Below are 126,042 nucleotides of genomic sequence, written 5' to 3' on the forward strand. Positions count from 1 at the left end.
CTGCCCAGTGTTCACGCTTCCATTCAACCAGTCCTGAGTCAACCAACACGCCCCGCCATCCTCTTGTCTTTGCATTCTCTAGTATTAAAGAGTCCTGGGGCTGCGGGCTGGAGAAGAAGAGTGAGGAGAAGGCTGCCCACGAGGTGCTGTGGGCGGAGTACAGGAAGCTGGGGCCCCTCTCCTTCGCTGAGGTCAACGTCCTTCTCTGCTTCTTCCTGCTGGTCGGCCTGTGGTTCTCCCGGGACCCCGGCTTCATGCCCGGCTGGCTGTCAATCACCTGGGTGGAGGGCAAGACAAAGTAAGTGACTCCTCCGACAGCGCGCCCCCGTGGCTCTCCTCCTTTTCTGCTGTCCAGTTCTGGAGCACTCTGTTGGTTTCTGGACTCATTTATGTCTCACCAGTCTTCCTGACAAGCTCACAGATGTGTTCTTGTGGGCCCTCTTGCCCCAACAGGCTGGCAGGGTAGCCAGGCTGTGATAGAGAGAGGTCGGTAGGGCTGGGGCTGGGGCTCTCAGCACTCTGGTTTCCAAGTCTCTGTTCTGCCATCTTTCCTTTCTCATCTTTCTTCAGGTCCGGGCGAGTCCCTCTGAAGACACACATCCTGGGGTCCAGAAGCTTCTTTAGACAGAGACTTGGCAAAAGGGGGGATATGAAGTTTCTCTCCTGGCTAAGATGTTATGTGGTCAGAATGGAAGAAAGGTTGAGAAACATGCATATCCTAGAAAGGGCAGGAGATGTGGACAGGAGACCGCTGCCTGTTACTGCTCATTCCATTTTGAAGGTCTGCTTGGGGTAGCCCCAAAGTCCTTGTGGCCACCCTGGTGAACCCAGAATCCCAGAGAATCTGGTTGGGAAGAGCTCATGAAGTTCACCTATGGAGCAACACAGACAGAGAGGGAAGTGAGCCGCTCAGAGCCACTCGAAGTTGGTGGCAGAGCTAGGCCAAGAACGCGGGAGTCTTGGTGTCCCGCCAGGATTCAGTCTACCTCACCCCTCCTGATCTTGGCCTTTGGGGTTCCAGTTTTCTTACTCAGATGAGCCTGTTTCCTCACGTGGGAGCAGGCTTGCTGCATGACTGTCGTGTAGCCAAGATGGGCTAATCCCATGTGCTCCTCCCTGCCCAGGTATGCCTCCGATGCCACAGTGGCCATCTTTGTGGCCATCTTGCTATTCATTGTGCCTTCGCAGAAGCCCAAGTTCAACTTCTGCAGCCAGACTGAGGAAGGTAAGGCTCCTGTCCTGGCCTCGCATTCATCAGGGTTGGGGCCCGGCAGCAAGGGATCTCCATCGTGTTCCCTGGGCCCGGGAGGGAGAACATCTCACCCTGCTGAAAAGGACTGTGGCTAGATTACAAACTCTGGGCACAGCGTATTTTCCAAGGCTTCTCTGCATATTGTTTAGTGCAAAATCTCCTCTTTTGCTTTTTAAACATTTGAAATCGTATTTATTTTACAACAGGAACAGAAAGAGATTTCACATTTCCCATAAAGCCATCAGTATTTTGGGGGTTTCTCTCTCCCTCCCAGTCTTTGTTAATATGCATATATATTATATGGCTATAATCAAAACACACATAATTTCAATCCTGTTTCTTTACTGGTTTTTGTTTTCATGTTTTTGCTCGTGGTTATGCTAGAAACATTTCCTGCTATTGCCACAGTCTTCCAATTCATTTTCTCTGATAACGGCATTATATTGTTATCGGGGGCTGTAACCATTCCCCAGTCACGGAGCGTTCTGGCTGTTTTGAATTCTTCATTATTATAAATAAATGTTTTCGTGAATATAGCTTTTTCTTTGAGGGTGTTTCTTCTTTAGGATAAATTTCTAGCAGTGATTGCAGCTGGGGTAAAAGAGTATATATGTCTTCAAGGCTTTTAAAATGTAGTGGTAAATTGCTTTTCAAAAAGACTGCACCAATTTATAACACTGACAGGAGTGTATAACAGCTTTACCATACCATGTCTTTACCAGCAGCGGGTGTTGTAGTGATTACCGTAAATTTTAGCTAATTTACGGATATGAGACGGCACTCATTGTCCTTGCAGGCTTTTATTCCCCTGCTTTAAATCTGTTTTATCTCTTTTGCTTGCTAATGCTGCTCTGGGCTATGTATGGGTTTTTGCTTTGTTTTTTTTCCTGGCCACGCTACGTGGCTTGTGGGATCTTAGGTCTCCAACCAGGGACTGAACCTGGGCCCTCAGCAGTGAAAGCACGGAGTCCTAACCACTGGACTGCCAGGGGATTCCCAATGTATGTGTGTGTGTCTTTATCATCTCTCCTCAGAAATGAAAACACCATTTTATCCACCTCCGCTGCTGAACTGGAAGGTGGCCCAGGAGAAAGTACCCTGGGGCATCGTGCTGCTCCTGGGGGGTGGCTTTGCTCTGGCTAAAGGATGCGAGGTAACTTCTCCACTGTGGGCTGCCTAGGGCCCCTTCCTTCACCAAGAGGGCAGCTGAGAACTGCTGCACCCCTCCTTCTCGGCACCCCAGGCCTGTGCCTGTGTGTTTCTGTGTCTGTCTTCTCCATGTAACTGTTCATTTCTTGAAGACAGGGCCTCTGCCTTGTCATCTAGGTACCCTGCACCATGAATAGTGCCTGGAATAGAGAAAGTACTCTCTGAGTGATTTTCAGAAATGAGTGAATGAGTGACCCTGGTTAGCCAAAAGGGATGGGGGATGCTGGGAGGTCTCCTGTGGGGTTTGGTAATAATCTCTGTTCTGATTTATTCTAGGCAGATCTTTCTTTCAAGTCTTTGTGAATATTTTCACCATTACCTTTGGTTCCTCTTCCTGCTGAACTTTGTTGATATGGTTGCCATTAAAAATTTTTTTTTCTCTAGCTAGGTATGTAGTGACATAGGAGGAGAGGAAGAGCTTTTGGGGGAAAACACCCAAAAATGCAACTTTCTTACCTCCCCCCTTCCCTGATAGGGAAGAAATGAGCCAGAGGGAGGGATGCTTGGTGCTGCTCTCCTCTGTCCAACCGTTCATCCATCTATCCAGGAATTGAGCGTAATCCATAGACTTGGTCTATCTTATTATTGCTGTTTCCTCAGCATCTAGGACAGAGCCTGGCACATAGTGGGTACACAACTATTATTTGGATGAACAGATCCATCCATTTAGTCACCTCTCCATCCATTTCTCATTCACTCATTCATTCATCATCAAACCTTCCTATCATGTCTGTGTTAGGTCAGGCACAGGAATTACAGAGGAGATTGATATATGGTCCCTGTTCTTGAGGATTTCACAGCCTAGAGAGGGGGGCATGTTTGGAAGAGCATTTCAGAAAGAAGTGACACATGAGTAAAGAAATCAGCGTGTTGTATCCAGCTGAGGAACAGCAGACAATAAGGCTGGTGAGGCTCACAGAAGCCACTTCACTGAGGGTCAAGATAGGGAGTGTGGACCTTATTCTGAAGGTGGTGGGTAGCTACTAAAGGGTTGAGGCCAGAGAGTAACTTGGTCAGATCTGCACTTGGGAAAAATCTCCTGGATGTCTGAAGTGGAGGCCTAGGCCGGACAGGGGTTGGGGAAGACCCAGTAGATGCTCCATAGCCTTCATCTAACACAGGCTCAGAACACTGGACTCCATGGACCACTGTCTCCTTCTTGAAACTCCTTCTTCCTTTGGTCCCCAAGACATCATTTTCTCCTGTCTACTTCTAACTCTGACCATTCCTGCCCTGCCTTGGATGACTTTTCCTCTGTTCTCCCTTAAATATGAGTGTTCCTGAAGGTTCTGTCCTTGGCTGCTTCTTTGTTCACGTTTCATTCTCGCCCTGGACAATCCATTCTTAGCCTAAAGCCCCAAATCTAAATTCCCAATTTCTGGCTCAAATCACTCTCTTGAGCTTTAAGGACTGTGGGAGACAGAGAGGAGATGATGGACATGAGATGTTTTGGGTGACATGGTGACTGGGCATAAGAAATAAGGGGGACAGAGACCCCAGGATGACCCCCTAGCCTTCTAGGTTGGACACTAGGTGAGTCTAGTCACTGGGCTGGGGAGCCCAGGGGGAGCAGAAGATGAATTCAGGTTGGGGCATGTTGGGTCTGACACGCTCGTGGGATATCTGGGTGGAAATCCAGACAGCAGACCAGCTGGGCTGGAAACGAGGATTTAGGAGACCGCAGAGTGAGGATGGAGATTGAAATTGTGGGTATGAATTAGATCACCTATGGTAATGTACGCAGAGAGAGAGAATCAGAAGTGAAGGTGGGCTGAGCTCTTTGGAGACAGATGAAGGTCCCTCCAGGCTCCGGAGGAACTGTGAGCCACGAGCCCTGTGGTGACTGCCCTCCCTGTATTTCCCAGGCCTCGGGGCTGTCAGAATGGATGGGGAAGCAGATGGAGCCCTTGCATGCTGTGTCCCCAGCAGCCATCACCTTGATCTTGTCCACACTCATTGCTGTGCTCACAGAATGCACAAGCAACGTGGCTACCACCACCCTGTTCCTGCCCATCTTTGCCTCCATGGTAAGTAACCCTGATGGGGGTGATGACCCTTAGTCGTCATTTCATAGGAAGCTGACCATATCCTGGGTCCTTAGAGAGGCAGTGACATCAGGGGCCCAAGCCTGGCCAGGCTTTGGAGACCTGGGTCCTGAGCCCTGCTCCAACACAGACTTGTGTGCCCTTGATGGCCCTGGGCCTGCGCTCAATGCTTTGCTGGTTCTTCTTTGTATCCTCCACGCTGACCAAAAGTGCTAAGCAACAACCAGGTGCCCTAAATTTATTTATAAATGTAATAGATTATTTCTCAAGCTGGGGAGACAGGGCTTACACCAAGGATGCCATGGGGGAATGATAGAGGGTCTCTCAGAATATAGCACAGGAGAGCAGAAGGCCTGCAAGACAGGGGGACACCATTGGCTGGAACCCACCAGGAAGAATCTTGGGGGAAATGGAGCCTGGGAATGGTGGGAGGGGAGAGGACGTTCTGGGAAGATGGAGTAGCCCACATAAAGGGAATGAAGTGCATGACTGAAAACTCCCAGAAGCCTTGCTTGGCAAGCTCAGGGACTGGGGATCAGTGGGCACTGAGCCCAGAGAGGCTGTGGGTGGTGGTGGATGGGGATGCTGAGTGCCAGGCTAAAGAGTTGTGTTCCGTGGGCAAGCATGTTTTTGAATTGGGACTAAGAAGAAAGCAGAGCTTACAGGAAGCTCGACTGTGACCTTCTCTTGCATTTCCTTTTGTCACTCATCACTTGGCAGTACCAACCTCAAGGTGGTACAGAAAAAGCCCTAGGTTCGGAGTCAGAAGACCTGAGTTCAAGTTGTGGGATCCTCAAACCCATCACTCGAGTTCTTTCTCCTACTCTTGTGCTGAGGGTCAAGTAGGATGAGGCCTATGAAAACCTGCTATAGATGTAAAATGAGCTGGGGAGAGGCTGGGGCTGTCATTCTGGAGTTGGGAGGACAGACTTACAAAGGCCTCAACACAGGATTTTGAAGTTGGTAAATTTTCATTCAGTTGCCAGGATGTCCACGTGTATAAAAAGCAAACCCAAGTGATTTTCTCCTTTTATTCCAAGAGAAGATGGAAGTATTAGAAAGAGCAAGGTGGCCCATCTCCCCCTCCCCTAAGCAGGCTGCCCAGGGCGAAAAGATGCCGAGGAACGTCTTCTGATGCTGGTCGTGCCATAGTGAGGACTCCTTCCCCTAGTAGAGGCCTGGCTTTGTCACCTCCAGACACTAGTCAAATGGGGGTCTTCACCTGAGAGGGTGGCCAGGCCCTTTGAAAACAAGCTTTTCTAGAATCCTAAGTCCTGACTTAGATTCCACACAGACCTCACACTCCTGCCTCAGCACCCACCTGCAGGCAAAGGGAAGGTGGTGACCCCCTAGCTGGGTCACAGAGGCACATGGGGTGCATACCCCATGGGGAAACCAGGAAGCAGACTGGTTCCTCTCAGTTACTCCTAGGAGTGTAACTGGCGCAGCCTTTTCAGAGACCTGTTTACCCATGGGAACCATAACCTGAAACCTGCTCGTACCCTTTGACTCTGGGAATTAAAAATTTTTTTTTCCAATAAAAAAAAATATTTATTTTTTCCTATGGTTTAGAATATATCAATACAGTGATAGATGTATATATGTTATAATAAAACCCCCTATATTAAAAGTATATGCTAAAATACTTTCCTGATAGTGGTGAAAATAAAGAAAATTGGAGGCCACTGGTAAAAAAAAATTATGTACATATTTATATTTTGTGCATAGAAAGGTTTAAGATATAAGGTTTGTGAAAATAAAATGACAAGGATTTAAAAAAACCCTACTGCTAAGAGATTATACCGGACTCTGGGAATTTTATGTCCAGGAATCTGTCTTAGGAAAATCATCAGAGATGCCTACAAGCTTAAATTATAAAGATGCACATCAAAGAATTATTTGTTATAAAAATACTTCCATAATAGCAGAGATTGGTGAAATAAGTTATCATATATTCATACAATGTAATACTATCAAGCCATTAAAAAAAAAATCACAATCCTGAAGGGTATTTCATAAAATGGGAACACATAATTTTTCAAAGCTGAAAATGTGATACATACACATAGCCAGAAAATGTCTAATAATACCAAAGCGTATACAGACCCTTACGCTCTAGCTTCCTCCCTAGAGACAACTCCTGTTAAATGGCACTATTCCATGGTCCTGTTCTGCACCTTATTAAATCTAATCATATATCTTGGAGATCCTTCCATTGTTAGCACATAAGACCTACTCAATTCTTCTTTTCAGCTGCAAACTATTCCATTGTTTGTATATATGTATTTTATTTGACCGTCCTGCTATTGATGGCCATCGAGTCTGTTTCCTGTGTGTTTTGCTGTTACAATATTGCACTGAACATCTCTGCATATGTGTCTGCTCTCATGTGCAAGTAGATCTGCATGATAGATTATTAATTTTGATATTGACAGACATTACAAATTATTATATCATTCATTCATTCAACAAATATTTATGAGCATCTGTCTGCTCTGTGCTAGATGTGGCTGAATTTTAAGCTTTGAACAGATGGATACCAAATTTCATACACAAAATGATCCCAAATGTGTACAAAAACACATCCATCCAGAGGCACACACACAGGTGAGAGATGTGGTCCCTGCCCTTTAGGCTCTCTCTGTGTCAGGACAGACCTACATGTGCACACATGGGCTGCAGGAGTGCCCAGCATGGTCTCTGGCACATAGTAGGTGCCCAAGAAGTATATGCTGAGTGAATTGAGGGGGTTCAGAAAGGCTTTCCGGTAAGTTTAGCCTTCAGGGTCCAGCAGAGTTATCATCCAGCTGTGGCAAAGGGTAGAGGAGCCATCAGGACAAAGGCACAGAGGTGGGAATGTACACGGTACATCAGGGAAAAGCTTTTTAGAGTGATGGTCCCCAGGAGCTTTTGTTTTCTGCATCTGTGACGTTGTAGTGCTGTGTTTTTCCCCAGTCACGTTCCATTGGCCTCAACCCGCTGTACATCATGATCCCCTGTACCCTGACTTCATCCTTTGCCTTCATGTTGCCCGTGGCCACCCCACCTAATGCCATCGTGTTTTCCTATGGACACCTCAAGGTTTCCGACATGGTAACGCAGCCGCTTTTATTCACTCCTATTAGCTATGATGCTTTTGTCATGAGGGATGCCCCATTTATTAATGACTTGTGGTGTCAAACAGTTTGGGACCAAATGTCCAGATCTAACTCATTATTTGCATTTATATGCAGCTTTTTTCTTCTTTTTTGACATGATCTCTTATTTCATAGACTGTTCTGTCTCCCAAAGCTGAGAGGTGGGTTACAGAATCTCCCACCTGGAAGTGCCCGAGCAGCCACCAGGGGAGCCTTCACTGAGCACTTGGAAGGGGTGAGGGTGGGAGTCCCACATGGACAAGATGGACTTCACAATCTAGTAAGAACCCGTGAGGACAGTCAGGAGGGGCAAGGCTGAGATGAGGGGAAATGTTAATGACAGCCAGAGAGATTGACAGAGGTGTCTACAGACATGGAAGCAGGCAGGAGGAGAGACACCACTGCCTGGGAGCAGATGCTGCCTTGGAAACAAATGCTGCCAAAGGAGGAACTCTTCAGTTCTGCTTTGGCTTTATCCCAGCCTCCGGTGGGAGGAGGGCGGCTCTGCAGCTCCGGAATGGGGAGAGGCAAGTGGGCAAACAGGGGAAGCCAGGAAGGCGGGTCCCTCTCTTGGCCCAATCGGGTGTTAGTTAACTCAGAGCCTCCGCTGGGTATCTTTGGGACTCCACGGAGCATTCTCACACAGAGGGTGGGTCCCAGAAACCAGGAATTGCAAACTCAATTCCAATCCCCAGTGAAAACTCTGCCACAGGGTTTGAAAGCAATGGTTAGTGAGCACCCAAAGAACGCAGAGCATGCCCTAGAAAGGCCAGCACGTGCCTGTGGGACGGTGAAGGCGCTGGGGTGAGCGCTGGACCTGCAGTCAGACCCGGGCCTCTCCAGTCACTCCCTCGCCTCCCTGAGGCCCAGTTTTCCAAACGTCCCAATGGGCCTGAAGAGCCCACCTGTCCTGCCTGTTTCCCAGGCTGCTTTAGCAGTGGTGCTTCTTACTGGACACCAAGTTGCTCTGCCTGGGGGGTGGGGTGAGCACAGGGCCTGGCCCGGGGACGGGAGGCCCAGCAAACAGTCTGTCTGTCCTTTGTTCCCTTCTCCCAGAGTGCTGGTTCCCAAGGCCCATTCACCTTTGTTCTGACAGCCTGGCAGACCGGAGGGTGCTGACTCTGACCCTGTTTTTTTCCAGATGAAAACAGGACTAATAATGAACGTCATTGGAATCACCTGTGTATTTTTGGCCGTCAACACCTGGGGACGGGTCATATTTGACTTGGACAGTTTCCCTGACTGGGCTAATGTGACAGCACACTGAGACTTAGGAAGAGCCGCAAGACCACGCCCAAGGCCCCTGCCCTCCTGAGGACACCCGAACCTTCCAGTACAACTCGTAGCAGAGCTTTGGGGTTCATGCCCCAAGGTGACCCCATGATGCCCACACCCCACGGAGACCCAGCCAACGGGCCACCTCTTCCTCCAAGCCTGGGGTCTCAGCTGGGGATGGGTGTCTGGAGGGCAGGCTCGGAAGTGAAGGGAGCCTCCCATAAGGCTGCTGGCATCCATCTTTCCTGGGGGCCTGCCATCATCTCTGGGACAGGCAGGGTCCCACCCCCACTAAGCCTCGAGCTGGCCCCATGGCTGGGCTCTGGTGTTCTCTCGTCATCCAAATGGCAACCAGATCCCGGCTCTGGAGGTGAGAAAACAACCTTCCAGAGCCTGTGTCTCTCCCAGCTTACCTCGGGCTGCCTCAGATCCCTCCCGTCACTCGGAAGGGACAACCCAGCCTGGGGACAAAATGTCCGGTCCTGGGAAGCCTTCCACTGCTGGAGCGAGTGGGAATCAGAGCCTCCTGGGACCACCAGGAGTATGGTGCCACCGCCAAAGGATGAGGAATTTGAGTCGATAACTTCCGGACGACACCACCTGCAGCACCCCACTGACAGTTCACTGCTCCATTTGAACTGACAGTTTGGACCCCCTTCCCAGCTCTGTGGGGCACCTCCTTCAGCTTCTAGGCCCCTCTATTGTCTGGCCGACATTTGCTGGAATCCGCCCCTTTTCTCCCAGGCAGGTCAGTTTGGCTCTTCCGGGAGATGCTTTTCCTGCCCCATGACAGCTGGGATCACACTCCAAGTATGGGCAGTGATGGCCTCCTTTGGGGCCACAGGCGGAGGTCTAGGTCCTCCCTCACCTGCAGACCCAGAGGGAATACCTGTTAACCGCCAAAAGCAGGGTTCCTTTAGGGTTTGTCTGTCATGCCAGAGTTTGGGCACCTTTGGGGAAAGCCTCCCTCTGCTGACTGGTCTTGGCAGTCTAGCCTGCTGCTGACAGAGCATCGTTGAGAACAAGCAGTGCCCGGCGGTCCCTGAGCAGACAGCCCCTGCCCATGAGTGAATCTCCCTGAAGTTGCTGGACAGACTCCAGAGTGGTCTGGGAACCCTCAGAACAACCTGTGAGAGACACATGAGAGAATCCTATCCTCCTACCACCAACCCAATTTCCCTTCCTTCTTGTGCTGCTCCATTGATGGTATTTTTCAGAGCAGGAGAAAGTATGGGAACCCAAGGAACCCCCATGCCCCACCCGAGGACCAAGCATACGCCACCTGGTTCCTGGGTGGGACGATGTCTGAGCGCCCAGTCTGTCTCCCACGGAAGGTGCACGGCGCTGTCTCTGGCTTTCTGCTGTGTGTAGGGTGGGGGTGGGCAGGCAGGTGGATGAATGAACACTTACTGCCCACCTCCAGTGTGCCAGGCCTCCCCGGCCCTGGTGCATCGGACAGTTATCTCATTCAGTCTTTGCAGCAGCCTGCGAGATAGGCAGGCATTATTAACCTCCTCTGTCTTTCATTACTACTGGGGCTCAGAGAGGCCAGGCCATGTCCAAAGTCACACATCAAGTTAGTGGTGGCTAAGGTTCCAATATGGATCTTCTGCTGCCATGTCCACTGCTGCTTCCTTAGCCATTAAGGGCCTTGGCCTTACAGGGACGGTAGGGAAAGGTGGGTGGCCAAGAGCACATCTACCCCAAGGCCCTGCCTGCTCAGGGATCATTCACAAGAGCCCTTTCTGCTGCCTCCTCTGCGATGGGCTTAGGTCAGTCCTGGAACAGACAGGGCTGGTCTTTGCCCAGAGAAATAAAGCCTTTGGTTGGAGAGAGCAGTATGGAAATGGCTACCTGCTCCCCTGCCAAGATAAAACTGACCCACCCCTCTATCACTACTCCCTACACTGCCGCTGTTGATGTGTCTGCCCCACCAGTGAGGGCTCCCAAGGACTTGCACTCCCTGCTGGGTCCAGTGCTAGCCCTATGGCTAATCCACAGCAGACCACCACAAGTGTGATTGGTAAATAAATGATTGATCAGTGTTGTCAATCAGATGTATGCCTGGTGGTAGTGAGCAAGGTCAGGGAAGGTCATCCAACGTGGGCAATGAAGGATGAGTAGGACTGGCCAGGCTGATGGGGGAGGATGTGGTGGGGTGGGTGCAAGGGTGGGGGGATTCCATCTGGTTGAGGAATGACAAGAAAGCTGGGCGGGGGTTCAGGAGAACAGATCCCAAGGTTGAGGAGGCTGACCAAAGGCTACCCTTTGGTCAGCTACCCATCTGGGAGCTGCACTAACATTTATGGCCAGTGCAGATCAGGATTGCTTTCGGCTGCAAGTAGGAGAAAACCTAGCTAACAGCGGCCTAAATCATAAGGGCATTTAATATCTACTTAACAAGAAGTCTGGAGGTAGACAGTTGCTGGCACTGGTCCAGCAGCTATCTCGGGCCACCAAAGACTTGGGATTGATCGTCCACTTTGCTATCTTAAGGGTGCTACGCCTTCGCTGTCATGCTTGACCCTCATACTATATACACATCTGCATTGAAGGCAGGAAGGAAGATGTGCGAGATGGGGGCATGATGGCACCTACTGCATCTTTCCCTTTCATTAGAAAAGCAAAAGCTCTCTCAGAAGGCCCTACAATCTTCCCTTTATGTCTTGTTGGCCAGAACTAGATCATATGCCCACCCTTAGGCCAATCACTGACAAAGGGGAATTGGAATACCATGAGACCAATTAGGACTCATTTCTTGGGCCTGGGAAATTGGCCTATGTTTCCTGAAATCAAGAGGTTTTCACCTACTACAAAATATGGCTTCCGGCAGGGGAAGAAAAGGGGGAGTGGCTGGGTAGGTGATGAACCAGGGTCTGCTATTATGACCATTTCAGAGGGTTGCCCTCACTCCAGGCTACTTGAGTGGCTCCCTTTCCATGGAATTCAGTAGAAACACATTCCTAGGTAGGAAGAGAGTATGTGTTTGGTCAAGGGCTTCACCTCTGCCTCCACTTCCAGGAGAACCACTGGATTGGGAGGCTAGAGTCTGAGTCATGGACCAAGTTCAGTCCTGATGTTGGATACTGAACAAGTCAGTCCACCCTCTGGGCCTCAGTTTCCATTAGGAAGGGGCTGGACTAGAGCATCTGTAAGGGCCTTTCCCCAGAGTCATGAACACCCTTACCCCACTGACCCTTCATCTGCTTGGGCCAGATGCAGCCCCTGCCACATCCCCATGATGTCTTGGTTTAAAGTCTATTACATGGCCCACTCCCTGCTCCCATCTGGGTCTTAGCCATTTGCCGAAAGCCCTCTGAGACCTTTTCCCCATTGATATTTTTGCCTCTTATATTTTGTAAAGAGGTTCTACCCAAGACCCTTGATTTCCTTCTTCTTTGCATACATCAAACATTTGGGCCCAAGGTTAGCTAAACACATAATCCTGACCAGGATTGCTCTCTGAACTGTTTTGCCAGGGACTTATGACTCCACAAGGATCCCATGCATTCCAGGGTTCCTTATCCTTTGATCTGGAATTGGGATCCTTCCCCGTCCCTCTGAGCTGAGGACTTCCTTAGGGAAAGACCTGGACTGCCTCTTCTGGCAAAGCCAGTGAGCAGGGCATCTCCCTGGGACAGGAGAAGTCTTCCTTCCACCCCACCGTCCCTTACACACAAGAATAATGGATAATGAAACTTTTGCTCTGGACTTCAAGCAGGGAGTCAGCTCACTAGCACAGAGTCCAATTCTCAAAATGAATATGGACATTCCCTGGTAGGACCCTTGATGGCACATTCTTGTTTGTGGAAATAAAGACCAAATGCTGGACTGTCTGGTTAAAAATTACACCTGGAAGTCCTATTCTTAGCTCAGAACTCCTTTTTCTGGGGTACTCTCTCCCCTGGTCCCACATCCTCTTAAAAGCCTTGTCTTCCAACCCACCAAAGAAGCTTCTTTTCACATTAAAAAAAAATTCCATCATGATAAATCTTCCACATCATGGGATGGCTTTTGACATTCTCCGACAGAAAGCTTATCATTTCCTGTCCAAATCCTTGTGCTCCGATAGATATTCAGTTTACTTCCTGTGGTGTCCTGAGCCAGGATTCAGGTTCTCACTTCCCTGCCACAGAAACGCCTTCCAGGCGCTTCCCCTGATATGCTCGTGCAAATGCCCACTTCTACTCTCAGAGACATAGCCCCCCCCACTGCTGGCAGTGTTAGAGTAGCATTTATGTCCCTGCTTCCAGCTATCAAGGGTAGAGAAATATGACAATTCAACCTCAGAACACCCTGTTATCCAATCAAGAAATTTTAACTAGTTTTTATATCTAAAAAGTTACCATGAACACAGTGAAAAAATTCCAACAGTACAAAAAAGTATTGAGACATGTCCCTCCACTTTAGACCTTGAGGCCTCCAGGCCCTTCCAGAAAGGCAACCATTGCCCAACAGTTTCTTACATGTCCTTGCAGACATGTTACATACACAGTCAGCCCGCAGGGGTTGGCTCCAGGACCCCTGAGGGTACCAAAATCTGCAGGTGCGCAAGTCCCTTGTATAAAATGGCCTAGTACAGCTGGCACCCCCGTACCTGGGATCCTGCATGGTGGTTGGTTGAATATGCAGAGGCAGAACTCGAGGATACAGAGGGCCAACTGTATACAAGCTTATGTAATAGGTATGTGTCCTCTTTATTACATCTGGGAGCATACTATACACATTTTCTGTCCTTGTTTCCACCCCTCCCCCTTAATTTATTTGGAGATCATTCCATTTCAGGACATTAATTATTAAGTTTGACTTTATTTCCCCATTCAACAGTTAATTTTGTTTTTATTTTTTCATTTTTTATTTTTGGCTGCTCCACAGCTTGTGGGATCCTAGTTCCCCGACCAGGGATTGAACCCAGGGCCCGGAAGTGAGAGCACCAAGTTCTAACCCCTGGACCACCAGGGAATTCCCAATTTTGTTTATAAACTGAGGTAAAATTAAATTCAGTGAATTGCACAGATCTTAAGTGTACAATTCAGTGATTTAGACAACTGTATAAAAGGTGTAAGCAACACCTCATTTCCATCTCCTTAACCCCTGACGGTTCTCTTGCCCCTTCTAGGAATTTGCACCTTCTTGAGGCAACCACTGTACTGATTTCTGTCAGCATGGGTTGGTTTTGCCTGTTGAAATTCATGTAAATGGAATCATACAGTACCTACTCTTGTGTCTGATTTATTTTGTGCAACAAAATGCTTTAGAAATTCATTCCTGTTGTGTGTATCCATTCATTCTTTTCATCGTTGTTGCTAAGTAGTGTTCCATTGTATGAATATGCCACGGTTTGTTTATTCTCCTTTGATGGACGTTAGGCTTGCTCCAGTTGAGGGCTATCTGAATAAAGCTGTTATAAAACTCTCTGCCTAAGTCTTTCTGTGGACATGTGTTTTCACTTCTCTCAGCTGTGTGCCTAGGAGTAAGCCTCAGTCTTTTTAAACGCTGCATAGTATTCTATTGTAAGTGTATACCGTATAATAAACAAGACCCCTGTTGATGGGCATTTGGGTCATTTCCAATCTTTTGCTAAGACTGTAATAAACATGTCTGTACTTAAATCTTTGTAAATGTACCTGAGTAGAATACTTGCCTAGAATGGCATGCTGGATGAAAACATATATGTATTTAAATCTGGGACAGAGGGGAATTCCCTGGCAGTCCAGTGATTAAGGTTCTGCACTTTCACTGCTGAGGGCCCGGGTTCCACCCCTGGTTGGGGAGCTAAGATCCCACAAGCTGTGTGGCACCTGGGCCCCCCCACCCCCCAAAAAAATCTGGGACAGATATTGCCAACTTGCTTTCCAAAAAGGCTATGCCAATATATATTCTCAAGAACTGTGCATGAGGAATCCCTGGTGGTGCAGTGGTTAAGAATCTGCCTGCCAATGCAGGGGTTCGAGCCCTGGTCCGGGAAGATCCCACATGCTGCGGAGCAACTAAGCCCGTGCACTGCAACTACTGAGCCTGCGCTCCAGAGCCCGTGTGCCACAACTACTGAAGCCCGTGCGCCTAGAGCCTGTGCTCCACAACAAGAGAAGCCACTGCAATGAGAAGCCCACGCACTGCAATGAAGAGCAGCCCAGTCGCCGCAACTAGAGAAAGCCAGCAACGAAGACCCAATGCAGCCAAAAAAAAAAAAGAACTGTGCATGAGGCCATATTCTCACATATCCTGAATAACTCTGTATATAATCAAATTTCTCAATCATTGCTACTCTGATAGTTGCAAAATGCTATCTCATGATTTTCATTTCTTTAAACTGCAAGTAACATTTATAATTTTTTCACATATTTATAATCCATTTGTGTATCCTTATTGGGGGGTAAACTACTTTTTTCCTATTTTTAAGAGTTTTTTAAAAAGGCCTTTTCTTATTCACTTATAAGAACTCTTTATATATTAAGGAAATTAGTCATTTGTCGTAAGAATATTTATAGTGTATGCTAAAATATGGTAAAACTCTGTTTATTCTTCTTTTTAATCCTCCCCACCTCCTGCCCCCAGCTATTATCATATATTTTTCCATAAGAATTTCTGAATCAGCTTCTCTAGTTCCAAAAAAAACCTGGTTGGCAGTTTACCTCTCTGACTATCTCTTTGCTACTCTGCCTCACTCTCCAGGGTTTCCTGACCTCAGCACACCTGGCATTTCAGACCAAATAAATCTTTGTTGTAGGAAGCTGTCTGTGCACTGCAGGATGTTCAGCAGCATCCGGCATCTATTCACCGGAGACCAGCAGCAACCCCGCACTTCCCACCCCCCCGTTGTGACAATGAAAAATGTCTCCAGGCATCCCCAAATGTCTAAGAACCACTGACTCACTCTGATCTAACTACACAGGCCTCTTTGCTGCTCCTAGAGCACACCAAGTACATTCCTGCCCCATCACCTCCTTTAAATCTCTGCTCAAATGTTACTACTAGTCAGCCTGTTTTAAATTATAACTCCCCACCCACCCCACACTCTCTATAATGTCTTTGATTTTTCTCTATTGCATTTTTCATCTAGCGTACTATATAGTTTACTTCTTTAGTTCTTTGTTTGTCTATCTCTCTCCTATCTTTAAGACTGTAAGCCCCACGAAGGCAGGGATTTTTGCTTGTTTCGTTCAATCCTGTATTCCCTGTGCCTAGAACACACCTGGTACACAGTAATGGCTCAATACATATTATGAATCTAAATGAATCAGAATAGGTTTATAGATTAGGTTAGATGAGAAATGACATCTTTATAATATTGATCATGCTACACAACAAAATGTCATTTTTTCATATATTAAACTTTTATGTCCTCCTGTAAAGTTTTCAAGTTTCTTACAAATAAGATATACTAAATGTTTTTTGCAGTAAACATTTGCCCAGCCTGTTTTTCCCCATTTGTGGACTTGGGAAGCCAAAATACCTGACTCAAAAGGGATGATGACAGGCTGCCAGCTGCTTCCCTGTCATGTCTAGAAGCCCTCGCTGTCTCTCTTGCCCATCACCCAGCCCAGAGTGCTTCCTCCTGGCAGGGCCTCCACTGTGGCTGATGGCACTCCCTAGGTATCCATCTCTGTCCACCTCCCTGAGGGGCGCCAGCTAAGGGATATTGAAGTGATATCGCTCAAGACAATCCCACTGTGTGGGGACTCCCTAGAGACCCAAGGGCTCACCTCTGAGCTCTCATGTGGGGCAGGTGACAGACACACTGAGGGTGACTTCACCTTTCCTGGCCAGCTCCCTAGCCTAACAGGAGGGGCCTGTGCTAGGGGACAGATTGTCCAGCTGAGTAGGGGTGTTGGAGAAGAGGCCTGTCCTTGACAGGCTCTGAGAGGAGAGAAAGAGGGGGCTTCCTTCCTGTTCTCTGTTTCCCCAGACCCTTCCAGATGGGCCCCTGCTCCCCACCTTGCACTGCACTCCCGCCCAGGTCTGAAGTATAGGAGTGGTGGTGAGACCTGAGGCACAGCCGAGCTCTGGATTTCCTCCCTGGGTGTGGTCTCTCACCTGTGAAACAATGACCCTTCTATGGTCTGAGAGCTCTGGGCTGGGCACAGGGTGGGCACTTGGTGAAGGGGCTGCTCTTATTTTATCAGGCATCACTGCCGCTCCTGGGGTCTCCTTTTTGGCAGGGCCTATGAGGATGCCCATCAAGACCACATGAGCCCCAGGCCCACCCCAAGGTCACCCTGACTGTGCCCAAGGTAGCCTCCAGATGGATCTGAAGCTGTGACTCAGTACCACCCGGGGGGAGGAGTGAGACCTTGAGAAGCAATAAGCTTCAAAACGATTACGGGCCCCCCTCCTTTTGCATAAGTCAACATAAAATAAGATGATGCTTGTGAGGTAAGACCACGGGCCCTGACCGCTGGTGTACAAAGTGCTGTGTGGTGTCCTGCCTGCCCTGCCCCCAGCTGGGCCTTACACTGTGCCTGGGACCTCCCGGGGGTGGGAGTGGGGCAGCAGCCTTGCTCAGAGCCCAGAGCGGAGCCGGTGGACAGGCCTGGGCTGTCTCAGAGGGCTGGCGGGGCCTGAAGCTCGCTGGGAGGCAGGGAGGCTGGGTGGGGTGGGTGGGTGGGCTCCTGCCCACTGTGGGGCTGCGGCAGTGTCCCATGGTTCACCACTTCACGTTTATAGCTCCAGTGCTTCTCAGCTTACTGTCCCTGCGGTGGGAGGCCCGGCTCTCTGGAAACCGCAGCCGTGGGTAGTTGGATGCCTGCCTGAGTGCTGAGCTGTGAGGGAGGCTCACAAGTTTCCCAGGACGGTGGGCCTCAGCCCCAGCCCCCACCTCAGGCTTGCCCTGGTCTCTTCCTAGAATCTGGCTGGAGGCTGGGGGGAGCTGCCAAGGTATTGAGGGTCCATCACCCTGTTGGCCCTCCGTGAGAAGCAGGAACCTTGCCAAAGAGTGGGGTGCTCCCTAAGGCTCAAGTGGGACTCTGGGACAAAGGAGCTAATGGAGGAGGTGAGGATGAGCCAGAATGAGGCTCACAGAACAGGGCTGGGGTGCCTGGAGCTTCTTTTTTAAAAATAATTAATTAATTAATTTTTGGCTGCGTTGGGTCTTCGTTGCTGCGCGGGCTTTCTCTAGTTGCGGTGCGCGGGCTTCTCATCGCGGTGGTTTCTCTTGTTGCAGAGCACAGGCTCTAGGCACGTGGGCTTCAGTAGTTGTGGCTCACAGGCTTAGCTGCTCCGAGGCATGTGGGATCTTCCCGAACCAGGGCTCGAACCCGTGTCTGCTGCATTGACAGGTGGATCCTTAACCACTGCACCACCAGGGAAGCCCCCAGAGCTTGATTCTTGATGAGCACACAGGAAGCATGGAGTTGCTGCTCTCCAATCCAAACTTCTCACCCTGCGAGAAATTCATCGTGGCGTGGCCCTCAGCAGACCTGTGCAGCAGGTCCGGCTCCGTTTCGCCAGGGAGGGGTCTGAAGCTGGGAGAGGGTGGGAGGTAGGTGACCTGCCTAGATGCTGGCAGCCGAGGAGGAGGAGCCAGGCCCAGGCCCAGCACCACGACAGTGACACCAAAGCCCCGTTCTCTTCACTGCGCCATGCAGACCTCAAGTTTTGTCTGAACTAGGGAGTGGGGCCCTGCTGGCTTGACAGAGACCTGGGAGGAGCACGGCCTGGCTCCTGTACCCCTAGCTGTGAAGCTGCCCTGCTCTGGCTCAGTTAAGGGGCTGACTCCCTGCCCTGCCCCTCCTCCACCCCCCCAAGGCCTGGGCCCTGACAAGGGTAGGTCAGGGAGGGAGGGAGGGAGGGAGGGAGGGAGGGAGGGAGACTGGGGCCGGCATGAAACAGGCCTCTGGGGCGTCTGGAAGCTCTCACCCTGCAATGGAGGGAAACCCCAGAGAGCAAACAGGGGAGGGGATGGGGGCAGGTAAGGCCATGATTACCGGGTGCGGTGTAGAGGGGCCCTGTGGGAAGGCAGGGCCCACCTTGGGGAGGTGAGGCAGGATGGCAGTTACCTAAAAACAGAGCTGATTTTCATAGAAATAGAACACCTATTGGGTGTGTTTCTTTTTTAAAGTTAGGCTTTATTTCGGTGTTCCCTTCCTCAGCAAACATCCTTAGCACGCCAGCCCTCGGTGGTTTCAGCCAGGTGACTTGGGCAGCTGGCTGGTTCAGGTCATGGTGCCCTTTATCTGGGACTCTGAAGCAAAGAGCAATTCAGTTCTACATTTACTGACCCCTGCTAGATGCCTGCTCTGTGCTGAGAGACAGGGTCACAGGGACGAATCAGGTTCTGTCCCTGCCCCCAAAGGTGTACCCAAGTAAACAATCCTCCTCCTGATTGTATAGGAGCAGACGGGGTTAATGCAGCTTGTGTGAATCAGGAAAGCCTTCCCAGGATCTATCCTAGGCATAGTTTTGAAGGATGAATAGTTTTTCAGACTCTCCTTTTTTCTTGCAACAAACAGCAAGCAGGGACTTCCCTGGTGGCATAGTGGTTAAGAGGCTGCCTGTCAATGCAGGGGACACAGGTTTGATCCCTGGTCTGGGAAGATCCCACATGCTGCGGAGCAACTAAGCCCGTGCGCCACAACTACTGAGCCTGCACTCTACAGCCCACGAGCCACAACTACTGAAGCCCACGCGCCACAACTACTGAAGCCCACACGCCTAGAGCCCATGCTCTGCAACGAGAGAAGCCACCGCAATGAGAAGCCCGCGCACCGCGACGAAGAGTAGCCCCCGCTCGCCGCAACTAGAGAAAGCCCGCGTGCAGCAACGGAGACCCAACACAGCCAAAAATAAATAAATTTAAAACCCCCAAAAAAACAAAACAAAAAAACAGCAAGCAGCCACTACGTGCCAGGTGTCAAACTAGTAACAAAGAGACAGGACACAGGCCCTGCCCCCAAGAAGTCTAGTAGGAGAGTCATGTGAATGGTGACAATAATGTCTTAAATGTCAAAATGGAAGTACAGATGCATCAAAGGCCTGAGGAAGGAACTGTCCGTTCTTCCCGTGGGACACGAGAGCAAGGGTCTGTGCAAGGAGCCGGCTGCGGCAAGGAGCCGCGTGCCGCAGAAAGTTGTGCTAAGACAGGTACTGGGACTGGGCTTTCTTGGGCTCAAGTGCTTATAGCAAGTTGCCGGGGGTGTGAAACCACCAAGCAGCAGCTGGGAGCAGGCCTGGTGGTTTCAGGCAAGCTGCCTATGGACGAGCCGTGTGATCTGGGGGAGTCTGACAAGTGGGTTCCAGCTCCCACTCCTTCACATACGGACTGGGTGGCCTAGAGCCCCACACTTTACCTCTCCGCGCTCCATTTCCTCATGTCTAAAGTGATGATTACGAGATGTGAGTAAATGGGATGGTACGTGTGAAGGACCTCCGACAGAGCCCAGGCCTGCCTGCAGTTTATGGATAAACGGGAGCTAGCCTATCTCCCCCACAGGGTTCCCTGGAGGCAGGACTGGGTGTGTGTGGCCACGTGGAAGAAGGGGCAGTGGGCTCCAGGTCTGTGTGGAGGGACCCAACCCCACTCTTGCTCTGTTAGGGGCGTCTTCGTGGGGCTGAGAGGTGGTGTTCTTTGGTGGATCCCAAGATGGGGAGGGGGCCTTAATCAGCCTAGGCCTGGTTAGTCACAGGGGCTGCCTGTGTAAGCCCAGCTGGCTTGTGCTCCCTTGGTTTCCTTTTTCTCGTCTTTTCTAAATTAGGCCCCTTTGGGCAATGGCAATGCCAGCTTATCTGTGACAACTGGGCCCAATAGCCAGGGCTTGGCCTATCTGACCCTGGGACCCCGGGCAGGGTCTGGGGGAGAGCAGCATTCAGGAATCTTCTAGAGTGCAGAGGCTCTGAGATGGGCCTGACCAAGGGAGGCTGGCCTGCTCCAAGGGTGGTGCTCCCTCAGCTCTCCAGGCCCCTGGCTCAGGCCTGAGGCTCAGGATGGGCAAAGCATCACAAGTATCAGGGGTCTTTTCAAGAGCCCAGTGTTGACCTGGCCTTCGTGCAGGCTGCCCCGAGAGGGGCTCCACCAAGATGAGCCTTGTGAAAGGCCGGTTACCTGCCAGTGCTTGGTGTCTAAAATAGAATCTGGAGAAGCAGCAAAGCCTTTAATTCAATGTGTCTCAACAGCGGGTCGGTGTGGGGATAACTATGATCTGACTGGTCTTGGGTTATAATTACGGAGTCAGAATAAAAAATTACAGGCATTGTGTGGGCTTGTTTTAAATATAACGTAATCCATACCACCCTCTCTCTTATTTGCTAGATTTGAGGTGGAGTCTTTGGCTGTTGGCACAGGTTCTGCCTGACATGTAGCAGATAAAAATGGCCCTTGCCCAGTGAAAAGGGCACAGGAGGAGGCCTCCCCAGACGCCTAATGTTCCCAACTGCCCACAGCCCATAACCCACAAGCCCACGTGCGCATGGGTCTGTGCAGGCCTCTTTGTTGTTCACATTATCTGTGTGCTGTACCTCCACAACCAACCTCCCTGTCACCAGCCTCCCCCAGCCAGTCTACCAGAAACATCTTTGTAAAACACAGTCTTGAGGCTTAAGAACCCATTAATGGTGCCCCTCTGTCTATAGGGTAAATCCAAACTCCAAGTCCTTTCAGGTCTTGGCCCCAAACCACCTTTCAGCATCGTATCTGGGAACGAAGAACAGCCAAAGAACAGAGGTGAAGGGCCCTGGGTTCCAACTGTGGAGGATTACACTCAGGCTCCACGTCTCATGCGCCGAGTGAGAGACTGGGCAGGTTACCCCATCTGTGTGCTTTAGCTCCCCACTATCATAGGTTGTGAGGATGGAATGAGAGAACACACTCCTGGGGTGACCCCAGGCAGGTCCCTTTTCTCACTGAGTCTCAGTTTATCTATTAAAAGGAAGCAACAGACACACTGCCTTTCAAATAAGTAAATTTTTTAAAAAATGCTATTTTTTCATGTAGCTGTGTGTAGTGAGATAAGCGTGTGTTTTTTCTGTTTGTTTGTTTTAGGCATGTGTTATTGGTTCAACCTTTCTGGAAAGCAAAATAGAAAGACTAAAAACATGTTTATACCCCTATGAGTATGAATTTAATCTAAGGGAAAATTCAAATTGTGGACAAAGATTTATACTTAAAAGATGTTTACCTCAGCGTTTTTTTTTTTTCAGTGTGTTTTTACATCCTTGAAAAATGAAAAAACATAAATGCCCAACATTTGGATAATAGTAGGTATTTATGGTGTGTCCACTCAAAACTCTTATTCAGGAATTAAAAGTGTTTATGAGGAATATTTTGGGACTTCCCTGGTGGCACAGTGGTTAAGAATCTACCTGCCAATGCAGGGGACACGGGTTCAAGCCCTGGTCCGGGATGATCCCACATGCTGCGGAGCAACTAAGCCTGTGTGCCACAACTACTGAGCCTGCGCTCTAGAGCCCATGAGCCACAACTACTGAGCCCATGTGCTGCAACTACTGAAGCCTGCATGCCTAGAGCCCGTGCTCTGCAACAAGAGAAGCCACCGCGATGAGAAGCCCATGCACCGCCACAAAGAGTAGCTCCTGCCCGCCACAACTAGAGAAAGCCTGCACGCAGCAACGAAGAGCCAATGCAGCCAAAAAAAAAAAAAAGAAGACTACTTCATTATGTTGAAAATACTTATATCTAATTTAAAGTGAATAAAGCAGATACAAAATTGTATATACTATATGATCTCGGTGATAATAAAAATATACACAACCATAGGAAAAAATGTTGAGATGGAAATATAACAGCAGTTATCTTTGATGAATCTGTAGTATTGCATTTCCTTCTTTACTGTTTTCTGTATTTTTCAAATATTTAAGAATGGGCATATGCACTTCTTATATAATAAGAGTTTTTAAAACAGCTGAGCGTTGGACTTCCTTGGTGGCGCAGTGGTTAAGAATCCACCTGCCAGCTCAATATCAAAAAAACAAACAACCCAATCCCAAAATGGGCAGAAGACCTAAATAGACATTTCTCCAAAGAAGACATACAGATGGGCAACAAACACATGAAAGAATGCTCAACATCACTAATCATTAGAGAAACACAAATCAAAACTACAGTGAGGTGGTGGGATGAATTGGGAGATTGGGATTGACATACATACACTAATATGTATAAAATGGATAACTAATAAGAACCTGCTGTATAAAAAGTAAATAAAATAAAATTCAAAAAAAACACCAAACAAAACTACAATGAGGTATCATCTCACACCGGTCAGAATGGCCATCACCAAAAAATCTACAAACAATAAATGCTGGAGAGGGTGTGGAGAAAAGGGAACCCTCTTGCACCGTTGGTGGGAATGTAAATTGATACAGTCACTGTGGAGAACAGTATGGAGGTTCCTTAAAAAACTAAAAATACAATTACCATATGACCCAGCAATCCCACTACTGGGCATATACCCTGAGAAAACCATAATTCAAAAAGAGTCATGTACCACAATGTTCATTGCAGGTCTATTCACAATAGCCAGGACATGGAAGCAACCTAAGTGTCCATCAAAAGATGAATGGATAAAGAAGATGTGGCACATACATACAATGGAATATTACTCAGCTCATAAAAAGAAATGCAATTGAGTTATTTGTAGTGAGGTGGATGGACCTAGAGTCTGTCTTACGGAGTGAAGTAAGCCAGAAAGAGAAAAACAAATACTGTATGCTAACACATCTATATGGAATCTAAAAAAAAAAAAGGTTCTGAAGAACCTAGGGGCAGGACAGGAATAAAGACGCAGATGTAGAGAATGGACTTGAGGACACGGGGAGGGGGATGGGTAAACTGGGACGAAGTGAGAGAGTAGCATGGACTTATATATACTACCAAATGTAAAATAGATAGCTAGTGGGAAGCAGCCACATAGCACAGGGAGATCAGCTCCATGCTTTGTGACCACCTAAAGGGGGGGGATAGGGAGAGTGGGAAGGAGATGCAAGAGGGGATATGGAGATATATGTATACGTATAGCTGATTCACTTGGTTATATAGCAGAAAATAACACAACAATGTAAAACAATTATACTCTAATAAAGATGTTAAAAAAAAAAAAGCAAACAAAAAAGAATCCGCCTGCCAATGCAGGGGACATGGGTTTGAGCCCTGGTCCGGGAAGATCTCACATGCTAAGGAGCAACTAAGCCTGTGCACCATGACTACTGAAGCCCACGTGCCTAGAGCCCGTGCTCCACAAGAGAAGCCACCTCAATGAGAAGCCTTCGCACTACAACGAAGAGCAGCCCCTGCTCGTTGCAACTAGAGAAAGCCTGCGTGCAGGCCCTGCTCGTTGCAACTAGAGAAAGCCCGCGTGCAGCAAGGAAGACCCAACACAGCCAAAAATTAATTAATTAATTAAAAAAAAGAGAAACAGCTGTTAAGAGTATTAGATGAAAGGGTAGAAAACTTGATGTTTGAGTTCCTGTCTGGCTTTTAACAATCTCTTGGATTCTAATGTGCTAGGACCATCCATGGAGTCTGAGAGGTGACTGCAGGAGCCCAAACTCTCAAGGCCTGTCTGCCTCTGTGACAAGTGGCAGCAGGCAGGTCCAGAGCCTGGATTCAGCAACCTACCAATCACAGGGGTTCATCAAGGGCACCTGCACAGCTTCCCTTGAGGTCAGCTGCCTTTCTGAAATCTTCCCAAGTGCCCATGAAGCTTCAAGGCCATTGGAAGTGGAGCAGTGTGCCAGCCCCCTGTCCCTGCCACACTGTGGAGTGCTGGGGGCTCCCTATCCACTTGGGGCCAAGTGGGTTTTGTGCCTGAGAGGTGAGCTCTTTCTGCCACTTCAGGCAAGGGGCTCACTGGAGCAGGAAGGCAGGTCAAGCTGCTGTCACCACTGTGGGCCCCTCTGCTGTCCACACGTCTGGACTCTGGGGGCCCCACTCACTGGCTCTGTCAGACCACACATTCCCAACTGCCAGGACGTGCACGTCTGTTTGGCGAGTTGTCCTGAGGCTGGAGAGCCTGGAATACATCATTGGAGGAGATCGCTGAGGGACAGCCTGGTCATTACCAGCTGTTCCTTGGGAGGTCAGCCCAGATGAGCCCCCGCTGGAAGGAAGGGCTTTGTCTGAGTTCACTGGGGAGGGTGGGAGGCCTTAGAGGCCAGGGGCCAGTGTCCAGGTCCAGCCAGCAGCTTGTCAGGGCTCGTCTAGGACCGTCACAAATCAGCCACATGTCTGCCCAGTTAGAAACCAGAGAAAGACAGGATTCAGAGGCTGAAAGACCGAGACAGACAGGCTTAGAGAATGAGGCCGACACTCAGTCAGTGAGAGGCAGGGAGGTGGAGAGAGACAGACACACAGGGCTGGTGACGCAGCAGGAAGGCCATCGCCAGAGTGGACCAGTACCTACAACAGGCTCATCCTCGATGCAGTCAGGGAAACGCACACTGGAGTAGCAGTGTGCCACCCCACACCTCCTAAATTAGCACACATTAAGGAAATGGTAACATCTCATGCTCCCATGGCTGTGGAAAAAGCTGCTTAAACACAGTCAGTGGCCCCATAAATTAGCACAGCCTTTTAAGGAAGGAATTGGGCAATACAGCTCTAGAGCTATTTTAAACATTCATCCCATTTCCCGTGGTAATTCCACTCCTGGGAATGGGTTGCAAGGAAATAATAAACAGAAGAATAACAGCTTTGTACATAAAAGACGATGAGCGCAGTGCCATCCATATGCCCAACATGCTATAGTATGGCTGCTGTGAATATTTTTGCAAATAGGGAATACGAAAACCATGGTATGTGCAAATAAACAAAAATAAAACTATCTGTACCTAAAAAGTAATAATTACATAAAACAGCTACCTGGATGCTTGGGCGGCCCACCGCACCTGGTGAAAGGTGCTCCTTGACTCCTGACACACTCCTGTCTTCCCAAGGGACCTACCCTGTCACTCCCTGTCTGGAGCTCTCCAACCGTGAAGCCTAATCCACAGACCTCAGACTGCTTGGGAGAGTCTCAGCTGAGGCTGCCCACCTGGCCAGCTCACTCTGGTGGCCCCAGGGAGTCTGGGTGATGCCCGCTGAGTCACTCCAAGGTTATGATCAAGAAGCCAAACCAGAACAGACATGGTAGAGTTGGATCTTCATTTAAGAAAAGGGATAAAGTGATTTTGCAGGCTCTGAAGTGCCTTGCTATTTGTAAGCACAGCAACCTGTTTAAGCAGCTGAAGTCCGGACTCCCAGCGGAAGCATCACGGGGTGAAGGCAATTTATAACAGACTGAAGGCAAAGGGAGGGAAGGATCGTGGGGTCACCCCTCCTGGCCTGCCCCAACGGTAGGCACAGGTCTGATTCTGAACTTGAATCTTCCCGTTTACATCTTCCCCTAGCTCCTGGAGGCCATCTCAGAATCACTGGGCGGGATTTCAGTAAATCATGGGTGAATAAAAAGAAGGAGAAACGACCATGTAGTATATGAGTGAGCATCTGTCTGTCTTTATTCAAAGTCTGTATGGCTTTCCAAATGTGCCCTTAATTGTGCTCTAGAGAAGCTACACCCCCTGCTTACTGCCAGGGGATGCTCTGCCTTACAGGGGCTGAGAACATTCAGTGATCATGCCTGTGTCCAGACAAACCTAACCTTGTTCATTCGGTCTAGGCATAGCTACTGAACACACAGAGGCTTTGTGATAGTCCCTGTCCTTGATGTGCTTTCAGTCTCATGGGAGAGACAGGAGTAAACAATGAGGGGTAATTTAAAGAGCAATCACATGGGTGCCGTAAAAAGAGGGAGCTGCAGTGGGGAGGGACAACACTTAGGAAGTGGGCTCAGGGTGGGATGGAGGGGAGGTGGAAATGGAGCAGGGCCTTGAGGACAGGCAGGATTTTACCTGGCAGAAGGATCATCAGAGGGCCAAGGGTAAATGTGAGAGTTCACCTGGCCTCCCCCAGTTCCTCACCCTTGAACCTGCCAAAGACCTGGGCTCACCACCAGCCAATCCTGCCCAGACTGACAGATGGCAGTGGCAGTCTCAGTCGGAGTCCAAACTGCTGAGGGTCCTGAAATTCATCCTGACCATTCATTCATTCTCTCACTCATGTTTACCACAAACACTTATTACACACCTGATCTGTGCTAGGTGTCATTACAGGCTTTTGGGGATATAGTGACAAACAAGTCAGGGTCCTTGCCTTTCCAGTGGGGAACACAGACAGTAAACCGGCAACAAATAAAATAAATTCGCATTGTGGAAAGTGCTACGGAAAAATGTGAAATAAGGGTTGGGGGTATTTAATCAGTAAAATCAATATTTTATGTAATACCTAAATGATGTGAAGAGGCAAATCATTATAAAATCTGGGGAAGAGCATTCTAGGCAGCATACATGGAAAGTGCAAAGGCCCTGAGGCAGGAATAAACTTGGCATATTTAAGGATTAACATGAAGGCAAATGAAGTGAAAAGGAATTGGGGGTAAGGGGAGTGATAGGAGGTGAGCTCAGAGAAGCAATGGGGAGCCCGGCCTGGTCATGATGCTGGTTCCTGGGAATCACAGCATCTCTTGCATCACAGCCAGGCTTCTGCCTTGAGTTAAAGAGGTCTCAGGGTTGGACGCAGGCCCTGCACACTAATGTGCTTGGCAGGGTGTTGGTACATGACACACCCTCATCCCGAAGTGCCCACGTGGCCACACAAGGACAGTGGATAAGCCACACCTGGTGTATCGTCCTCACAGAACACCAGGGCCTGCAGCTGCTTTGGCTTCACCTTCTCCCATTCCTCTGTTCCTCCTCTTGCTCCTTCAGGGAGTGGCGCTGGAGTCCCAGCGTAAGTTGGAAAGAGGTCACAGAAAGTGTGCTTTTAGGAGTGAGCACAAGCACAAAGCGGCCGTAGCACAGAGCGCCTAGAGGGACCTGGTGGCAGAGATGCCAGAGAACCGAAGGCCAGGCCAGGCGTAGCACAGGAGGTGCAGAAGCACTGAAAGTGTCTGAGGGAGAGAGGAACGAAAAGAGTGAAACGTGTTTCACAAAACATAATTTTGGTCACATGCTGGAGATGGATCAGAAGAGAGAAAAGGAAAACCAGGCAGAGAGATGACAAAACTCTGAACTAAGGCAATGGCTGGTCTCAAGAGACAAAACAGACAGATCCACTGGACTGACTTGTATGAGGGTGTAATAGTGAGAAGTCAGAGGTAACAGATTTCTGCCCGGCAGCTGGGCAGATGACGTTATTCACCGAGGAAATGCAGGCAGAGGTGTGTGGGAATATGCCCGAAATTATGGGGTGGAGTTGGGACAGGAGGCAGATGGGCCAGTTTTGGACATTTTGAGTAGAAGATGAATCTAGGCCGTCAAGAGCAAGATGTCCAGGCCAGTGGCTCAGGAGAGACGTCTGGGTGGGAAGGCCGTCAGCTCTCAGGCAGCAGCTGGCACCATTAGTGCTGGGGTGAGGTATGCACAGTGAGAAAAGAAGGCTGAGGAAAGAACTCTGGGTTTCAGGGGCAGGGAGAGGACTCAGTGAAAGAAGACGGGGCCAGAGTGCAGCTCATGGAAGCCAATGGGGGAGAAAATTTCCAGAAGGGGATGGTCCTTGGGGTCAAATGCTACAGAAGGGTCAGGGAAGATGTGGACCAAAGAGGCCACTGGATATGACACTGGGAAGAGCAGGCAGAGACTTTGGCAAGGCTCTCTAGCCCTCTCTTAGAGCACAGCAAACGCTAGTGGCGAAGAGCACAGCAGAGGAGCCGGCCTGGGTTTGGGGCTTGGCTCCTCCTCCTCCTAGCTGGTAACCTGGGGTAAATCACTTAACCTTTCTATGCCCCAGTGTTCCGATCTACCGCATGCAGATGTGAGGAAAGCAGGAGTGCTTTGAACGGTGCCTGGGGCAGAGTGAGTGCTCAACGCGTGTTGGGTGCTCTCCAATAATCAAGGCGAAGGGAATGGGAAACACGAGAGTGTCCCCTTAAATCAGTGTGGGCACATAACATGAAGATACTGTGAATTTCCAAGATGAACATGGCTAGGGCCCCATCCTGAATCACAGGGCCTTAGTCTGAGAAACACTAGACACCGAAGCATCCCCAGGGTGTTTTGAAAGTCCAGAGATGAGAATGCAATCTGGGGACGGAAGATGGGAAGTGGCTGCGGCAGTGCCACCTGGAGTGTCCCGCTGCAGGGGAGGACCAGGGTGCTCGTGGAGCTCTGGTCGCTCTCAGTAGTGGTCACCCCTGAAGGCCAATGAGCTGGATTTTCTGTTAACAACTGTCACCTCAGGCCTGGTGTCAGGCCTCTGTGCCGCTTGGCATTCCCTTGAGGTTTCTGCTGGGCTAAGGATCAGCCTTTGCTGCCGTGCGGGGATTGCCTGACCTCTGCTGTCCACTGTCTGTCATGGCACAAACTCAAAGATGGCCACGGACACACAGGATGCACTTTTCTCCAACTTGCTGGACAGTGACTCTCAATATTAACATATTTTACACTGTGACAATACAGAAAAGTTTCACAAAGAAATTCTTACCTTTACTATGTGTGAACACTCTGATATATTCTATATTTTTCTATTTTTATTTCATTAATAAGAAAAATGCTGATTACAATCCACTAAATTGATGTCACAGCCCCAGGCTTTCTCACGGAGTTCAAAAAACATTCCCTTAAGGAACTAAATTAGTGCCTCGTTTCCCAAACATCAGTCAGTGTATTCCATATTACTTTCAAACTTCTGGCCACACCCAAGGCCGACTGTTTATGGAATCTGATTATATTTTCTTTAAATCAATTCATTTAAACATTTAAAAATGCCTACTATAGGGCTTCAATGGTGGCACAGTGGTTGAGAATCTGCCTGCTAATGCAGGGGACATGGGTTTGAGCCCTGGTCTGGGAGGATCCCACATGCCGCAGAGCGGCTAGGCCCGTGCGCCACAACTACTGAGCCTGCGCGTCTGGAGCCTGTGCTCCGCAACGAGAGAGGCCGCGATAGTGAGGGGCCCGCGCACCGCGATGTGGAGTGGCCCCCGCTCGCCACAACTAGAGAAAGCCCTCGCACAGAAACGAAGACCCAACACAGCCAAAATAAATTAATTAATTAATAAACTCCTACCCCCAACATCTTCTTTAAAAAAAAAAAAGCCTACTATAGCTGAAGTAAAATATAGGTGAAATAACAAGTTTGAGGGCTAGTTATATTTCTTAATCTAATACACACTGAAATAAATATTTAATTATCAAAATAAAAAATGTTTCCATACCTCCTAAAATCCTCTTGCACACCAGCAACGTTTGCATTCCTCACTTGGGGAATCACAGATCTAAAGATTAGTCCAAACATCTCATTTTCAGTGGGGGCAGTGAGGCCCAGAGGGGTGAATTCACTTATCCGAGGTCTAGTTTTTCAGTCAGTGGGAAGGTCAGTCTGGTCTAAGGAGGGAAGAAAGAAAATAAAGGAAACTTGAGATCTCTAGGCTGCCCCGGCCAAAGTCTTATCAGTCTTATCATTTTTGGAGAGAGGCCCTACCTTGTCATCTCACCAGAGTCCAGATATCAGTTTATAGTTACCTTGGCAGAGCCATTTTAAGACCTGGGTCTTAGATATTCTTATTTTTGGAGGTCCTGACCCGTATCCTATCACATATATTACAATGTGTGCACATTGGCACTTATTAATTTTAATTTTGCTATTTTCTTCTTCTTGTATTTTGAAGCCAATGAAGTTTTCAAGCTTCAACCATTGTGGCAGGCCCTTACAAAGTTCACAACCCATAGGGTTAGAGCCTGCCACGCCTAATGGATGAAGTGGCTCTGGATGTGGTAAAGGAATCTGATCAACGGAGACACACTAAAGAGCAATTTATCCACTTTAGCCCTTTCTCCTGGTATATTTAAAGGGTAATGTGGACAGGCCACTGACAACTAAATGAATGAGTTTCCGGTGGCAAAATCTTTGCTATTCTGACAGAGCGGTTGGGGCAGTGCCACTGCAGGTAGGCCAAGTGCCGTGTGACTGGCAAGATGTTCTCATTCTGTGCCTCAGTTTCCTTATTAAGTAAAACAAACAGATTAGACTACATTGATGATTTTCAAAATATATTTCAAAAATGAGGGCAAAATCAAGACTTTATTGGACATATAAAAACTGAAAGAATTCATCACCAGCAAACCTGCACTAGAAGCAATGATTAAGGAAGTCCTTTAAGCAGAAGGAACATGCTACCAGATGGAAATCTGGATCTATACAAAGGAGTGGAGAGCATCAAAACTGCTAACTATGTGAGCAGAGCTTTTAAAAGTTATCACTTAAAATTCTTTAAAAGACAATCAACTGAATATTTAAAATAGATAACCAACAAGGACCTACTGTAAAAAAATTTAAAAAAAAAGACAATCGGGGCTTCCCTGGTGGCACAGTGGTTGAGAGTCCGCCTGCCGATGCAGGGCACACGGGTTCGTGCCCCGGTCCGGGAGGATCCCACGTGCCGCGGAGCAGCTGGGCCCATGAGCCGTGGCCGCTGAGCCTGGGCGTCCAGAGCCTGTGCTCCGCAACGGGAGAGGCCGCAACAGTGAGAGACCCGCATACCGCAAAAAAAAAAAAAAAGAAAAAGAAAAAAAAGACAATAGACTGTTTAAAGCTAATATGCTAACAATGTACTGTGGGATTTGTAACATGTATAAGTAAAATGTATGACAACAATAGCAAAAAAAGTCAAGAAAAACAGAAGTATACTCTTGTAAGATTCTTATACTATGGGTCAAGGAGTATAATATCATGTTAAGGTAGAATATGAAAAATCAAAAAATGTACATTAAACCCTCATGAAACTACTAAAATGAAAAAGAGTAAATATGCCAACAAAGGAGATGAAATGGAATAATTAAAAGTACTAAATTAGTCTTAAAAAAAAAAAGGAGAAAAGGCAACAAAGACCACAGGGAATAAATATAAAACAAACAGCTAGATGGTAGATTTAAACCTAGCCACGTCAGTAATTACAGAAAATATAAATTGTCTAAATATCCCAAGTAAAAGGCAGAAATTATTAGGATAAAAAAGAAAAACCAACCAAGATCCAACTATAATACTAACAACAAATCTACTTTAAATAAAGACACAAACAGGTTGGAAAAAGATGCACCATCTTAACAATAGTCAAAAGAAGGCCAGAGCAGCTCTGTCGATATCAGATAGATTTCAGAGCAAAGGGCATTACCAGAGGTCAGGTTATTTCATGAGGATAAAGGGGCCGATTTATCAAGAAGTCATGATGATGCTAAATGCTTCTGTACTTAATAACAGAGCTTCAAAATAATAATGTTTTTGGAGTCTCACATGAATGAGAGTGTTCTGTAGAATTCAGTATAAATGTTACTTCTGGCTCTCTTCCTTTTCTATTTTCAGTATGACCCACTATGCTCATTGTAAATTAAATTTAAGGACACTAGACCTACCTTCATTTGGCTATCAAAAGAAACCATCCTAGGAGGCAGTCAAAAGTGGTTGCTAGCACCTCTGCTCCTGGCCAAATTACTTTTGGCTTCTATGGACTTCAGTTTTTCCATCTGTACCATGAAGATCAACCGTTCGGAAAAAAAGTCTTTAAACGGTGAGTTCTCCAGCCTAACAGTTTGTGGAACCCCCTAGAAGCTGGGTCAAGTACCAGCTATGGTGGGATGGGAGCAGCGGTAAGAATGGATGAACCGGAATCCTGGGAGATCTAGATGGGCCCTTGACCCAAATATCTTGCTGGTTGGGCTCCTGATTCTTTCCATGGCTCATGTGATCTGGGGAAAGAGTGTTGTAGTAACAATTCTTTCAAGTATTTTCAACACAGCTGACAGAAAATACATATGCTGAACTTTGTAAGCTGCCTTCAGCTTATATATAAATGAATGGATTATGAGAATGACAGGTGCTGACAGGTACTTCGTTTTTCCAAACTAACCTGGTTGGCAACAACTGAAGGCAGGTCACGGCTACTACCTAGATCAGTAAGTCTAACGGATTAGTAGATGGAGCCATGCGACGCCTTCTTGGCTGGGAATAGAGGGACAGCACTGCTCTTCGTTCTTCATTGCACGCACGTTGGGCTAGCGATTGTATACCATGTCACAGATACAAAAGCACCTGCACTCCTTTGGAGCTTCCAAGACAAAGTGGGAAGGATGATGACACACAGTATGGGTAGCACACACTTAGCAATATGCAGCAGGTACCTCAAAAATTATGACAGATACAAGCTCCTTTAACATACAGGATCATTTTAAAGCTGTGGAATCTGATATACAGTACATATGACAAGTGTCTTGTCACATCCTTTTTTTTCATGTCTCTTGTCTTTTTTGACACTTTCTTGTTCTGTGTATATCTCTTTGGATTTCAGTTTGGAAATACGAGTAAATGAAACTGGGAGGAAGAAACCTAGGTAAAAACCCTTCTTATGAAACAAGTGTAACAACAAAAAGAAAGAGCTACCAGAATCCTATATCCTTCCAAGAGAATCAATCATCTAGAAACCAAGTCTTTGGCTTTTTCACAGTAACCTTCCAACCATTTTTCCAGGTATGACTAAGAAGGGGGTTAGGAGCACTTAATGCAGAAAGGTCTAGAAGGATATACACCAAGTTGCTGACATGAATTATTTCCAGAGGATGGAAAGGGACAAACTACTAAATTTTTCTTTACACATCTTGAATTATTTAATTTGTTACATTAAGCACCTATCGCTTTTGTAATAAAAACATTGATAAGGAACACTGTTAAAGAAAAGTAACGACTTTGTTCACTTAAAAAACACTTAAGAGAGTGTATATAATGCATGTGGTCCATCACATTAAAAAGAATGAGTAAGCTCACCAAAGACTAAAATTCCGAAGTTTAATTGTTAGTCTACAGCAGAAGTTTTATGAGGCAGAAGCATTAGGGTAGCCTCTGGGGTTTTCTAACATTCCCCTGGCCTGAGCCCCTATCCGCCAGGGAGGCCCAGTGCACTCCCCCGTAATAAAATGAGGTAATGTGGTAATGACTGAGCACAGTGCCTGCCAACAGAGAGTACTCTACCTCACAAGGAGGTCCCACAAAATCAAGGTCTTTACATCTTGCTAGATGGGACGGCCTTTCCTCCTGAGATAAATATCATACATTGTTGAAAGCAGGGAGGTAAGTTCTCCTCGAAAAGCCACATATCTCTCCCCTCTGACAGTTCCTGCCCTGACATTTGACAGAGACCACTACCTCTAAACCTTTTCCCATAGCAAATCTGTCATGAAGTGGGGTGCTTCCCCCAATGGACCATGCTCTAGCTTTCCAAACTGCTAGAATCTTCAGGATTTTTCAATGTTGGTACTATTGACACTTTGGGCCAAGTGATTCTTTGTCGTCGGGGATGGGGTGGCGGATGACCCTGCGCACTGTAGGATGTGTAGTGTCATCCCTGGTCTCCACCCACTAGATGCCAGTAGCATCCAACCCCCACAGTTGTGACAACAATGCCTCCAGACATTGCTAAGTGTCCCCTGCGGGGAAAACTGCCACCAGTTGAGAACCACTGTTATATATCAGTTCAGTTGTTCAGCCATCCCACGAGAACCTGGGACACTGATATCCATGTAACAACACCCCACACACACAAAACCCCCAAAAAAGTTGAACTTCTGAACCTTTAAGAACCCTCTTCCCAGGAGCAGTGTAATGTTGTCAGTGAAAGTCAAGCGTTCAGAAGCATTTGTCTCACATTTTAGTGCAAACTTTCTCCCTTATTGGTGGCTACCAAAGGGCTACAGGCAAGGACGAGTTAGGTAGGTCAAGCCAGACCCTGCGGGGGTGAGAGGGGGGAAGAGGTGTTTAGCCAGCTGGTGTTCCCTGATGAACAGTTCTAATCCATTCACAGGCATAAAATGAGCGAGACAGACTGGCAGGTGATTGTCACTCAGTTCCCTGGCTTTAAATACCATCTATGGACCGATGACCCTACATTTTATATTTCCAATCCTCACCTTTCTCATGGCAGCCAGCCTCTTACAGTCAACTCCACTTGGGTATTTGATAGGCATCTGAAACTCAATACGTTCAAAATGGAACTGATTTTTCCTCCTAAACCGATCGTCCCCTAGTATTTCTCAGCCTAGTAAATGGCATCACCATACACCAAACTGCTCAAGCCAAAACTTAGAAGTCATCCTCGATTCTTCTATTCCTTTTTTTTTTTTTTTTTTTTTGCGGCACGCGGGCCTCTCACTGTTGTGGCCTCTCCCGTTGCGGAGCACAGGCTCAGCTGCCATGGCTCACGGGCCCAGCCGCTCCACGGCACGTGGGATCTTCCCGGACCGGGGCACGAACCCGTGTCCCCTGCATCGGCAGGCAGACTCTCAACCACTGCGCCACCAGCGAAGCCCTCTTCTATTCCTCTTTCCCTCACTTTCCATATCCATCAGTCATGTCAGCTCCACTTCCAGAACACATCCCTAATCTGCACTCTTTTCTCTAGCTCCACTTCTGCCACCCGAGTATAAACCACTATCATCTCTTACTGGACCACGTCATTAGCTTCCTAACTAGTTCCTGTTTCCTCTCTGGTCCCCTACACATCACGGTTTCTCAACCTCACACTATTGACATTTTGGACTAAGTGTGTTAGTCCAAACGTAGTTCCCTTTGCTTGGGGGAGGGGGGCTGTCTTGGGCACTGTAGGATGCCTAGCAGCATCCCTGGTCTCCACTCACTAGATACCAGTAGCAACTGCCCCCCCCCCCCACCAACGTGACAAACAAAAAAAAGTCTCTAGACATTGCCAAATGTCTCTTGGGGGATAAAAATCACCCCTGAGAACCACTGTCCTACATCCTACACACAGGAACCAGGATATTTTTAAAATGCAAAATGCATCATGTCACTCCCCTGCTGAAAACCCTCCAGCATCTTCCCACTGACCTTAGAATAAAACCCAAGCTCCTTATTGTGGCTTTCAAGACCCTCTATGAACTGGCCACTGCCTGCTTCTCTAACATCCTCTCTTCCATACGACACTCTCCCTCCCTAAGCTCCAGCCACACTGGTCTTTTTTCTGCTCCTTGAACAGTCCAAGCTTGCTCCCCTTCACCCCTTGGACTTGGCTGATTTCCTCTACCTAGAATGCACTCTCCCCAGACCTTTGCATGGCTCACTGTTCACTAAACAAGTCCCAGATCAAATGCTGCCTGACCACCCCATCTAAACAACCCCCTTACATTCTCTATCACATTACCTGTTTTTTATTTCCTTCATAGTGCTAATCACAATACAAAACTCTTGTTTTGTCATTTGTTGTCTGCCTTTTCACTAGAGTGTAAGCTCCCCAAGAGCCAGGACCCTATTCGCCTTGTTCACTGCTACAGCCCAAATGCTAAAATAACACCTGGTACAGAGTAGGTGCTCAATAAATATTCCTCCCCTGTACCTCCTCAAATCACAGGTCAGGTTTCCTTTCTAAGAGTATGCTTGACTGCTGATGTAGTTTCACTTTGAGCTACATTTGGCCTATGTTAAAATGTGTGTGGCTCGGGCTACCATGCACAAGGGCTTGGCATAAAGAAAACCACAATTTTGAAACATAAACACAGGCCAACTAATTAAGGAGAGTCTGCTCCTTGCCCCTCAGGTTTGCTGCAGGCATATAATCATTCCACTGGTCACGACTTCAGTTTGCTCCTTGTCCCTAAATTTGAAGCAGCAAAGGTCGTTCAGGGGCTAAGAATCCAAAACTCACCTGCCTCAGAGGTTCAAACAGCCTCTTTGTCCATCACCTCAATATATACAATATATAGGGCCTTAAAACTTTTTGTGCTGGCTTCAAGTTAAAGCAGTTCACTGGGTCAAAGGCAGGAAAGGATGGTCCAGGGTGCAGCAGGGTCAATGAATGTTGGCTGAGTCCTGAAACCGCAGCTTGGCTCTTAAATTGATTTGTGGTCTGCTTCCAGGAAACCAAAGATGATCGGTCCACCTGGCAGCAGGCTGGCTGCGAACTGGAGGCAATTCTGCCCTGGCCAAAGGCCATGGCCCTCTCGTGGCCCCGAGGAAGGAAGCATTTCATCGGGCCTTTTGGACATTTTGGCGAGCGGCCGGCTGCTCCCGCCGCGGCGGGCTCTCCACGCGGTGCAGAGACGTCTCCACCCGCAGAGACAAGGCCCTGACGCGGCGGGAGGCCGTCTCCGTGCGCTGCGAGGCTGTTTCCACGTGCCGGTAGGACACCTCGAAGACGCGACGGGCCCGTTTCCCAGAGGGGGAGACGGAGCACCCCTCGCTGCGGCACTGGGTAGTCTCCACCTGCCGGGAAAACCTCCGCACCTCACGGGAGGTCGTCTCCACGCGGACCGTTGCCGTCTCCTCGGAGCGGGTGGCCTCAGCCCGGGGCAGAGAGGGCTTTCCCCCAAGCGGTGAGGCCATCTTACAGGGGTAACGGAACCAAGCAGGCCTCGCGAGGCCCCACTGCCCCACGCTCCTCGACGGGTTACGTCAGACGGTGAGGAGTGACATCACATGGCACTGTGACGCAGCCACAGCGGTAGCCGAGGATCCCATGACACAGCCACGTGCAGGAACAGTGGTCCTGGCGGGGGGTGGTGACGGCCCCTCTGAAACCCTGGGTTAGGCCCCGCGCTAGGTCAGCCCCCGCATCGCCCCCTAGCTTGTCAGGAGCCCGCGCGGGCGGAGGCGGGAACGGGCCGAGCCGGGGCGGGCCTGGCACTAGAGGAGCCGCCCGCCCCCGCGCGAGTCTCTGCCCGCCCCCCGCATCCCACACTGCACCGCGGCAGGAAGGGGGAGCCGCGGCTTCCGGCACCTCCCCCGCCACTCTCGGCGTTCGCGGTGTCGGGCTGCTCTCTGCTTAGCTCCTTTGCTGGTGATGGCAGCAGCTGTCGCTATGGAGACAGGTGAGTGGCGGTCCGAGCCGTGCGTTTTGGCAAATAGAAATATCCTGGGCCCAGACACCTGCTCCCGCTTCCCCAGGTTCTCCTTCCAGGTCTAACTCCCCGCAAGGTGATTGTTCGGACCGGGAGGGGCGAGGGCTCTTCTAGCGTCTGGAAGGGCGACGGTAGTTTGGCCTTTTCAGAGTTTGTTTTGTTGGTGTATCCTTTCTCCTCACTTGTTATTCAGACACCGACCCCGGCGAGGGGTCGGCTTCCGGCGAGGCTAAAGGAGAGATTTTGGATCATAAACCGCTTCCTCGATTTGTTTTCTGCGTCTTAAATGAGCTTGCATAAGTTTAAAACATCGTCGACAAACTCGTGTATTATTTTGCAACTGACGCGTCTCACCGAAGCAGGCGTTCCCTGATCTTGCGTTCTCACCATGGTCTCTTTCAGCTTGCATTCTGAACTTTTCTTGATAGGTTTAGCGTTTGCTTTGTTTTTGCTTAGCTTAATCACTTAACAACTTGTAACACATTAAAATAAGGCAAGGCACAGTCACCGCAACTTACCACAACAGTGGTCAATGTTAAAATGTTAAAATCTCAACATAGTGGCTCACGAGTGATAAATGTTCTGCCCCGTGTGTGATCCTGTTTTCTTTGATAACTTGTCTTTAACATTAGAGAATTCATTCATTCCTGATTAAACATTCCTTTTAATCAGGGCTTTGCTTTCCTTACACTTCTAAGGAAGGTTTTTCTCCTCCCTCGCCCAGTTTAGGAAAACCTTCACATGCCCTTCTTTATGTAGAAACGTATCTCATCATTAGTCAGGTTTCTTTACTGCTGTTTTCTTTCTACAAATCAGTATTGTATATGGTGACGTTTATTTTGGATGATTTTTGCTATCTTCTCTCCTAGATGATGCTGGAAATCGACTTCGGTTTCAGTTGGAGTTGGAATTTGTGCAGTGTTTAGCCAATCCAAATTACCTTAATTGTAAGTTGTTGAACACCTCATTGAATTGAGTAGCTATTTACAATTTCTGATAGAAGAGTTCCAATTCATAGTTGGCCCTTTGTATCCTCGGATTCAACTGCAGTTGGTTGAATCTTCCCATACGGAGGATGACAATACTGTCATTGTCATTGCGCTATGTTATTTTATGTGAGACTTGAGCATCTGTGGGTTTTGGTGTCTGTGGGGTCTCTTAGAACCAGTCCCCTGTGGATTTGAGGGATGACTTTAGTATCTGCTTTTGTACATTCTCAATTGAACAGAATTATTGCTACACTTATATTGGTACATATATAATTGAGCAAACTGGGACTTCTGTTGTGAATTCAATGAGTGTCGGTGGTGGGGATGTTATGTAAGTAAATTCTCTACTTGTATGTTAGGAGTCACAAATCAGTAGTCCAAGGATTGATTTGCTCTACAGGTGTATTTTTTTTTTTTTATGCCTTTCAGTTCTTGCCCAAAGAGGTTACTTCAAAGACAAAGCTTTTGTTAATTATCTTAAGTACTTGCTTTACTGGAAAGAACCAGAATATGCCAAGTATCTAAAGTAAGTTTAATTTTTATAGTCCTAAATATGTGTGTACTTTATTATACTCCAAAGCACTGATATTTAATAGACTTCTTAGTTTCACATTGGAAAAAATACAGTTTGAATCTCTGCACTTCTTTTAGTTGTCTCCATTTTAATATGAGACACACTGATCTCTAACTTAACTTGGATTATTTCAGTGATATACTCACCAGTATCCCTGCTTTCTCCCCGCCATCCCCCGCCCCCAAGCCAAACAAAGAAGAACCATTTTCTACACAGAAGCCGACTTGGTATCTTAAAAATAGAAATCACAACATTCCATTAGAACTCTTCAGTTGCTTCTCATTGCATGCAGAGGAAAATCTAGTCTCTTTTCTCGAGCTAAAGACCTGTATCATCTGGCCCTGTCTTGTCTGACCTTACCTTGTACCACTCACTCCATCTCACCGGGTTTCTGACCCAAAGGAACCCACAGTCTATATATGCAATGACATAGCCATAGCCTGAACATGAAAGACCGTAGAAGGGGGTACTTACTTGTAAGGAAGGTTTTCTGGAGGAGGTAGCCTTACCTGAGTCTTAGTAGCTGCTTATTTTATTTTATATATTTTACATAATAAATATATGTATTATTCAAGTTGTGCAATAGATGCTTTCTTTTTAAGGCTTATGAATTGCAAGGAGCATACTATAATCATGAACTTATTCCTTTTTTTTTTTTTTTTGCTAATTTGCAGTAGTGCTATAGCTTACTTTTTTTTTTTTTTTTAATATTTATTGATTCATTTGGCTGCACCAGGTCTTAGTTGTGGCATGCGGGATCTAGTTCTCTGACCAGGGATCGAACCCGGGCCCCCTGCATTGGGAGCGTGGAGTCTTAACCACTGGACTGCCAGGGAAGTCCCCGAACTTATTCCTTTTTAATGGTAAAAAAGAAACCGTGAATTCCCACCTGTGCTTTGTCTTAACTAGGTAGTCAAAAAGCAATGGTGAAACTTTTAGTCTTTTTTTTTCCTAAACACACACAAGTTTGAGAGGAAAACGTTTCAAACTTGTACTCCCACTTTTCTGATCTGTGTCTCATAACAAGGAGGATGTATGAAGCCCACATCCTCCTGTAGCTTGCAGGACCCTTGGCACCCTTACTGGCCCTTTATAAAGAACCATTATTCATTTAATAATCCAGAGAAAAGACTTTTTTTTATTAGGTTGCAACATGTTATATGTATGTAGACTTAGAGACTCAGTGTTGGACACTGAGCCCTAGACACAAGTTCAGTTTCACCCACAACATTGCTGAGATGGTCATCTACATGCTGGCTGGAGGTTTCCAGTGAGCCCATACTACTCCATTCAGGGGCAACCAATTCCATTGTTAGCTAGATGCTAGAAAGTTCTTCCTTGTATAATAATATGATATACCTCCATGTAACTCCAACCCATGTTGAGTTTTATCCCTGAATTAATCCAGAACCAATCTATGCCCTCTTGAGGAACAGCCATTCAGATACTTAAATTCAAGAGAGGTTGCAAATTAACCCCCATTTCATTTCTGCACAAGGTTTTCATTTAATAGTTGCCAACATTTGAAGATTAAAAAGTTTCATATTTTAATCCAGATTTCTAGCTACTCTCTAAAATTCTGGAGGATCTGGTAACCCCAGGTCTTTGTTCTCCCAGGTCAGCCACTGGCCAGAGCAGAGGAGCAGTTGCCTCTTCTAGACAGTTTCTACCACTTCACTAATAGCCACGACTTGCAACTATAATTTATCTCTTACACCTTTTTTTCTCACCTACCTTCAGCCATTTCTCATGTGCCCGCCTTTGGATATTTTGCACTTATGCCTTATGTTTTTCAGCCAAGAGCTAAACACAGGCCTTCAGATATCAAGGTACAGTGGACCAAATAGCTTTTTATTCTTCATATGGACATTATACTTATATTTGTTCAGCTTAAGTTTACATTACCTTTTGGGGGGTCAGGGAATGAGGGGGCAAGGATTCATATTGTTGACTTGCTGGGAGCTTTATGTCAACTAAAATCTTTCAGTTCTTATTTTCATCAATGCTGTTAGTTTAGTTCTCCATTTATTTCTTATTTATTTTTAAAAAATCTAATTGCAGAACTTTCCTTTTGTACCTCTCCTATTTCATCTTGTTGGTTAATGCTATAATTGTAGCCTACTAACATATTTATAATTCCTTATTTTGTCATGTAATGTATTCTGAGCATTGACTCTACAAGTCTGATAAATGATCACAGTGTGTCTAAGTTCCAGTTACTAAATGCTACTTGAGGACCATTCTCTTGGTCGTCACATTAACTTATTTTACAGTTGAAGAAACTAAACCTTAAGGGAGTTTAAGTACCTTGTTTGAGGCCACACAGCTGGAGAATGGCAGAGCTGGTTTCAAACCTAGGTCTTTTTAACTACCAACAATGTCCTCATGAAAAGGAAATAGCCAGGGTAGGTGTGAGTGGAACTTAGCTGCTGACAATTACAAGCAACTGTGAATCTTTGGAGTATAGGAAGCAAATCTGTAATAAGGACAACATGGTGTAGGGACCTGCTACTCAATGTGGTTCTCAGACCAGCAACATTGGTATCACTTGGGAGCTTGTTAGAAATGCAGTCCTCAGGCTCCACCCCAGACTTCCTGAATCAGAGTCTGCATTTTAAGAAATGATTCACGTGGGCTTCCCTGGTGGCGCAGTGGTTGCGAGTCCGCCTGCCGATGCAGGGGATGCGGGTTCGTGCCCCGGTCCGTGGAGGATCCCACATGCCGCGGAGCAGCTGGGCCCAGTGAGCCATGGCCGCTGAGGCTGCGCATCCGGAGCCTGTGCGCCGCAACGGGAGAGGCCACAACAGTGAGAGGCCCGCGAACCACACCCCCCCGCAAAAAAAAGAAGTGATTCATGTGTGCATTAAAATTTGAGAAGCACTGCTGTAGTGTATTGTCCCCAAACTTTAGTCATTTGAATACCACTTGTACAATTTTGGCTCTATCTGTGTACTCCCTATAAGACTCACTGTTTTTTAATTGACTCATTTAAATTTTATGTCTTTTCTATTTGAAATAATTTTACTTAAAAACAAATGGAAAAACAGTAGGAAGAATTCCTGTATATTCTTCCCCCAGATATTCTAAGTGCAAACTTCTTATATAATCATAGTACAGTGATCAAAATCAGAACATTAACATTGATATATCATCTGATCTTGTTATCTAACCAGCAGACCTCACTCACATTTTGCCAGCTGTCTCACTAATGTCCTGTGTCTGGGGCAGTGTCCAGTCTAGGCTCAGATGCTGCATTTTGTTGTCATGTCTTAGTCTCCATTAATCTGAGTTCATCAGTCTTCTTTTTTTTTCCCCCCATAAGTGTGACACGGAAGTGATGTTATATCCTTCTTGGTATATCAGGAGTCATAGGATGTCCATTTGTCCCTCTACTGGTGATATTAATTTTGGTCACTTGGTTGAGGTGGTGGCTGCCAGTCTTCTCTGTATCAAGTTACTATTTTTCCTTTTGTATTTAATACATATTTTGTGAGGGAATACTTTGAGACTATGTAAATATCTTGTTTCATATTTCATTCTTTTACCTAACTTAAGCATCTGTGGAAGATACTTGCTTGAAACAATTTTTACTGTGGAGATTTTCTAATTCCATCATTCTTTATTCATTTATTAGTTGGTATTCAGTTGTAAGGAAGGAACATTTCCTTGTTCCCGATTTATTTATTCATTTTAAAAAGTTACATCAATATGGACTCTTGGATTCTTTATCTTGTGGGTTATAATTATGTATCTTCTTGATCCCAGATATAGCCAGTGGGAGCCCCTTCACATTGGCTCCTGAGAACTTTTGACGTATCACTATAATTTTCTGAGCATTTTTCTTTCTGGCACTACATAATATTCCAGGCTCATCTTGTACTTTCCTTCTGTTAGCCTTAGAATCAGCCATGTCTCCAACCAACCTTGGATAATTCTATATAAAACCCATGATCTGGGCATTCAGTGTGCTCATTGGTGTCACTGCTTGTAGGCCCTCTCAACACACAAAGCTAGAAATTGTGTGTGTGTGTGTGTGTGTATATAAATATCTATTTCTATATCTGTGTGCGTGTATGTGTGTATATATATATATATATATATTAAAAGCCATGAGTTCATACTGATGTTTTCAATTCCAACTCAGTAACAAGATTCATTCTAGCCTTCCCCTTCCTTATCTGAAACTCTTTCTGAGAGCTAGAAATTTGGCTTTCTATATACAGCATATTTACTTAGGTATTTGCTCAACCTCAGAGTATATGTACTTAATTTCAGAATTGTTATATCCCTGTGGAAAACTAGAATACAATATTTGTGCTTAGTTCTTTCTGAGACTGACTCAGTTTTAAAATAAAAGTTGTCTTATTGTTTATGGAAAACCAGTAGGTATTAATTAAACACATAATTAATTACTAAAATAAAAAGTGTTCGTGTTCCTCGCCTTGGAAACCACCAGAAGAGAATAGCATGATTTGTCCCCCAATGTTGACTCCGTTTACCAGTTACTGTGTGGTCTTAGGCAAGTTATTTAATCTTTCTGAACTTAAGTTTTCTCACTTTTGAAAATTCTGCTGACTTTTGATGCCTAAGCGGGAAAAAATAGAACTGTGCTACTGAAGCATACTAAACGAATGTGGCAGAGATGGCAGGCTGCAAGATCGCTCTCAGGTGAGCAACTCAACTAGAGCCTGGCATTATTACATGACGTCGCTCATTAACTTATAAACTTCACTCCAGGTACCCTCAGTGTTTACACATGTTAGAACTGCTCCAATACGAACACTTCCGTAAGGAGCTGGTGAATGCTCAGTGTGCGAAATTTATAGATGAGCAGCAAATTCTGCACTGGCAGCACTATTCCCGGAAGCGGATGCGCCTTCAGCAAGCCCTGGCGGAGCAGCAACAGCAAAACAACACAGCGGGAAAATGAACAGCCGGATCCAGACCAGGCTCTTAAGACATGTATGTATTGCTTCCGTACAGTGAAGACAAAAAAAGACTCTTCCTATGTACCTTTGCTGTGGTGAGCACCTAGAACCGTTAGTGCGCTATTTAATTGAACTAACTTTTTCTTGTTAATAGATTATTTCTGTTAAACCAGAATTGTTTACTTTGATTTCCCTGTGGCTTTGTAAGTTTTTATTAGTATTTAACACAGTCAGCTGAGTAAGAATAGAAATGTTAGGTGTTTCAGACCAATTTAAGGCAGCGGGGGGCGAGGGAGGGGGAGGGCCACTGAATATCCCAAACTCTAAGCCGAGCTCTGTTTTCATGTACGGTGGGGCCTGGGACAAGTCTGCCTCCTGGAACCTTGCTGTCCCTCAGATCAGCTATCCTGCCCTTCATCTACAGAGTGAGAGGTGTGGAGTAAGTGACCTCTTTACGTCAGGCAGCAGGAACCGCATAAAGGTTCTTAAATTCTGCAGGGCAGGAGACATACCTGTATCGCCAGTTGCTTTGCAAGAGAGCTTTAGGGAAGAATCATTGGTATGTCACTGACCTGGTAATGGCAGGGAGAAGATTGGTGGTTAACTACTAATTGGACTCTTGGCCTTAAGACTAGAACAAAGGTGAGGAGCCTCAAATATCTGTGCTCATTTGGGAAAGCCGACCTTTATTTGGCAGATACCACAAACCAGGCACAATGTTAAGTGCTTAGTTGCATTCTCATTTTATCCTCAGAATGATCCATGTTCATAAAGGAGGAAACTGAGGTTTAGACAGGTTAATGGTTACACAGCTAGTAAGTGATAATCAATGAGACTGACTCTAACCCATCACTAGGTTATATGGTCTCTGACCTCTCTGCCACCTGCCTCATCCCAAGTAGTGAAGCATATTCAGACAGCTGTAACAAACCTGCCAGCATTAAGCAGAGGCTGGATTAGATGTGCTGTGCTTCCCTGCAGTGGTTAGGTTAAGTTCTACATTCTAAAGCCAAAGAAGGAGTTTTAGGAATAACAGCTCTTTGTAAATTCGTGGAATTTAAGGTAAAAGATCCTAACTCCTTTAGAGATTTGGAAGCTGTCTACTGCACTATTAGGGGCTTTTAGGTATTTCTGTCATCTCTAATAATAGCTTCCTTTGTGCTATTACTGCCACTCCTGAAGAATTATTTTACCTATGGTAGCTTAAATATACCCATATATTAAAGCAAACTGAGGGTTCATGAGCATTTTAATAGCACTCTCTATTGTTTAGACATGTACCAATTTTTTTACATCATCATTTATTTACTTATTGCTAACATGAATTCAAAGCAAGTATGCAGATTCTTTTATACTAGAGCAAATCAGGAAATAAAGACACAATTGCCATCATCAAATCTTAATCTTCAGAGAACAACATCTCCACGAGGTTGGCCTGAAGACACTCAGATTCTACCAGTTTTTGAGGCTGTAAGAGAACAACAGTCATATCTTAACCCACAGCTACAAAAATGTTATTAGGAGGGGAATGAGTTGTTCTACCTTGAATGACACAAGTCTTGGAACAGAGAAATTATGCTATTCAGAAACTATTAACTAGTTGTAACAAGCTTTATGAAATAGTTAAGATATTTACCTTAAGGTGAATCATTAAAATACTTGGCTCCGTGGACTAAAACAGGAGACAGGAAGCCCGATGTCACCCCTTCCCTTTAACTCTTTAATTTAGAATCCCAGGGCCATGACTAAACTAGAGGACATGCCCTTTCTTTTCATCCAGCATTATGGATTAAGTCGAAAACAACTATTGATGCCACTGTTTTAAGGAATTGTATGTTAACCAACTTTCTTCAACAGTGCTTACAGAATTTTAAAATAAGGATGGCTTTTAAAAGGCATGAAAAGGGGCTTCCCCGGTGGCGCAGTGGTTAAGAATCCACCTGCCAATGCAGGGGACACGGGTTCGAGCCCTGGCCCGGGAAGATCCCACGTGCCACGGAGCAACTAAGCCTGTGCGCCACAACTACTGAGCCCACGTGCCAAGAGCTTGTGCTCCACAACGAGAAGCCACCGCAATGAGAAGCCTGCGCACTGCAACGAAGAGTAGCCCCCGCTCGCGGCAACTAGAGAAAGCCTGCACACAGCAACGAAGACCCAATGCAGCCAAAAATAAATTTCATTAATTAATTAATTAAAAAATAAATAAAAAAATAAAAGGCATGAAAGGGCTTCCCTGGTGGCGCAGTGGTTGAGAGTCCGCCTGCCGATGCAGGGGACACGGGTTCGTGCCCTGGTCTGGGAAGATCCCACATGCCGCGGAGCAGCTGGTCCCGTGAGCTATGGCCCCTGAGCCTGTGCGTCTGGACCCTGTGCTCCGCAACGGGAGAGGCCACGACAAAAAGAAAAAAGGCATGATAAAAACCCTAATATTTGCATTATTAATAACTTATTGGGATAGGCCATAGGGATGGACAGCCATGTGTATTTTGAATACATTCTGAAGAGCAATGTGATATTTGGGATGAAATGTCAAGATCTTTTCAAATTTGAATCCAGAACAAGTTAAAAGGGTTTTGATAGGGTGAACTGTATCCCCAACACAGTTAAAGAAAGATACTCACTGTTCCATATTTAAGTAGTGTAGGCACTGCAGTTAATTTCAACTTTTTCCTGAAGTCATTATTTGGCTCTTTCCAACTATTTCAGAAGGAGAAAGTGATCATGAAAAACATTTACTTGGTTTCTTACATTCTGCTTTGTATTTGATATATTACCACTTTCAGTCTTTCAGTAATCATTGTTTTTGTTGTAAACATTTTAAAAACCTTGACGTCTACAACATATATTCTCCTGTGCAAAGTTTTCATTTAAGTGAATATATACTAAGATATAAAATAAATGTAAAGACAAGTTCTGAACTAACATCAGGCCAAATTATTGAATTACCCTTACCTAATACAAATGGCTGAACATTCGAATTTTTAATTCGTATTTAATATATTCTAATTGCTTGACTTATCCGACTGTATCTTAGAACTCAGAACCTGAATCACAAGACCCTTCCCGCCTAAATTTGCAAGAGTCTAGTGCATGTCTGGGAAATAGAGTACGCATTGCCACTTACTAAGGTTTTTCTCCTACTTGGCAGTAGATGAACACACATCCTTCACCAACATGCTTCAGCCCCTCTCGTACGACCGGTTCAGCTTTTTAAAAAGTTGATAGAAATAATTACCAACTTTACAGTCAGGCACTGATGAACAGCGTCCCTCTCCCCTTCCCTCCCCTCCGTCTTGGTAAGTACTCGGACTTTATCCTGCAGTTAACTGAGGAGATAAACGGAAGTCACGTGTTTTTTTCTGATTTTTTGAGAGCCACTTTAAGGGTAAGGACCCACTTTCAGTCCTGATTTGTCCCCAGGCCACAGCGCCCAGAACAATGAAAGACAAGTATTTGCTGACTTACCATAAGGAGACCAATTCACGTCTCCTGTAAGACACTAATCACATTGGGGAAGTGAAAAGTTCTAATGGACTAGATTCCAAGATTACCGGGGTCGAATGGTAGAAGAGCACACTTGGCGGGGCGGGAAGGACTTAATAGGAGAGTCGGAAACAGGGTAGGAAAAGGCAAGGTGAGAGCTCAGATCGCCCTGCGGGACAACGGTAGCAAGACTCCCTCCGCTTCCTCTCCACCCTACTCTGGCCATAGCCTCGGCCTTCCTGCCACTTACTCTGGCCTGCAGCCCCCGAATCCCGGCCTCACCCTGCACGCAGTCGGGGCACCAGCTTTTGCCTTCGGCGTCCTTAGAACCAGAAAAATAGGCGAAAATGGTCTTGCCACTGTGCTGCTCCACCGCCTGCATGAACTCCTCGTAGCCGTACACGCTCACCTCTTTGTAGCGGGCCATCGGGAGAGCGTGCCTCGGTCAGCTAGAGGTGTCTTGGGCCGCTGGGAGGAGCTCCATGCGAGGTGGGGCGAAGCTGTTTCCGGGTGGGCGGGGAGCTGGGCAGGGCCTTGAGACAGCAAGCCCGGCTCTGAGGTGCTACGGAAGCCTCTGACGGCCAAAACTCCTCTGCACCGTCTTTCTATTCTCTTTTCTCAGGTCTCTCAGTGCTGACTGCACCCCGAAACCCCGGCTTTTGCCCCTGTCTGGTCCCGGCCCCAGCCCATGTGCAGTGGCTGCAGAACCTGCCGCCGCGCAGCCCCAGGACCCTTAGGTGGCTCCGGAGCCTTAACGGCTCCCAACCCGCCCTGCGCCCGTTGCCATGGCGACTGGGCGAGCGGCCGGAAGGGAGGCCTAGTTGCGGCCACCAGCCCGCTTTCTGGTAGGCGCGCCGCGCCCCAGACCAGGTGGGCTCTGGCCACAGCTGGGGGGATTGTGGGAAGCCGCGTTAGGAGTCATGGATCTGCGGGAGAGGAGACTTTGACCCAGCGCAGATCCTGCCGCTCGTCGGGCCTAATTACCTTTTCTCCTGCCGAGGCTTTATTGGGGCCCCGGGACCGGGGGGCGGGCGTCCGGGACTGGGCGGGGGTAGGGGGCTGGGAGGGAGGAAGGCTCGGAGGGCTAGAGCTGAGTGTGTGAGTGCGTGTGTGGAGCCGCTCTGGGAGCCGGTGCTGAGACAGAAAGTGCCGCGGGGCTGCGTTGGGAAGGCGGGAGTCGCCCTGGAGCGATGAGTGGGGCGGCTGGCCCAGGGGTCTTGCCGGGGCTGCGCAGGGGCGAGCTAGTGGCGAAGACGCCGGGCCGCTGCGTGGGGCCCAGCAGGTCCGGGCGCGGAGTCCGGCGGCCGTGGGAGAAGAGACGGGGTGCAGGGACGTCCCGAGGCCGTGGAGGGAGGCGCCGGGCGAGGTCCTCGGTGCGGGAGACGCGCTGTGTGAGTGCGGAAAGGCTGCAGGACTGTCGGCGGCCATGGGGGAGGAGACCTGCAGCGGGGACAGCCCAGGCCGCCGGGGCGAACAAGGCTGCGGGGACACCTGGCACGGCAGTCTTGATGGAGGTAGCAAGGGACCTTGGGACTGTGTGGGTGAACGGGGCAGTGGGGGAACCCCAGGTGGTGGGGCCTGTCGGCTCTGTGTGGGTGACTGGCACTGGGGAGGAGGAGGAGACGGCTTATAGGAGCCCCCGAGGCTGTGAGAGAAAAGGTCGTCCGGGATCTACGGGGCATGAGAGCATTCTGGAACTGTGGTTGAAGGTGCAAGCTATGAGGGCAGCTTCAGGATGTGGGGAAGGAAGCAGAGTCGAGCTCCATCCCGTGTCTGCAGGAGAAGGGCCGGTTGAAAGGGGGGTTCCTGGCCGGGCTTCGTGGGTAGAGACCAGCTGTGGTGGTCTCACCGGACCATGGGTGAAAGGACAGGACAGGCCAGTTCCCCGGGCCGCAGGAGTAGCCATAGCTCCGGACCTAGGGGCAGGCTGTGAGAGGGCCTCAGATTTGTGTGGACAAGGCCAGGCTGTGAGGATGCCACCTGTGGCTGTGCCTGGGACTCTGGAGGCAAGTTCTGGGATTGCCCCACACCCGCGGGGGAGAAGACAAGACGTGGCGGTGCCTGGGCCCGTGGAGGGGATAGGCTATGGGGTTGCCCCGGGCTCTTGGGGAAAAGGGTCGACTGGGGGGGTTCCCGGGGCCACTGTGGGGTGGCCTGAGGCTGTGGAGGTACCCAGAGCTGTGGAGGGAGAGCCAGGCGGCAGGGCTGCTCCAGGTCTGCGGGGGAGGGAGCAGGCAGCGCAGGCGCCTGTGTGTGGGGATACCCCAGGCTTAGGGGGAAGGGGGCGGACCGCAGGGGTGCCCAGAGCTGCGCGGGAGGAAACTCCCTCTGTGGGTGCCCCAGCCGCGTGGCGGAGGAGACAAGCCGTGGAGGAGACAGACGCCGGGCGTCTCCCTGGCCTGTGGGGCACGGGACAGCCCATAGGGGTGTCTTGTGCGACTGGAGCAGGAGCGAGATGTCGGGGTGAGCCAGGATTCGGGGAGAGGGGGCAGGCTGTGTGGGTGGAGACAGGCTCTGGGGGCGACTTCGGGTCCCGGAAAGCTGCACAGCCTGCAGAGGTGTCTGGTCCTGATGAGCAGGAGGCAGGTCCTGGGGGCGCTACAGGCCTGTGGGACATAGGACAGGCTATGGGAGTGCCTAGGCCTCTGGGGCCAGAGACAGGCTGTGGGAGTGTCTGGGGTCTGTGGGGAACGGAACAGCCTGTGAGGGTGTCCCAGGCTCCGATGGTAGCAGGAGCTGTGGGAGAATGGACCATCGGCGGTGGTGTCCCAGGCCTGTGGGCTAGGCAGCAGGCTCTGGGGGCGCCCCCGGCTGATGCAGTGACAGGGGCTGTTGGGGAGGAGACCTGCGGTGGGAATGTCTTGAGTTTGTGGGAAAGGAGGTGGGCTCTGGGGGGGCAAGAGGCTCTGGTGCCTGCAGCTTTAGGGGGACCCGGGTCTGTGGATCAGGAGGCTGGCTGTGGGGATGCCTCATGTCCCTGCATGAGAAGACAGGCCGCGGGGCTGTCTGAGGCAGTGGGGTCGCCAGAGGCAGCAGGTGTGTCCAAGCACAGGAGTGCCCCAGCAGGGGCGCCCACAGCTGTGTGTAAGTCTGGGTCTGGAAGTGTACCTGCCAGGGTGCCTGCCGCTGTGTGGGTGTCTGGCTCTGTGTGTCAGGAAGGTGGCTCCAGGGATGACTTGAACCTGTGGGGAGAGGTTCGTACTACCAGGATACCCTTGGCTTCAGGGGTACCTGTGGCTCCCCAGGAGCTGTGGTCTGTGGGAGAGGATACTGGTTGTGAGGCTTCCCCAGGATCATGGGGAAGGAGACAGAGTGCTAGGGTTCCTGTGGCTGCTGAGGTGCCCATGGCTTCTCGGGTACCTGGTCCCCTGGGGGTGGAGACTGGCCCTGGGGGTTTCTCATGCTTGCCAGGGAGGGGACAGACTGCAGGAGTACTTCTGACTGCAGGGGTGTCCACAGCTGCTGGGGCCCCTGGACCGCTGGTGGGTGATGCCAGCTCTGGAGGTGGCTCAGGGGCATGGAGAAGGAGACATGCGACTGAGGTGCCCACTGCTGCCAGGGCTTCAGGACCTGGGAACGGGGAGACTGACTCTGAAGGCGTTGCAGGCCTATGGAGAAGGAGAGCCGATGGAGCTGTCCCTGGGGCTGTGAGGGTACCTCTGTCTTTGGGGGTGCTTGCAGCTGTAGGAGTTCCCACGGCGGGGCGCCGGCCTGCCGCAGTGTGGGTGACTGGGTCTGCAGGAGAAGATCCCAGTATGGCTGTCTCCAGCTTCACGGCGGGGAGGAGGCCGTCCACAGAGGGCCCCGGGGCTCCAGGGTGGGAGACAGGAGGTAGAAGTGTCCTGGGGCTGCCAGGGGGGGTGTCTTACACCTGTGGGCGTGGGACCAGGTTATGGAGCTGCCCAAGGTCTGCAGGGGAAGAACCGGACTCTGAGAACGTGCCAGGGGTGTCCAGGACAGGCACGGCTTGGGGGGTGAATGAAGCCGAGGAAGTGCCCCCAGTTTCAAGGGAGGAGACAGGCATTGGCCACTTGAGAGATCATGCACAGCAGGGTGGGAGGAGACAGGCTGCAGGAGGGTCTAGAATCAGAGGGAGGGGGAACAATTTGGGAGAAAATTGTGAGGGGGAGGACAGATTGAGGGGTGCATTCCAGTAGTATATATAGGGAACAAGTTGGGGGACCCTGGGGCTCTTTGGGAGGGAACAGGTTGGGGGGAGATTTGTCCTGGGTTATGGATGAAGGCACAGGCCGTAAGGGTGTCTCAGGATGGGGGAGAGAGATACTTCCTGGAGATGCCTCACCGTATATGGGATAACACATTGGGAGGTTTTCTGGCACAATGGGAAAGGGACAGGTTGCAAGGAGAGGGGTGTCCCAGGACTTTGTATAGGGGAACGGTTCGGGGTGGGTGTCCCTGGGCTTCGTGTGTGGATGTGCTTGTGTGTGTGTGTGTGTAGCATCACTCGAGGTATCCTGGAACTGTGGGGATCACCTAGTTTCTTCCTGTTGGAGAATGGACTGTTAGGCCTTTGGCATCCAGGGGGAAAGTACTGACCACGTACAAGCCACAGATGCCCAGGCCCCAATTCTGCAGGCTCCTTCATTCTGCGGCTCCGGCCCCTGGACTGTGGTGATGTCAAGCCAGTTGGGATTGCCTCACTCGGGTGCTTCCTCCCATCTCCGCTTTTGATTATGTCTCTACAGCCTTAGAAATAAGGAATCTTTATATTTCTACAGTCAGTCTTTAGGCAAATCCAGTCTACAATCCTTGAGTTTATTCAAAAGCTTAAATTAGGGATCTTTAAAAAAACCTGAATTTCCCAGTTGAGTTCCTATGGGACTCTTTGAGAGGGCAAGCTCCCCCATGCAGTTAACACTAGTCAGTTTATGGAAAATCTGCTTAATTCGACAAATGTTGAGTTAAATTGTCCACTATGCTCAAAGCACTGTTGTGGGGAATCTCAGAGAAGAGCAAGACAAGGCCCTAACCCTCCAGGAACCTTGTCTAGCTGGGAAGATGAGACAGATACCTGTGAAATAGGTAAATAACGACATGAGCAAGTGTGTGAGTGCAAGGGCAGTAGTGTCTATAAGGAGGCATTCAGAATAGGGAGAGGCACTGGTGCATGTGTAGTTTACAAAGCGCTCTTATCTGTTAGACACTGTATGTGAATATAGGGTGGGGGGAGTTTGGGGGAAATTGAAGGTGTACAGAGGTCATTCAGCTAGTTAATGGCAGTTCCTGGCGTCAGTCTAGGTACTCCGATGCCACAGGTTTACTTAGAGTCATTCAGAGTTATGTCCTTCTGAGCTACCCAGAAGAGTGAAGTGTACTGCTTTTTGGTTAGTAGTTAGGATTTATTAACGTAGGCTGTATATCCGTAAAACTTCCTTGCGGGAAAGTGCTTGTTTACCATAGCAGAGCTCTGTTTTTGGAATAACGTTTTATCGATGACCTTTGAGATGTGAAATTTGGAATGAAAAGGGCTCAAGAGATAGTCATTAAGCTAGTGTGTCCCCTATTCGCTTGGAAGGTAGAATTTCAAAAGTGTAGTTGCTTTAGCAAGTGGAAGATACTGTTGTATACCTGTCCTTAAGCATTCACTCTGTAGTATGAGGTGGCTGGGGGCTACCACGATATTGTTATATGAGCATGGCACTGTGTTTTACTTACTCTTTCCTTTCGTTTGAATGCAGTTGGTCTGAAAGTACTTTCTTTTATTTTAGGCAATGATTTTAGGAGAGAACTGTTGGCTGATGACTGAGCTTTCACTATTGTACTACACTTTCTGACATGATGGGATCAGGCAGACCAGCCTCAACCTGTGTTCATCTAGCATCTAGTGTCCAACTGGATGGGAGGAGTGACCCCAGGAAACTTCAGACCCAGGTAGTTTCGTTTTATTTTTCTCTTCAGAGTTTTGTTACGAAACATTTCAGACAAAGAAAAGGGCAATGAACACGTTTTAAATCACCTTTTAGATTTAACCATTATCACACCTAAGAAAATGGACAAAAAATAATTCCCTAATATTATCTAAGAACCAGTCTTCATTCAGCTTCACCCAGTTGTCCCCAAAATGTCTTTTCCCCCAGCATTGTATTTACGCAAATCTTCAAACATACAACAAACAGAATTTTACAGTGAACCTGTAGATTCCATTACTATTTCACGTGTTTGTTCCATTGCATATCTATGCTTCAGTCCATCCCTCTAGAATCCATTCATCAATCCCTCATACTTTTGGACTCAGATCAAAATAAATTTCAGGGGCTTCTCTGGTGGCACAGTGGATAAGAATCTGCCTGCCCAGGCAGAGGACATGGGTTCAGCCCTGGTCCAGGAAGATCCCGCATGCCACGGAGCAACTAAGCCTGTGCACCACAACTACTGAGCCTGCACTCTAGAGCCTGTGAGCCACAACTACTGAGCCCGTGTGCCACAACTGCTGAAGCCCACGTGCCTAGAGCCCGTGCTTCTCAACAAGAGAAGCCACCGCAACGAGAAGCCTGCACACTGCAACGAAGAGTAGCCCCTGCTTGCCACAACTAGGGAAAGCCCGTGTGCAGCAACAAACACCCAACACAGCCAAAAATAAATAAGATAAAAATAAAATAAATGAATAAATTGCAGACTCTGAGTACCCTGAGTACTTGAGCATGTGTATCATACACTAGAATTCATTCTTTTTTAAAGATTTTTTTTTTTTGGATGTGGATCATTTTTAAATGGTCTGTATTGAATTTGTTACAATATTGCTTCTGTTCTGTGCTTTGGTTTTTCGGCCCGAGGCATGTGGGATCTTAGCTCCCCGACCAGGGATTGAACCTATACCCCCTGCATTGGAAGGCAAAGTCTTAACCACTGGACCGCCAGGGAAGTCCCCTAGAATTCATCCTTTGTTTACCCTTTTTTTCTTTTGATGTACATTTTACGTTTGCAACAAATACACTGAAATGTATACATCTTGTCACATTTGCTGAGTTTTGACAAGTGTATACACATGTGTATACACATGTATAACCCATGTATAATACCACTATCAAGATACAGATCATTTACATTACCCCAGAAAGTTCTCTCGTGCCCCTTCCTAGTCAGTCCCACCCCGGCCCTCCACAGGCAACCACTATTCTGATTTTTTTTCAACATAGATTAGTTTTGTTTGTTCTAGAGCTTCATGTAAGCAGAGTCATATACTGTGTACTCTTTTGTGTGAGGCTTCTTTCACTGGGTATGATGTTTCTGAGATTTGGTGTAATATTTCTGAGATTCATCCACCTTGCTGCATGTATCAGTAGTTTGTTACTTTTGAATACTGAGTAGTATTCCATAGTAAATGTGTACCACTGTTTATTCATTCTCCAACTGATGGATACCTGGGCTGTTTGGGTCACTATGAATGAAGCTGCTATGAACATTCTTGTACAGATCTTTTTGTAAACATGTTTTCATTTCTCTTGGGTAAATACCTGAAAGTAAAATTGCTGGGTCATAGGGTAGGTGTATGTTTAGTTTTTTAACAAACCAACAGACCTTTTTCCAAAGTGGTTGTACCATTTTATTTTCCTACCAGTAATGAATGAGAGCTCCAGTTGCTCCAATCTTTGCCAGCATTTGCTGGTGTTTTTAAATTCTATATATTTTTTAATTACACCATTTTGGTGGGTGTATAGTAATATCGCAAAGAAAAACTTTTTTAAAATTTTGACATAATTTCAGACTGACAGAAAAGCTGCAAGAATAGTACGCAGAATTCCTGGATACTCTTCTCCCAGATTCCCCAAATGTTAGCATTTTATTACATTTTCCCTCCCTCTCTCTCTCCCTCCTTCCTTTTTTTTGTCTCTCTCTGCTCACTACACACACACACACACACACACACACACACAATTCTAAACTGGTTAAGAGTAAGTTACAAACATGATGCCCTTTTGCCCCTAAGTACTTTTGCTTGTATAATCATGGTACAGTGATCAAAATCAGGAAATTAACATCAAATGATGCTATCATGTAATCTACAGACCTCACTGAGATTTTGTTAGTTGTTCCAATAATGTCCTTCATAGTGAAAGAAAATCTAAGATCATGAGTTTCATTGTCATGTTTCTTTAGTTTCCTTTAATCTGAATGATTGTTGAGTCTTTGTATTTCATAACATTGACATTTTTGAAAACTACAGGCTTGTTATTCAAGGATTTCCTCTCATTTTGGGTTTGTCTGAAATTCTCTTATAATTACGTTCAGGTTATGCGCTTGCGGTGGGAAAACCACCGAGGTGATGCTGAGTTCTTCTCAGTGCATCATATCAGGAGGTACACGCTGTCGATTTAGTCCCATTACTGACAATGTTAACTTTAATTATTTGATTAAGGTGGTGTCTGCCAAGTTTTCCATTGTAAAGTTACTCTTTTGCCTTTTGTAATTGGAAGTATCTGTCTTTGAGACTATGTTAATATCCTTTTGTTCCCCAAACTTCATTTGCTAGTTTAGCATTCACTGATGTTTTTTTTTTTTTAATGGTGGGAGTATGGTTTATTAAGCTGTGCCTTAGTACAGGCGCTGGGGCTTGCTCATGGTGCTCTGAATGTACAGAGCCCGAACGTTCCGCCAGTTTTTCTTGAGCAACGACACCAGGAAGCTGACAGCTAAGTGGATGTTGTACGCAGGCTCATCATCTGTCATTTTCATGTGGCCAGCAGCCACCGCCAGACACAGTACCTTCTTCATCTGGAACTTGACTGCGGACTTCACTTCATCAACTTTGGCTACCATGTTCTCATTGTGGGTCAGCAAGGAAGGGAACTTGCCAGCCTTATTCAGACCTGGGCCCAGGATTCGTGGGATCTGCTTGATCATAGATTCTGAAGCCAAAAAGGCATCATACTTCTTGGCCAGCTTCCTGACCAGTTTCTTATTCTTGCTGAGTTTCTTCAGGGCCTGGGTGTCCACGCGGGGGATATCCACAGCCTCGGCCTCATCACAGTGCTGCTGGTCCCCCAGAACACATACGGAAAACTTGGGGCGGGGAGTGGACTTAAGCCTGACGGTGCCCGAGAAGCGTTTGTCCTTCTGAGAGTCATAGTTCTTCAGGCTGATCTGAAGCTCCACCGTCTCCAAAAACTTCTGGCGTTTGCGCTGGTTCTCGTGCAGGACTTCCTGCACCACCTCGTAGAGGGAGTCTCGGGAGACTTTGCTGCTTATGGCCCCTCGCGCCACAATAACCGGAAAAGAGCTCATGGATGATTTTTGCCTGAATCAATTTTTTATTATGATGTGGTGGTGACTTATTTATTTATTTATATCAGAGCAGACTTTGAGAGTGTTACTTAATTCAGTATGATATTCAAATGGTCTCTGGGGCCTCCCTGGTGGCGCAGTGGTTGAGAGTCCGCCTGCCGATGCAGGGGACACGGGTTTGTGCCCCGGTCTGGGAAGATGCCACATGCCGCAGAGCGGCTGGGCCCGTGAACCATGGCCGCTGAGCCTGTGCGTCTGGAACCTGTGCTCCACAACGGGAGAGGCCACAACAGAGAGAGGCCCGCGTACCGCAAAAAAAAAAAAAAAAGGGTCTCTGATTTGGCCAGTGAAATGAGAGTCACTTCAAGCTGATTCTAGTGTCCCTTTCATGTTTCCATCAATCTTCGACCACTTTTTGCTATAAAAAGATATTCCAGGCTCAGCATAATTTTCCCCTGTCCCAGCCCTAGAATCAGCTATTTATCAAAGGAGACTTCATCCCTTTGGTGGAGAATGGATTTTAGGAATCAGTATCCAGGTACTAGATGTGCTCATTGGTTCTCGGATGTCAGTGTTTCTCTTATATGCCCTCCCAGAGGACATAATTGGGAAATAGTTATATATACTTGTGTGCCTGTACACACATTTGTATGCAGATCTGCACTTCCTCCTTCCTTCTCCCCTCCTCTGTCTTACTCCGTTCTTTCCTCCCTTTCCGTGTGTCTGTTTGTCTACCTGCCTATCTGTCTATATTAAACCCATGAGTTCACACAGGTATCTCCAGTCCAATCCAACACTTCCCATTTGTAACTCCCGTATTCAACAGTGTGAAACCAGTCTCCAGTTATCCACAGTATGCGTATTCATTTGCTCAATCCTAGAATGTACAAAACTGTTTGAGAATTGCAATCCATGCCTCTGCAAAAAAAGAACCCTACAAATTAGAGTTCAGTATTTGTTTAGAGAACTTTTTGTCTTTAGCCTGAGGGCATATAGTCCAAATGCTATGTTCAAAAGTTAATTGGGTTGATTTTTTTTTTTTAAACCTCCACTTTTTAGTGTGGTTATGTTAGTCATTTGAACTTCATTTTGGTTCATTGGTTTCTGTTAGTATTTATTTTTAGGGTTTTTCTTCATCCGTATGAATTTAATTTATTATCTTCCTCCCTTTCTCCCTCCCTTCTTCTTTTCCTTCCTGTCTCTCTAGTATATGGGAAACATTAATGTGGTTCCAAACAAACGTGTGCAAAAGGGAACATTCAGTGAAGTATTACCGCCCCCCCCATTCCCTCTATCCTTTCCACCCAATTTCTACCCACACCCTGTAGATACCTAATCTTATTATTCTCTGATTTTTCTTCCCTTTGTTTCTTTCTGCACAAATGATCAGATGTATGTGTGCTTTCTCATGAAGTACTTCTCCCCTTTTTTGAAGGGTGGAGTATTACAGATACTCTTTTTTGCACTTTGCTCTTTTCACTGAACAGCATATCTGAGAAATCCCTCTGCATGGGTTCATACATATCTTCCTCATTCTTAACATCTCCATAGTACTCCTCTGTGTGGATGTAGCATAGTTTCTTTTGTTTTCTTTTCTTTCTTTCTTTCTTTATTCATGGCTGCGTCGGGTCTTCGTTGCTGCGTGTGGGCTTTTAGTTTCAGTGAGTGGGAGCTACTCTTTGTTGCGGTGCACAGGCTTCTCATTGCGGTGGCTTCTCTTGTTGGGGAGCACGGGCTCTAGGCACGTGGGCTTCAGTAGTTGTGGCACACGGACTCAGTAGTTGTGGCTTGAGGGCTCTAGAGCACAGGCTCAGTAGTTGTGGCACACAGGCCTAGTTGCTCTGCGACATGTGGGATCTTCCTGGACCAGGGCTCGGACCCGTGTCCCCTGCAATGGTAGGCGGATTCTTAACCACTGCGCCACCAAGGAAATCCAGGATATAGCACAGTTTGAGACATGCTTCTACATAGGCATTTAGGTCAATTCCAATACTTGGCAGTTACAGTAGAGCAGTGAGTAGCCCTGTGCGTATGTATTGTTGGGGGTGTATCTTCAGGATAAATTCCTGGAAGTGAGACTGCCGGGTCAAAGGCAAACGCATGTGTGGTTTTGTTTGCTCTTGCTGGAGTCCCGTCTCTGAGGGTTGCACTCCCACCAGCATCCTGTGAGAAGGCCTGTTTTCCCAAGTCTTGCCAACAGCATGTGTTGTTATATCTCTTAATTTTTGGTGATCTCTTGCTGTCTCAGTGTATTTTTAATTTGTGTTTTTATGAACTTGACGAACCTTCCATATATTTAAGGGCCGTGTTTCTTTTTTTGTTGTTGTTAGTTGTCTGTTATGTGTTTTCACCATTTTCTACTGAGTTTTGGTCTTTTTTCATCTCAATTTACAAATATTTTTCTTCCAGTTTTTCAGTTCTTTGACTTTGTTTATGGTGTTTTTAAACCATAAAAAACAGAAATTGTTTTAAATTTTTTTATTTTAATGTAGTAAAAATTATCACTCTTTTATTGCATATGGATTTTGAGTCACAGTTAGAAAGCCTTTCCCTATACCCAGGTGAAAGAGGAATTCATTCATTCATTTTTTTTTTTTCTAGTACTTATATGAAATCCCCTAGGTATTTTAGGTTATTTTTACTTTTGGGGAAGATTTCTCCAATAAGGCCATAAGTTCCAAGTATTGTTCCTCATTCTGTGCACCTTTCAGATGGTAATTCTTTTTTTTCTCTCTCATCTCTACTTTTTTTCCCTAAAATACTTTCCTGAAGTTTTATCACACTGGGTTAGTTTAAACTAACTCTTCATACACGTGACTGTATAAACACATGTTCTTGTGTGTGCTGTGAGAGTTGGGGCGGCCGTCTCAAGAATAAGGCATCATAGCACAGGCTGCACTGGGTTTGCACGCACGGATTCTCCTAGTGCTATTTACCTGCCATGGACAGGTCCAAAGCCACAGAATTGTTTGCTCCCTTTGACATAGTAATTGCAGAACAGATCATTTATCCTAAGGAAATAATTTAAAAAGAGAAAAAGACTAAATGCATGGGAATATTAATTGAAGTAATATTTCTATTAGTGGAAAAGCTGAAACAGTCTGTTTAATAATAAGGTTATAGTTAGGTTAAGCATGAAAAGGCCATTCATTGGATTTTGGAAAGTGCAACTGTGAAAAATAATGAAAACTGTGAGAGTATGGAAACATGCCTATGTTTGTTAAGTGAAAAAACAAAACCTGTGTCTATCATGATTATAACTAACAAACATTTAAACTTGCCTAAGAAGGTGAAGTGGACTGTTTAGAGCAAGATGCACTTAGGTGTAGGATAAGAGATGTGGTCTAACCACCAGATGAAAAATCTCAGGAAGAGTATTGTCAGTGGCTTAGGTTCTGTGTGGTGCATCTGTGGAGCAATTTTCAGGAACACTCATAATGAATTGTACTGATCACTTGCTGGAAACTGACATTTTGATACAGGGCAGAAGTCCATCACTGGGGAGCTGAGGAACTTACTGGTTCTGTTTGAAGCTTTCTGAGTTGACTTTGTGAGGAGGATTCTAGTATGCTACTAGTAAACCAGAAGGATAATACTGGGGACTGGGTGATGGTAGGATAGAACCAGGGGTGTGTGGTTAACTCAGGGGTGTGTGAGAGTAGCTGATTCTATCAGTACAACAGGAAAATACCTCTTAGCACTAATAATCGTGTGGGTGAAATGTTAGAAACTTGATTATAGGCATATACTAACTATGCAATATGTCATTTTTCTAATGTGCGCTTGCTTTTATTTTTTTTTTTGAAGAACCAGCTGCAGTTTAATAGGAATGTTCCGACACATTCAAGCAACTTGGCAATCCGATATTCTTGCCCACATGGGATTAGAATTGAAAAACTGAAGCACTCATACAATGAGTCATACCATTGTAGAGATTCAGGTTTTAGAAACGGTCCTGACGTAGGCAGTTCTGTTTCATTTTCTGTCATATCAGAAGAGAGACTTAGCTATGCTGTCCATCTAGCCAAAAGAGATGTAAAACGAAGACAACTTGAAGAACACGTAAAAGAACACCATCTCAGAAGTCAGCCCCAAATCCTTCAGAAATGTGGACAGTCTAACCATAAAATATCTGACCATAGAGTGGAAAGGAAGGAATCAAAGAGTCGGGAAGTCTGTCACGGCAGCAACCAGCCATCCAAAGTAGAAATTTCCAGCTCAGGTGCCAAGGTATACCTGTACACATCTCATCCGGGACAGTCAGACCTCACCATGCCAAAGTCGCCACCCACTCGTGATCCAGGACTTCAGCCACATGCCAGGATAGGTGACCACAAAAGCCTATGTGGACACAAAAGCCTGCTGGAAGTTCAGCGACTCCAGAAAGAATTGAGCAGTTGTATCCATAAAATTGAAGAATTAACTAAAAAAGGTGAGAAAAATTGGACTCTTGACTTCGAAAAGATGCTATGAGAGGGTATAGTCCAAATACATTCTTCGGGATCCCCGCCCCCTGTCACATTCCATTGTCTCCTGTCACTAGAGTGAGCGCTCATGACAAGACAGGTGGACTTGGAGTTTGACCAGTGTCTTTTTTCTGACGAGTTTGTCCTGCCCTAGCCCCTCTTTCCAGCAGAAGCACCTGAAAGAGCCTCTTTTCCTTAGGCTGTACTTGGTAAGTCGACTGACTGAGGGCCCCGCCTAGTAATTGCGGTACCTGTTGTCTGAAGCTTAGGTCCTCTAGCACCTGAGTGCAAATTATCCTGTAATGTTTTGCTTCTGTATCCAGAAGTCCTTCTGGAAAAATTAATTTGTTCAGAAAAGAGCATAATACCTGTATATTATAGCTAAAACCAGTTCTGACTTAGGCAATGGTTAGATGAGTACACAGCAGTGATGGGGTGTTATGGATATACATATAAAATATCTGACCACAGGGTAGAAAGGAAGGTGTGTAATCCTCATATACTGTTCTCTACAGTTTTTCAGTGTTCCCTATGCCCTTGCATTTCCCTGGGGAGTAGAAGATTGATTGCACATGGAAAATTTGGGGTTACCATAGCTAACAAGTAGGGGGATCAAGCCTAGCTTTCAGACTGCAAGGAATAGGGAGTTAACATGGAAAGGAGCTACTGTGCTAAGATAACACATAGTCTATAATGATCTTTTGCACTATAAAGTCAAGTAATGTATGCATATGTGTGCGTATGCATGTTACGTAAGGAATTTAAGGTGCCTTACAAAAACAGATTGAATAAAATAGAACAAAAATATGTAAATGAGGATATTTTGGCACAGGAAAAAATAAGGAAAGGAAAAATAAGATTTATTAGGAACGGGTTACAGATTTGTTTCTGAGCTTCCTCACAGTCAGCTCACCAGGAAAATGTGATCAATTGCAGAATTTACAGAGAAAAAAACAGTTGTATGAGGAAAAAAATTATACCACGTATTGAGGCTGGAAAAAAATTTGTTTCTGGTGGGTCTTCATAAAGAGTATGTTGTGTAATATGAACAATTTGAAAACATTCCTACATCAGAATAGCAGCAGTGTTTTGGCTTGTTTCTCCTAACATCGCTCAGTGGCGGTCTGTCGCATGACCCCACAGTATAGTTTGGTAGAAACCATGATGCCAGGGGAGCAAAGCCACGAGGCCCGCTGCTCTGGTGATGGGGCCTCATACAGGGGACCTTTAAAGCTGAGCTGCTCAGGCAGTCTTCCAGAAACAGTTCCTTTGAATGAATCTTTTGAAAACGTGGAGCAGCAGTGTGTACGAGGGTGTGCTTCCTGACAAGTAAATGAAGACTTGGGACACGCAAATAATTTTAGCCCTTGGTGTCTTAATATGCTGGAGAAAGGACTTCTCATCTGGGTTCAAGATAAGAGAATGCAAAAGAAGTCTTGCTAAACATAAAAACAGGTCAATAAATGGTTTTTTTAAAAAATAGAAAGCACGTGACTTCCCTGGTGGTCCAGTGGTTAAGACCCTGCACTTCCACTGCAGGGGGCGTGGGTTCCATCCCTGGTCGGGGAGCTAAGATCTTGCGTGCCACGTGACGCGACCAAGAAATTTAATTTAAAAAAAAAAAATAGAAAGCATTATAGATTTGGGTTCAATAGAAAGAATTTAAGAATAGTAAGAGATGCATAACTGTGGTATAGGCTGTCCAGTGAGATTTGGTTCAGGGAATTCCTGCCTGGAGGGGAGCTTGATCTAGTTAGTCTTCATGCCTCTTCCATCTCTGAGTCAGGACACAGGCCCACTTGCTGGTTCCTAGTTTTATGGCTGAGGAAAACTGAAATTTTTTGGTTATGACAGCTTCATTTTTTTTCTTAATAAAACTAGAGATTGTCAACCTCATTATCTCTTTGAGTAATTGAAGTTTTTATAAGTTTTTAATGTGTGGTTTATAATCCACTTTTGGGGGAAAAATATTTTCAGATCACATGGAAGAAGCTTTGGATCCAGATGAAGAGCAGAGAATCCGTGTCAGGAGGAAGGAGCAGGCCGTCCGTTCTGCCCGAATGCTCTACGTCCTCCAGCAGCAGGTGAGGAGGCTCAGGGACCGGGGACCTTCTCAGGGAATTCCTGTTTTCCTTTTGTCTCAGGAATATCGGCACCAGGTATCCTACATGAATTCTGATGTGTTTGTGAGGCCGAATTTCCTGAACACATGGACAAATAATTCTGCTTCTCGTCCTCAGCCTTTATGTGTGTTTGTGTATTATGTGTATATGGCCAAACTATTTTATTTTTATCTTTTTAAAAAATTTTTATAATTTATTTTTGGCTGCCTTGGGTCTTTGTTGCTGCGCACAGGCTTACTCTAGTTGCCGTGAGCAGGGGCTACTCTTTGTTGCGGTGCGCGGGCTTCTCATTGCGATGCCTTCTCTTTTTTTTTTTAATAAATTTATTTGTTTTATTTATTGACTTTTTAAAAGTTTCTGGCTGTGTTGGGTCTTCGTTGCTGTGCACGGGCTTTCTTTAGTCGTGGTGAGTGTGGGCTACTCTTCGTTGTGGTGCACGGGCTTCTCATTGCAGTGGCTTCTCTTCTTGCAGAGCGCCGGCTCTAGGCACACGGGCTTCACTGGTTGTGGTGCGCGGGCTCAGTAGTTGTGGCTTGTGGGCTCTAGAGTGCAGGTTCAGTAGTTGTGGCACATGGGCTTAGTAGCTCCAAGGCATGTGGGATCTTCCCGGACCAGGGATCAAACCCGTGTCCCCTGCAATGGCAGGCGGATTCTTAACCACCATGCCACCAGGGAAGTCCCTGGCCAAACTCTTTAAATACTGGGGGATTTTTTGTTTTTGTTTTTGTTTTTTTCTTTACTTTTTGAGGTCATAGACTCTTGAGAATCTGTTAAGAGCTATGTGTCCTTTCCCCAGAAAAAAATGCTTATACAGCCCATATTTTTGCAGATAAATTTAAGTGGATCAGTTACCCTGAAACCTGTGGTCCCCAGTAATGCACCTTATAGTCTTAGAGGATAGGGACCTTGTTAGTTTCCCATCTGTCTCATGTTTATTGTGTATTAGAAGCTTAGTAGATAGTAAATAGTTTAATTGTCTTTACTAAATAGTAAAGAGTGAAGAATGTGTTAAGTGTCTTTCAGGACACATGGAGTGGCCGATAAGCAGGCATTTACATTTTTTACATTGTGGATAGAATTTTTAAATGTTTGTTTTAACTTTAACGCCTTACTCATTAGTAAGCCTTGAACTCATTTCTGGCCACTTAGCTCACGTGTTAGCCTTACTGCTGAACCCAAAACTGGACTGTTTCATTTAAAAGATAACGCCTGAGTTAGATTTTGTTTTGTATTCTTGTTGGGTTCATTTTGTTTTTTACTCTGCGCTGCTGCCATAAAGATTGTTCTGAAACATGAATCAGAGCTGTGCTCGAAAGGTTTGATTGGCTCGCTGTTCCTTAGAGGGTGGAGGCTGGATTCTTTAGCCACAGCACTGAAGACATCCTGATTTGGCCCTCCTACCTTTCCAGAGTCACCTTCACCTTCACTCCTTCATGTTAAATTCCTCTTACATTGGGGACCAAGGGATGGAAGGTGAACCCTGTGCTCTAGTCACCATCTCGAACTGGAAACCAGTAGCTACTTTGGGGGTGAATGAAGAGCCTTGTTTCATTTTCAAGTGACTTGAATTAATAAGGGTTATATTTGGGACTTCCCTGGTGGCGCAGTGGTTAAGAATCCGTCTGCCAATGCAGGGGACACGGGTTCGAGCCCTGGTCCAGGAAGATCCCACATGCCGTGGAGCAACTAGGCCCGTGCACCACAACTACTGAGCCTGCGCTCTAGAGCACGCGAGCCACAACTACTGAACCCCTTGGACCTAGAGCCTGTGATCCACAACAAGAGAAGCCACTGCAATGAGAAGCCCACGCACCGCAACGCAGAGTAGCCCCTGCTCGCCACAGCTAGAGAAAGCCCGCAGCTACGAAGACCCAACGCAGCCAAAAAATAAATAAATAAATTTATAAAAAATAATAGTGATAATGGTTATATTTGGACAAGAGAAAATGTATCCTTTTCTACAGAAAAGATCAGTGGAAAGGTACGAAGTTTTCATTTCTCCCCCCTTTACAAAACAGGTTAAAGAAATCCAGGAAGAATTGGATAAATTGAGTCCACATAAAATTAAACATACTAAGAAGGTATGACGCAATTTAATTACGATTAATACTACTTATAAACTACATTTCCAGTATTTTGTTAGTATTATGTGTGGGTTCTCTGCACTAATATTTTCAGTGCTTGTAGAAACCTATTAGGGAGTGAGCATCTTACATATTCTGAATATGGGCTCATCTTCCAAGAAACAGGTTCTGAAAATAGATTTTTGTTGTTGCTCCTGGTATAAGAAACTGAGCATAAAAGGGAAAAGACTTTTTCATTAGAAAACCTTTAAGCTTTACAATTCCCTTTACTATGAAAAAGTTTTTACAGTAGAAGTTGTTCTCACATAGAAAGAAGATTGGCTGTAAATGTTCGTAAGGGTTGGGTTAACGTTTAGAAGTTGTGAGTATTGAAATAACTCTCGCATCTCATTTATTGCCAGTCATGGGCAGTGTCCAGGCTGGCAGCTGCCCATCGAGGAGCCATTCGGGCCTTACAGATGTTTGTTAGTCAGTTTACTGACCGGGTGGAGCACGCAGTTCCTATTTGGTGCAAGGAATTGGGCCGTCTCATCCGCCAGCTTTCACTCTGTTCTGCCAAGCTGGAGGCCAATCCTTCTGTCCCTGATGTGGTGATAGACATCCTGCAACAAACTGAGGTATGAAATTGACTCCGATTTTTGTTTAAAGTGCATTGTTTCTAAGCAGGGAAGTAATGTTTACCATTGCCTAATTTCATTGAGATTTGTGGAGAATACAAGACAAAGCTGGTGCCTAGTAAATTCAGGCTTTGCAGAGGGCAGAAGAAGCACTTCATTTTAATTTTGTTTTTACAATCTAGTCTATATTGTATTTCACTGCTTTGAGAATTGGTGACTTGAGTCTAGAACACATAACAACTCTTAACCAGGTCCATTAATTAAACAGAATGTTCCGTACCGTGACCAAAAGAACTTATTAGCATACAAAAGGAAAACAGTAAAGCACTGTTTAGATTAGTGCTTAGATTAGAATATCAGTGTGCAACCTAGATAGATTTTTGAAAAAAAGAAACACAAAAATATATGGAAGCAGAGTCTAAAGTCTTGTGCTATGGCTAGAGACTTCTGGAAATCACAACCGGTATGTACTAGTCAGGAATGGATAGTGTTTTTAGTTTTATTGGTGACAAAGACAGCAAAAACACTGTGTCCTTAAATCTTTATAGTTCTTTGAAGTTTGTGGAGTGCTGTCATTTCATCCTTACTGTGTTGCTGTGATTTGCAATAGGTTTTATTACTTTTATTTTACAGATTAAAAAAAAAGGTCAGAGACATGACACAGTTACTTCTCTCGATAGTTGGAAATCCAATGCCTGTTTTCTGACTCCCATGCCACTGTTATTTCCACTGCGCCACACATTTTCATCCACAAATAAAAGGATGGCCTTTCTGTTAGTGTGACACAGTAAGCTGTTGGCTGTAGAGGAAGGATGCTGTAATGGGAAGAATTCGAGACTAAGTGACAGACCAGTTCTACCATTAACTAACCCTTGGTGATCTTTAAGTCCCCTTCTGCTTTTACAGTTTCATTATCCAGCAAATACGTTTGTGATTTACGTTGGTTACATTCGTGTGTATAGAACTTACTGTCAGGAATGTTATTGTCAGATGGAGACCTTTAGGTAGCATATCAAGTTATGTGGTGCTTTTTAAACTTATCCATAAGAAATATTTATTGGCCAGATGATTTCATTTAGAGGACATATCTTGCTAATCCTAGAAAGGATCTCAAGAGATATAGTCCCTTTCCCAAATTTTGAGCAGAAGTGCCTTAACATAATGTTTCTTAAATATAATGTTTGTCTCCTCTACATTTGAAAATATTCAGTAGCACAAGAAATGTATTCTTTCTTGTTGATGTCTACGACACCAACCCATAGCTTATTATTTTCTTATTGCCTTACTGTCATCTGAACTAAATGTCCCTGGCTGTGTTCAGTTGTCCTTAACTTGTACTGACTGGAGGGAGACTGGGCCCTTGCTGCCTGGTGACGAGTGGGTACTTGTTAGATGACATACCTCTCTTAGAAGGGGTGGAGGGGCACAGATCTCCCCCGTTGTGGTAGATGAGTGACCAGAGCCACTGGACATGCTAAGTTTCCTTTAGTTTATGAAGATGTGCATTAAATACAGTCTGTGTGCCCACTTAAAGGATAATTTAAGTTTATGAGGTTTTCATTGAGAATTAAACTGCTTATATAGCGTATAGGATTATATTCTGAAGACTGTGGTTAGTTTTTAAAATAGGAATCCTTAATTTTAGAATTTGGATGCCTTTAAGAGTGTTCATATTCTTTATTTTTTTGCTATTGGTTTTAGTGAGCTAAACATGTAAAAGAACATGCAGAATTCTTTTATTAATTGGATTCCTAAATAACCAAGTTTTAAAATTAAGTGATGTTTCATTAAAAATTAGAGATAGCCATTTAATAATGAGTTTCTCTGGAGTTCCCATTTTCAGTTTTATAATTGAGAAGTCAGACTTTTGTGAGATAAACTAAGAGAATGATTAACTGTTTCATGGCAGGCTTTGGAATCCCTCCTGGAAAAGACACTGTCACCAAAAAAGGCAAAGAAATGTTTCAGTGAAATTCAGAGCAGATTTCCTATTGGTAGCCAAAGGGCCTTAGAGAGATGGCCAAGTACATCACCAAAGAGTGAGAGGAGGCCCTTCGTAGCAAAGGAGATATTTCCACAGGAAACAAGAGGACCTTCAGTGGCAAAGAAGCTTCTTGCTGGTATGTGTCCTAAAGTGTTTATTACAAGATACTTTATTCTTTGAAATTGTCTGGACTGTAACGGTTGCCCCCCTGGGTCAGAATTTAAAGCCTATTCCACAATAGGTGCACTTGAACTAGGATAAAGGAATAGCAACCAAAATGCTTCCTTAGGCTGGAGGCTGGAGTATTTTTCCTTAGAGGAGGGTGGAGAAAGTAAAATTCCCCTTTCCTGCATCATAGCATTTGGGCTAACCAAAGTAAGTCCCTGCAGAGCTGGAAATTAGAACCCTGCTGTTTTTTTTTAAGTTTCTTTATTTACATTTTAACGATAGATATATACATATCTGCACAAACACGTTTGGTTGATATGTTTGGTTTGGTATGATCTTTTTTTACGTAGGTAATAAATTCTCGTTGTTCCAGTAAGCAGAGTTGCAAGCTTACGTGGTATGCACATTTAAACAGATACTGCCAGCTTGCCCTTGAAAATGGGCATGCAATTATGTTTTGTTTAGCAGTGACCATCAGTATGTATTTCCCCATATCCTTGCCGAGTACTTTATATAATGAAATATTAAAAATTTCCAGTCTCTTGGTGGAAAATGGTACCTTACTGTTTTACATTGTGTTTCCCTGATTCCTAGTCAGGAAGGTTTTTCTTTCATGTGTTCATTAGCCTTGTTTATTTCCTCTTCTGTGATTTATCTGTTTATATCCTTTGCCATCTCCCTGCTGGGTTCTGTCTTTTGCTTATGGGTATATAGAAGTTCTTTATATATTTTGGATCTTAATCCTTTTCTGGTTTACATGTATTGTAAATATTTTCTCTTAGACACTTACATTTGAATTTTGTTTATGATATCTTTTCTGGCACAGAAAATTTTATTTTTATTATTTATTTTATTTACTTTTTTCAGCTGTGCCACAAAGCTTGCGGGATCTTACTTCTCTGACCGGGGATTGACCCTGGACCCTGGCAGTGAAAGCACCAAGTCCTAACCACTGGACTGCCAGGGAATTCCCAGAAAGTTTTAATTTTGTAGGCAAAATCATCATTCTTTCCTACCTATTTTAATATTTTAAGAGGTAGTTCTTTCCTCTTTGTTGTTGTGCTTTTTCAAAATTTTGCTGCTGGTGATTGCTTATCTTCAGAGGAATTTAGAATGAGCTTGTCAAGTTCCATGAAAAGTGCTGTTGGGAGTTCGATTGGTATTACATTGAGTTCATACATTAATTAGGAGAGGAATGACATCTTTACAACATGATCTATCAATTTATTCATGCCCCTTTTCCATCCCTTCAGTTGAATTTTATAACTTTCTGCATATGATAATCCCTGACGTAGGAATATATAGGAATTCCTAAATTTCTTGTTAGGTTTATTTCCAGTTTTTATTGCTGTTGTGAATGGGATCTGTTTTTAAAATTCATTTTGAAATTGGTTATTGCTACTTATAGGAGAGCTGTTGGATTTGTACATTGCTCTTTTATCTGACACCTTGCTGAAATCTTTAATTTGTTATGGTACTACATTTCATTGGTCCTAAGGTATACATTTGAACATTTCTGAAGTTGGGGTGCATTCTTAAATTGATGATATCTTACTTGACGATATTTTAAAATTTCGTATTGGTACATAAAATAATGATGTGTCTTATACTTGATATTTCAGATTTGATGAAATATGAGGTTTTGTTAACTTTTATGTATTTTTCCAGATAGATGAGCTCACTTAAGTTTTGCCTCTCTCTTTGTAATTTTTATACCTCTCTTTTTTCCTCTTTCTGCTTTATTGAATGGATTTTAATTCAGGGTAATATTGAATAATAGCTGTAATGGTGGACATCAACTCCCTGTGCGTGCCCCCCCCTTACCAGTTTCAAGGGAATGCTTTTTCATATGTGATGCTGACTATTGATTTTTGGCAAATCTGCATATGAAACTTAAGGAAATTTTCTTCTGTTCCTGTTTTGCTAAGATATTTTCTTTTCCTTTTTTTTTTTCCTTCTTAAACTGACATATATACACTAATAGTATTTTTAAATAGTTTTAAGATTTTAATATTGAATTTTTTAATATGCCATTTATATCAGAGTGTGGATGAACCCAGTAAACCAGTTTTCCTTCTTTTAATTGAAGTGGAATGTACAGATAGAAAAGTGCACTATAAACTTACAGCTCATTTGTGTATGACCACCACCCAAGTCAAGAAATGGAACATCACAAGCACTAAGAAATCCCCCTAGCCTCTCCTCTTCCAACCTCCTTCCCCTGCTTCTTCCCCTCTATTAACTATTCCCCTCTATTAACTATCACTGTGATTTTTTAATGCTGTACTTTGGTTTTGCTGTACAATTGGTATTTTCTTGTGACTGGCTTCTTCCACTTAACACCTTGTGAGATTCATCTGTTCTGTTTGTGTAGCTGTGATTTGTTTATGTTCATGGCTGTATTCCATTGTACGAATATATGGCCATTTATCTATTCTTTTGTTTTAATCATTGGGTTTTTTCCAGTTTGGGGTGATTATAAGGGAAACTACTGTGATCGTTTTTATATATGTCTCTTGGTACATGGGTGCCTGTGTTTCTGTTGGGTTTATTCCCAGGAGTTTAATTGTTGGGTCATCAGGGTATGTATTGGTTCAACTGTAATAAAGATTTTTTTCAAAGTAGTTTTATCCTTTTATATTCCAACCAACCGTGTATGAGAACAGTTGCTACACATCCTTGCCAGCCCTTGTTATTAGTTTTTAAAATTTTGGCGACCTGGTTGATGTGTAAGGCTGTCATTGTGGTTTTCGTTACGTTTTCTGGATGTTTAATGGTGAGTACTTCTTCATATATTTATTGGCCATTTACATGTCTTCTTTTGTGAAGTGCCAGTTCAAGTCTCCTGACCAGTCCTCCCTCCCTCTCTCTCTCTCTCTCTCATTTTCTATTCCCTTTTTTCCTTTCTCTCTCTCTCTCTTTTTCTTTATTGATTTGTAGGAGTTCTTCTTTGTAGGAGTATTCTACATAGGACCCTTTCTCAGTTACCTGTGTTGTAAATATCCTCATAGAAATAAGATGTAGCTTGCTTTTAAATGTTGCCGAGGTGTCTTTTGATGGACAGAATTCTTAATTTCACTGTATTCCAATGTAGCAATCTTTTCTGTATAGGTTTTTGTTGTTGTTGTTTGTTTTTTGGTTTGTTTCTGGATCCTGTTTAAGAAGCTTTTCCTTATGCCAAAATTAAGAAACTATTTTCCTGTGTTATTTCCTAAAAAAGGTTCATTTTCTTCCAGGTGGATATGTAGTTGAGCTAGCACTCTTTGTTGAAAATATCATTCTTTCCCCACAGTGGCATACAGTGTCACTTTTGTCATAAGTTGTGTCCACATATGTGTGGGTCAGTTTCTGGGTCCTCTTTTCTCTTCCACTGATTTATTTGTTGGTTCTTATGCTAGTGTACACTATCTTACTTAACTATTCTAAGTCTCGATATCTGGTAGAACAGCTTTTGTCACCTGTTCTTCCAGAATGTCTTGGCAAATCTTGACCCTTGGTATTTCCATAGAAATGTTAGGATCAGAATTTGTTAATTTTCATCCCCTCCCCCTCCAACAACAAACAACCTATTGGAATTTTGGTGAGGAATTGTTATCTTTACAATATTATATTTCCCAATCCACCAGCAGGGTATATATCCCTCCATTCATTTAGGTTGTCTTTAAATACTCTCAGTAACTTATAATGTGTGTGTGCGTTTGTTCATCTTTATTTAGAATTATTCCTTGGTATTGCTATTTTCAGTGCTCTCAATGCTTTCAGTAAATGATATCTTTTTAAAAATTTAATTTTTACTGACTATTGTGGATATACAGACATATAGTCAATTTTATGTGTTGATCTTATATCTAGGAACCTTGATAACCTAATTTATTTCTAATAATTTATGGGCAGATTATTTGTGTTTTGCAATGTATATAGTCATGTCATCTATGAATATAACCATTGGTTTATTTCCTCCTTTCCAGTCTTTATTACTTTTATTTCTTTTTCGTCTATGGTTTTCTGGTTTTATTTACTTGATCTGTAGATGACTGATATAAAGGTATGTTAAAGTCTCTTGAGACTTTTAAAATTTCTCTTTGTATTTCTATTCATTTTTGTTTTGTACATTTTGAAGTTGTGCTGTTAGATGCATAAGCGTTCCTTACTGATAAGTCTTTTGTGTGTGTGTGTGTGTGCGTGTGCGTGTGTATGTGTGTGTGATACGCGGGCCTCTCACTGTTGTGGCCTCTCCCGTTGCGGAGCACAGGCTCCGGACGCGCAGGCTCAGCGGCCGTGGCTCACGGGCGCGGCCGCTCCACGGCAGGTGGGATCTTCCCGGACCGGGGCACGAACCCGTGTTCCCTGCATCGGCAGGCAGGCTCTCAACCACTGCGCCACCAGGGAAGCCCTGATAAATCTGAAGCCCTGATAAATCTTTTTTCTGTGGATTTTGTATGTTATTATTAAGTATCTCTCTTTGCCTTTTTAACGTCATTCGCTTTGGATTCTGTTTTGTTTGATATTAATATTGTTTCATCTACCTAACTTGTTTGGCATTTACCTAGAATAACATTTTCCATCCCTTTATGTTCAGTTTTTCTTTGCTGTTTTATTTTAAGAATGTCTCTTGTAAATAGTTTATTGTTGGTGTTTTTAACCCTGTTGTAGAGTTCTATATTTAACCTACTTACATTTACTGAGATTAATAGCACATTTGAACTTCTTTCTACCTTATTTTTTGTTTTCCACTTGCCACTTTTTTTTTCTTTGTTGTAATTTATTATGTTAATCAAGTTCTTGTTTCATTTTGTTTCCTCTACTGATTAGAAAGTTATGTATCAGTCTGGTTTTCATTTATTTCTCAATCTAAACTAATTCTGTGGAAATCTGTAGCTTAATGCACTGCCTCTATCATGAATGTAACAAAACCTAACTTACTCAGTTACTATTAGATAGTTACTCACTGTAATGTGGTATTCTGTTCCCTTCATTGGTAGACAGGTAGAACTAGTATAGCACCTTCCTTCTAACCAGAAGGCTGCCTTTGCCAGCCTTTCCCTCAGGACAGGTGTGATGTCTGTTTGCCACTGTATCCTCTGTGGTAGCCCCAAGGCCGACACATAGTTAGGCATTTAAATGAGTGACTGTGAAGAAGTGAAAGAGAACAAGAAAAGGCCTCTGAGCTGCAAATCACAGTAACCTGAGATCTGGGTGCTCATTTATGATACTCTGGAGGGAATGTGGTGAACTTTCCAGGCCTGCACACAGAGATATGTTCCCTAAATGAGTTAAAAGATGAGGGGCGCCCATAACTGAGTTGTGAAAGATGAGGACCAGATTCAGAGAGAGAAGTTGGGAAACCTGCTAATATAAAACTCACTGTAGGCACCAATGTGGGAAAGCAGGAAGACAGACCACAGTGGGAAAAACGGGGACCAGAAAGACCTCACTCTAGTCCCAGCTCCGCCAGTTTGTGATCCTGGGTTGATGACTTAATCTCTCTGAACCTTCATTTTTTCATCTGTGAGTGGGGATAATACAGGCACACCTTATTTTCTTGTGCTTCACAGATACTGTGATTTTACAAATTGAAGGTCTGTGGCAACCCTGCATTGTCAGGTGACGGTTAGCATTTTTTAGTGATACAGTATTTTTTAATTAAGGTGTATACATTTTTTAAAGACATAAGGCTATTGCACACTTAATCGACAACATACTACATAGTGTAAACATAACTTTTATATGCACTGGGAAACCAAAACATTTGTGTGGCTCGCTTTATTGTGATATTTGCTCTATTTTGGTGGTCTGGAACCGAACCTGCAAGATCTCTCAGGTACGCCTGTGGTCCTTATCCGATGTAACTGACTTAGTTGTTGTAAGTAGCAAATTAGATAATTCATCAAGAATTAAATGAGCTTCAGTTATCTGGAAAATGTGTTTATGTGGAACAGCTCCGTAGTTCCTGACAGGGCAGAATGAATGGGCCTTGCCCTGGACTGAGAGAGTCAGAAGATGTGACTCTGCTGCTTGCTGACCTTGTGACCTTGAGTAAAGCACTTAACTGTTACTTCCTCATCTGAAAAACCGTAGTAATCATTGCCCCACCTGCTCTGTGTGTCATGGTGAGCCTCAAATATGAATGTGAATTATGTTAGATACTGGAAAAGTGTGCAGATGTCAGGGCTGATCATAAAATCACTGTCGTTTTCATCACTACAAATTGAGGTATTATGGTTAGCTACTTTGCAAATGTAATACAGTTGCTCATGGGGAAGGATATGGTAGCCCTCTTATTTATTTTATTGGTATTTTTTTGGTCTTTATAATCTGGATTTCAGAAGGTTGCAGTTTCTGTTTCTGTTTTAGATCTCACTCTACCTAATACCTCCATTCTGAGTTCCTAAGGTCCCTTCTTCCCAACGCCCCCCCCCCCAAAAGTCATAGGGAGCCGCTTGGGTGGAAAACCCCGTCTTTTCAGTTGGGATATATGTGTGAGCCTGATTTGATCTTGTGATTTATATAATTGTTGGCTGGCGCGTTTCTTTAGCAGCTTCTGAAATGTTCTTGCAGTGGTTGATTGCACTAGTATAACTTGTCAGATGTAAGGATGCTGGTTCCCTCCCCATCACCAGCAACGTCCTCAAACTCAGCTGCCTCTGGAACTTGTACTACATTTGCAGTTGATTTATGCAAATCGGAACTGAAAAGGCATCAGGACCTAGAGGTCAGAGTTGCCTTGCTATATATAAACTTGGGGATTAATAAGTTTTAGACTGAGGGTTTAGTCTAAGCATTCTTTCCTTCCAGTTTATGTATCCTTGCAGCGTAACTTCCATGACCTTGAAAAGTACCAGATTAAAAAAGTGGTGCAAGGAGAATCTGGCCTTTGGCCGGATTAAAGTAGTCTAAATGTAGTTTTCCTTTTATTATGAAATATTTAAAACATATAGAAAAAGAATGAAAATAATAAATACCTGTATATCTACTAGCCAGATTTAACAAACTTTAACATTTTTGTTTTATTTGCTTCAGAATTTTTTTTGGAAATAAAATATGACAGCTACAGCTGAAGTGCCTTTTATATTTCTCTCCCCATTCTATACCCCTCCCTCCCTCCCTCCCTCCCTCACCAGAGGTTACTCTTGTTATTATAATATGGACCTGCCCTGTTTTTATACATATACTGCTTATGTCTCTATCCATAAACACTATAAAGTATTGTTTCATATGCTATGCGTTTCATGTCAGTGATATCTTACAAATGCAACCTTTGCAGTTTGCTTTCCCCTCCACTTACGTTTGTAAGACTTGTTCATATTTATACATGAATTCTAATTTATTAATTCAACCACTGGATAGGTTTCCCTTGTATGAATATACCATAGTTTATTCTCAGTTCTTATTGATGGACATTTGGGTCGTTTCCACTTTTTTGCTGTTACAAACACGATGAAGTGAATATCTGTGTTCATGTCTTCCTGTGTAAGCGTGAGGGTTCCTCTAGGCTGAGTCTGTGCCCAGGAGTGAAACTGCTGGGTGACAGTGTGGGTGAGTCTTCAAGTAGCTGTGCCAGTTTACTCCTGCACTAGTAGCTTGTGAGAGTACTTGTTTTTCTACATTCTTGTTTATACGTGGTATTGTCACACTAAAAATTTCCCCCTAATCCGATGGGTGTGAAATGGTACCTCATTGTCTTAATTTCAGTGTTTCTGATTAGTGATGATCATCTTTTCATGCTTTTATTGACGGTTCAGATTTTCTCTCTAAATTGGCGTTTTCTATCTTTTGCCTGTTTCTCTGTTGGATTGTTTGGTTTTTTTACAGATTCATAGGCGTTCTTTACATATTCTGTATATTAAGCTTATATTAGTTATATGCATTACAGAGATGTACTTCCAGCCTCTGGCTTGTCTGTGACTTTATGGTGTCTTTTTGTCAAAAGGAAGTTGTAGTTTCATGTAATTAAGTTTAAATATGTTAACATTATTTGACTTTAAGAAAGCCTTTTCTGCCCTGATGTCATAATCATATTCTCCTATATTTTCTTCTAAAATCTTTAAAGTTTTCCTTTCACATTTAGGTCTTTATTCCATTTATAATATAAGCGTTCAGTTTGAGGCAAGGATCCTCACGCTGGACAGTTAAATTTTTATTTTGTTACCTGTGGATACTAATAATTTCAGCACTATTTATTGAACAATCCAGTTCATATTCACTGATTTGTCATACTGCCTTTGTCATATCCATCCTGCTTCATTGGTTTCTGCCTCTTCCTGTATCACTCCCACACTGCCTTAAGTATTACAGCTTTATCACGAACACTTTATCTCTGGGAAAATAAGACTCCCACCCCTGCCCTATTCCTCACTTTTTTGTTCTTCAGAATTATTTGGGCTATCTTGGGATTTTACACTTCATAAGAATTTTAGCATTAACCTGTTTAGATCCCCAGAGAAATCTGTTGGGATTTTAATTGAACTTGCATTTGAAATTGTAGGTCACTTTGGGGAGAATTGACAGCTTTACAGTATTTTTTCATTCATGAATACAGTTAATCCAAATTTTCTTTCATGTCCTTTAAAATACCTTTGAATATTTTCTGTAAAAGTCTTGTACATCTTTCATTAGATTTCTTCCTTAGTGCCTTACGGTTTAGTTGCTAATGTCAATGGGGTATTTTTTCTCTTATGTTTTCTCTAATTAGTTATTTTGATGTGTGGGAATGATACTGACTTTTGTATATTTTTCTTCTTTTATCCAGAAACCTTGCTGAACTCTGTTCTTAGTTGTAATTGCTTATCTGTAGATTCTCTTGGATTTTTTTTCTATGTAGGAAATATCTCATCTTCAAATAAAGACAGTTTTACTTTCTTTTCCACTGCAGGTTGTATGTCATGTATGGAGTTCAGACTTTATTCTCTATCAGATTAGGAGCCATTGAAGGTTTTGAGAAGTGATATTTAAATATTTACATTGAAAAAAATAATTATGGTAGCCCGGAGAAGGGAGAAGGTGTGGTTGAAGATAAAGAAGGCGTCAGTTAGAAGATGCCATTGTTACAGTCACAGGATATTATTGCAAGCCTGACCTTGGGTGGTGGCCGAAGGGAAGGAAGGACAAGACATACTTAAGAATTGGGATCTGAGGGACCGGGTGAGTAAGTAAATGTGGGAGGTGAGATTCAGGGAGTCAGCCATGGCACTTAGGTTTCTGCTTGTAGAACTGCAGTAGGAGTCATAGGATTAGGAGCAACTTGGACAGCAAAACACCTCAGTTTTTAACAGGGTATTATTGTGAGCTTATCTGTCTCTAGATAATCACTCTCACTTGATTTGAACAGCATTTCCCTCAATTTGTCCTTCTGAAATCTCCATGTAGATAAGTATCAACCTGATAAGGAGCTTCCGATGACCCAGAGGTTGGAAAACGAGCTTGATGTATTAGATGCGGATATCCTTTCGGAAGAAGCTCCATCTGTTGTAGACCAAAATGCGAACTTCAAAGAAGAGGCATTAGCCCTGGCAAAAACAAGAGCAGGGAAAAAGAAGCTTGTGACTGAGAATGTGCCACCCTTTAGGAAGAAAGATACTCTGGCACCGGCAAGACTACAGCAAGTATGAAATCACTCCTTTCTTCTGGCCCATTTGTATTAATCTGACATTGTCCAAGGTCACACAGGCTGGTAAGAGGTGGAGCTAGGATTTGAGTTCTCAGGCCTTTGAATGCCAGAGCCCTTGAGTCAAACTATCTAAACTAAGCTTAGCTCCAGGTCATTTTTATCTTTTAACAAAAAACAACAAGTTTTAATACTGTTACTAAGGGCAGGGCATTCTTTCTTGTCCTGGTTTAGTAAGAACCTAACTGTTTTGATACCAAGGTCTTCACTGGGTAGGTTATTTCTGCTTCTGATTTGGAAGTGTGAAATTTGAGGGGATTAAGATTTCCTGCTAAAGATAAATATCAAAAAATATTTGATATTGAAAGGCATCTTAGGGTGAGTACTTTCTAATATGGCTTTGGGAGCCAGCTGGCTTGAAAGTACATTATATTTTAAGCTTCTATCTAAAAGTTAACTTAAGGCCCTACCAGTGGAGAACTGGCCACAAGACCACCTCCTAGTCTAAATACCCTTAATGTACTTACTTCCATCTGATGGGTTGTCCAGAGGCTTATGTAGCAAACCTGCATATTGTCAGGTGACCCCAGAAAAAGGATATTGGCAATTATCACCTGTTACTGATAGATCATGGATTAAGATCGTCTTTATTCCTTTTCAGACAAACTCTTAAGGGGGGGTCGTTGGGAAATCAGGATTCAGCCTGTGTAAATTCAGCCTGGTGCTCTCCTCCGAGGCAGCCTCATCCTCTACAGTGTTTTACTGTAGCCATTCTGTTTAGATGGCGTGTGCCTTTCTGCCTTCACCGTCGTGCTCCTCCTCCATTAGCCCTTTTAATCTTCTAGAAATTCGTGAACACATTAGCTCCCATTTTACAGATGGGAAGCCTAAGACTCAGAGATGCATTTTAACCAAGAATGTTTTACAATTTACCTCTTTGGTTTAGTTAGGAAAAATTATTTAAAAATATAAATATATATTTATATATATATTTATATAAATATAAAGACGGCCAAGCCAGGGATTCCAGTTTTATGCCTCCACCCCTCTCCCCACAACCAAAGTTATTTCAGTGTAATTTGTACCCTCCCCAAATTTCTGCTACAGTGCTTTCCACTTAGGTTTTTGCTGAATGGGTGTATGAACATCATAGGGCCATTTGAAGCTTCAGGAAGCCAGAGGTTACAGCCAGTTTCTTTGATATCTGTTTGGCTTTATAATTCATAGTTATCTCTTGCAGGGACTTCACAAAGCTGAAAAAAGTAGACCACCCCAATCTTACGGCAAAAGCAGGTTACAACGGACAACAGTCTCCTCCAGGTTAAAAATGAACCAGCAGCCTGTGAAGGACCATAAGGCTCCTTGGATACCTCCAAACCCCACATCCCCACTGGCATCTCCTAAACGGTATGTAAAAATTCACGGAACCATTTGGGTGTTTGACTTTATTTTCCTCCACAGATCAAAGGTGACCTACTCCTTAGAGCAAATAAAGCAGCATCCTTAGTTCCCATTAAGGAGAAAAGCTTATTTGGATGAGTAATATATACATGAGACATTTTTTGCTAGAAGCCTATCGGTTCCTCTTTCCTACCTGGCTATGGGTAGAGTAACTCCCACGGGTCACCCCAATACCCTGTGGACATGTTCACCGTATGGAGGATCATGGGCTGCCCTTCACTTGTCTCTTCACCCAGTGGATCCTAGTTACTTGAGGCCAGGAACTGTGCCTTCCTTATATCTGTATGTACAGTGCCTGATGTAGTAAATCTTAGTAGACATCTAGTAAATCTTTGCTGAATGAATGAATATTTAAAAATAATTCCTATTCCAAGTCAAGACAATATGGATTATAAAACCATGCAAATCTCATAGACGCTGTCCTGACCGCAGGGGACAGTTAGGATAATGCTGATATTACTGCCTTGTCACCCTCACTCATAGCACATGGAGAATGAGGACCCGTCATTCCACGGAGCTGGGGAGAAGGCATTGTCCTTCAGGGGCTGCAGAGTCCAGTTAGGTGGAAGTAGTCTTTGGGGAATTGGTTAAAAGTGAAGGGGAGGACTTCCCTGGTGGCGCAGTGGTGAAGAATCCGCCTGCCAATGCAGGGGACACGGGTTCGAGCCCTGGTCAGGGAAGATCCCACATGCCGCGGAACAACTAAGCCTATGTGCCACAACTACTGAAGCCTGCACTCTAGAGCCTGCGAGCCACAACTACTGAGCCCATGCGCCACAACTACTGAAGCCCACACGCCTAGAGCCCTGCTCCGCAACAAGAGAAGCCACCTCAGCAAGAAGCCTGCGCACTGCAATGAAGAGTAGCCCCCACTTGCCACAACTAGAGCAAGCCCGTGCGCAGCAACGAAGACCCAATGCAGCCAAAAGTAAATAAATAAATTTATAGAATATATATATATATATATATATATAGAAAAAAAAATTAAAAGTGAAGGGGAGCATGTATACCGTGGGACAGTGGTTCTCAAAAGCACAATGGAAAGGGCCAGGAGGTAGGACAGTAAAAGGAAGGCAGCCAAAAGTAGTAATGGGGGGAGGAGAACAAGTGAGAAGATAGGTGACTTGAAGGGTTCAGCTTTTAAGAGGCGGGCAGGAGACACGGTGAGAAGCCTGGTGGGATGGAGTCCCCAAAGACTCTGAATGACTGTGAATGGATGGTTATGCTTATTCCTCGACTCTCACTTTAAAGCTGAAGAAACAGTGTCCAGCGAATCTAATGTCTTGCTCATATAGCAGAGCTAGGACTAAAATCAGGTCTTCTGATTTCACAGTGTATGTGCTTTTTTGCTTTTATTTCTCTGCTCTAAATTCTGTGTTTTTGGGGGATTCCCTGGCAGTCCAGTGGTTAGGACTCCGTGCTTCCACTGCAGGGGGCATGGGTTCGATCCCCGGTTGGGGAACTAGGATCTCGCCTGCCACCCAACGTGGCCAAAAAAAAAAAATCTGTATTTTTATATATGTGTTAGTATAGAGATGTGAATTCAGTTGTAAGCTCATAAAAACAGCAGTTGGTTGGAGTTTATATTGCAAACCAAATATACAGTGGACTGTCTTCTAGAGTGTATGTATGGTCGGTGGGGGAGGGGAGGGCATAAGGCTTACAGGCTCAAAGTGCTGTATTAGGCCTTATAAAGGCACAGAGTTGCTATGTAACATGGAATGTAATCAGTGACCCAAATCTATATATTAAAATAGGGTTCTGTTGAGGTTCACCCATTATTCTGTAATGGACAGTTGTTTTTTCATTTAAAATAGTGATTGCTTCTATGAAGCAAAGGAGGACTTCTCTCCTTTGACACTGAGCCTGAACCCTGGAGGATCTCACTCTGCTTTACATTCAGTTTCCAATTCAGAGCCCCATCCTGTAGATCACCATTAATTTAACGCTCTTGTCTTCTCTGAGCTGGCACCTTTTATGAGTCATGGGATGTGGAGTGAATGATTACAAAGGCATAGTTTTCCATTTTTTTGCAGTGCTGCCTGGCTAAAGGTGAAATCTAGCCCCAAAGATGCCGCAAAAGAACAGTCTCTCCAGAAAGAAGATACTCAAGAGGAAAGTCATTTGAGAGGTGCTGTTGAGCACGAAGCAGTCAGGTTTGTGCTGGCGTTCGTCAAGTCTTTGAAAAGTAAAGGCCCCCTTTCACGAGGACTCTAAAGCAACCTCTTCTCTTTCCCATGTATAAAGTTGGCTATTTAAAATGGAAATCACTAAACTTTTCTGTCAAAGTATGCAGCTCAGACAGTGAACCCCTTTTTTATTCCTTGTCTAATTCATTCAAAAATTACGTATGTGTCAGTTGTCTACCAATTGCTTGTTTTGTGTATGTATATGGTACAGTTGTGAGCTCTCTGGAGACTTTTAAAAAGGGGGGCAAAAAGGACAGAATCCCAGCCGCTACTTAGTAGAGAGGACATATCACTGACTATAATTTAAGGTAGAACATCGTTTGTCCCCTGAGAACTGAAGAGTTAAGAGCTGAGAGAGTTCAGAAGGGGGACAGGACACCTCTGCAGAGATCTGTGCTTTGTGGAGGGAGATGGAAAATCAATTAGGACTTAAAGAATAGGCTTTAAATAGGGGGTGATGAGGTGAGGCCATTCCATGACAAGAGAGCAGTGAAAACAGGTTGCTCTGCATTCATTTGGCTGGAATTGTTCTTGCAATTATAGGGAAGCCAAAGTGAAAGTGGACCACTAGATAATTTGATACTATTCACGTACGCTAAACTAAAAGCATCAAGCCCTAACACATACAATAAGGTTGTTCCGAGTTAGCTTTTCCTTTCTGTTTTTATTTGACTTTGCTCTGCCTTTAGGGCTCTCCTGGGAGCCCATTTCTTTGAGCTGGAAGATACAGGAACAGCTTTGTTTTACAGCTGAGCAAGAAGTCCTAATTTCAGCAATGGCTAGTTTTCTCGAGAATATTCGTGGGTATTTTTTTTGTGGCTCTGCACACTCACCAGGAGTGCTCTTGCAGGTGAATGTCTTTTTACATGAAACGCTACACGGAGAGCTTTACTGGCCCAGAGGCTGCGTTACCTCCTGAGTCTTTAATGGAGCCAGGATTGGTGCTCTGGGGGATCCTGACTCCTGGTCTCTTTATGTGGTAATGATACCTGCAGGTCAAGGCAGAATTGGTCTGAGTCTTTTGTACTGTCTGCTAGACTCACTTGGCTTGATGCTGAAACTTCCAAAAGATTAAAGGAATTAGAAGAATTAAAAGTCGAAGAAATGGACAAAATGCAAAAACAGAGGTAACTGTATGTTTCTGAGGTAGAGAAAAACCAAAGCAGCAGGGCTGTTCTACATCATCTAGTCGTTTTCACAACTAGTTGAGATTGTTTAGTGGTGTAGTCACCCTTCTCATGTTTACTGACCATCTGCCTGCTTAAAGTACTTCGAAGTCACCTAAGAAGCCAACAGTGGAGCCCAGACTGGAGCCCCAGGGAGTCCTGGCTGGTTTGAGGAGAGTTAGGGTGACTCTGATACCATCCTCTAGGCTCAATTGGTTTGATGCTGAAACTTCCAGAAGAACAAAGGAATTGAATGAACTCAAAACTGAAGAAACGGATAGACTTCAAAAACTGAGGTATGGGACTTTTCTGGTGGCGCAGTGGTTAAGAATCCTCCTGCCAATGCAGGGGACACGGGTTCGAGCCCTGGTCTGGGAAGATCCCACATGCTGCGGAGCAACTAAGCCCGTGCGCCACAACTACTGAGCCTGTGCTCTAGAGCCTGCGAGCCACAACTACTGAAGCCTGTGCGCCTAGAGCCCGTTCTCTGCAACAAGAGAAGCCACCACAATGAGAAGCCCATCCACCGCAATGAAGAGTAGCCCCTGCTCGCCGCAACTAGAGAAAACCCACGCGCAGCAACAAAGACCCAACACAGCCATAAATAAATAAATAGATTGATTAATTAATTAATAGGGGGAAAAAAGCTGAGGTATGTGTTTGCTTCTGAGGAAGGACAGTGAATGCTTGCCTATTCTAATTGGTCTAGATAGTTTCACCACCAAGCTGGACCATTTGGGCCTAAGCTCACTAAATGAATGAATGAATGAATATCTGCATGCCTACGTGTATTTTACACAGTATTTTTGCTAGGAATTGTTTCTTTTGTGTGGAGTTTGAATGATATGATATCTCTAGTTTCGGAGGAGTTTAATCTGAAAGATCAGTATTACATCTATTTGTTTGTACTGCACTCAGAGGTGCTTTTCTCCCGGCTTGGTAGGGTAGGAGGTTGACATGCAGTCTGCTCTTGTGAGTGGCTGTGTGGATACTTCTGCTTCACGTGTTAGCTTGAGTGCAGCCTAAGGTTTTTGAATGAGTTTGCTTTTCCCATTTGCCCCCAAGAGTGTTACCACCTCACTACGGGCACGAGGAAGTTCATGAGAAGGTTTAGTTGATACTGCTGCAGTTGGTTCATTGTTCTGGCTCTGACAATGATTCACCCTGAAGTCACACGAACAGAATTCTCGTCGACACAGCTGCGCATGCTGTCACTGGTCATGATAGAACATCCACTCCCAGGCTGGAAGGGCTGTGGCTCTTGCTGTAGAGGGTGAGCGCTGTGAACCACCACCCCAAACCAAGAGATAGGTCGGCACCCCTGCTCTCAAACTCCCTGTGAGTCCCTCTTCAGAGTTCACCACTGTCCTCATTCCTGTGTTAATCTTTTCATTACCCTTATTCATCAATCTGTTACATAAGTGTGTATCGCTAGCCATATATTGTTCATCCTGACAGCTGAGAAGCAAGCCCAAACCTAGCTGAACAAGGAAAAGGCCATGCTGCTGGTAGTAGATGAAGATTCCCAGGGAAAGTAGGCTGTACAGAGTCCATCCTGCACTTCCCTAGGAGTTTTCAGGTGCCCACCCTGGGAAGTTAATGGGCAAGGTCATGAATGAGTCCTTGCAAATGTAGGGCTTACCCCATTTGGGGCATCTGGAAGTGAACCAAGTGCAGTGGACTTCTGGAAGAAGCCTGGTCAGGGGGACAGCGGGCTGCCTTGCATAGTTTTCTGTTTGATTGCCAAGAAGTATTCTATTGCATGACTGTCCCACAGTCTGTTTATCCACCCTCCTGTGAATTAACCTTTGGGGTATTTTCCATTTTTAGTTAGTATGGGAGTTACTTTCTAGTTTTTCCACATCCTAGCTGACATTTGGTAGTGTCTGGGGTTTTTTGTTTTATTGTTTTTTAATTTTAGCCATTCTGGTGAGAGTGTGGTGGTATCTTGTTGGGATTTTAATTTGTATTTTCTTGAAGCCTAATGATGATGAGCATCTGTTTTAGTGCTTATTGTCATGTGTCTATTCACGTCTTTTGCCCATTTTTTATCATTTTTTTAATTATTGATTTTTAAGAGTTTTAAAATGTATTTTCTGGATCTGAGGCCCTTTTCAGAATATGTGCAGCAGCTACTCCCTCACAACACTGTGGCTTGCCTATATATTTTCTTAATGGGGTCTTTTGAAGACTAGAAGTTTTAAATTTTGATTAAGATCAGCTTATCAATTTTTTCATTTTACAGTCTCTTTTGTGAAACAAGTAATCATTGCCAATGCTGACATCTCAAAGATAGTCTGTGTTTTCTTCTAAATGCTTTATAGTTTTAGGTTTTATTTTTATGTCTGCAATCCATTTTTTATTAATTTCTGTGCATGAGATGAGATGCTGACCCAAGTTCATTGTTTTCCTTATGGATATCTGGCTATTCTAGCACCATCTGATGGAAGGATTATTGACCTTGAGCTTTACTCTAGGGTCATCTGGGTGGACTGTTGGCTAAGGACCCTCATGTGGGTCTTTAGGTCTTTCCTTTGGGGTAGGTCAGACTATCCAGAGATGAGTCTTTTGATCTTCTGCCTGGAAGGTGAGGACCTGATGCCAGTGTCCTAGGAGCTGAGCTGGGCAGGAGGGTGGTGAGTCTTACCACTCGGCATTCAGCTCACGTACGTGAACTCCCTCTTTTCAGTAGGGCACCTCCTGTCTCAATGTAATTGGCGTCCCCTAGTCAAGAGGTCCCTCCAGAGAGTGAGCAACCAGACTTCCCTCAGAGCTGGAGAGAGGCAGTGGTCCAGTTGTGCGAAGGAGGGAAAGGGACCGCGGTCGGGATCTAACTTCTCAAACGTCATTTGACTCTTGTCTTTTACAGTTAAGCCACCTCCTCCCAGCTCACCCCCAGGCCTAGGCATACCTGGTGCTACCAGTCTTAGGCCTCTTTAAGTCAGCAGTACAAATTGTGTAAGTTCTCAGGTTTCCCCATTATGACCCTAGAATTCAGCTTTCTCAGGCCAGTAAGTTACTTGCCACTTTTGTCCTTCTGCTTCCAGCACCATTTTCCCCCCTTGTCTTTGTGAGTTTATGTCTAATTCTGTTATTGTCGGGCTTGGAAGGGAACAAAATTGGTTTCATTTGTTGAGTCTTCTGCCCTCTTTAGTTGTTTCAAGGCAGCCATTATTCTTTCAAAATGGATTCAGAGCCTAATTATACTTCTTCAGATGTTATCTCAGCCCTTGTCCTCAAAGTTAGGTTCACGACCAGCATTACTGCATCACCTGAAAGCTTGTTGGAAATGCAGACTCTCAGGCCTCCCTCAGACCAAGTGAGTCAGAATCTGCAGTTAACCGGATCCCCGGGGGTTTCATACGGCCGTGACAATTAGCGAGGCCCCACGGTTTTTATAACCATTCGGTCTCCCTTCGCCTGGGGTGGTAAATAAATATGCACAAGAGGGTATTTTCTTGCTTTTGATTTTAATTTTCAGTTTTATTTCTAAATAGTGTTTCTGCCACCCAATTAGCGGATAAGGTAGAGAAGGCAGTTCTGGAGCGTTTGAAGCCTCTCCTGGTCAAGGCCCAGGTAATCTAGTTCATCCCGTGTGCTTGCCTTTTGGAAGTTTCAAATAAAAAGAGTTGCTCCAGAGGTCACACTGAGCCTTTGACCTTGAGCTTTACTCTAGGGTCAGGGCTGAGTGTCTGGCAGCTGGAAGCTGCGGTGCTGCTCCATGCTTCATAGCCTGTGTGCAGCGCTGCTGGGGCCCCTTTGGGGCACCCACATTGTTGATGTGTCTTCCATTGTGAGGAAGGGAACAAGATGGGGGAAGAGAAAGTGCCACTTTTGAGAAAGGTGAGATTTTAGTTTGGGGAATGAGTTTCCATTGCAATTTATGTTCTTAATCAAATGGAGCTATTGGTGGTGTTAGTGTTCCGTTCACTGCTTCCACTCTAATCCCATCACTGCTCTTTCACCTCAGTGATTTGGAATGATTTGCTCTATTTTTCCCAAGGAGAGAGATGTTAGGACAGCTTTCTGTGCACAAACCGGTACTTTCTTCAAGATGAAATTGCATAGAACCTCACCAGTAGGTTGTGCCATCCTCCTATGAGCGGTGAGCTGAAGGCTACGGCCAGACCCTCTAGATCCACCCTGTAAATGGAAATAATCTTGTTTATGTGAATAGATGAGGCCACAGAAGAGCACTAGAATCTTAAATAGAATGAAGGACATTCTGGGACCCTGAACAGACCACTGAACTTCTGTATCTCTTGGTCTAAGAAATGTTAAATCATTTTTAGAGTCCGTGGAAATCTCAGGACTGTAGAACTGGGAGGGTTCTTAGTGGCCAAACCGTCCAACCTCCTTATGTTATCAGTGAGGAAACTGTGAACAGAGAAGTTGAGTAATTGCACAAAAACACACAGCTACTCTGACAGTGTTTACAAAGTTGAGGGAAGACAAGGGGCAGAAAGCCAGGATCAGCACATGGCATTTATTTTCATGAAGACAGAGTGCTTTGAATTCCCGCAAAAAGCCTGATATAGCTAAAGCTGATGAACAGTTCCACACAGAAGTTATTCTGGGAGCAAAATCCATTTGTACTAATATGGGTTGTAAATGTTCATCATTCATGAGCCTGCTTGTCTGTTTTAATAGAGAGTCAATTCTTCTGTGGAAGCAGATACTCGTTTGAAGGATCGACTGTCAGTGATCGCAGCAACAGCCCAGCCTGCGGAGAAGGTGTGTGTTGTGTGGGGCCGGCATTCTGGCCTGACACTGGTATTATTGCATGATAATGTCCTCGGTTGTAAGGAAAACTGATAGGCGGATTACCCTGCAAACACTAGACTATCCCACTCCAGAGGGTGGAGGTTGTTTTTCATATTTGGCATATTCATTCTTACAGTGTATATTTAGCATTATGACTTAGATGAGCCTTGCAGACAGCTCACAGAAATCTCTAGAGCCACAGGTTTTTGTCGGCGGCTTTTTCCTTTCCTCCTGATGACAGAATGTGGGTAGACTGCGTGACCCTGAATGTTGATGGCCTGCGGCAGAAGAATGGCTGCCCTCATTTCCTCTGATTCAGCCTACTTTTGCTCATTACTGGCCTAATTTCCTTTATACTGAGGGCCTAATACTTCTTGTTAGGCAAGCATGTTTTGAGTGCCTAATAATGACAGTACCTGGCCTGGCAGAGAGAAGAGGTGGCTCAGGAGCAAATGATAGCATTTGAGAAGAATGGAAACATATCTTGTGGTTGGCCACCCTTGTGCTCTTCCTCCGGAGGACTTGTGTTCAGCATCTGTGGGAATGTTCCCACCCTGCCTAGGTGTGGGGAGGGGGAGGTGCAGGCTGCCTCTAGTGGGTCTTTGTGGAGGTTGGAAAGAAGTTACTGCTTTACATGCTCAAAGCAAGTAAAGGGCAGAGCAAGGGTGAAGGCCTCAGAGTTAGAAGGAAGTTGGAATGAAGTTCCACCAGCCCAACCTTAGGAACGGGAAGAAAGGAGATTTTGAGAATGTATCCCTGTTCTAATTTACTAAGCAATAGTTTAGTTTTGGTGTATTTTCATAATTTCTGCAATTGTAATTTTATTGTACCAATATTTTGTGACAGAGTCTCACGTGAGGTGAGGCTTCTGAGACCGGAAGCTGAAAGCCTACCTCTGACTCGTACAGACTGGGCGCACTATGGCTGGATGCTTTGTGCATCAGAGCCACCAAATACCTCTTTCCCTAGCAAAAAATGAGACTAGCCGCTCATCTAGGGAGGCAGCTCCATAAGGCATATTAATATGACAGAAATATGGAGTGGCCATAAATGCTGTCAGTGAAGTAGACATGTTTGACTATTACTAGAAATGATCATTCTTACATATAAGAATCATTCTGTAGGCATTAAATGGGCTTTAATACAATTTCTTGAAATAGAAAAGTAACTCTATCCAGTATTCGGTATTCTGGGCTGCTGTTACACATCAGCATCACTGCACAGAATTCCCCAGGCAGCACCGTCAACAGTCAGTTTTTATAAATACCTGAATAAAAACCAACTCATTGACGTTGGCATGATGAAGTAAAAAGAGTTATTTTGCTGTGTTAACTTATAAAAGGGCTGTGGGACCTTGAACACATATTCCCAGAGTTCTCATTTCTCAAATGGAGAAGACGTTTGCTGCGCTTTGCAGGTAAACTGAAGCTCTCGGTAGTTTTACTTGCAGACAAGATGATCCCTGATATCAGGAAAAAGGTTTTGGAAGGGTGCCATCATAACATGTTTGTCTCCTGCTGCTGCTGTTGTCATTAACTGAACTTGTATGTGAAATACATTTTTCCAAAGTGTTTTTTTAATTAAAAGTTGTATATGCACATGGCTAAAAATGCAAACGATTCAGAAAAAGTTTAATGTAAAAAGTAAAAGCCCCCCACAAACGGATACCATATGCTCTTCTGTATCCAGCTTCTTTCTTTATATTTTGGTGATCTTTCCATACCAGCATATTGGGACCTTATCTCTCATCTCGTAGTATTCTTGATATTCAATTCTTTAAATATTAAGAATGAAAATACAAATAAACACATCTTAACCAGACCTGTATTATTGGTTTAGTTGTCTCTAGATTTTTTTGTTAATTTTATTGTATTGGTTATTCAACTGATATTCATTTCTTTAACTTTGGTTAAGGTTGAGCATTTCTTTATATCTTGATTGGCCATTAATATATTTTCTTCTGTGAACCGTTAATTTAAGAATTACTATGGCGGTAACTGTTCTTCGTGCCAACCACTATTGTAAGTGTTGCAGTGTGCAAATGCTCATGTAATCCTTACAACTCTGAAATATAGGATTATTATTTCTATGTTACAGACCAGAAGGTTGAGGCCCAGAGAGGTTAAGTAAACTTGCCCACACTTGGAGGCATACCAGTAGGCAGAACCAAGATTTAGTCCCAGGAATGTCTCATTCCAGAGCCTGATAATGATTATTCCCCCAGCAGACATTCTTTGTAAAAGCCTCTTTCAGAGCAGATTATAGACATATATTGGAATCAAAAGAAATAACAACACATATAAAAATGCTTTGCAAGCTGTAAAGTGAATGTAAAGAATACAAGGTCAAGAAAGGCTGGTAAAAGCTCTTCCAGGTTACAGGTAGAAAGTCTCAAGCAAAGACAAGAATCATGAACTTTTGTGATGTCATGAACAGATGTTTTTACAAAGCACTGAACCAAAAAAATACTGTAGGTATGTCCTCTGTAGTATGTGACATGTGAAGTATTGGACATTCTTCTGAGTATAGCACAAGGAATATATTTGCTTTACCAACTGGCAAAACAGGTAATAAAGATAATTCCCATGGACAGTAATGGTACTCCTCCGTTGATGTTACTGTTTAAATGACTGTGGTAGAAATTGTACTGATGTGACTGCTCTTGACGTTTACTGACTTAGGAGAGGTTAGATTTCGTGTAGAAACTGCGTGTCGGATCGCTGCGTGGTTGCTTTATCATGATTAGCATTAATCTCTAAGATCTCTGTTATTTTTGTATTGCCTTTCCATCCCCTTCCCTTGTTTTGCAGGCTACAGCTACTGATTGTAAATCCAGTAGCATTCATCAGCTGGATGATTTTTTGGAAGATGCCGCTCACGAGCTCTGGGCTGTGACTCACTCTAAGATCTCGGAGCCTGAGGCCTTAGCCACCTGGGGGGACAGCAAGGATAGCCCATGTCTGGAGGCCATGATGCTCCGCATGGAGGAAATGGAGGTAAGGCTGGGACTGCCAGCTCTGGTCAGCGGCTGGCTGCTGACTTCTGCCGAGCGCCGCTTCTCCTCATGGCTCTGTAGCTTAGAACTTCAGAGTCACCTGGTCCTGAGTTTAAATCCCAGCTCGACTGCCAGCCCAGTGTACGGCCTTGGTAAAGTCCTGTACCCTCTCTAATAAGTAGGGTGCTTTTAAGGACAAAATGAGGTATGAAGTATCAGCTCCCTGCCTGACACATAACTCATGGTTGGTATGGGATACGAAAGACACTGGACCGGAGCCCAGGCCCACAGATGCGACCAACAACTTAACTTCTTCATCCCTCAGCTTGTAAATGCTGTTCAGTTGCCTCTTCTGCTCTGCTAGCATGTGATCCTGGCAAATCACAGTTAACTTTACCTTCTCTAATTCCCATGATACTACTTTAGAACGCTTTTCTCAGAGAATTTTAGACCTCAGACATTACTCAAGCCAACCCCTGGATTGTTCTGAGCAGGAAATTGAGACCCAATAAGGGAGTAAGTGACGTGGCCAAGGTCACACAAAAATTCCCACCAGAGGTGGGCTGAGAATCCAGGTCTCCTGACTCCTAGTTCAGCATTTTCTTTTTAACTCCACCATGATGAAATCTCATTTTGGCTTTGCTGCTAAACAGAAACATTATAGGGAAGGCAACTTTTAGTTGGTTTTTGAAAATTTTTAAATGTGTAGTTTATCCTGGTCTTGTAACTGATTTCCCCTCGTTAACTGTCTAGGCCTGAAGGGTCCAAAATGGTAGTCTGTAGCCACAGATGGCCATTTAATGTAAATTAATTAAGATTAAATACATTACTCACATTTCAAGTGGTCAATAGTTAGTAGCCGATATATTGGACATGGCAAAAATAGAACATTTCCATCATCACTTCAAGTTCTAGTGGGCAGTGCTGGTCTAGATTAGATTAATTGCTTCGTTTTCTTTTACATTTCATCTCATGAACTAATCACTTCCTGGCCCTGGGAGATGCCTGTTTCTGGCAACGTGTCTATAGGAAATGTCTGCTGTACTAGTCTCTGGTTTGTAATGAAACTAATTTTCTTCCTCATAAATTATACTTGTTTGTTTTGTTTTTTTTTTTTTTAAAGAAATACCAGGAGACGGTTCGCCAAAGATATAATAAAATTGTATTTACTGATCCTCATCTTTGGATGCAGGAAGAAAAAAATGGTGAGTGTTTCCCCACTTTTTCCCTCGACATTGTATTCTGAAAAATTTCAAACATACAGAAAAGTTGAAAAAATTCTGCAGTGGACACCCATGTACGCATCTTCTAGATTCTACAATTAAAATGTTGCTGTGTTTGCTTTATCATCTGTCTGCTTATCCTCTGTGCATCCATCAATCCATCTTATTTTTGGATGCATTTCAGAGTAATTTGAAGACATCAGTACATCTTACCTGAAATATTTCAACATTTGTTATCACTAACTAGGGCTTAATATTTATTTATGGCTCTTTTTCCTTTTGAGATAAAATTCACATATAATAAAATGCACAGATCTTAACTTATTAAGTGTTAACTTATTAAGTGTTATTTGATGGGTTTCGACAGACGGGCATACCTTTGTTACCCAACACTTCTCTCAAAACAGAGCTTCTCATCACTGCGGAGAGTTCCCCTATGCTCCTTCCCTGTCAGTTCCCCACCACCCAGGCAACCACTGTGCTTTTTTTTTTTAACTATAGATTAGTTTTGCCTGTTTTAGAATTTCATATAAATGGAATCATACATGTATTTACTCTTTTGTCTAAGGCTTCTTCCATTTAGCATGATATCTTATAAATTTATCCATTACTTGTTTCCTATTGCCACAGTAACAAGTTTGTAACAAGTTAAAGCACAAATTTAGCAGTTTAAAACACATTTTTTCTCTTACAGTTCCTGGAGGTCAGAAGTTTGAAGTGAGTCTTAAAGGGCTAAAATCAAGGTGGTGGCAGGGCTGGTTCCTTCTTCCAGCTTCTAAGGCTGCCTGCAGTCCTTGGCTTGCAGCCATATTACTTCACACTGCTTCTGTTGTCACATTGCCTTCTCCTCTTCTGAGTCAAATCTTCCTCTGCCTGCTTGTTATAAGGACATGTTGATTACACTTCGGGGCCACCCCAGTGATCCAGGTTACTCTCCCCATCTCAGGATCCTTCAAGTCCCTCTTGCCATAGAGGGGACATTAACAGGTTCCAGGGAATGGAATGTGGAGCCAGTGTGCAGCCTACCACACTTCGTATCAGTGTTGATTCCTTTTTATTGCTGAGTAACATTCCATTGTATGCATGTACCACATCTAGTTTATCCATTTGCCTGTAGATCTGCATTTGGTTATTTCTAGTTTGGGGCTATTAGAAATAAGTCTACTATGGGTGTATTCATGTATAGTCTTTGTATGGACATAAGTTTTCATTTCTCTTGGATAAACACCTGAGTAGACTTGCCAGGTTATGAGATAGGTACATGTTTAACTTTATAAAAAACTGCCAAACCTTTCCCCAAAGTGGCTGTACTGTTTTACACTCCCAGCTGCATTGAGTTCCTGTTGCTAGAGATCTTTGCCAGTATTTGAATTATCAGTCTTTTTCATTGTAACCATTCTGGTGGGCCTGTAGCAATATCTCTTTATGGCTTTAATTTCATTTCCTTGGTGAATAATGATGTTTAGAACATTTTCAAGTAGTTATCAGTCATTTGTATGTCTTGCTTTGTGAAGTGTCCAAATCTTTTGTACATTTTAAGAAATTGGATTGTCTTTTTATTTTTGAGTTGTAGGAATTCTTTATGCATTGTGGGTTTGAGTTCTTTGTCATATATATGTATATATATATATATAGAGAGAGAGAGAGAGAGAGAGAGAGTTTGTTTTCAAAACAGCTTTATTGGATATAATTCACATACCATAAAATTTACCCTTTTAAAGAGTTCAGTAATTTTTAGTATATTTACAGAATTGTGCAGACGTCATTGCTAATTCCAGAACATTTTCATCACTGAAAAGAAGCCCTGCATCCAGTAGCATCACCCCTCATTCTCCCTCCCCTCATCCCAGCAGTCACTAATCTCGTCCAGCGAGTATCTGCAAACATTCTTCCCCATCTATAGCTCACCTGTTTATTTTCTCAAATGTGTTTTCTTATGAGCAGACATTTTAAATTTTGATAAAGTCTAACCTGTTCATTTTTTCTTGTATAGTTTTTGCTTTCTCTGATCTCATAAACCTTTGCCTACTCCCAAGTTGAGAAGAGAGACTTGTTTGCCTCTAGAAGCTTCATGGTTTTAGCTTTTATGTGTAGGCCTATGATCCATCTTGAATAAAAGTTTGCCTGTGGTTTGAGGTAGAGGTTCTTTTTTTTTTCCGCTAATGGATATCCACTTGTTCTTGCTCTGTTTGTTGAAAAGACTTTCACTTTTCTCTTCCACTTTAAAAAATTCATACGTATGCGTTTTGCCTGCAGTTGCTAGGCTGCGCTCAGAATTCGGGCTGGGAAGTGTTACTCAAATTCTCTCTGACACATGCTAATCAGTTATCACTTTACTCAGTGAAAGGAGGAAAATAAAATGTGGTTAAACGTTACCTCTAAAGGAATTTCAGTACTATGAGTATTAAGAGAAGTAAAGGAAATTGTGGATATAGAAGGTTTACAACAGCAGCTTATGTATATATACTTTTTTTAGAGTATGAGTTTGGGGTATTGTCTTAGGAAAAGTATTCTCCATGTCAAATTCTGACAGAAAGATGAGCCATCTAAACAAAATAACAAATTTGTTCCTTTTGTCTTCTGTAATTTTTCCAGCGCTATTCTTTGTTCATGTTGTTCTCTCTTGCCCCCAGTCCTACTCCAGCTTCCATTTTCATCCTCACATGACAGTTGAACCATTCTTCGAGGCCCGGCTCACGTGATCCTACTCGGCCGTGCTTTTCCTGGCTTTCCTAGGCTGGAACTTTGCTCCCTTCCTGTGAACTCCCGTAGACTTTCGGCATGTCCTACCCTGTTAGAGCTCTTTATCTCTCCCAAAGAAGCCACAGAATCTTTGAGGCCAGAGAGTTTTGTCATATTCAGTTGTGTCCCAACGGTACCTAGCATGGGCCTGGCACAGGGAGGACCCTTCTAATCATTGCTTAGTGAATCAGTGGGCATCTTTTCTTAAGGAGGCAGAGGAGAGGGAAATGTTGAAGGGCGACTGTTTCACTGATGGTTTGGCCAATGGCCACAGTCAGGTTGCATCATGCAGAAGACAGCCTTACCAAGGACTCGGTGTTCTCTTTTTCAAGGACAATTTAAATTGTTAGTCACTATCTCTGACCCTGCTAGAGTCTAGGTTTGCATTTAAAAGGAGCTCTGAAATGAATCTTTGGACACTTTAAATCCAGAATCATGAAATCCTCCTAAGAACCCTCTGTTTCTAATTGTTCTGATTGTATGTTCAGTTGCATCACAAAAACCAAATTTAAAGTGATTTTTGAATTGTGCAGTGTCGAATCTATGCCTCTCATCTTCTCTTTTCTGAAATCAATTGAAAATTGATTGTACTCTCAGTAATATTTTCTAATATTCTTTTTTTTTTTAGGTGTCGGGGGTAGGAGTTTATTAATTAATTTATTTATTTTTGCTGTGTTGGGTCTTCGTTTCTGTGCGAGGGCTTTCTCTAGTTGGGGCGAGCGGGGGCCACTCTTCATCGCGGTGCGCGGGCCTCTCACAATCGCGGCCTCTGTTGTTGCGGAGCACAGGCTCCAGACGCGCAGGCTCAGTAGCTGTGGCTCACGGGCCTAGTTGCTCTGCAGCATGTGGGATCCTCCCAGACCAGGGCTTGAACCCGTGTCCCCTGCATTAGCAGGCAGATTCTCAACCACTGCACCACCAGGGAAGCCCCTCTCAGTAATATTTTTACAAAAACTGACTTATGCAGTATTTCTGAGCATAAAAAAATCATAAGCATATAAATATGTGAGTCAGAGATTCTACATTTTTTAATTAGTTATCTATTTATACATATTAGTATATATATGTCAATCCCAATCTCGCAATTCATCCCCCCCACCCTGCTTTCCCCCCTTGGTGTCCACATGTTTGTTCTCTATATCTGTGTCTCTATTTCTGCCTTGCAAACCGGTTCGTCTGTACCATTTTTCTAGATTCCACATAAATGCGTTAATATACGATATTTGTTTTTCTCTTTCTGACTTACTTCAGTCTGTATGACAATCTCTAGGTCCATACGCATCTCTACAAGTGACCCAATTTCATTCATTTTTATGGCTGAGTAATATTCCATTGTATATATGTACTACATCTTCTTTATCCATTCATCTGTCGATGGGCATTTAGGTTGCTTCCATGACCTGGCTATTGTAAATAGTGCTGCAGTGAACATTGGGGTGCATGTGTCTTTTTGAATTATGATTTTCTCTGGGTATGTGCCAGTAGTGGGATTCTACATTTGAAATGCATTTAAAATGATAAGTAATCCAAAACTCAAAAGAGCGGTCAAGCCTGCAAGGTATAGTTAATAAGTTAAATGTTTCGACTATCATCATGCAGATTTTTCCAACGAAGCCCAGAGACAAATTAAATCAGCTAATTAAGTGTTCAGGTGTGAGTGGTTTTTTTCCTTCTCCAGTAATCAAATCATTTAAAGGTTAAAAAACAAACCCAACTGCTTAAGACTCCTCGGAATGGGGGCTGGATCCTAATGGAACCTGGCTTTGCACAGACCTCTTCAAAGAGTCTTCCGAAGAGCTGACAGAAGCTTTTAAACAAGTTCTTTATTTCTTAAAACTGACTCCTCATTGGTTTGTTTCTTGGTAACTTTTATTTTTTTATTTTTTAACGACAGTCCCCTTAATATTATTTATTTATTTATTTATTTTTTGGCTGTATCGGGTCTTAGTTGTGGCGTGCGGGATCTTCTGTTGCAGCACGTGGGCTCCTCGCTGCGGTGTGCAAGCTTCTCTCCAGTTGTGGTGCGTGGGCTCTCTAGTTGTGGCGCGTGAGCTCCAGAGCGTACAGGCTCAGTAGTTGCGGTGCTCGGGCTCTCCAGTTGTGGTGTGCAGGCTCTGCACTTGTGGCGCACAGGCTGAATTGCCCCGCAGCATGTGGGATCTTAGTTCCCCGACTAGGGATCGAACTGGTGTCCCCTGTACTGCAAGACAGATCCTCAACCACTGGACCACCACGGAAGTCCCTCTTGGGGGCTTCTAAATTCCCCTTTTCATTTAAAACAAGGGCACTTTTTTCCCTTTGTACTGCTAATGCAACCTTTATGCTTAAGAGATGTGCCCATGACTTCCTCACAGGTTATTGGCCACCAAGACAGCTCTGATATATATACCAGCATTTCTTTATATGCAGTCATTTTATGCTTCTCCTTTTCTAGACCAAAAAATCCCAGCAGTAAGTGAAAGGCGTCTTTCTCCTCATCCAATCAGGATCACAAAGACAGCAGCTCGCAAAGACCCAGATGTGAACATCGTGTTAGAAAGGCCCTGCAGTGGCACGTAAGTGGTAACGAGACTGTATGATTTCATTGTAGTTGGTTGCCTTTGGTGTTGTTAGATTTCACATTCCTTCAGTTACCACAAGACAGAGAGAGATTCTCCTTTTGACCAAGATCTTGACAAACTCCAAGATGGCCCAGTAAAATAGTAGTGCTTATAAGATGGGCATTGAGTGTGTTGCATCTTAAGGATCCTTTCAGTAACGTTTAGCTGCTTTTTACGATTGAAAGCATCACACTGGCACAGGTGACTGTGCAGGTAATTACTGCAAGATCTGCTTTAAGAATTCTTTTGTCCGTGGGACACATGTTCCTCCTGTGTGGAGGGTTAGTCCGGTGTAAAGGAGAAACAGTGAGTGGTGATAAGATGTTGCATTTTGTTCAGTGTGAGGAAGGGAAATGGAGGTAAACCTTTGGTTGTCAAACCATCAGGGTGAATTAACAGTTTACCCTCACTTGCAGATGATTTTGAATGCTCTCATCATTTTTATTTGCTCTCAGTTCCCTAGATGAAAGTGTGGGAACAGAGGAGAGACCAGAGAAAAGAGAGAATCCCCTTCTCTCCCTTTCAGAAGATGCTCAGCAGAAGGAAGGCCGAGCTGCTCTCTTTGTCCCACGGGGCATGCGGCGCAGCATTGGTGACTACTGCTGCCGCTTCGAGCGGTACCTCCGGGTTACTGCGCACGAGGCTGTGGGCTCCTTCAACCCGTGGCTGATAGCTGAAAGGTCAGTAGAAGGTTTGTGCTTTGTTGAGGAACTGGGTGCCGCGTGTCAACTTACGGAAAGGCTGGAGAGAGGCCTGGCCAGTGTCTCAGGCCGTGCTTTTGCGCCCTGGAGTTCCAGTGGCTGCTTCAGGGCTAGTGAACGGGCTTTCTCTGCTAAATGCCTCTCTTCAGGGAGAGGAGATGGGAAAACTGCATGGCTGATGGCATCCAAAGGAGCGTTCTGCAGACTCCCGTCCTTAGGTAGAGGCACAATATTCAAGTCAGGACAGGTTTCCTCTTGCTGTTACTGAGGGCTGTGTCATCAGAGAACACAGATTATTACTGGGCAGGAAACAGTTATGATCATGAAATCTTCACGGTCGGGACAAACTTACAGTTGGGGGCTTCCCTGGTGGCGCAGTGGTTGAGAGTCCGCCTGCCGATGCAGGGGACACGGGTTCATGCCCCGGTCCGGGAAGATCCCACATGCCGTGGAGCAGCTGGGCCCGTGAGCCATGGCCGCTGAGCCTGCGTGTCCGGAGCCTGTGCTCTGCAACGGGAGAGGCCACAGCAGTGAGAGGCCCGCGTACCACAAAAAAAAAACAAAAAACAAAAAAAAAACTTACAGTAGGAGCAGCAGGCCTACAGACTTTGCTACACTTAACCTCCTCCTTCTGGCTGTCACCTCCCCTGAGAAGGGGAGTTTTATGGAGTCAGGAAACAGTCCCACTGCTACTAAATATTTGAAGAATGGGTAGTCTTCTTTTACATAAGTAGTTAATTGAAAGATGTGTGTAAATTCCTTCTTTTAAAATGGAGCAAATTTAAATTCCTCATGAGTATTACTTTATTACATACATGCAGATAATCTTCATCATTGAGCCAAGCAGTATACCATGATTACATTTCTTTCTTGAACAAGTTTCAGACGTATTCCAGGAGTTAATAATTGCCTCTTTTTAATTTGCCTATTCTTTTATGTATTTGTTATCGTTTCCCACATACTAGCCAACACGTCTGAACATAATTTTCCTCATGATCAGATATGTTGATTAATCTCTGTTTCTCGCCTCCACCCCGACTCTTTCTCCTGAGGCCCTCTTTCCTTCTGTCTCAGTCTGGCCCAGCCGCTTTCTAGGTCTGCAGTGTGGTTCTTGTCCTGGGAACCACACTGAGTCTGCGATTCTCCCTCCCATGTTAGGGTCCTTGTTTTCTGTTTGCACGTGTCCTCCTCTTTCTTGGTTTACTCTCTTACTCTGATGGAGCCTATACTGCTTTGTGTATTAGAGGACATTTCTTGAGACTTAACATGTTTGAAGGTGTCTTATCTTCATACTTGATTGATGATTTGGCTGGGTTTTAAATTACTGGTTTATTACTTTATTTATTTATTTATTTTTGGCTGTGTTGGGTCTTCGTTGCCGCACGCGGGCTTTCTCTAGTTGCGGCCAGCAGGGGCTACTCTTCGTTGTGGTGCGTGGGCTTCTCATTGCGGTGGCTTCTCTTGTTGCGGAGCACAGGCTCTAGGTGCATGGGCTTCAGTAGTTGTGGCTCACGGGCTCAGTAGTTGTGGCTCGCGAGCTCTAGAGCGCAGGCTCAGTAGTTGTGGTGAACGGGTGTAGTTGCTCCGTGGCATGTGGGATCTTCCCGGACCAGGGCTCGAACCCGTGTCCCCTGCATTGGCAAGCAGATTCTTAACCACTGCACCACCAGGAAAGCCCCAAATTACTGGTTTATTTTTTCCAAAGAATATACCTTCCTTTTATTGTGGGGGCCAAGCAGGGGTCGTCAGGTGGCTGCCAGGAGCAGGCGTGGAGGCCCCTCAGCCTAACTGCTTGTTCTGCAGGTTCTCAGCCAGTTCTTCATTTCCTACCGGATCCTGCATTCCACTTTCATGGTTCCTGGTTCTCTTACTTCCAGAGTCTTTCTGTGAGACGTGTTTTGTGAGACAGATCAGCTTGCTTTTCCTTGGCGTCTCCCTCTCTGTACCCTAAGGTTTCAGCTTCCTCTGTACTGCTGAGTCAATTTTGCTTCTTCCATGTGCTTTTTATCTTCCGAAAATCTTGGACGTTTCTCATCTAGTTTTGTCTTTTTCTCCTTGCAGATTTCTGTGTTCATTTATCTCCTTTTATTTTGGTGGGCTTTTGGGTGAGATCAGAGATGATCACTTATGTTCTATCTCTCAGGTTTAGCCTGAAGTCCTGGGACTTCTCTTAATATACATACCCTTCAAAGCATATGAGACCCTTTGTTCTGTTGAGATGCGCACTTATTTTCTGGAGAGGAGAGTAGGCGCACTTGACTTGCTCCCGCGTGTTAACACGCAGTCCTGCAGCATACTCACTGGTTTGCACAGAACCTGTCTGGATTGGTTAGGCTAACTGGCATCTTGGGAGGTCCAAAATAAGCTAAGGAAGATAGACTGTTCCTTGTATGTTCTTACCACTTCATTAACAATACATTTTGTTCATAGTTGTTTTGTAGATGTAGGGAAAAGCTCTTTCAGTTTATAAGGACTAATAGGTTAAGGTGTTGAGGTCAGGTCTATTAAAATACAGCCTGAATTTCACAGGTGTTCTCTTCTCCTGTCCTTGACCCTCAAGTGACAGCACATCTAAATATTCTAGCTCTGTTTTTGATCTCCCTTGTTTTGTTTCTTATTTGAGTGTTCCAAAGATGAGAAGTATGTTGATCAAATCTTGAAAAAGTATCCAAAGACAGTTGACTTCATCTGATAGCCTCTGGGTGGGTGAGGGAGAAGTAAGCTGAGTTTTTCTCCTTCTTTTAATGTCTCCACTCCTCCCTCCACGTGGAGAAAAGCACTGTTCCAGTGGTCAAATGGGGCAGGTGATATAAACTGGATGTAAATAAAAGAGTGATTCTGGAAGGGAAGGCTTAAGGTGATAATGCTTTTAATGAAAGCAAACTCTTAAAGGTTCCTTGTTTGAAAAACAAATCAGGAGACTTCTGGTTGAAAAGGTCAGATTGAGGGCTTCCCTGGTGGCGCAGTGGTTGGGGGTCTGCCTGCCAATGCAGGGGACGCAGGTTCGTGCCCTGGTCCGGGAAGATCCCACATGCCGCGGAGCGGCTGGGCCCGTGAGCCATGGCCGCTGAGCCTGCGCGGCGTCCGGAGCCTGTGCTCCGCAATGGGAGAGGCCACAACAGTGAAAGGCCCGCGTATCGCAAAAAAATAAAAAAAAAGAAAAGAAAAGGACAGATTGAACATATGATTTATCTCTACTCCCTATATCCCTAGCCCACTCTATGCCCCTGAAAGACTAAATAAAAGGCATGAAACCATAGATGACAGCAAATAAGAAATAGCAAGAAAATTTTGGAAGCCATGAAGCAGTTAGAGAAATGGCAAGTGACTTAGCAGACCAGAAAGAGCCAGGTGCCTGATGAGGGTGGAGCCAAGACCCTGGCTGATTTGTGCAGAAGAACCTTGGTAAGACTCAGGAATGAGGAGCACTAGATGCATGGGTCCAGGGGAGTCAGAAAGTAGGAGGCTTAGTTGAAACTCTCAGTCTTGAATATAGCGGATTGCTAAGAGATCCAGACATTTGCTGAAAACCATGAAAGCTACATAGGCTATTATAACAGAGGAAACATCTGCATAATAGGAGTTCCAGAATGTGAAAACAGGGAAAAAGGAGGAATGGAAATTTATTGAGGAAATACTATAAGAAAAATCCCCAGAAGGTTGTTAGTCTCTAGATTGAAAGGGTTCGCCAGTTGCCCGCTGTGAGTGAGTGAGTGAGCGAATAAATAAACAGAACAGAACACATCACGGCATGCTGTCGTGCAAAGGGTAGGTGGGCATCCCAGTGTAAGGAGAACATGACGGAAGGTTCCAGAGACGTAAAACTGGGCACATTCAAATAATCAGAAATGAGAAAGGCATATTGTTGTCAGCAGCAACCCTGCTAGAAGACACTAGAGCATGCTTCCCATATTTACCCTAGAATTCTGTGCTCAGCTAAATTACTGATTAAATAAAAGGGTAGAATAAAGACAGTTTAAGGTATGCAAAGTGTCCAAAAATGTAGTTCCCACGCACTGTTCCTCAGTAAGCTACCAGAAGGTGCGTGCCACCAGCACAAGGTACACATTGAGAAAGAGGAAGACGGGATTTAGGAAACTTAAGACTCCAACATGGAACTTGCAAGAAAATGGGAAAAGCTATTTCTAAGAGAGTTTTTCAGTGAGCATAGAAAGCAGCTAGTCTAGATTGGAGTCAGGAGGACAGAGGGCTCCAGGAGGAGTGGTTTCCAGCAGGGGAAGCCAGCGTGAGGAAGGTTAAAAAAGAAGAAGAAAACAGATACATTACCTCATGTGTTTGAATGTATTGGGAGCACCTTTGTGTTTCTCTCATAGTTTGAGGATGAATTAGTGATAGGAATATAGAAAGCAAAGCAAGCATAAAAACAAAGTAATCACTTCTGCTTCTAGTAATGACACAGTTGGTAATTTTGGACCGCCTCTCCCACTGAGGATAACTGTTAATAGAAAAGCTAGATTAAAAATAAAACATACATGCTTGAAGGCACCAGGACGTTAACTAGGTAATGAAGAATAATTGGGCCAGGATCCTGAGGAGACAGAGACCCAGGGAAGTTAGTCCTTGTCTGGCACTGGATTGGCGGTTCTGGAGGAAGATGAATGGCACTTTCAGTGGCCTTTTCAGATCAGAGGACAGAGGTGGAAATTAAGGGCTTGCCAAGGGCGGGGAACTGGCCCGATGAACTTTGCTCGTTTCTGATTGGGACCCTGAAGGGTGGCACTCTGGAATAAGGGTGACCGGGATGCCGGCAGGCCCTCTCAGGACTCCACTCAGTTCCACGTCATCTCACTTCCTGAGATTGCGTTGAGGTGATTCTAGATTGTTGCCCCACAGGCACCGAGCAGAAGCAAACTTAACATTTCTCTGAAGATTTATAATATCATCTTAGGATTGAAATTTTTTCTGCAATTTTCAAATTCAGTGTCTGGTATATGGTAAAAAAAAAAAAAAAAAAAAAAAAGGCAGGCAACAGAGAGACATGACAATAACAAGAACCAGACCCACAGCAGCTCCACATATTAGAGCCACTGGGCACAGATATTGGAATAACTGTGCCTACTATGTGCATAGAGATAAAGGACACAATTTAGAATTTTGGCAGAGAACTGGGAACTAAACTAAATCCACGTGGATGTTCTAGAACTGAAAAATACAAATTCTGAAGTGAGCAACTCATTGGATGGGCTTAATAGCCAATTAGACCCATCAAAAGAAAAGATTAGAGCCTTTTGGCTCTCTGAGCAGCACCATGGCGTCAACAAGAACAGGCATCTTATGAAAGGCGGTCAAAAGGGAGCCAAGAAGAAAGTGGTTGACCCATTTTCTAAGAAAGATTGCTATGATGTGGAAGCACCAGCTATGTTCAATGTAAGAGATACTGGGAAAACACTAGTCACGAGAACTCAGGGAACCAAAATCGCATCTGACGGTCTCAAGTGTTGTGTTTCTGAAGTGAGCCTTGCTGATCTGCAGAATGATGAGTTTGCATTTAGAAAATTCAAGCTAATGACTGAGGACGTTCAGGGCAAAAACTGCCTGCCTAACTTCCGTGGCATGGATCTTACCCGTGACAGAATGTGCTCCCATGGTCAAAAAAATGTCAGACCGTGACTGAAGCTCACGTCGATGTCAAGACTACCGATGGTTATTTGCTTCATCTATTCCATGTGGGTTTTACTAAAAAATGCAACAGTCAGATTCGGAAGACCTTTTATGCCCAGCACCAGCAGGTCCGCCAGATCCGCAAGCAGATGAGGGAAATCATGACCTGAGAGGTGCAGACAAATGACTTGAAAGAGGTGGTCAATAAATTGATTCCAGACAGCATTGGAAAAGACATAGAAAAGGCCTGCCAATCTGTTTACCTGCTCCGTGATGTCATTGTTAGAAAGGTAAAAATGCTGAAGAAGCCCAAGTTTGAATTGGGAAAACTCACGGAGCTACTTGGTGAAGGTAGTTGTTCTGGAAAAGCTACTGGGGACGAGGCGGGTGCTCGAGTTGAACGAGCTGATGGACATGAGCCAAGGATCTGCTGAAAATTCAGACTTTCAATGGTGACAAATAAAAGATCTTATTTATGAAAAAAAAATTAGAGACTTGGGACATAGGACAGAAGAAAACATCCAGTGTGATGCTCGGAGACACACAAAAAGATGAAAATAAAGAAGAGAGGATGAGGGACGTGGAGGATAAAGGGGCAAGGTCTAATATCCATGTGGCTGGAGTCACAGAAGGAGAGGAGAGAGGGAGAATGGGGCAGAAACCACATCCATAGAGAGAACGGCTGATAACTTCCCCAAATAACAAAAGACATCAAGCTGTAGATTCAAGAAGCTCTAAATGCCCCAAGCAAGAAAAATAAAAGAAATCCATATGTAGCATATCATAGTATTGTTGGAAAATGAAAGACAAAGCGAAAATCTTAAAATCAGCCAGAGGAAGGAAAAAGGAGAAACAGAAACATTGGAAGCTGGATGACCTGGTGTATTTTCTAAAGTTCTAAAAGAGAAAGCTACCAATCTGGATCTAAGCCCAGTGAAATGTATTTCAAGAAGGAAGGCAATAAAAGTTCTAAACAAAGCTGAGAAAATTTATTACCAGTAGACCGTCACTATAGGAAACATTAAAAGGGTATTTTTCAGGCAGAGCAAAAACAGATGAAAAGTCAGAAATACGGGAAGGCATGAATTAAGACAAAGTCAACATGTAGGTAAGTGAATATTGACTGTATAAAACAAAAAACTGATGTCTTATGGGTGTATGTATGTATGTATATATACATCTGAAATCCACGACAAAAATAGCATATGAATTGGGAAGGGGATAAATAGAGTTAATATTCTAATAAGGTTCTTGCATTGTCTGGGAAAATGGTAAGAATATCAATTAATGTTAGACTCTAAGTCAAGGATGCTTATTGTAATCTAGAGTGGCCACTAAAAGAACAGTAAGAGTGTTTAAAATCCAAGTTAATAGTGAGGAAAGAATGTAATTTAAACAATCACAAAATCCTAAAAAAGGCAAGAAAGAAGAGAGAACAAATAGACAAATAGAAAGTACGTAGTATTCTAGTAGTAGAAGCTCAAATATATCAGAATTACATTAAGTGAAAAAGAACTATACCCACCAATTAGAAGACAAAAGATTGTCAGATTAGCCAAAATCAAACCGGGACAGGAATTGGGGTAGAAGGGATGAAAGAAGGGGAAGGACACTTATCTCCGTCTACCTCTTTTGTATAATTCTGACTTTTGGAACTGTTAATGTTTCCTGTACATCCCTCCAAATCATCAAGGATGGGGGCGGGCAGTGGAGGTTGACCCTAAATTGGAATACAAAAAGAAATATGACACTAACTGTATTTCCAAGAAATAACCATACTGAAGGGATACATACAGATAAGGCCTTGTCTGAGTTACTTTTTTTTGTTTGTTTGTTTTGTTTTTTTTGCGGTATGCGGACCTCTCACTGTTGTGGCCGCTCCCGTTGCGGAGCACAGGCTCCGGATGCGCAGGCTCAGCGGCCATGGCTCACGGGCCTAGCCGCTCCGCGGCATGTGGGATCTTCCCGGACCGGGGCACGAACCCGTGTCCCCTGCATCAGTAGGCGGACTCTCAACCACTGCGCCACCAGGGAAGCCCCTGAGTTACTTTTGAATGCAGTATTTTGACTCCGTACCTTCTGGCTAAAGACAAAAAGACTGTAAACACATATTAGATTCTAATAAGTAGGTTTCTTTTACCCAGCAGCATGGGTTAACAATTCTAAAACTACTTTCTTTATATTTTAGGGTTGATCAAATAAATAAGTATATTGTGAATAATGAGAGCCAGGTTTCTAGGGGAAGGCTAGAATGAATCCCCTGTTTTGAAGTGGGATTGGAGGTATTATGAATTTATGGTTTTTATTAGATATAGAAATAGACATGGGGTGTGTGTCTATGTGTCTGTCTGTCCGAGTCTATCTGCTGAGAGGGCCTAGAAGCGATGGCACACTTAGTAGCAATGAGCACATTTAGTACCCAGATTTTGGTTTCTAAATACTCTTCTCCATGAAAAGGTACCAGGGCTCCTTGGAGAAATAGCCGATTCCAAGACTGGGGCTGGGAAAATGTAAGATGAGGCTGAAACATCATCTTGTGGCAGAAAGGAAGTGTTCAAAGAATGATGGGGACATGTCAAGAGGACCTGGGAGCTGGCTTGAAGGGGCTCCTACTGGCCAATCTGGGACACTTTGAGTATCAAAATAAGTAATAATAGAAACAGATTACAAACTGTTGAATAAAATAAGAATGTGTAAGACCAAGCCGATATAAATACATAAATAAGTAACAGAGAAGGGAAAGCTCTTCCATGTAGTTGGGAATGACAGAATTAGAAGATCAGTGTTGGCAACCCTGGAATGATTGATTCAGCAGGTTTGATGAGAGACAGGATATTTACATAGTCTCAAAGGATCTCCCTGCAATATAAGTATTAATTACAAAGGGAAAATAGGGACTTTACAAGGGAGAAGCCTGGCAGACATCAGCGTAACTGTGTGATAGAAATTAGCACCCATCATAGTAAGACAAATAGATGTATTGAGGGACACAGTATCCCTTCTGGACCTTTGTCCTCAAAATGTAGAACCTGAACCTGACAAACCCAAATTGAGGGACATTCTAAAACAACAAAAAAATAGCCTTTACTCTTCGAAAAATGTTAAGGTCATCATGAAAGACAAAGATTGAAGAACGATTCTAGATGAAAATTGACTAAAGGGATGTGGCCACTGAATGCAACATGTGATCCTGCATTGAATCCTGGACTAGAAAATGTTTTCTTTTAAAGGACATTTTTTGGACAGTTGGCAAAAATTTGAAAAAGGTCTGTAGGTAAGATTAGATAATAGTATTGTATCTGTGTTAATGTTAAGATTTTTATAGTTGTATCAGGGTTATTTACGAGAATGTCCTTGTCTTTAGGAAGTGTAGCCAGAAGTACCTGAGGGATATCAAGTCTGCAACTTACTCTCAAACAGTTTGGAGGCGGGAAAGTGTGTGTGTGTATGGGTGTGTGTGTATGTGTGTGTTGAGAGGAACCTGGAATTTCCTGCCCCCCGCCCCACAGAGAAGGCCCACACCCTTTTCCTCTGTCAGGCAGTGGGCAGCTGGAGGAGGGAGATCTGGATTGGGGCTGGGTTGCAGCTAATTAGTTTCCAGTCACCTCTGGTTTCAACCATCTCAAGGGTGAGGTCCGCCCCGTGTGTATTACAGGCCCCTCCCTCTAGCCTGACTTTGGGATCTCAGCACCACCATTTTACTGTCTAGGAAAGCCAGGCTTCTCATCTTGTTTTTCTTCTTTAAAACGATCTTGGCTATTCTTGGCCTCTTGAGTTTCCATTTAAATCTTAGAAGTGACTTGGTAGGTCCCTCAGCTGAGTATCAGAGCGGCCCCCATGCGTGGCTGTACGTACCTTTAGCTGTGTTGTTTGTCTTCCAGCTTTGCAGAAGAGCTTGTAGATGAAGCTCTGGGGGCCGTGGCTGCTGAGCTTCAGGATGTGTGTGAAGATTATGCAGAAGCCGTGTTCACCTCAGAATTCTTGGAGGCGGCTACATGAAGGCTCTCCAAGGCAGGGCCCCCAGTGTCACTGGTGAGGGGACGGCACCACCCTTCCTACTAGCCACAGGAAATCTTTTTCCTCAGCTGTCCATCCAGGCCCAGAAGGTGCTTCCCACTGAAAGGAAGGAAGTGCCAGTGAGGCCATCCTCACTTTGCATCTTCTCATTGTCAGAGCAATGGTTCTGGTAGTTTATGATGGACTGTGTTATATTTATCAGTGCCCAGGAAACGTGAATCAATTATGACAATATAATATTTTCTGAATGTATAATTTTCCCATTGAAATACCATGTTCACTACACTGGCTCAGTTTGGTGACCAGAGCGTTTTGAAAGATAACAGATAAGTCTTCTCACAGGGATTCAAGTTGCTGTTGATCTGTGGGCGGCCTTGATGCCAGCACAAGTGCAATTACTCTCTGGTCCCATCACCTGGCTCGTGTTTGCTTCTTTGACAGTTTCCTACCAGGACACCTGTCCTGCCGGGTTACAGACTTGTGTCGAGCACAGGACTTAGTTACGCTGCCAAAACTCTGCTCCATCGTTAAACTAGGAACCCAGCAGTTACCTGTGTACAACAATAAACACACATTTCTCTAGTTCTCAGTTGCTAGGTGCTTCTTCACATTTTGAGTTCCTCAAGTCTTTTGTCGCTGTGGCTTGACATATTCTGATATACAGAACTCTGAATTCAGAGGAAGTTTGAGGACATCAGGAGAGGCCGGCCTTCTCTGGGGCCTGGTCAGAGGTACAGAGCTCACCCCGCTCTCTGCTGAGGTCACAAGTTGCTATGTTTCCACACCAAAAAGGAGCCTGTGTGGGAGTAGAAAACAGATCTGGGTAGTGTGAAGACCACAGGGTCTCCCCCAAGAAAGGAAGAAACTTTAAGAACCACAATAGCTTGGTCCTCGAACGTCTTATAAGTCATATTTTACCAAGAGAAAAGCCTCTGTGTTTTCAGAAACTCTGGATTCAGAAAAAGAAAAGGAATGTGTATAAAATAAGGCCACTGCCTCGAAAAAGTTTCCCTCACTTTTTTGCCTGGGGCTTGGTGAAAGAAATGTGGAGAACGAGTGACGTGAGACATACCCCACAGAATAATGTGAATCCTTTTATAGCACATAATAGTGTTGTCATCTGGGATTTTCCTCTAAAGTACAAGTATTTCAGGTGATAATTTAAGCTGCTTGATCACACTTATTTGTGCAAAATTGATTTTTGTTTAATGTTAATGTTTTCCTGCTTAATTTTGTATACACTCAGAATTTAAAAGGCTTCAAGGGAAATTAACGGGTCCTCTATTTGAGGAGTTATATATGTACACTTGATAGGAGTGTCTGTTATTGATAATTTGTGTGGCAGTTTTTACTGTGCTCATTTTTTAAATAAACTCAGTATTTTAAAGTATGTACATGTCGGTTTGAAAAAATTTACACTCCTTTTTTTTTTCCAGGCAAAGTGAAATGTGATTTACAGAAACCACTGAGAATACTTTTATGTTTAATATGAGCGTACTGGATTATTTGCCACCTCTCACCACCCCCAGAAAGAAATAAATGATAATAAAAGCTAACATTTTATCGAGCACATACTATGTACCAGGCATAGCTCTAAATGCCTTCCCTGTATTAACTTATTTGATCCTCATACCTGTGTGTGATAGATACCGTTAATACGCCCAGTTTGTAGATGAATCAAATGAGGCACCGAATGGGGAGATAATTTGATCACGTAAGCCTATATTCAGCGGCACCGTGGTCATGGATTCACTTACTCCCGTAAAGATAGGTGTCAGAGTTTTGAGAGTTCACTGAAGTGCATTCTCCCGCCTCTTCCTGTGTCCGCTCAACATGTCTTAGACGCTGTTGTCTGGACCAGTCCTTTCCTAAGCGCCTCCTGTCCGCTGAAGAGTCAGGTCCAGACTCCTTTGCTTGCAGATCTTTCCAGTATCTCTCCTGTCCCTCCCACCGGCTGGGTCTCCCTGTCTCTGGCTCCTGTGGGTGAGGCTTACACCTACCTCCGTGTCTGCTGTCTACTTTATAGCCCTGGCCCACAGTGAACCTCCTCGGCCAAAGCATTCTCCAAAGATGCAAAAATAAGTTGCAAGAAATAAAAACTTTCATTTGAAAGTGGAAGTTGAATCCTTAAAATATAGATTTTCCTGTTTATAGCCTTGCAGTTATCGCAGACCTCTAGAATTTTTGTTCTTCATGAGCAAAGGCTGATCCTGTATAGGTTATTCTCTAATCCCCTCCAGTTTTCTCCTGACCTATTCATGCGTTATTTTCAGAAACAGAGAAATGCATGAGTGTAGTATTTCTGCGTTACATAGGCTGTCCCAATGGACGGACATGCTGAAATTTCTGATCTGTCCAGCTTCACAGCTCTGGCCCTAGGGGGTCTTACCCGTATACATGCTTGCCTCTAGTCTGTACAGTTCCTTGAGGGCAAGGCCTCTGCCCAGCATGTAGTTAGTGCTCAGTAAATTCTTTTGAGTTAATGAAAGAAGGAAGGCACACTTTTTCCTGGGGTCGGTTTTGCTTTGGGATGGGGGTTCTATCACGTATCTGCAGAGTCCACAGAAATCTCTGTTAATCTTTTGTGACCTGATGTAGGATGTCACCTGTGAGGAGCCGCAGATCCCATCTCCGAGGTGCCGATGCATCAGGGATTCCAACTCAGAACTTCCAGAACTGCTGCAGAGTGGGCTTGGCGGGGGCCCAGGGCTCGGGCAGAGGGCAGAGGAGTGGATGGGGGACCGCAGCGATGACTGCCTTGATGCCGGGGTCCCTTGCCCCTCTGCCTGCCGGTGCTGGGGGCCGGAGGGGAGGTGGTGAGTAGCATCCTTTCTGCCTCTCCTCCCTCCCTCCCTTTGCTCACAGTTCCTGCTTCCCTGAAAGTGAGGGGAGTGTGTGTGCAGGGAGTGGGCAGCCAGAGGCAGTGCCTGGAGGAGGCATGAACTGTGCACTGGTGGGTCTGGAAGGCAAGAGTGAGCGTCGGAGCGAAGCCCCCGGGGCCCAGAGGAGAGGAAGGGGCTCTAAGCCCGGTCGGAAAGCTTCCAGTTTTCTCTGTGGTGCCGTGTAGGTTTCCTTAACTTTTTTTTTTTTTTTTTTTAGCATCTTTATTGGAGTATAATTGCTTTACAATGGTGTGTTAGTTTCTGCTTTATAACAAAGTGAATCAGTTATACATATGTACCCATATCTCTTCCCTCTTGCGTCTCCCTCCTTCCCACCCTCCCTATCCCACCCCTCCAGGCGGTCACAAAGCACCGAGCTGACCTCCCTGTGCTATGCGACTGCTTCCCACTAGCTATCTTCCTTACGTTTGGTAGTGTATATATGTCCATGCCTCTCTCTCGCTTTGTCACAGCTTACCCTTCCCCCACGCCATATCCTCTGAGGAACTCTGTTTTAATAACTTGAGGGAGTGATGAGAATTCCCCACAAACCCTGTAAATCAGGGGTGTCTGCTCACCACGCACGGTCACCGCAGGAGCGCCCTTTGGGAGGGCCAGCGGGCTGGAGAGCTCTCGGTTCTGGGGGCTCATGAGAAGCAGCAGGAAGGCAGCGGTGTGACCCCTATCTTCCTAAATAGTGGCCTCTCCCATTCGCCTCTGCTGGTTCAAGAGCAGAGACCTCTCATCTGTTTATTAGTTGGTTGAACCTAATAATGCGGGCTGGCCTGGAAGGGCTTCCACCAGACGTCCTGAGGGCTTCCCTCGGTCAGGGCCCCAGGGAATCCCATGTCGGGGCCCCGGGCTGGCTGTCAGGCCCAAGTGATCTCAGTCAACTCCTCCGTCAGTGCGGGTCCCACCCTGACCGGGCTCGCAGCTCTGATAATGACTCTGGGCTGGCTGTGTGGCCAGGCCTCCTCTTTGCTTTGCGGCTCCGGTTCTAGGTCCCTCTTGCCAGCCTGCCCAGGGCCCTGTTCCTGTGACACTGGGCCTGCTCTGCTCTCACCAGTCTTCCCAGAGCCTCAAGTGTGGCCTCTGACCCTCAGCCTGGAGCAGGGAGCCCCGAAGTTGCCCCCACCCTCTCTGATGAGCCCCCTTTTATCTGCTGCTCTTCCTAGAGTCCCCTTAGCTGTTTCTGTGCTCCATCTGCCTGGTAACCCTGATCGATTTTTCTTGAACCAAACCTGCTGCCTCTCACCTTTTTTTCTGGCTGACTTTCCATCCACCCAGCGGGACTTTTCCTGTAGCTGAGTCCATCCTTCCCGCCACTGAATCAGACCCCCCACACGCATGCCCCAGCGGGTGTCCGGAGGTTGGGCTACTCCATGTCCCCCGCCACAAAATAAGTAAGACGCCTGCGCCTCCTACCCTTCTCTGAGCTCCAGCTCTCCCGGGGGCTGACTGAGGGGCTGCTCCCCTCCCATTCTGTTCTGGATCCAAGAGAAGTCACCCTCTCCCAGAGCCCCTCTGTCACAGCCTTTGCCTCCCCAGTCTCTGTCTCCCTTTGCTTCCATTGCAACCCTCCCCCGGGCCCCTCGGCACCCCCTCTGGGTGTGTCTTCGCACCTTGTGCCGTTCCTCGCCCTCCCCTCCCCAGCCTCCCTCGCTGCCCCCTCCCTGGACCAGAAGCATTTCCCTTCTGCTCTGGTTGTCTCCCTGGAATCTTCCATCCACACCCTGTTCCTCTGTCTTCCCTTGGGTGGGGGTGAGGTCAGCCTAAGGCCTCCCACTTGTGGGCGCCGTGCCTGTGTCTAGAAGCTTGCTCTGTCTCTATCCGTGCCCGTCATCCCATTTGGGAGTGGGAGAATTCCAACAGCGTCCGGCTCTGACACACTGTGATCAGATCCTGGACACTTGGGCTCTGCCATCTACCCCACAGCTCCAGGGTTCCCTAAGCCTGGGCTGAATTACCTAGGAGGCCCCCAGCAGACGATTCCTCGAGATGGCATGGGAGGCTGGGAGTCCAGAGAGCTGGGGAGATGAGGCTGGCCACCAGCACCTGTGCAGCCACTTGCCTTTATGGCCCCTACAGACCGAGCTCCAGGGCCAGGCTCAGGAGGAAACATGGTTCTCCTTAGCCATGATTGTCCAACACACCGTTCTTGGAGAGTTACTGAGAGGCCGAGAGAGGTTAAGTGAATATTTGGGGTTTAACCCCATCCCACATCTACTCAACACTTTACAATTCACAAAATGCCTTTCAATACATTGCCTTCTCTCTTTCAGTCACTGTAGCCACCCTGCATTGTGTACCAGCAGTAACACGGACTGCTTAAGAATGTGAGCCACGAGTTAAAATCTCCTGGGACCTCCATGCCTCAGTTTCCTAATCTGTGAAATGGGGATAACAGTAGTATCCACCCAGGGTTACTGTGTGGATTAAGGGAAATAATCCTTGCAAACATTGAGAAGAGCACCTGGCGGATAGTGAGTGCTGAGCAAGTGTTCACTCTTAGGTTTGTCACCGAGGGCTTAGGAGGGGGACGCTTGTGGCTGTTCTCACAGCCTTCTTTCTGAAGTGCTCTTCTTGCCTCTTTTCTCTCGTTGTGTTCTTCCTGCCTACAGCCCTGTGTCTCTTCTTGCCTTGCCCTCGAAGCCAAACACTTGGCAACAGTTAGCCATTCCTTTGGCTGCCCTGAGCCACACATCTGGTTCCCCCTCCAGCTTATCCCGCTGGGCCACCTCAGAGAGATGTCCCTTTTGGCCACGGGACTAACTGCACCGTGGACAGTGGTCCTGTATGCTTTGCTCTAGGGCTCCCAGTGCCACCAGAACCTTCTGAACTGGACCACATCCTTAAGGGGCAGGCAGATGAAGTATTACTAGCCTTGGTTTTTTGTTGTTGTTTTGTTTTTTTGGCTGCGTTGGGTCTTCTTTGCTGCGTGCAGGCTTTCTCTAGTTGCGGCGAGCAGGGGCTACTCTTTGTTGTGGTGCACAGGTTTCTCATTGCGGTGGCTTCTCTTGTTGTGGAGCACGGGCTCTAGACGCGCGGGCTCAGTAGTTGCGGCTTACAGGCTCAGTAGTTGTGGCGCACGGGCTTAGCTGCTCCGCGGCATGTGGGATCTTCCCGGACCAGGGCACGAACCCGTGTCCCCTGCATTGGCAGGTGGATTCTTAACCACTTAACCACTGCGCCACCAGGGAAGTCCACTAGCCTTGTTTTGCAGATGAAAAAAATAAGGTCTACAGAAATGAAGAGGGGCCCCAGCGGCCCCAGCTGGACATTTTTTCCCCTCGGCAACCTCAGCAGAGAGAAGCCCTTCCCTTCCAGGAGTGCCACGAAGGCTTCAGGGTCACTGCTCATTGGTCTGATGGGCCCAACCCACGGAACAGACCCATCCCCGACCTAATGCCTGTGCTCCAATCGGTCAGATCTTAGTCACATGTGCATCTGGAAAAGAGGATGGATCAGCAGCATCCCAACCACATGGACTGAACATGGAGAAGCGGCAGCTTCCCAGAGGAAAACAGAGGCCGCGTTACCTGAGGCTGGAGAGTCTGCCAGTGCGCGCTACAAAAAGTAGCATGTCTTCTTAAGACTAGGTCACAAGACATTTTAATTTTCATTAACAGTCATGCAAAGTTTACTACATCTATGGAAATCCAGAGATAAGTAAGGCACAGACCCTCGTTAAGCGAATGAAAATTAGGGTGAAACAGAGGGAAGCAACAGAGCGTGGTTGTGCGTTCAAAGGAGTGACTCATTTTTATTGAGCGAAGGTTGCAATCCTGGTGGTCTTCATGGAGGACGTGGCATTTGAATGAGACCTTGAAAGAAAATTGAAACTCTAGTAATTTTAGAAGTAGGGGAAGGACCCTCCAGGCAGAGGGAACAGCAGGGCAAGGATTGAGCTCTCGAAAGGGGAGGGCATATGCGAATATAATGCGATTAGGCTAAGGTGCTAGAGGGGTTTAGCCAGAGCTGAGACGCCTGCACTGGGAGCCTGTGTGCCCGAGACTGAGTGCATCTGAGGCAGTGAGGAGTGGCCTTGGCAGCTCATGACTCCTGCCGACAAAGAATTTTTGTCCAGCTTCGAGAAGATGCCCTTGAACAGAAACAAGCAGTTTCCCTGGGAGAGCATCCACCCTCGCTGCCCTTGAAAGCAGGAATTGCCCCAGATTGCCCCTTGCTCAAGCTTCCTAATCTTTATTCTGTTTCCAGATGGGGGGAGTCTACTGGGAGCCCCCAGGCCCCTGCCAAGTGCTCCATCTGTACTTAATCAATCCCTTCTCTGAAATCCAATCCGTCGTAAATTCCAGCCTCACAGTAAATGTGCCGAGAGGTCTGTAGGGACGGGCTTTTATAGTGAATGAGAAACAGAATCACTGCCCAAACTGTTGAACTGAGAACAATGGGGACCCGAAGGAGGTGCTGCAAGAGGGGCAAATATTGAAGGCTGAGCAGCAGAGGGGGAGCCCACGGAGCCCCACCCGCCCGGGCCCGCTGCACCCTCGGCTTGTCCTCAGCCTGGTCTCCTCGCCTTTATTAGCTCTTGGTAATGGGTTTTATATTTGCTCAGTGTGACGGAGGAGTCTTGGCAAGCCTCAAAGACCTGCAGAATTTCCTCCCGGCCCTCCAATGAGAAGCCGGCAGCCTCCGTCAGCCACGTAGGTGGCTCTCCAGCCAACATTTACTTTAGTGTCAAAAAGAAATCCCAGGCATGTTTGGAACAGATGCAGGGCCCGCTGAGCCGTGGGGTCTTTGCGAGGACAATCTAGGCCGGGCCTCAGGGTGTCGGCCTTCCTGTCAGTGTTGATCCTGTCGTCCTTGCCCGGGGAGGGCACGCTGGGGCCTGAGACCCAGGCGTCGGGCACTGCTGCAGCCCTGTGACCTGTGGCAGGCGTGGCAGAAGGCCACCTTGCCGTGGGAGGACACAGGGATGCGGGCTTAGCTCTGCCAACGCTTTTAATTAACTCACATAATCATTCACAGGTTAGACACGAACATGCCCCAGACTCCCTACACTAACTCAGGGGGCCTGTATCCCATCCGCACAAAGGGATGGACGAAATAGGAGTTCTTGCTGTTTCAGTAAAAATCCCTTTAAAAATCTGGAAAAAGCTATGGGCCCTTTCCTCAGAAAACACACACATACACAAACACATGTACACACACAAACACATGTACATACATATACATGCGTGCGCACACATTATATGTACACATAACACGTGTGCATGTACATACACACACCTTCAGTGCCATGTCAGGGGGCTGGCAATCCCCAGATCCAGGCTGGCCTGGATGCCTGGTTAAGGAACCCTGAACTGAATGATTCTGGGGTCCGGCCTCTTCCCCTGTAATTCTCTCCGAAGCCGTCTAGGTACAAGCCGTGCCCCCATCACAAAGCATTTTCTAACCTCTTACTCTGAGGTAGACAGAGGAGGGTTTATTACCCCCTTTTCTGCAGAGCAGGGACGGGTCTGGTAGGAAATCAATAGTGAAAGTGGGGCTTGTCAGCTCCACCAGTGTTTCCTCTAATTTTTTAGGCCGTGCTCCCTTTTGATGCACAGAAAAAAAACTCATTTCCCCACCCTAGGAATTTCTAATAACTCATGGTGGGGAGGGGAGCAGAAATCTACTGAATCTCGGGCCAAGTTGTTAAATTTTACTCTCTATAGCTTGAAATATAATTTGAACTCTGAAAACCATAGTTGTGCTTAATTCCCAAATATGAAATATTGTAACGTTGGAACATTTAAAACCATACAGCCTGCGGCAGCCTGGACTAAAAGCACTGTGGAAGGACTGACAGCCTCCCCATGTAGTTGTGCAGTTAATCCAGCCCCTTCCCAGAACCTTCCTGCCGGGGACACACCAGGACCCTCGTGCACGGAGGATGCCAGTGCCAGATGACTCTAAACAGCAGACAACACTCTCCCGAAGACTTTTGGAACCCTTAATTTTGGCAAGTCTTCAGGGTTGAGTTTTGCGGGGATTGCAGGGGCTATGTCATCCATGAGATGACGCAGCCCCCAATATCCAAGTGATTTGGAACGCACGATGCAGCCTTTCATGTGGGACACTCCCAGTGCCCTTGGAATAGAGTCCTGGGAATGCAGGAGCCCATCTGCCATGGCAGGATTCTCAGAGCTCCCTCTCCCACTGCTGGAACCTGGGACGTGCTGCCACGTCCCAGCCTCGGCCAATCAGACCTGGCTTGAATGAGTGGTGCAAAGATGAGGTTCCTGTAGAACCCACTCAGCGGTGGGGCTGTCCAAGGTGCAGGGAGTGACCCTCAGGCCAAATTGTTCTGCCACGAGATGGCTGTTGGGCTTTACAGTTCTCTGCCCTCTGAGCTGCCTTTGTTCCTGTCTGCTCTCCAAGCCTGTCCCTGCAGCCTCAGCCCCGGCAGCCCGCCAATAAATTCCCTTTTGCTTAAGAGAGCCCGAGTCTGTGCCTGCTACAATAGGAAGCATCCGTGTTGCACGCACACCGTCTGGACCTCGTGTTACTTCCACACGCAAATGCTACCTGGGCACCAGCAACACCCCCCACTTCTCCTGGCAGGATGGGATGGAGGGGGTCAAAGAGAGTAGAAAAGACTCCTTTCCACAAGCCAGCAACACTCCCTCCACCTCCACGCAGGAGTGTGAGGAGAGAGCCCTGAGAGATGAACCTGGAGACCCCCTGCCACCAATGCCCTGTTTTTTGCTTTTTCTTTTAATAAATTTATTTATTTTATTTATTTATTTTTGGCTGTGTTGGGTCTTCGTTACTGTGCACGGGCTTTCTCTAGTTGCGGTGAGCGGGGGCTACTCTGTTGCGGTGCGCGGGCTCCTCATTGCGGTGGCTTCTCCTGTTGCAGAGCACGGGCTCTAGGCGTGTGAGCTCAGTAGTTGTGGCTCACGGACTCTAGAGCGCAGGCTCAGCAGTTGTGGCGCACGGGCTTAGTTGCTCTGCGGCATGTGGGATCTTCCCAGACCAGGGCTCGAACCCGTGTCCCTTGCATTGGCAGGCGGATTCTTAACCACTGCGCCACCAGGGAAGCCCAATGCCCTGTTTGTGACTCCCCGCTTCCCACCCCCAGTACCTGGGGCCCAGCTTCCCCATCTGTACAGTGAGGTGCTGGGTCCGCTGAGTTGGAGTTGGATGCGGTGAGTGGGGTCTGGAGGTCCTTCCAATTCCAGCCCTGAGTCCAGATACCCTTCAAACTGTCCAACATCCTCAGAGGCATAGATGAACAACCTCCCAGCCCCCGCCCACCTAGGACTCACTCCCCTAGGACTCTGGGTCTGAAAACAAGCAGTGTCTTGACCCCTACCTGGCATCGGTCCTGTGCGTCACATTCTGGAGCACCAAACACCCTTCATCCCTCTCTCTCCCTTATACATTTCATGACCAAAAGTCAAGTCTTCCCGTGAATACGTTCCTTGTAGTCTTTGCCTTCCTGCCTTTAGAAATGGATTTGCATAAAATAACCAGAGGGGATTTCTACAGCTGCCTCCTTATTCACCTGCAGCCCTTCTAGGCCAGGATGTTTCCTTGATGGACTGCGATCCTTCAGCCGGTAATTTAATTGACACCTGCCCAGTGCAATGTCTCTCCCTGTGGTTTACTGGCAGCGGCTGGGCTCGGAAAGGGATGTTTCTGTCTTCAAGAAAGGCCTGGAGTCCCTGGAGCGTCCTTTAACTCAGCGAGTAATCTAGTATATCTTTAATAAGTGGAGTCAATTCGCTTTCAAAACCCTTGTAAAATTCAGCCTTTCAGTCACTCTGACCTGAAGCATTCAAATTCCAATAAGAATAGATAGCCCCAGCAGCACCCACCCACAAGATCCGGCCAGGGGATATGGGCTGATAGCCCCAAGAGGCCTCTGCCTGGGCCAAGGCCGCAGCATCTGTGCCCTGGAGACTCCTGCTGACTCAGCTTCTTCACCTGCCAGAGCATCTTGAATGTGGGCTTTGGAAAACCACGGGGTCCGAGCCCAGCGGAAAGGTTCTGGGAAACCTGTGAATCTAGTATAGACAGGGCAGGGCGGTGAGCTGTCTGAGGCTGTACCTGGAGTTAGTGGCAGAGCCTCAGCCTCTCAGTTTCCTGTGTCTTGCCTTTGTCTTATTTATTTCTTGTCTTCTTCTCTCTAGAGGTTAAGGTCAGAATCACAGACATCCTAGGGCTTGGGTTGGAATACTTGGTCCAACCACTTACTAGCTGTGTGACCTAAAGAAAGATACCTAGCCTCTCTGAGTGTCAGTTTCTTATCTGTGAAATGGGGATGGTTAGAATAATGCCTCCCTCATTATGCTGCTGTAAGGATTAAATGAGGTAACACATGAAAAGTACTTAAAACATTTCCAGGTACATAGTAGTCACTCAGCAAATCTATTCCTGTTATTGTTGTTACAGCTGGAGAGAAATAGAGCAGATGTGAAGAAGAGCTTCCCAGCTAGCCTAACAGAGAGAGCTGAAGGTTGTAGCAAAGTCTGGAGGCAGAAGGATGGACAGAATGACCCTTTCTTAGGGGTTCCCTCCCCCCAGTGACTCTGTCTTGGCTTCTCTTCAGCAGCTGCCTGAGCCCCAGCAGTGTGGGGTCCTCTCTGGGGAGTTAAGACTAATACACTTTGAGATCTGTATCAGCAAGTACAAATGATGCCTCTATGGAGAGGGCAGGGTGGGGCAGATCTGCAGCGGGAGCTTATATCACACTCGGGCCATGGGGGCTGCCAGGGTTTATTCCTGGTGAATAGGAGGCCTTTCTCTGCTGACTTCAGCTCAGACTGCCCACCTTCTTCTCCATCCCCTCCTGGGGAGGCATGTGGTGGGTACCACTGTGCTCGGACCTGGAGGAGAGAGATGAAATTTGTATCACAGGCCGAGCTGCCTGCTCAGTGAGGCTGCAGCTGCCCTGCTCTCTCCGTGGGAGACAGGGAGTGTGGAGTGTGCTGAGTGGATGGAGACTGGGCTGGAAGTCAGAACAGTCAGGTTCTAAACTAGGACAAGGCCCTTCCCTGCTCTGGGCCTCGGTCTTAATATCCATCAAATGAGGGTATTGGCAGAACACTCTCTCGAGAGCAGCTTACTGATGCGGTGATTAGGGAAATCTGCGTGTTCCCAATGGCCCTACAGTTCCAGTGCTGTGTATGTGCCCCAGAGAATCTTTGACACAGAGAAACCCAAGAAATGCGGGGGATGTTTGTTGCAGCAGTATCTGTAGCAGCGAAGGGCTGTGAAAACTAAATGCCCATCAAGAGGGGATGAGGAAATACAAGATGAGGTCTTATCACACTAGGAAACATTATCATCGAAAGGAACCTGCCAAATCCATAAATATCAGTATGAATAGATCTGAAAACAATATTAAAGGGGGGAAAGTAAGAAGCAGAACGGGCTAGCCATGGGGCCATTATGTAATGTTTTAAATACCTTTTTTTTTTTTTTTTTTGCGGTACGCGGGCCTCTCACTGCTGTGGCCTCTCCCGTTGCGGAGCACAGGCTCCGGATGCGCAGGCTCAGCGGCCATGGCTCACGGGCCTAGCCGCTCTGCGGCATGTGGGATCTTCCCAGACCGGGGCACGAACCTATGTCCCCTGAATCGGCAGGCAGACTCTCAACCACTGCACCACCAGGGAAGCCCCATTATGTAATGTTTTAAATGCATCCATGCAGGTATATAATGTTTAGGCTACACAGACAGGAGAAAGAGCTTCTGAAGTTAGATGGGAAAAGCGCACAGCATTTGGAAGAGAGGAATGGACTGGGGGTGAGGACAGAAAGAGACCAAAAAAAAAAAAAAAGACTCTGCTGAGACTGCTAGGAGATGCCATGAGCTGGTAATACCAAATCCTATTATATCCTATTAGGTGCATCTCGGGTTCAAACACAATAGATAAAGGTGGTTTGGGTCTAGATGATTCCCTCAGGACCTTCAAGCACTGCCATCCTGGTACTCAGCCAGCATGGCCAGAGCTGGGACCTTGTAGGGGTCCAGAGCAAGGACCATGCCGAGTTGTGGAGCCTGAGCAAAGCCGTATCTGAAGAAAGGTGTACAAGAGCCCTAATGGGTGTAGGTATTCTACTAGGTGCCAATAAAGTCTGATACATAATCTATTTACATAATCTGGTTGTGATTTCCTGCCTCGTCAATCAGTTACATTAGTAATCAGGACGCACGGGCTGATCTATTGTTTCCTTAGTGCCTTATCATCTATACCTGTGTTTGCTTCTCTGTGTTCTGGAATCTGTCATAAACAATGTCGTGTGGGGGGCCAGGGCAGGGGAGCAACGAGTCTGAGGTCGGAGCTTTGGTACATGCTTGTTTGGGGCTGCTGGCACTGATGCACGTTTGCGGGAGTGTAGACTCCAAGGACCACTCTTGCAGTGCGTTTCAGATTTTCAGCCAGTTCCTCGTTTGTATTTGGTCTAAATATAACTTGAAGACAACTGGTCTTGCTTGAGGCCAATCTCAACAGTCTTGACATCAAACAAACACAAAACACAGCTCCAACTGCAAGCGCTGAAAGAGGAGATAAATTGCTAACCCATTGGGCAGCCTCTTAAATCAGCTCATTCCTTAGAGCCGCGGCCACATCTCTCTGCCTCCACCCAACCCCCTCTTTTCTTAAAAAATCTCCCTTCGGCCTCTCCAGACCCTCTCTCCAAAATCCCATCTACCAGCGCACCCCACTCGGAAGAACAGTGAAGCCGCGTAAACAGCAATCGATGAAATAAAATCTAAACTTGAGCCTCGGGTCATCTCAGCACTCAAGTAAAACCGGGGGAGGTCTTGTTCAACAGGTTCTGCAAGATGTCTCCAAGCATCTTTCGAAAATACTGAGGATGCAGGAATGTGAATGTCATCTAGATTTTGCGGCCCACCCTTGTGGGCATAGAGGGGGGACCATGGTCTATGTAAAGGTAGAGCATTCACCTTGGTCTACTAGGTCGGTGGGTGGGTGGGTGGGGGTCTTTCCTGGCCAGGGGTTCTTACACAGGGGTCTGGGGCTCACCTAAGAGGTCATTTGTGTTGATCTTAAGGGAATCTTCCTGCCTCTGCGTGAGATCACAAATGAGAACCTTGGTGACCCAGTGCCTCCTTCACAGGATCTGCTGTGAACGTGAGGCTGGGGTTATTAGTGTAACTGCTGGGAACGGGCCCTCGCCAGCAGGCAAGGGGACAGGCAGGGTCCTAACCCTTCTTAAGGTTGAAGGTGGAAGCACGGACTAGATAAGCCACAGCTCCCAGCAAGGAGAAGAAGAAGAGCTCTAGATGCGAAGGCACATTCTACCCAGTGTCCCGGATGGTGGGCAGAAGTGGGGGGCAGCCTGGTGCGAGAAGGCGATGGTGAGAACAAACCAGCCACTCCCGGTTGTTCTGGAAGGCTCCAAAGAAAAGCATCTATTCCTAGGGGGGCTGCTTTCGTGATTGGGGGCGAGCCTCATGGCAGTGGACAACCCCTAAGTTTCTTTAAAGTGTGGGAACCAGCGAGGAGGGTCCCGGACGGCTAGAGCCAGGACAGGAGACACTGCAGGGAGGGAAGGCGTTTCCAGCAGCTCGGGTGAGAGAGACCCACGTGACACCGGCAGAGGCCGAGGGACTCACTGGCGCCTTTGCTGCCGGGCTTGAGCTGGCCCTGGTCCTGCCCCAGGCCTCCTTCTGTTGGCGTCCATCAGCAGTGGACAGGGGTTAAGTCACTTAACCAGACGACTGTCCTGCTCCTGACTTCCATGCAAGTCACCATCAGAGAGTTGGACAGTGGCCATACCAGGCCCAGCAGGCACTGCAATACCGAACTCCACCGGTTGCGACGTGTCCAAAAAGGAAATGAGTGTAACCTGGCGTGGCTGCCTTTCCACGGGGCCACGATGGCTCTTGATGACGGTCACTTACCTCTCCAAGTGCCGGGACACCACCTGCCCGGGATGGATACCCAGGCCTTGGGTCTGTCATGTGGAGGGGTCACCCCAGCCATGTTCCTCTCCACACCCGCCTGGACCTCTTCGCTCCATCCACATCTGTGTTCACATTCTCCTGGGGACCAGGTAGCACTGGCTTCTACACTTTTCTCCCAGTTCTCTAGGCTGAAGTGCTTGGCTGGGCCCGGGGGGCAACTGGCTACTCCAGAGGCGGAAGCTCAACAGGCTGTGGGCAGAGGAAAGGGTCTGGGCAGCGGGTTCCAGAGGAAAGATCCTGTCTGGAACCCTGACCCCGTCTCTCAGTCACAGAGCTGGGCGGCCCAGGAAGCGCCGGCTGACTCTGGCTTCTCTCTCCTGCGGGCAGCTGAGGTCAGCGTCTCCAAATTGCTAGTTATTCCTTTCTTCAATTAAGGACAATTCTTCTGACGCAGGAAGTTAACTCCCACCGGTTAATCTAATGGCCTTGAGTCCTGATGTGCTTGCTCTATCTGAAGGCAGGGCCACAAATTCCTTGGTAGCAGGTCACAGCCCATGCATTCAGGAGCTGCCCTGGGGGGCCAGGGCCCCACATTCCCCGTTGGACTCCAGATCCACGCAGCAGCACTGATCTTCAGACGGGGGCTGGGGCTGTGGTGGAGGTCCAAAATGGAGAAGCCACGGATGGATCCCGGAAGTGGGTTGTCATGTGGCAAGCCTCCTCCATCTCTGGCCCATTGTCTTCCCATCTGAGAAATGGGGGCGTGGAGGAGGGTCTGGCTAGATGATTTCTGTAACTCCCGTCAACTCGGTGTCTCCCCTTACCTGCCCCACCCACCCCCTCCCAAGGGTTTGTGGTGACTGGACGGAGAGGTGGGAGGGGTCTCAGTGCCCACCTCAGGGAGCATCTTCCCTGAGCAGGATGTGTTTGCCTATGAAATACACACACACACACACACACACGCACACACGCACGCACGCACGCACGCACGCGCGCGCAGTGCTGCCTGGAAGTAGGGCCCCTGCCAGACTGTGGTCCCTGCTGCCGCTGTGAGCCAAGGGCCCCAGGAGGTGCTCAGGCCCGGGTGTGTCCCCTCTGAGGCTGCTTTATTGTTCCTCTGTGACAACTCACACCCACAGACCAGGTGGCCGAACCTGGACATTATCCAGGCAGTCAGGCCTCTGACTGTGCCCTGCCTGCAGGGAAGGGTGAGAACCAGGCCCGAGGGATAGAACATAGGCTCTAAGATTATCCTGCATAAACACAAGCACGGAACTTTCTCAGCCTCCCTTTCCTATGTGTAAACTGGGGATAATACAAGACATCCGAGGGTATTAACGTACCAACTGCCTGAGGGTTAAAAGACATGATATATGTGAAGCCCCGAGCATACTGCCTGTCCACTCATTGCTGTCCCTGCCTCCACCAGGCCCGAGTAATGGGGAAAGGCTGCAGGGATTCACTCACACGCTCCCAGCTGGCGATGGATGGCACACACCGGCCAAGAGCTCTGGCTTCAATCTCGAAGCTTCTGAAATTTTGTCTATTGGTCAGCCCCGCTGTCTGGTTCTGGGACCCAGAACTCTGGGGACTGAGGGGTTCCCTGGGATGTGGGACTTTCAGTGCTAAAACCAGGAATCTCTGGCAAACCCGGATGGTTGGTCCCTCTTGGTGAAGCCACACTAGGGAGTTTAGACAGAGGGCCCTTGGTTCTGTTGAGTGAGGCCACAGAAGGACCCACAGGTGGGTCATCTGAGGGGCAGATTTCAGTTCAAATGAGGGGAAACCTTCTCACGGTCAGCAGCATCCAAAGATGGAAGAACTCTTGCTTGAGGTACTGAGCTCCCTGTCCTTGGATGTAATACACCAGGAGCTGAAGGGCCACTTGATGGGGATCCAGTGGATGGAGACAAAGCCCCGGGGGGTGGGGTGCTGGGCTAAATGCCCACTGAGGACCCTTTCAGCACCATATGTGCCCCGTTTCCATAGAGGGGCTAATGGGACCCTGGAGTCGGGACAGTGGCTACCCTAAGGGGGGAATTATCCTTTTCCCTGGAAGGCGGGTGTGGGACAGGGTGTGTGAGGTGCCTGGCTACAGACGGTAACTGGGCTTTAGCTTCCCAGTTCCTCAGAAGGAAGCAGAGGGCATCTTCTCAAGGGATGTTTTGGTGGGAATTGAAAGGTCATCTGAGAACAGATACCCCCTAGCCCTTTCCAGCAGCTGAGCCAGGCAGCCGGCTTTGGGGATGTTGGGAGCTGCCAAAGGCTGGGCAGACATCTGCTGGGCCCACCGACCTGGCCCAGCCTTGAGCTAGGGAGAGGACTGCTCTCCCCTGGGGCCTCCCATCTGGCTACCACCCAGGCGCCACCGAAAACGGCTGGCCTTCTCCCGCCCCCTGCTGGGGCTGGGCTGTGGATCCCCGGCTGCCACCAGGCAGAAGCCACAACCCCAGCCTCCCCAGCCTCCGCTGGGACTGTTCACCAGGATGTCTGCGTCCCAGGTGTGGGAAGCAAAGGGGGCTACAGCTCACAGCTAGGCTCCTGGCCTCCCCAGACTGCTCCAGCCTGGAATCCCAGGTGGGCTTTACGTGTATTTTACAAGTTCCTTTAGAACTAAGGGCACAGAAATCCCTTCCCCTCTGAGGCTAGTTCAGGTCCAGGTTGTGGATCCTAGAAACGACAGCCTGGAGTTGGGGCTGATGGAGGGGTCCATCTCTTGCCTCGGATCCCTGGAGACACCTCCCTCTTGGCTTCGCGGGAGCCTCCCGGTGCCCGTTCTTCCTTTCTCTCTCTCCTCTCTGCTCTCTGTCACTCTCCAGGTGCCAGGGTCTCGAATCTCCTCCGAATTTCTCTCCCCCTCTCCCCGTCGGTGTTTCGGCCCCAGGGGTGTCTCTAGCGCCCAGTCTCAGTGGCTCTCGCCCCCGACTCGCGGTCCGCGTGCGCATCTCCGCCTGGACCGCAGCGCCTCAACGTCTCTGCGCCCGTCCGGGGCTCGGAGCGGAGCGTTTTGGAGTGGCGGCCGCGGCCCCGGGCAGGGGTGCGGGCCCGCGGGGGCGGCGTTGGGCGCCTTCCTCCGTCAGTCCCTCCCCGGCGGCGCGGGGGGGCCGGCGCGGCCGCCGCTCGGCGCCTTTAAGGGAGCGGGAGGGAGCGGCGAGGCGGCGGCGGCTGCGGTGGCGGCGGCCGCGGCGAGCGGGGCGGGGGCGCGGCGCGCGGCGCTCGGAGTCCGCTCGCGGCCGGAGGCGGCTGGGCGGCCGTGGCCGGGCTGGGAGCCGCGAGGAGAGCGGGCAGCGCCGCCGGAGCCCGCCGGCCGGGCCATGGCCAAGGCGGGCCGTGCAGGTGAGGGCGGGCGCCGGGAGGGCTGGGCCGCCGCCGGGGGGAGGGACCCGCGCGTCTCGAGCTGGGGGCGCCGGCCCAGGTGAGCCCCCGGCGCAGGTGGGCGGAGGTTCCGGGCGGGCTGAGGGGGCGGCGGCGCGGCCGGCCCCCGGGAGAGTGGAGAGGGGGCTCCGCGCGCCCCGCGCCCTTCCTGCGCCCCCGGTCACCTCGTGGGACATCGCGTCCCCTCGCCACCACCCCGCCGGAAAGGGCCAGGTCTGCGGCGCCTCTGCCCAGCCCGGCGGTGGGGAGCTCTCGCCGCCCTCCCGAGGCCCTGGGCAGAACCGGGCGCGGGGACCGAAGGCGAGGTCCCGCGGCCGCCGCTCCATCCCACGCCCCCCAGCGCCAACCAGGACGCG

General features: G+C 46.0%; 6 protein-coding genes and 2 pseudogenes across 7 annotated transcripts in view; 5 read left to right on the top strand and 3 right to left on the bottom strand.

The window, feature by feature from the left end:
• The window catches only part of SLC13A5 (solute carrier family 13 member 5), a 23,852-nt gene extending 14,942 nt beyond the window's left edge, over window positions 1-8,910 (top strand). Inside the window, 5 exon segments of the mRNA XM_065897884.1 lie at window positions 93-298; window positions 1,125-1,225; window positions 2,287-2,405; window positions 4,327-4,488; window positions 8,785-8,910. Coding sequence (XP_065753956.1) covers window positions 93-298; window positions 1,125-1,225; window positions 2,287-2,405; window positions 4,327-4,488; window positions 8,785-8,910 — 714 coding nt within the window.
• Window positions 8,911-36,927: 28,017 nt separating this feature from the next.
• C19H17orf100 (chromosome 19 C17orf100 homolog) lies at window positions 36,928-37,284 on the bottom strand. Its single transcript, XM_065898109.1, has one exon. It carries the CDS (start codon window positions 37,282-37,284, stop codon window positions 36,928-36,930), a length of 357 nt encoding a protein of 118 aa, XP_065754181.1.
• A 402-nt stretch (window positions 37,285-37,686) lies between these two features.
• On the top strand, window positions 37,687-44,478 carry MED31 (mediator complex subunit 31). Its single transcript, XM_065897600.1, has 4 exons — window positions 37,687-37,769; window positions 38,669-38,746; window positions 39,218-39,314; window positions 44,100-44,478. Exons 1-4 carry the CDS (start codon window positions 37,742-37,744, stop codon window positions 44,290-44,292), a joined length of 396 nt encoding a protein of 131 aa, XP_065753672.1. The 5' UTR covers window positions 37,687-37,741; the 3' UTR covers window positions 44,293-44,478.
• A 1,043-nt stretch (window positions 44,479-45,521) lies between these two features.
• Window positions 45,522-48,242, bottom strand: TXNDC17 (thioredoxin domain containing 17). Its single transcript, XM_065897453.1, has 4 exons — window positions 48,056-48,242; window positions 47,415-47,496; window positions 46,912-46,987; window positions 45,522-45,758 (listed from the first exon to the last, which is right to left on the bottom strand). The coding sequence occupies exons 1-4, from the start codon at window positions 48,198-48,200 to the stop codon at window positions 45,690-45,692; spliced, it is 372 nt and encodes a 123-aa protein (XP_065753525.1). The 5' UTR covers window positions 48,201-48,242; the 3' UTR covers window positions 45,522-45,689.
• A 721-nt stretch (window positions 48,243-48,963) lies between these two features.
• LOC136139157 (collagen, type I, alpha 1b) lies at window positions 48,964-51,930 on the top strand. The gene has a single exon (XM_065898050.1). It carries the CDS (start codon window positions 48,964-48,966, stop codon window positions 51,928-51,930), a length of 2,967 nt encoding a protein of 988 aa, XP_065754122.1.
• A 1,642-nt stretch (window positions 51,931-53,572) lies between these two features.
• On the top strand, window positions 53,573-107,524 carry KIAA0753 (KIAA0753 ortholog). Its single transcript, XM_065897506.1, has 18 exons — window positions 53,573-53,665; window positions 60,824-61,448; window positions 63,460-63,566; window positions 65,624-65,686; window positions 66,091-66,306; window positions 68,216-68,426; window positions 77,825-78,060; window positions 79,303-79,469; window positions 81,560-81,679; window positions 82,750-82,839; window positions 83,085-83,174; window positions 86,376-86,454; window positions 87,529-87,612; window positions 90,453-90,638; window positions 91,761-91,842; window positions 97,037-97,157; window positions 97,658-97,882; window positions 107,407-107,524. The coding sequence occupies exons 1-18, from the start codon at window positions 53,573-53,575 to the stop codon at window positions 107,522-107,524; spliced, it is 2,913 nt and encodes a 970-aa protein (XP_065753578.1).
• Window positions 56,306-57,016, bottom strand: LOC136138346 (large ribosomal subunit protein uL1 pseudogene; annotated as a pseudogene). The gene has a single exon (XR_010656784.1). The product of XR_010656784.1 is annotated as a large ribosomal subunit protein uL1 pseudogene (transcript).
• On the top strand, window positions 101,701-103,959 carry LOC136138347 (small ribosomal subunit protein eS1 pseudogene; annotated as a pseudogene).
• Window positions 107,525-126,042: the final 18,518 nt, after the last annotated feature.

Source organism: Phocoena phocoena, chromosome 19, assembly GCF_963924675.1.
Source record: "Phocoena phocoena chromosome 19, mPhoPho1.1, whole genome shotgun sequence".
In the NCBI taxonomy this organism is placed as follows: domain Eukaryota; kingdom Metazoa; phylum Chordata; class Mammalia; order Artiodactyla; family Phocoenidae; genus Phocoena; species Phocoena phocoena.

What these genes read in the sequence shown, in the direction of transcription:
- LOC136139157 (XM_065898050.1), top strand. Translation starts at nt 48,964, where the DNA reads ATGAGTGGGGCGGCTGGCCCAGGGGTCTTGCCGGGGCTGCGCAGGGGC.
- TXNDC17 (XM_065897453.1), bottom strand. Translation starts at nt 48,200, where the DNA reads ATGGCCCGCTACAAAGAGGTGAGCGTGTACGGCTACGAGGAGTTCATG. An exon ending in GTGCCCCGACTGCGTGCAGG is followed by an intron (nt 47,497 to 48,055) that starts GTGAGGCCGGGA and finishes CTTTTTAAAAAG; the next exon opens with CTGAACCGGTCGTACGAGAG. An exon ending in CAAGTAGGAGAAAAACCTTA is followed by an intron (nt 46,988 to 47,414) that starts GTAAGTGGCAAT and finishes CTTCTGAAATAG; the next exon opens with TTGGAAAGAGCCAAATAATG.
- KIAA0753 (XM_065897506.1), top strand. Translation starts at nt 53,573, where the DNA reads ATGGGATCAGGCAGACCAGCCTCAACCTGTGTTCATCTAGCATCTAGT. An exon ending in CCAGGAAACTTCAGACCCAG is followed by an intron (nt 53,666 to 60,823) that starts GTAGTTTCGTTT and finishes TTTTTTTTGAAG; the next exon opens with AACCAGCTGCAGTTTAATAG. An exon ending in GATGCAGGAAGAAAAAAATG is followed by an intron (nt 91,843 to 97,036) that starts GTGAGTGTTTCC and finishes CTCCTTTTCTAG; the next exon opens with ACCAAAAAATCCCAGCAGTA.
- MED31 (XM_065897600.1), top strand. Translation starts at nt 37,742, where the DNA reads ATGGCAGCAGCTGTCGCTATGGAGACAG. An exon ending in AGCTGTCGCTATGGAGACAG is followed by an intron (nt 37,770 to 38,668) that starts GTGAGTGGCGGT and finishes CTTCTCTCCTAG; the next exon opens with ATGATGCTGGAAATCGACTT. An exon ending in GAATATGCCAAGTATCTAAA is followed by an intron (nt 39,315 to 44,099) that starts GTAAGTTTAATT and finishes ACTTCACTCCAG; the next exon opens with GTACCCTCAGTGTTTACACA.
- C19H17orf100 (XM_065898109.1), bottom strand. Translation starts at nt 37,284, where the DNA reads ATGGCCTCACCGCTTGGGGGAAAGCCCTCTCTGCCCCGGGCTGAGGCC.